Below are 144,179 nucleotides of genomic sequence, written 5' to 3'. Positions count from 1 at the left end.
GGGGTATGAGCATCAGTTAAGTTGTCAGGAAATGTGGTTTCCAGTCCCTGATGTTTCATTAGCCATATGACATTGGGTAAAGCACCTAACTTCTCTAAAAAGAAGGTATTCTTGTTGGCCCCTAAGACGGTTTTCATTCTGCAAGTCTCTGGATTTATGGAGTTCCCCAGAATTCATTACAGGGTGAGATTTCTTCCCACTGAAGTACACCCCTCTTCAACATTGCTCTCCATGGATGAGACCCAAGTAGAGGGGTTTAAATCTTTTGGGACTCTAAATTTTGGCCACTTTTTTATTTCTTCAACATACTCAATTCATATTTTTATTTTTTTGACACATCAGCCCTTTTTTTTATAATTTTTAAAAATTTTTTCAGTGTTCCAAGATTCATTATTTAAGCACCACTCCCAGTGCTCCATGCAATATGTGCCCTCCTTAATACCCACCATCAGGCTTTCCTATCCCCCCCACGCCCTCCCTTCCAAAACCCTCAGTTTGTTTCTCAGAGTCCACAGTCTCTCCTGGTTCATCTCCCCTTCCTATTTCCCCCAATTCACTTTTTCTTTCCTTCTCCTAATGTCCTCCATGTTATTCCTTATGTTCCACAAGTAGGTGAAACCATATGATAATTAACAAGTCAGCTCTTTGTCAGGAAATCACTTGGTCTGTGCAAAATGTAAGTAGCATTCAACAAGATTTGGTTAATATTATATACCAGGATTAATGAGACAAATGCTGTCTTTTTGCTAAGTTTAATAAGCTGGCTCTAAAATAGTTGAAGAATGTAGGACAAAATCAGAACTCACCCTTTTAGCACCCTATTGTACTCAGAGAAGAGCATAAGTTCTAATATGCATTTTACATGTCAAAATGTAATTTTTCTAAAATCAACTTTATTCAAGTATATTTACTTGGTTACAATGTGCACATTTTAAATGTACACTTCTGTGAGTTGTGTCAAATGTCTAAACCATGGACTATCAGTTGAATTTTGTCCCCCTCTCCACAAAAGAGATATATTGGAGTCCTAAACCCAAGTACTAAACCCGTATTTGGAGAAAGAGTCTTTACAGAAGTGGTCCAGTTAAAACAAGGTCATTAGGGTAGGCCCTAATTTGATATTACTGTTATCCTTATAAAAAAAGTACATTTGGACACAGAGACTTGCACACAGGGAAAATGTCATAGAGAGACTGGAGTTACACTTCCAGAAGCCAAGCAACTATCACAATCTTGGAGAAAGGCCTTGGCCAGAACCTTTAGTGCCTTCAGAAGAATCATGGCTCTGCTGACAACTTGATCTCAGATTTCTAGCTGCCAGTGTTGTGAGACAACAAATTTCTCTGCTTAAGCAACTCAGTTTGTGACACTTTGTTATGGCGGCCTTATGAAACTAGGATATACCATGTAACCACTACTCCAAATAAGATACAGAATATTCCCCTAACCCCAGAAATCATCCTGGTGTCTCAGTGTAGTCAATCTTTACTCCCTACTCCAGGCAAAATACTCATTTTATTTCTATTACTATTGATTACTTTTGACTGTTTTCCACTTCATATGTATGTTCTTTCTTGGGCCTGGTTTCTTCCACTCAGCATATTATTTTTGAGATATATCCATGTTTTTGAGCATGTCAGTAGTTCATTCCTTTTTGTTGTCAAGTGTTTTCTACTCTCTGTGAGTTGTTAACTCAACAGATCGTAAATGTGTGAGTCTGTTTCTGGATTCTCTGTTCTGTTCCTCAACTGTTTTGAAACACTATTTTATATGTTCTGCTACTCCAAGTAATATGAAAATACATAATTAGTATGCTCTCAAAATAAATTATTACTGAAACTCAACTCTAATCCTAAAAGAAATGATTTGACTCAGTAAGTCAGTCACTCAGTCAGTCATGAAAGATTAATATTATCAACACATCTTATTGTAGAGATAGCAAATGATGCTTTCAAAGAGGTCATTCAGTGGTACCATTTTGCCTATTCTACAGGATCCAAATACTTGAAAATATTGACATTACTCTAATTTGGGGATATTCCTTCCTTTTGCTTCCTCTTTCTCCATACCTGTGCTTTACTGAAAACCCTCTATAAAATGAACCCTGTCATGCCTAGATCGCAAAAGTGATCCGTTAGATATTTATGATATACCATGAAGCTTATACTTAACTTTTATCCACCTCCATTCAGATAATAATGACTGTTATCTCCAAAAGTTGCTATAAAAATTCCTTACAATTATCTGGGACTAGACCTTGGCATTGTATGTTGATTTTACATTTTCCAACATACTATGCCTGTTATAATCATGTCAGTCTTCAACCTGTCCCCATACATGTGTACACTTGTGACTTTTCATTTGGAATGTCCTTTTCCCCCGTTATCCATAGAACCTTAAATGGATTTATTTTTTTTCCATTTTATTTTATTATTTTATTTTATTTCTTTTCAGTGTTCCAGAATTAATTGTTTATGCACCAACCCAGTGGTCCATGCAATACGTGCCCTCCATAATACCCACCACCAGGCTCACCCAACCCCCCACCCTCCTCCCTTCCAAGACCCTCAGATCTTTCAGATCTTTCAGAGTCCACAGTGTCTGATGGTTGTTCTTCCCTCCAGTTCCCCCCAACTCACTTCTCTCCATCTCCCAATGTCTTTTTCTTCTACAAAACATTCCTTCACAGTCCTATTTGGCAGTGACCATTCACTTGGTCTACCGCAACAAACACTATGAAGAACACATGATGGACACGTAAATATCTGTTGAAAGAATGAAAGAAATCAGCAAGCACATCAGTATGATGCAATTTCAACTTGGTAATGTTTTTCTCCCCAACTCTTAAGTTCTATGAGGATAATGGTAATTTCCTGAACATAAGGATTTTTTACACGAAATGCTACTCTTCAGGTTTCAAACTGTATAATCATTCTAAAATGATTTTTTATGAAATCTCATTTTTAAAAATCATGCCCTGTTGATAATTTACAAAGAGTCCACTTTGACTGAAGAGAAGGATGCTTGGTGAAAAAGTATTTAGACATTTAGACATGGTCTACTGGATGTGTGATCTGGGGTGAGCTCTAGATATTTGATGTCAGCCTATAAGTGACAGAGAACCACTGGAGGGTTTTAAACAGAGAGGCTGAGGCTAGTTGCAGATTGAAAGAATGAATGACAAAGAGAAGGAAGCATTTATAAGAGTATTATAAGATTTGGGATTATGGGGATTTGGGAATCATGCATGACACCACTACGCTAGCAGAACTGATGGTTTAGTTATGAGGATTTAGAGGAGGCAGTGATAGAAGGAGACACTAGAATGGACATATATTTAAAAGATAGATTTATTGACCAGTTGGATAGGGCAGCGGAGTGGGGGAGGGATTCCAGAATGGAACCTGTTCAGGTTTCTACAACAAATTGTTATAGACTGGGTGGTTTATAAACAAGAGGAATTTATTTCTCATAGTTACGGATGTGGAAAAGTCCAAGATTAATGTGCTGGCATATTTGCTCTCTGGTGATTGCCTGATTCCTGGTTCGTAGCACCTTCTCACTGTGTCCTCACATGGTGGAAAGGTAAGGGATCTCCCAATGGCCTCTTTTATAAGGGCATAAATCCTATTCATGAACTCCACCCTTATGACCTAATCACCTCCACAGGACCCACTTCCAAAGGCAATCACACTGAGGATGAGATTTGAACATTCAAATTTTGTGGGGATATAAATATTCAGTGCATGGTACAAGACAACTTAGATTTTTAAATTGAAATATTGCTAATATTGCTCCAACTCCTCTCCATTTTATTTATTTATTTAAATATTTTATTTTTAAGTAATCTCTACACTCAATGTATAGTTGAAACCCACAACCCCGAGATCAAAAGTTTCATGCTCCTCGGACTGAGCCAGCCATGCACCCCCAGTACCTCTCCATTTTACTTTCCCCTGTCCTCTTTCTTTTTCTTAGAGTGTAAAAAAAGAAGCCATAAGGCCAGAGCAGTGGCTTCAGAATTTGTCTTCATTAGATGGAGTCTCTGACAAATAACAGATATGGTCGCAGTATTATGTAGGCATTTTAAAGTGAAGTCTATTTTAGTAGTGTTTTTATGTATAATCAAGAGACTTTAAATTCTATACATAAGGACAGAAGACTTACTTGGCTGAAAATCAGGAAAATGATACTGTTTTGAAGGGAGAACAAAGTAAAACATACAATGTGGGAAGGATAAGAAGGAAAACACAGAGGAAGGGCTGTTAGTAATGTCTTAATGCTTTTGAGCTAATGCTATCTTCTGCCAATGATTAGTCTGCAGACATTATCTAACAATTGCTCTTAATAAATAGTATTTCTGATGAGCCTGACATTCCACATTCTTTTTGGCTTCTCTGTACTTTATCATATTTTGCTACGATTGGAAAGCTGTTCAATCTGAAAGTAGCATATTCCCGATATGGCTAAAGTAGAGAACTAAAAAGAGAAACAAGGAAGAAATGAAGTAAAAGAGAAAGAAAATGGAAATAAAAAATGTCTCCCATTATCCTCATACAGTCGTAATTGTAGTGTGTGTTTGTAGCACTTAACATTCTTCACATGTCACTTTCTTAGTTTATATACGTGATAAGATTGAGAAAGCAGCATCACCTCCTCCTCATTTTACAGATGAAGGAACTAAATCCCTGAACATTTCAGTAATGTCTGATATTTTATAATTTATAGAATAAATGGCACATCCTTATCTTGACTTTTGGTTTTTTAACTCTTTATTCAGTTTTCTTGTTCCAATGTGTTTTTGTTTGTTTGTTTTGCGTGTTTTGATGAGGGTTGGGGATGTATCAGAAATAACTGGAGGATTAGTAGAGAAAAACACTGTCCTTTTCTGAGTCAGTTGTCTCTCCTGCATTCCATCTCACACATGTAAAATTCAGTATCGGTGGTAACAGCTCTCTGTGAAGTGAGTTTGGTCAAGTTCCTTTACCCTCAGACTCTGCACAATTTTCAGTATGTGCTAGTCACTGTAACTACTGCTTTGCTCCACTGTCTCTGATGTATAGTCTTGGATATGTGGTAGTTTACTACTTACGTATCTGGTTGGTCACTGAAGTGGTTTCACACACCTGATTCCTCTGACACATGAAAAATGAAGAACAGTTAGAACAAGAACTTAACAATGTCTACCTTTTGTCTGGAGCTTAAAGAATGAAGTCATAATGGGAAAGCAGACCCACTAACTTCCCATCTCCATGGTTCCCCACCTGTTGTGTTAGTGAATCAGCTCTACGACACCTCTTTGGGTCCCGTCTGGCTTTGTCTTGTGCAGACAGAGCTCAGCTTTGCTCTGACTCAGCTGGCTGCTGCTCTGACTCGGTTGGTTCCCATTGTCTCTCTTAGAGTTGCTGCCAACCTGCCTTTTCAGCATTTCTAGCTCCAGCAGCTCTTGGCTTCCTGCCTCCTGACCACTCACTTCTCCATTGCTGCTTAATTTGCCTCTGTCTTCTATTCCACCCCAGATTTCCCAAGCCGTATGACATTCTCTGTCCAGCAGGGAGCAAGCACAGGTGTTTTGGCTCCAAATTTTTCCTCCTTTTTTGAGTCACTTGAATCCTGTCTTCTGAAATTGCTTTTGGGAAAAGGGTTAGTGGACAATACTTTCTTTTGTGCTTTTCATCTCCTCACACATCTGATGTGTGCTGACTGAGGTGTATGTCTTAGCTTAGAATGAGGATCTATTTTTGGAAAAGCTGCAGCCTGGCCACCATCTTAACCTTCTGGGCTGGCGGGGGGCAGTTAGCCCCTCCTAGGGCTTTTGCTCATTATTTCTGGGGCTTGCTACTAAAGATTGAAGAATTAGATTCAAACAATACTTCTGGTTGCACTAGTGACTGACAATAGACAGCAGATCTTATTCGTACCCAGTATCCTCTGAAGACATCATTTGAAGCTGATGATCCTGATTCCTCATCTAGAACACCTTTTCCATGCTGAAATAATAGAATACACATATATTAAAATTGCATGAAATTCTAGTTGTCCATCAAGTTTCTGAAGAGACTCTCATGGGGGTTAGCAATCTTACTCTCTTACTGACTTAATCCTTTCTGTAGCCATGTTCCAACAACGTTGAAGCATAGCTGATATCAATGTGGGGGAGAAGCAGAGCCTCAAACATTAGTGCCACCTACATCACAACAGATTTCAGCGGTAAATTAAAGCTGAATCAGTTAAATATGAGAAATGTCATACTTAGGATGACAGGGCCATATCCCAATGTAGGTGAGCTTGGCTTATGTTGGGCTGGCATCTCCAACAATGCAAGCCAGTGGAAGAATGGAGAAGTCAGCACTGAGAGGATCCAGGGATGGTTTCAGAGGTGGAGGTTTGCTTACATTATGTTGCTCAAAGGGATAGGTTCATGTCAGCTTGACCTGCCCTGGCATAGAATCTCTTTCAAGACTGAGTGGGAGGTTTGGAATAGTGAGAGGAGAACCCGGTTTCAGGGTCATTGTACAGAAACGAAAGATGTAGTGGAACTCACTATCAGGTGGGAAGTTGAGCTGGTTCAAAAGAAGACTCTGGCCTTCATCAGGGACTACAAATGGCAGGCACAATGCTTCCATGAGAATGGGGGAAGGGTGTGGCAAGTTGTCAGGGCTATAGATCACGGGTCAGGAGGATAGCAAGATTTCAGGTTCAATACATTCTCAGTGGACAAGCATCTGACCAAGGGTCTCTTTGAGCCCATTAGATAGAAGCTGAGAAATAGAACCACAAATATGGATTGCAGTTCCTCATATAAAGTCTTTCTTGGTTAAGATCAAATCAGTAACTGGGTGGAACTGAATCCTCTGACCAAGGGAATTAATTCCTATGGGGGAGAGGAGCTATGGAGGCTATGGGTTGGAGCAACAGTTGTAGTGCTATGGTGACATACAGTGATTAGCCTTCCAGGTTTGCCCAGGACTAGGAGATTTCTGGGACATGAGCCTTTGCATTGTAAGACTGAGACCATCCTGTTTTAACTGCTGGTCATCCTATGAGGAAATAAATGTATTCAATAATCTTGGTCAAGTGCCTCAGTATGTCTCAGGATTAAATAAGAGAAAAATAGCTCTTTATGTTTATATAAAATGTGAAATGAGCTTGATGACAACTTTGGTAAGAAACCAATATCCATTTATTTTTTGTGACATATTTAATCATAGAATCTTGGAATTTCCGAGTCAAGATGGAAATTAGATGTCATTTAACCTCTCACTGTGAGAATGATAAAACAGAGCTAGGGAGATTCAATAAATAAGTCAAGTTTGGATAGTTAATTAAAGGCATACTTTTATGCATCCAAATTCTTTACTTGGCCTCATTATTTTTTTCTGCAGCACCTAAAGATTTTTCCTTTTTCCTCTTGGCAAAAGGGCTTAAGGGAAAATATTTTAATAATTTCTCATCACAGGGAAAAAAACCATTTTTTTGTGTCTATATGAGATAATGGATGTTAACTGAACTTACTGTAATCACTTCATGATACATGAAAGTTATTATGCTATATATGTTAAACTTACACAGGGCTGTATATCAGTTTTATCTCAGTAAATCTGGGGTGAGAGAGAGTCTTTACCACACATAGACAGGCCTTTTTTCAGTTGGGTTCAGTCAGCCTTCTTCGGAAAGTTATGGCAAAATCTACTATAGAACTCTAAGAATATCAGGTTGTAATGTTTCTATAACAGTTATTATTATTATTATTACTAATAGCATGACTGCCATTACCATAATTACTGTAGTATAGGGGATGTAAGACAATGTTTGTTTCAACCCCAGTTTCTTGGGTGGGTTGAAATGAAGAAAACCATAAATTCAAGGACTCTAGGAATACTTCTTGGCTACTACATATCTCTCCATGGTCCCTACCATAAATCTCTGAGATGGATGCTTAGCTCTGGGGTCAGTCAATTTATTCCTTCCTACATGTTGTCATTTTAGTTACTGCCTGGGCTATAAGTCATATTTGGGCCTTGCATCCCTGCAGTAGGAAAAGAAATAGAGTACTGCACAGTGACCAAAGCTTTGACCCTGCAAACAGTTACAAGAAAATTCCATACCTGCAGAGTGAGGGAAAATGACAAATAACTCTTTATGTTTCAAAGTTTAAAGGAACAGGTCGATTTCAGCTGGAGGGTCAGCCTGTCATTTTTTATTCCATTTTTGTCAAGTCCATCATGTCCAACATGCCCAGAGTAGCTCCGGGGGGATTGTCTGCTACTGAGACTCACAAATAGAAGAATGTTTTGAACAAGTCCATGGATAAGATGTGTTCATACTTTAAAGGTGCTCCAACCAGGTGAGTTCTAGAGAAAAAAATATAGTCCATATTCTTCACCCCTTAAAATTTACTCTAGAAGGCGATCCTTAAAATTATTCCTTGGTGTTTCACCAGGCCCCCTTCAAGGCTGGATTAAGAATAAATTTGATCTGGGTTGGGGTAAATGTGGGTTGAGTAATTAAATATCCCCACCAATGATGTTGTTGTTAATATGACATCACAGATTTAATTTTGGTTGAATAAGCCAATTTATTTGTCCAAACAGTGCCTTGACTATTTTGGAATTGAATAGATACTATTTTTGTGAAAACCAAAACCCAAAACCCAAACAAAACAAAACAAAACAAAACAAAACTTCTCATTGTTCCCTGGAAAATTTTTGGAAAGGTGAAGAGAGAAAATGGATGCTACCAGAAGCCCAGAAATGACATACCTGGGATGAAAAATGTATTCCTCAATAGTAGCATTGAATCAGGGGAAAGGGAAATTGATGTTTCTGATTAATTTTTTCACCCCTAGACTTCTAGGGAGTATTTTCTAAACCACCCCAGAAACTTATTTCAGTATTGCAAATCTCCAGGTAGTTCTCAAATGTCCCTCATTGACCAGTAGGCAATTTCTAATGAAGAGTTTTTAAATTTGGCTAATGTCACCTCTATCATGTTCTTACATAAGCACCAAGTTTAATGTTATATAAGTGGTAATAACCAAGAGTTTCAGGCTTCAGTAAATATAAGGCCTATTAAGTACAGACTAAGTGAGGTTCATTGCTTTGGATACTTAATAAGTGTTTAGCTTAAAATAGTCACTTTTTTTTTCTGTTATAAAGACCTTGCATGTACTTGTTGGACAATTAAAAATTAGCTTCATGAAAAGATCAAATTTAGATGGTTAATAAACCCACACTGGAACTGGGGAACTGCTTTCTCAGACAGAGTAAGAGTTCTTTCCTCTAATATATTGTTTTCAATAAAGAATCAGTCCCTACATTAACTATTCCGATATTCATTACAAAGAAACACATAATAAAACATATCTTGTCAGATTAAGAAGCTCTTGAATCAACCTTTGGAAGACAAAGTGGAGCTTCTGAATAAACAGATTATTTTATGTAGGGCAATGCCAACAGGCAATCTTAATTATGCTTTCTTCCAGCATGTGATAGTATTTCCTGTGAATTATTGTGGACAAACACTTGGGACAGCCACCAACAGTGTAATTTTTAGAGTAGCTGAGATGTGTGTTGTTCTTTTGCTTTTCTATTGTGCTTTAGAATGTCTAGTTTCATTACTTTCCTTAATTTGATTAAACTTATATTTGATTTTGTAATTTTGTCAAGAATAAATTCCTATCCAATTAGTAAAACACAGAAGGCAAATAGGGAGAACACATCCCATGGTTTAGCTACAGGCAAATGAGCGGTACCCATTTTTTGTGCACACAGTGGAGGTTGAAAACCTCCACTTACAAAAATATGTACATAAAAATATGTACATATTTTTCTGTATTGATACACTTTGTGAGAAAGGCAAGCCCAAACCGTCTTCTAGTCTGTTTTCCTATGGATAAACACTTAGGCCATGTTTTATGCACAAAAAAGATTCCTGAAAGTTTTCATTGTATAGCTAGATTATTTGAATAGAAAATAAAATTCACTAAGGTTGGACTTGTTATTTGAAACATCATTGATTAATCTTCCTGTAAAACAGATTTTAATTTGTCATGCTTGCTTAAAGCATGGCAGAAACTACTGACAAAATTAGCCCCTGTGTTTACAATAGATTTAATGAAGGTATACCAAGTTTCTATATTTTATGATATGGAAATCTGTTTTGCAGCCAAAGTTTGATATAATATTCAAAGCACTTGGGACCATTTTGAGAAGTCTACCCAAATCAAAGAATTCCTCTGAAATGATCTCACAAAATTTGTCTGGATTCACCTGAGTGTGCTTCTAGACCAAGGCTTCTGCATAAAATATCACAGGAAAGCAAAATACCTTTGTCAGTTAGTTTAGTATTCTGATGTATGATGCACACCTTTCTACTACTTTTGATATATAATCAATTTGAGGTCAGAAATAGCTTCTAACCAACAGTTTTATTCCAACATTTCTGAAATATACTGTTGAAAATGTGACCAAGATAATGTGTGGATTGCTTTCTGAACTTCTAATGCTATTTCCTCTATAAAAAGCATCTTTATGGGGAGATAATCAGTGACAAGCTTGACTTTTTAAGGTAATTTCTCAAAGTGACAACCTTGTCATATCTAATTTATTTCTCCCCCCCAACCTATATGACAGGAATCAGCCTGACTCTTTAGGTATTTTCACATCAAATAAGATGTCCTAACATTAATGAAGGATAATTTTTATGTATTTTAATTTTAGTCTTATTTAATTTTTAAGTAGGCAATATACTCATATCATTCAAAATTCAAAAGGTATAAAGGAATATTCACTGAAAATTCTCTCTTCATGCCTATCAGCCACCCAGTTTCATTTTTTGGAGATAACAATGTCATCAATTCCTTGGGTATCCTTCCAGAAAGATTCTGGGCTGCATACATAAACATATACATCTATAAATATGAGTATATTACCTGCTGGGGAGCCTCTAATGAGCTAGGCAGAATGTACCTCAGAGTTGCCTGATTTCCTATGTGGTATTAATGCCCCCATTCTTCCAAAGTGCATGCAAACTTCCTGGTGCATGCATTAGAATGTCTGACTGGTTTCCACTGGTGTACCAGGCAGTAGCAGCAGAGAAACCCTGGGTCAGGACATGGTGGGTTGGTAGTACAGATGAGAAGAGGTACCATGAAGCTATACTTGTGTTGAGGTGGGTCCTGAGTGACAGCTCTTGCAGTAAAAACTCGGAGAAAGGAACACTGGGGTGGCTAAGTTGGTTGAGTTCCTGACTCTTGATTTTGGCTCAGGTCATGATCTCAGGGTCTTGGGATCAAGCCCTGTGTTGGGCTCCACACTAGGCACAGAGTCTGCTTGAGATTCTCTCTCTCTCTCTCCCTCTGTCCCAAGCCCCACTCATGCTCTCTCCTGTCTCTCTAAACAATCTTAAAAAACAAAAATGTTGAGCCAAGAGGACTTGAGAAAAGGCACAAGAGAAGTCCTATACATAGGGCATTCTGGTGCAAGTATGTGTAGCCAGCCCGTCAAAGTTAAAAGAGAGGGCAGGAAGCAGTTGCTGATACTGAGATTATAGCACAGATTCAGATTTAATAAACTATAATTCTAGAAAGAGACTCATCTTGAGAATTTTCATTCCAGTGGCTGGATTTTCCTATTAGGTTTTCCAAGTAGGCTTTTCTTTTCTTTTGTAAAATAGATGCAACATAACATTCGCCATTTTAACCATGCTTAAGTGTACAATGGATTACCATTAAGTACATTTACATTGTTGTGCAACCTAGTAGGCTTTTTAGAAGTGGTGCGTAGTAGAAACTTTCAAATTTTTGCTCATCTTGAAAGTTGCTGTTTTATGCCTTTTTTTTTCCACTTAGACCCTTGATATATTAAAAAAATGTAGGACTTTGAAGTCTCTCTGTGAATTCACCTTCTGTAGATCCCATGCCATGGAGATTTTTTAACAAAAATAGTGTTATGTCTGGAATTCTAAAACTCCACAAATGGCTGAAAAATTCCAGGGGCGAAATTTAAAATGGCCATTATTTTACTTATTGTTTTGAGAAATGCCACTTTTTGGATTATCTGGACATGCATTATTGATTCCATTTATAAGTCTGGGAAAACATCAAATTTTGCAAAGATCTTTCTCCTGAGTGGGAAGAAGGGTGGTTCCTGACTGATGATAGGCTTTGTGTTTGGATCAACTATGAAGTGCCACATCTACTTAAGAGTGTGTTGATAACAATTGATAGAGATAGGATGTGTCTTTTGATTATATAATCTTTAGAAGCAATCTATCTTTCTGCCTTTTAGTGGATTTGTGAACTGGCTGGCAGACATAATTTCCCCTTTAAGTCCACAATTCCTTAAAACATGCCTTGGAAGGGGCACCTGGATTGCTCAGTCAGTCTGACTTGATTTTGGCACAGGTTGAGATCTGTGGGTCATGATCTAGGCTCCTGAGATGAAGCTCTTTGTCTGGCTCTGCACTTGGCGGGGGAGTATCCTTGAGATTCTCTCTCTCCTTCTCTCTGCACCCCCCTCCACAAACTCTCTCTCTAATAAGTAAATAAAATCTTAAAAAAATGTCTTGGAAAAATACCTAGTTTTCAATAACTGGTTTATCTAATGGAATGAATACTAAATACTAGAATACTAAATTCCAAGAACATGAAGCATATTCCTCTGAAGAAGCATTCGAGCCTTCCTTTCTCTAGGATGGATGAAGCCACATCAAGTCTGTGATAGCTGGTAGACATAGCACACAAGCATGCGCACGAACACTCATTCACACAGAATACTGGTCAAGGATCTTGACAAAAAATATTTGTCCATGTATTTTCTATTTAAAATAAGGCAAATCAGAGTCACCCTCCATCTAACACACACAAGAATTTATAAGAATTGGTGTTGCTGTCTTCCTCTGTTTAGACCGCTGTAACAAGTACCATAGATTGAGTGGCTTGTAAACAACAGAAACTTATTTCTCAAAATTGTGGTTGCTGGGGAGTCTGAGATTAAGATGCTGGCAGTTGGTGCCTGGTGAGAACTTGTTTTCCTTGTTCCTATCTGTCTTTTTGCTGTATCCTCATTTGTTGGAAGGAGCAAGGGAGCTAGCTCTCTGGGATTCCTTTTATAAGCCCACTGATCCCATTCATGAGATGTCATCTCTCATGACCAGATTACCTCCTAAAGGCCCCACCTCCAAATATCATCATACTGGGGATTGGGTTTTAACATAGGAACTTTGGGAAGCACACAAACATTCAGTCTATGGGAGTTTTTAAAGCATTTTGTCTTGGGAAATGTACATATGACAAAATTTTCGTCATCTCATGTTCATGTTAATAGTTTAATTGGAGCTCTTTGGGGGAAATAACTTGCTATCATTTCCTTCTGAACACACGGCCTTTCTTAAAGAATCTGTGGTTGGTATTTTTGACTTTGCAAATGTAACATAAGTTAAGTTGTTCAATGCCTTTGGTATGCTGAACTAATCTGAGGATGTTACTGTGTCTGAGGTTTCTTGTTTTATCAAAGAGCAAGAGAAACATGTTTCACATTATGAGGAACACAGATATTAGCAGCTTTGAAGTTATTTCCATGTTATGTCCTATTGGATTATTTTGGCTACTGAAATACTAATTAATTCTGTAAAAGAATGTTATTAGAAGACTTTATTTTAACTTTTATACAATGCTCAAGGCAATATTTCTCAGCTTGGATACTATTGCCATTTTGGGCCAGATAATTCTTCCATTTTTTTTTTCCCCAATTGAAGTATAGTTGATCAGATTACTCTTTATTGTGGAGGCTGTAGGATGTTTACCAGCATTCCTGCTCTCTAACCTCTAGATGCTGGTAGCTCCAAAAATGTCTCCAAGTGTTGCCAAGGGTCCCTGTGGTTGGAAGTTGTTGGAGGAATGCTCACATTTTAGAATCACCGGCTTAACGGAATCCCAATTTAGGGTATGGTTTCTAGAGCTATTCTCTTTCTCTAGTAAAGATTTATTTATTTATTTTAGAGAGAGAGAGCGAGCAAATGAGAGAGAGAGCGCAAACAGAAGGAATGACAGAGGGAGAAGGAGAAAGAGAATCTCAAGCAGACTCCCTGTTGAGCATGGAGCCCTTTGTGGGGATTGATCTCACAACTCTAAGATCATGACCTGATCCAAAATCAACAGTCAGATGCTTAACTGACTGAGCCACCCAGGAGTTAGAACTAGTCTTAAGGCCAGGTGCATAATCAAAGATGTGTAGGGCTGTAACATTGTTAAAATATGGAAATAATTTTATACCAGTTGCTAAATGGTTCTTTTCTGAGTCCTCCAAATTCTACTTCTACTCTGCTCTGTCTCCTCCACGTAATCCATATCCCATCTCTCCATGAGGCATAAACTCAAGGATTAAAACTGGCATAACAAGGGGACTCCAGGACTTGCCTTATCAATTGTTAAAATTTCTTATCTATCTATTATTATTTACCAATTTTATTTTTTATATTTATTTTGTTATCACTCCTTTATACGACTTAGAAGCAGCTGGGCTCACCATACCTCTCCATTCACAGTTGACTCCTAGAACAGAAAGCCAGATTGCTACCTTTAATTTGTTTTTTGATAAATACTACATATTTCCCTGTTGTACAAATCATCCCTTTGCAAAAATGACTGAGCTCTCCTACTCCTGATCTCAGGTTAAACCATATTCTGTCGGAGTTTAGTTTTAAGATAGGCTTGTTTGGAGAATTAATGGGAAAATACCCAGAGAGAAATTGCTACACAAACTTACAATGTAGAAATAGTTCCAGTGGAGATGATAAAAAAGCTCTGTCAACTTGCATGGGATAGAGTCAATGGTAGACAGAGCTTGGAATCCATGCTCATGTGTGTAAGTCACTCATTGACAAACTGGTCATGCATCTCCACAGAGTCAGAGACACTGACAAACGTATTTATTCCATAGATACTAGGGCTCTCAACCTACACTCTTATCTGCAGGATTATTGAGCATTTCAATAGTTTCTTGTGGACTCCTTGGATTTCAGAGAATTCAGGGAATTATTTGAATCTGAAAAAATATTCCCTTCTGTTTATGCTTTACATTAAGAATTATTAACCAGTTTTCTGAAACTCTGAAAATTAAAAATTTCCTTAAAATATGTGAAAACACAGGGTGACTGCGTGGCTCAGTGAGTTAAGCCTCTGCCTTTGGCTCAGGTCATGATCTCAGGGCTCTGGAGCCCCGCATCCGCATCCTTCTCTCTGCTCAGCAGGGAGTCTGCTTCCCTCTGTCTCTACCTGCCTCTCTGTCTACTTGTGATCTCTCTCTCTCTCTGTCAAATAAATAAACAAAATCTTTCAAAAAAATAAAATATGTGAAAACAAATATTTTATGTTAGTTTTTCTCTAGCTAGAATTTTAAATAATTATTTTTTCCTGATTAGAAAAATGGATCATTTATCCCAAAAAAGTAATAAAAAAAAGAAATAATAGTACTCTTTCATCTAACATCCCAATGATAACAATTTCTTATATGTATTCTTCTGGATTTTATATATAGATAATATTTTTGTTAAAGCAAAAGGGAGCATGCTCTAAGTCCTCCTTTTTCTGCTTAATTTAATGTGGATATAAGATAGTTTCTCATGATTCACCTGTGGTAGCTGTAGATTGTATGGATGATCATTGCAAATTTAGCCTTATGGAGAATTATACTGGTTTTATTTTATGTTGTATTCAACATTGTCGTGGTGATTTTCATGGATACATCTTTGCATATTTGTTTTCTTTCTTTTAGAGCATTTCCTCAAAGTGAAAACACAGAGTCAAAAGATATGCCCATTTTGCATTTTGGTGTATGTTGTCAAACTTCTCTTTAGGAAGATCTGCCCAATTTCCATTCTAATAGGACATGAGTGTCCCCACAACCCACACCTTTCCTAGACACATACATATCTTTTAAAATAGGTTTATAGGGGCACCTGGGTGGCTCAGTGGGTTAAAGCCTCCGCCTTCAGCTCAGGTCATGATCTCAAGTCCTGGGATTGAGCCCCACATTGGGCTCTCTGCTTAGCAGGGAGCCTGTTTCCTCCTCTCTGTCTGGCTCTCTGCCTGCTTGTGCTCTCTCTCTCTCTGTCAAATAAATAAAATCTTTAAAAAAAATAGGTTTACAATACATTAATGAAGCCATCCAAATTTTGAAATCGTGAATTGGTTTAGGTTGACTATGGAAGTTTGCGATTGTGTTTTCTTAAGTAATGATCATAAAACTGAACATCTTCCCAAGTGAAACCAGGTTAACCTACATTAGGAGGCTTCAGAGAGTCCAGAGAGAGATGAGAATGAATTATATGTCTGATTATTGAGAATTAAGACCATATCAATATACCTTATGAGAGTAGTGTCAGCCCTGTAACTGAACTGACTTTGGTTTAAGTTTCTCCCTTAGAAATTCTGATCAGGAGCGGTGGCTGTACTTAAGGACTTGCATTATTTTTATTACATTCAGTGACAAAGAAAAGCCTTAGCCTCACTTTCTAGTGCTTCTTCTGATGGAGTTATTTTTGAGTTCCTTTTCTCCAATTGCTTTTGAGAGGCCAGAGCCCAAGTGAAACACAGTTTGGGTCTGAGTTTGATGTGAGATAGTTTCCAGAAATCAGGTCAGTAGCTCTCATTTAAAAGATAATGACTCCAGGCAGGTTTAGAGCCCTCTCCTCTGGCAGAATGAAACCCAGCCCGAGGCTGGGCTGAAAGAAAAGTAAATGGCACACTGGACTTTAAATTCTTTTTTTTTTTTTTTTGTCCCAGGCAGCTCCTGTGAGAGCGTCCATCGCATGTGACTGTCTCTCCTTCAGGCCCCTTCCCCAGCTCTCCTGCAAATCCCAAAAGACAAAGCCAATTTGCTTTCAGAGCTTGCCTTATGAGTGGACTCCTTGTAATTTTTGGAGGAGAGGGTGTAGTGGGATAAGGGACCAAAATGTATTGAATACGTACACTATTCTAGCCCCATAGGGGACTTTTTCATTTGCATGACAACAACATGAGATAGTGTGTTAGAGTTCTTTAGAAAACAGAACCATGATATATGTGTGTGTGTGTGTGTGTATGTGTGTGTGTGTGTGTTTATATATACAAAGAGATTTTATTTTAAGGAATTAATTCATGTAATTGTGGGGCCTGGCAAATGTGCAATGCAGACCAGTGGGTTGAAAACTCAGACAAAGTTTCTGTGTTGCGGTCTTGAGGCCCAGTCGCTTACTCCTAGAGAAACTTTAGTCTTCATTCTTAAGACCATCCATAATTTGGAGGGTAATCTATTTTACTTAAGTCAGCTAATTGCAATCATTAATCATATCTGCAAAAGCCTCCAAAGCAGCATCTAGACAAGTGTTTGTCCAAAAAACGGGGCACCATGCCTGAGGCAAGTTGATATACAGATTAACTATCACAGATAATTCTTAGAAGTTTGCACAAAGCCATAGTCCATACTAAAGGACTTAATCATTTACAGATGAGAAGACTAAGGCTCACAGAAATTAGGTAACTTCAGAAAGCTCCTACAGCTTGTAAGCAGTGGAACTGGGGCTTCAATCTCACTCTAATTCCCAAGTCCAATGTGTCCATTGTAGGTACACCCCTTCACACACACACATTCACATGCATTCACATTGATGCACGCGCTCACATATTCGTACACATGCAGCACTCTCAGTCACATGCACACATGCCCTATGCCCCCACACACGAACCTCTCTTACTTTTTTAGCCTGACCTCAGGAAAATCCATGTCATAGATAAAGGGAAACTAACCCAGATCAGCTTTCATAATCAGTGATATCTAAAGGGGGAGGCTGCACCATAGGGTGGGGATAAATTGACTCAGAAAGGAAGGCAACTGTCACACTAACAAACCAAAGCCTTATGATTTTTTTTTTCAGGCTATATTTTAAGAAATATCCCACTATTGTTAGGCAAGTGAAAATAGTTCAGGGATCTGTAGTTGAAGCTGAATCTTCTATGCACAGAGCTTAAGAGAAAAGTTAACAATTCTGTCAACAGTTTGAAATATTCTAAAATATATATTTGGAAGCAGTGGTCTACATATTTCTGGAGCATTTTAGAATTTTTTAGACTTCTTTCTCACCCCTTCCCTCTTTTCAGGGCAATTAGGATATTCTATTTTTTTTTTTATCCACTACATCTGAGGGTACTGAGAGGTTTGATAATTTCAATATTAGATTCACTTAATTTTCATTCTATATGTATTGAAGAGTTGTCTGTTCCTTTATGCCACTCAGAAATATGAAATGTGAAATTTAAAAAGTTAGAAATCAAGCAGCATTACTTCATTAGAATATAATAATTCAGCTCCTAAATCATGTTTATTCTCTGAGTTAGGAGGTGGTGTTGTTCACAAAAATCAGTTGCTTTCTTATACACTAACAATGTAACGGTATAAAGAAAAGTTAGAGAATAGATTCCATTTACAATAGCACCAAAAATATAAGATATCTTGGAATAAACCCAACCAAAGAGGTAAAGGATCTATACTCTAGAAGTACAGAACACTGATGAAAGAAATTGAAGAAGACATTAAAAGATGGAAAAGCATTCCATGTTCATGGATCAGAATAATAATTATAAAAATGTCTATGCTTCCCAGAGCAATCTATGCTTTCAATGCCATCCCAATCAAAATATCAATGGTATTTTTCAAATTGCTGGAACAAATAATCATAAAATTTGTATAGGACCAGAAAAGACCCCTAATCACCAAGGAAATGTTGAAAAAGAAAAACAAAGCTGGGGGCATCATGTTGCCTGATTTCAAGCTATATTACAAAGCTGTGATCACCAAGACAGCATGGTACTGGCACAAAAACAGACATATAGACCAATGGTACAGATTAGAGAGCCCAGATATAGACCCTCAGCTCTATGATCAAATAATCTTCGACAAAGCAGGAAAAAATACCCAGGAAAAAAGACAGTCTCTTCAATAAATGGTGCTGGGAAAATTGGACAGCTATATACAGAAGAATGAAACTCAAACATTTACTTACAGCATACACAAAGATAAACTCTAAATGGATGAAAGTTCTCAATGTGAGACAAGAATCCATCAAAATCCTAGAGAAGAACATAGGCACTAACTTATTTGACATCAGCCACAGCAAATTCTTTCAAGTCACATTTCCAAAGTCAAGGGAAACAAAAGTGAAAATGAACTTTTGGGACTTCATCAAGATCAAAAGATTCTGCACAGCAAAGGAAACTGTCAACAAAACCAAGAGGCAACCCATGGAATAGGAGAAGATATTTTCAAATGACACTACAGAAAAAAGGGCTGATGTTCAAAATCTATAAAGAACTTCTCAAACTCAACACTAAAAAACAAACAAGTCGAAAAATGGTCAGAAGATATGAACAGACACTCCTCCAAAGAAGGCATACAAGTGGCTAACAGACACATGAAAAAATGTTCACCATCATTGACCATCAGGAAAATTCAAATCAAAACCACATTGAGATACCATCTTACACCAGTTAGAATGGCCAAAATGACAAGGCAAGAAACAACAAATGTTGGAGAGGTTGTAGAGAAAGGGGAACCCTCTTACACTGTTGGTGGGAATGCAAACTGGTGCAGCCACTTTGGAAAACAGTGTGGAGATTCCTCAAAAAATTAAAAATAGAGCTACCTTATGACCTAGCAATTGCACTACTGGGTATTTACCTCAAAGATACAGATATAGTGAAAAGGAGGACCACATGCGCCCTAATTTTCATAGCAGCAATGTACACAATAGCCAAACAGTGGAAAGAGCTGAGTTGCCCTTCAACAGATAAATGGATAAAGAAGATGTGGTCCATATACACAATGGAATATTACTCAGCCATCAGAAAGGATGAATACTCAACTTTTACATCAACATGGCACAAAAACAGACATATAGACCAATGGTACAGATTAGAGAGCCCAGATATAGACCCTCAGCTCTATGGAGGAGATTGTGGTAAGGGAAATAAGTCAAGCAGAGAAAGTCAATTACCATATGGTTTCACTTACTTGTGGAACATAAGGAATAGCATGGAGGATATTAGGAGAAGGAAGGGAAAAATGAAGTCGGGGGCTATTGGAGGGGGAGATGAACCATGAGAGACTATGGATTCTGAGAAACAAACGGAAGTTTTTGGCGGAGGGGAGGGAAAGTGTTGGCCCAGTGATGGGTATTAAGGAGGGCATGTATTGCATGGAGCACTGGGTGTTATACACAAACAGTGTTTCATGAATCATGGAACACTACAGCAAAAACTAATGATGTACTGTATGGTGACTAACATAAAACAATAAAAAAAAGGACGTGGCTTTGTTATTTCAGTAAAAAGAAGTTTGATTGCAGAAATAATAGTTTTTTGGAAAAATGTCCATATTTTTCCTTTTTCCTTTGACTCATTTTATGAGGATAGCTTTGAGAGAAAGCTGGAAAATGCTATGAACTATTGACTCAAGGAAAATGCTAATCCTATAGTGAAAAACAGCATAGCCATTTTCAAGTTGGAGATTCTCCTTTGAATGTTTTAGGAAGGTGAGCAATTAAAATCTGGTAATTCACATAAGAGACATTTGGTTGGTTTATAAATTTTATTTAGTAATTGACTAATTTGAAGCAAACAGTGATTTATATCCATAAATATAAGATGAATTCTCTAGATTTTGACATTACCTCCACATCCACCTGCTATGAATGCTTAAGTGAGCATCAGACACATAGACCAAATTACTCATCTTTGGAAATGTAGAGAATATTGAAAAATTATAGCAACAAACTAGAAATTTCTACTTTGGACATGCATGCATTCCTTAAATTCATTTTAAAGGGGGAAAGGTAGTAAGATAAAATTTCCCATTTTTACTTTCTATCTGCCCAAAGGCATTCACAAAGAATATTAAATGTATACCACGAATTACAATACCTTTAGGAAGTGAAAGGTCCCATGCTGCAGGTTGGTTCTGACAGAAAGCTCCCATAAGAACATTCACAAAAACTACAGACCTTAACAGTTCTCATATACTTTTAGTTGTCACAACCTTTCTTATCTCTAGTCATCAGTCACAAAAATGGGTAAAATCAACTGTATATTTTTGTAATATAATAGAGATTATAAACATTCAGAAGCATAGACAGAACCACACATCGAGACTGATTCTCTGGTCCAGGAAACAATGAATAGGCTGGTAGAACATTTCAGAGAGAAGATCTAAAGACTTTTAAAAATGAAAGTGAATTTGGATACCTGTAAATGCTGTAAAATTTTATTTCTTGGTATGCCTCTGGGAGGCTGACTAAGAAAGGCAGGACAGAATTTGACCAGTATTCTTCAGGCATACCATCAGGGGACATTTAGAAGTATAAAACAAAACAAAAAAACTTCAGGGAACCATAAAGCCTCACTTGGAAGTCCTCTTAATTTTATCCTAGTACCACTTCTCTGCAAACCACTTCCCCCTGCTACCCAACACCCCAACTATGCCCCAGTCCCCTCAAGGTCCATGATGGTGACCCAATTTCTAGAACTTTCTTTTTCATCTATAGTCTGAACATAACCATTAGGGATGTGCTAGCTGAAGCTCTGTGCTGATAAATTAATGCGTGTTATGATGGGACAGATAACCAGGCCTAATTTGATATGGTCTCAGGCTGCATATTTGCATATTTGCCTTAACCTATATATCTTTTTTTCACAGCTTTCCCTCACACTCCACCACAGAGCTCCCCTCTGAGGATAAAAATGCAGTTATATAGATGAAAAAAACTTTGAAATTTGAAGAGCAATACACAAGTGTTAAATATTATGGCAAAAGGATATATTATACAATCTAAATATTTGAATTAAGCACACTATAGTAATACCATATATATACATATACATATATATGTATAGTATAGTAACACAGACAGACACACACAGACACACACACACACACACACACACACACACACATATGCCTTTCACTGACTTCCTGTTTCACTCATAATGAAATCCAGAATCCTCACCATGGCGTAAATCTTTGCCCAACTTGCTCCATTAATTATGTGACCTAATCCCCCTTTGCTCACTCTGCTCCAGCTGCAATGTTTTCTTGTTCTTCCTCAGTTAGGTCTGGTGTTCTCTCATCTCAGGCTCTTAGCTTTTGCTCCTCCCTCTCCCCATACACTTGCCCATCTCACTCCCTCATCTCTTTACGTTTTCTGCTTAAGTAGCATTCAATCAAGAGTCCCAGATCTTTTCACTACATCTGTATCTTTGGGGTAAATACCCAGTAGTGCAATTGCAGGGTCATAGGGAAGCTCTATTTTTAATTTCTTGAGGAATCTCCACACTGTTCTCCAAAGTGGCTGCAACCAACTTGCATTCCCACCAACAGCGTAAGAGGGTTCCCCTTTCTCCACATCCTTTCCAACACACGTTGTTTCCTGTCTTGCTAATTTTGGCCATTCTAAGTGGTGTAAGGTGGTATCTCAATGTGGTTTAATTTGAATCTCCCTAAAAGCTAGTGATAATGAACATTTTTTCATGTGTCTGATAGCCATTTGTATGTCTTCATTGGAGAAGTGTCTGTTCATATCTTCTGCCCATTTTTTGATATGATTATCTGTTTTGTGTGTGTTGAGTTTGAGGAGTTCTTTATAGATCCTGGATATCAACCTTTTGTCTGTACTGTCATTTGCAAATATCTTCTCCCATTCTGTGGGTTGCCTCTTTGTTTTGTTGACTGTTTCCTTTGCTGTGCAGAAGCTTTTGATCTTGATGAAGTCCCAAAAGTTCATTTTCGCTTTTGTTTCCTTTGCCTTTGGAGACATATCTTGAAAGAAGTTTCTGTGGCTGATATTGAAGAGGTTACTGCCTATGTTCTCCTCTAGGATTCTGATGGATTCCTGTCTCACGTTGAGGTCTTTTATCCATTTTGAGTTTATCTTTGTGTACGGTGTAAGAGAATGGTCGAGTTTCATTCTTCTACATATAGCTGTCCAATTTTCCCAGCACCAGGGGAAAGAACCAAGATGCCCTTCAACGGACAAATGGATAAGGAAGATGTGGTCCATATACACTATGGAGTATTATGCCTCCATCAGAAAGTATGAATACCCAACTTTTGTAGCAACGTGGATGGGACTGGAAGAGATTATGCTGAGTGAAATAAGTCAAGCAGAGAGAGTCAAGTATCATTTGATTTCACTTATTTGTGGAGCATAAGAAATAACTTGGAGGACATGGGAAGACGGAGAGGAGAAGGGAGTTGAGGGAAATTGGAAGGGGAGGTGAACCATGAGAGACTATGGACTCTGAAAAACAATCTGAGGGTTTTGAAGTGGCGGGGGGTGGGAGGTTGGGGGAACTAGGTGGTGGGTATTAGAGAGGACACGGATTGCATGGAGCACTGGGTATGGTGCAAAAACAATGAATTCTGTTACACTGAAAAGAAATTAAAAAAAAAAAAAAAACTTTTTGCTAAAAAAAAAAAAGTCCCAGATCTTCCTATCAAAAACACAGACTTTTGTTCCCCGACTCCTTTTACCTTCCTTATCTTCTTCAGAGTGTTCCACAGCTAATGCTTTGTTTATTATTTTTATTTTGTGTCCTTATCCTTCTAATAGAATGAAGCTTCAGAGAGTTTTTGTCCCCTGGTAAAGCCCTAGCACATGACTGACACATAGGGCAAATGAAATGTCTGTTGAATGAATGAAAGAAGATTAATTAGTAAAGATAGGCCCAGATAGCACTACTCATCCCTCCTTGTTTATTGAACTGATGATTTTTACTTTAATTTTTGGAGCAATTTTAGGTTTAGAGCAAAATGAAGGGGAAGGTAGAGAGATTTTTCTTATGCCCTCTGCCCTGACTTTTGTCTCTCCCACTATCAAAATCCTGCACCACAGTGGTACAATGGTTGCACTTGGTGAACCTACGTTAACATTTCATCATCGCTCAGAATTCATAGTTCATATTGGGAATTCATAGTTCATATCACTCTTGGTGCTGTACAGTCTATGGGTTTGGACAATGTATAGTGACATAGGATCCACTATTATAGTAACAGAGTTGTTTCACTGCCTTAACAGGCCTCCGTGCTTTGCCTATTGATCTCTCCCTCCTTCCTGGCCTCTGGTAACTACCGATTGTTTTATTATTTCCATAGTTTTGCCTTTCCCATAATGTCATATGGTTGGAATCATGCATCATGTAGCCTTTTCAGACTGGCTTCTAGAAAGGGCTTTTCCAACCATGAAGTACTTGGGCCTTGCTAAAACCAACCAACAAGCAAACGAACTGTAGATATATAACCAATATGCCTCATAAAACTGAATGAAACAGCCACATTGAAACAATACAGAAGGAAGCCTCTTGGGTTTAGAAGATAGTTATTCTTGAGGAAGAATCTTTGGATGACATGAACTGTGAGCCTAAATTTAGCTAAAGTGCACACAGTTTTATTTTGTCTTCTAGTGGTCCTGTCAGCCTTATGTGTGGATGAAGATCTTCTGTAACTGTGTTAATGAGTATGAGCCCCAGGCCTGCAACTTCCTCTGTGTACTCTCAGCTCATCTGGGCCACTTCACCTCCCACAATTTTAGCACATGTACTTTTGAGATAACACATTCAAGCTTAATGACCTCTAAGGGTTGCTCCTTGGTCTGATGTGACTTGACAGTTGCATTTGATAAATTCCTACAACTGAATTTAGTAAATTAGTTTTGTAGTGACTGGTGTTTTTTTCTGGTACAAAATGTAGAGATTACTGTAATTTCTGTAAATCAAAGTATGAGGCCCATTTGCTTCATTGCAATCAACTCAGCATTTAGTGGCTGACCCAAAATAGGTCTTCAATAAAAATCTGTTGATTGAATAAATGCCTGAATTCATGAATAAGTGAATGAAAGCTATTCTAAAGTGGGTATCCACAAATGTACCAGGCTTACTTTTTAGTAACCTAATGGACTTCTTCTGTTTTGTTCTCTTTAGTATTAAGTAGAAATATTGCCTCTACTATTTTAACTTTAATGCTATCTCATAGTTTTAGGGCCTGATTTACTTAAATCCATGCTCTGGACATGCAAAAGCCAATGTTTTTATTTCCAAAGACATACATCAAGCCTGGTGACATGAAAGCAGTGCTGCCTGATTGGATTTTCCCCTAATGAATGGAGAACATAAAAAGGACTTATGTTCAATATCAGTTATTCATACTCCCAACAACTTGTACATTTACAAGTTACCACTTGCCTTCTCACCAACGGTAAAATGAAGCTCTGCTTTGAATAGGATGCAGGTTGCTGTCAGGTAAAAATATATCCTGGCTTGAACTATGGATATTTGCATCCATACCCTTGGGGACAGCACCAGGCCATTACTTGGTTGAAACATAGTTGTCAAAGCAAAATTACAGTGAGGGAAGCTAAAACACTACTTGAGATGTTCTTGCTGTGTGACCACCGGTCTCTGGAATTAGAAGAAGAGGATAGAGGCAGAACATTTATTAATACTCCTTTGTTCCTCAGACCAGGTGGTCAGCTGAGCAATTCATTGCCAATGGCATGTGTTAGGGTCACTGACTATTTGAAACATTAAAAATTAATGATAACTTCATGTCCTTATTGATTTGTGTCTTTTGGGTGACTCTGAGGTACCTGAGGAAGGAAACTCTTGGAGAAAACATTGGCTCCTATGGCATTTGGGGCAGGGCAATTCTTTGTCTTACACAATTGCCATTTGTGCTGTACTAAGTGCCAGTAGCATCTTTTTAGACACAGTGTCACCCAAAATGCTACCACATTGTTCCAAAGACTCCCTGGTTCTTAGTGGTGGTGGTGGTGGTACCACCTCTCAGGTGAATCATGCCCATTAGGGAGGGCCATATAGAAAAAGAATAGAGATGAGGAGAAATATTTTCTTGAGATGATCACTTTGAATTTAAAAACCTTGGGCTTAAATCTAACTTTTATTACAGCATTTGGGCAACTATATCCTATACCCTAGTTTGTAATTCTATAAAATATTCACTAATGAATTCAACATATACTTTTACTGAGTGCCTATATTGCCCCAGACATTTTACTGGGTGTTGGGTATAGAGTTATACATTAAACAGACATGCTGCTGGCCTCAGGGAACTTACAGTCTAGTGGAGAAAAGGTACAGAACAGAACAGGTAGAAAAACAATATTTAATTACATTTTGGGATAAGTTCCATGAGGGCAACACACAGGAAATTGTGATGTGAGCAATGTTAAAGGGTCATTGGAGACTTATTCAGATCACATTGTTAGGGAAGCCTTATCTTATCATTTGGTACCCCCAAATGAGAAAGATGGGGTATCAGCATGTGCAAAGAGCAGGAAAGAGTGCGGCAATAGCAACACAAATCAACAAGTATGGGGAGAAGTGACAGTGCAGTGAATAAAAGCAAGGCCGTTGAGGTCCTGCTGGTTGCCTCTAAGAAGTATGCTTATCACCAGTGACTTTGAAGAAGCCTTCTCTCTTTTCTGTGTCTGTTTCCTCACCTAAGAAATAAGGATGCTACATAGAAATATTCCTATGGTGTCTTACAGCTCTGAGTCTATTGAATAGTTTCTATTGGTTTGTTCATTCTTGGAAGTTGCCACAAAGCAATTAGTCCCTCATATGATCACAGAGCTAGGAATGATCTTAAAGATCATTTAGTCTAACACCTTTAATTTGTTTTTAAGAAAATGGTGGCCCTGGGTAATTCTTCACTGTCCTGAAACTGGTTATAGTGGTAGAACTGGGACTAGAACACAGGTCTCCTGCCTGCTTTCTCAAATAAATAGGTAATGAAATCCAGAGCAGTCAAGAAGAGACTCTGGTCTATTTAATATATTAAATGATTTATATTTGGATATGTTTTCTTAAGAATGAGTATTTCAGGGATACCTGGGTGGCTGAGTTGGTTAGGTGTCCAACTCTTGATTTCAGCTGGGGTCATGATCTCAGGGTCACGAGATAGAGCCCTGAGATGGGCTCTGTGCTCAGTGGGGAGTCTGCTTCTCTCTCCATCCCTCCCCCTGTGCCCTTCCCCCACTTGCATTCATGTACGCTCTTTCTCAAATAAATAAGTAAATCTTTAAAAGAAAAAGGAGTGAGTGTTTCAGTCAGGGCAAGATACAAATGACACACTCGAACTGGGTGATTGGAAAAGAGTTTAGTGAAATGTGTAGGTAGAGTTTAGGGAAACTACAAAGCATGTTGCAGTATTCTTGGGCTAGTATCAGTGGAGAAGGTTACCAGCCCTGGGCCTGAATGGGGAAGAGGAGGGAGCTAGCAGAAACAGCTGTTGGGCAAAGACATCCCGTGGGAATTAAGTCTTTTGTTTGAGAGTCACAGCCCAAATAAATACTCCAAGTAAATACCCTATCCTATTCTTTGTTTTCCTTCTAATCTCCTATGGGGTCTTCTTGTTGACCAAATTCAGCCAGAAACCCAGTAGACAGGGGAACTCATTGATATAGTCCATGCAGTATAGACTCCCTGGGAAGAGATACAGGGAAGAGGAATGGAGATTTGACCTGGAAGAACAAGATATGAGGTATGTAGTATAGGAAGGTTTAATGCAATGAGAGCTTTACCTTTTATTTCTAATCAGCATTTCATCCAACACTTTAGGTATCTTACATCATGCCATATATTTGCTCAAAAATTATTATATAATGAATAAACATTTGGCCTTTATTTGGTTTCTACGGACCTATCCTTACGAACTTGTCTACAGATTGACAAAATGACAGTCAAATCACATAAAAAAGTATAATAAGTACTGAGTTCATCTAAATAGTTTGATGAAATTATTTTCTCTCTTCATTTGAATTTGACCAAACACTAGTTTCAATTAAGTTCTACTTTAGAGCTATTTATTCTTTACTGGGAGATATGGGCTAGTCATTGAAACCATTGTATTTTGTTTGTAGAGCACAATGCAGTTGCCCACATTGAATGTCAACTGTTCGCTCTCAGAATGTCTAAAAGCCTGAGTGGACATCAGGAGCAGATCCACTGAGATTTTATTTGTATGAGAGATGTCTCCTGGGCAAGGTTCTTCCATAGGGAGGAAAGGGGCAGAATTATGTTCCCATAAAATGTCCCAGTTTTCCAAGAAGAATGGATTTTTTTTTAAATAATAAGAGCGCAATGTCTATCACTAGAATTTGTCCTAAAGCTCTTTCCTTGTAGATCTATGTCTAAGTTTAAGGGAGAGGAGAGAATGTTAGGTCAAAAATGAAAGAAATATTTTCACAAGATAGCCCCTGAGATTTTGGGAACATGCAGTATTGCTGGTTTGAACTTAGCGTCTTCAGAGAAAGAGTTATTTTCTTGGTTTTCTCAAAGTGCAATATTTTCTTCATTTGTTAAGAGACAGAGAGAACATAGGAAGCTCTGGCATACTGGAGACTCTACCCTTTCAGTGGCCCATGCCTCAAGGTGTGTATGCCCTAACTCTATTGATATCTGTGGCTAATAGGTTTTAGCAACAGCCAGAGGCAGATACGGCACCCCAGTCATTCTCCAGGATAGCTCTGCTACTGCAATAGTGGACAGTGACATTATAACACAAAATTTCCTGCAGTAACAACAGTACTGGTGGCTGGGCACACCAAACCATCTTAATGGTGGTCCTTAGCAGCATGACAGTGCCAAATGACCTTCATGCAATCTAGTGGTTGGCATATGTCTAGTCAATAACATCAGTCAAGGGGAGCTGGAGAGAAAGAAACTGGAAGATGCAACCTGATAAGCAGACCTAGAAATATTCTCTGGGGAATCCTCTCTCTTTGCAGGAGTCTGGAACTCCTACAGTAGCAGATGAAGCCCAGGATGGGGAAGTACCATTTATTAGATTGCTGTGGCCTGGAGCAAGACAGATAAACATTTTAATTTTGACATTCATTTATATATAGTTTCATGATGGGCAAAACTACTTTATTCCTGAATAGGACTTTGCAGTTTATGCAGAATTATTTAGAAGATTATTATTGCCTTTTTAAATTTCAACATTTTCCCTAACTATCCTAACATATCACTATTGTCTAGTTTAATATTTTATTGTTCATATGTATTTTTTTAAATTCTGCAGAGATCTTGAGGTTTTTAAAAAATGTATAACAGAAAGCTAACAACCAGTTCCATAGGAATATTGAGATACGAACAAAGTAGTTACCAGTTTTTGTAGTTTTCATTCATGCTACCTACATTTGTGACTTTCCCTTCAAAATCAGTTAAAGGTTCACATAATTTTGCAGATGTCCCCTTCCTTTACCTCTTTTTTTTCCCATAAATATTGACTCATTCCTTTATCCTGGTCAAAAGAAAATATAGAGCATTCACAGAAAATTCAGAATGGTTTCTGTACTGGTGAAAGTCATGCCCTGGGAGATAATTGGGTGAAGATGTCTGCTGGGACCAGATGCTGTATCAGAGATAAAAGAGTGTTTTCACTCTCCATTTCATCCACTATGTACATAAAAAACTGGAACTGAAGAAGACTAAGTGATGAATTGGCAAAAGGAGCCCAACAGGAAGGATATGAGATATTAAGATTGTTCAAACATGTATAATCATCCACTTGGAACTCCAGCCATGGAAAGGTAGCATTTGTGACCAGCCACAGGATCACCATGGTTAGCTCTTATAAGCAAAGAGTAAATTTGGAGATATTTCTTTGGATCATTAGAAATTTATTCTCACTGGAAAACTTTTTTAAGGACTATAAAGTGATACATGTACAGTTTCTAGATATGAAAAATGGGAATAATAATATGTATACCCCAGGATTGGAAGATTCAATGTAATTAACTGTAAAGTGCTTAGAACAATGCCTGGCACCAAAAAAAAAAAATGATGATATAAGGTAATAGATTTCTAAGGATCATTTCATTGAGAATCTTTTCATAGTGGTATTACTGCTTTCCAGAACTTGGATAAATGCACGGTTGTTCTCTATACATATCAAATAATAACAGCACAAAAGTTGGTAGCCATTTAAAATCCTATTTTCAGCAGTTCTTTTTTTGTTTCATTTCTGAATATTCAGTGTTTTTTTTTTTTTAACATACCCCAAAGAAATGGCAGTGTGAAAACTATGACATCTTATTTTAGTAAAAATGCCTTTAGTGAATCCTTTGGATACTGCTTCTGAAGTCTAAATTACATTGTAATCTGTTCTCTGGGAAATGTGATTTATGAGGCAATTCTTTTCTGATATTTGGTTGGTATTAACATTCTTTCTTGATTAAAACTCTCCACAGTGTAGGGATATAGGGAACATACCTCAATATCATAAAAGCCATCTACAAAAAGCATACAGTGAATATCATTCTCAATGAATGAAAAAGCTGAGAGCTTTTCCCCTAAGGTCAGGAACATGACAAGGATGCCCACTCTCATCACTGTTGTTCAGCATAGTACTAGAAGTCCTAGCCTCAGCAGTCAGACAACAAAAAGAAATAAAAGGCATTCAAATTGGCAAAGAAGAAGTCAAACTTTCACTCTTTGCAGATGACATTATAATTTATGTGGAAAACCCAAAAGCCTCCACCCGAAAATTGCGAGGACTCATATAGGAATTCAGCAATGTGGTAGGACACAAAATCAATGTACAGATATCAGTTGTATCTGAATACACTAACAATGAGAGAGAAGAAAGAGATATTAAGGAATCGATCCCATTTACAACTGCACCAAAAACTATACAATACCTAGGAAAAACTTAACCAAAGAAGTAAAGGATCTGTACTCCAAAAACTACAGAACACTTATGAAAGAAATTGAGGAAGACACAGAGAAATGGAAAAAAATTCTATGATCATGGATGGCAAGAATAAATATTGTTAAAATGTCTATGCTACTCAGAGCATCTACACATTAAGTGTAATCCCTATCAAAATACCATCAACATTTTTCACAGAGCTGGAACAAATAATCCTAAAATTTGTATGGAAACAGAAAAGACCCTGAATAGCCAGAAGAATGTTCAAAAAGAAAACTAAAGCATCACAATGCCAGACTTCAAGCTCTTTTACAAAGCTGTAATTATCAAGACAGTGTTGTACTGGCACAAAAATAGACACATAGATCAATGGAACAGAAGAGAAACCCCAGAAATGGACTCTCAACTCTATGGTCAACTAATCTTTGACAATGCAGGAAAGAAAGACAGTCTCCCAATGGAAAAAGAACAGTCTCTCCAATGAATGGTGCTAGGAAAATTGGACAGCCACATGTAGAAGAATGAAACTGGACCATTGTTTTTTACACCATACATAAAAATAAACTTGTAATGAATGAAATACCTTAATGTGAGACAAAAATCCATCAAAATCCTAGAGGAGAACACAGACAATAACCTTTTCAACCTTGGCCACAGCAATTTCTTACTAGACATGTCTTCAGAGCAAGGGAAACAAAAGCAAAAATGACCTATTTTGGGGACTTCATTAAGATAAAAAGCTTCTGCATAGCAAAGGAAACAGTCAACAAAACTGAAAGGCAACCTTCAGAATGGGAGAAGATATTTGCAAATGACATATCGGATAAAGGGCTAGTAACCAAAATCTATGAAGAACTTACCAAACTCAACACCCAAAAAACAAATAATCCAGTCAAGAAGTGACCAAAAGACATGAACAAACATTTCTCCAAAAAAAAAAGACATACAAATGGCGAACAGACACAAAACAATGCTCCACATCACTTGGCATCAGGGAAGTACAAATCAAAACCACAATGAGATACCACCTCACACCAGTCAGAATGGTTAAAATTAAAAAGACAGGAAACAACAAATGTTGGTGAAGATGCGGAGAAAGGGGAACCCTTTTACACTGGTGGTGGGAATGCAAGCTGGAGCAGCCACTCTGGAAAACAGTATGGAGGTTCCTCAAAAAGTTAAAAATAGAGCTACCCTATGACCCAGCAACTATACCACTAGGTATTTAACCCAAAGATACAAATGTAGTGATCCAAAGCAGCACCTTCACCCCAATGTTCATAGCAGCAATATCCGCAATAACTAAACTGTGGAAAGAGCTGGGATGTCCATTGACAGATGAACGGATAAAGAAGATGTGGTTCATATATGCAATGGACTATGACTCAGCCATCAGAAAGGATGAATATTTACCATTTACATCAATGTGGATGGAACTGGAGGGTATGATGCTAAGTGAAATATGTCAACCAGAGAAAGAAAAATAATCACATGGGTTTCACTCATATGTGGAATATAAGAAACAAGACAGAGGGCAGTAGGGGAAAGGAAGGAAAATAGAATGCGAAGTTACCAGAGAGGGGGAAAAGCCATGACAGACTCTTAATTACAGGAAATAAACTGAGGGTTGCTGGAGGAGAGGTGGCTGGGGAGGTTGGGTGACTGGGTGATGGGCATTAAGGAGGGCACATGATGTGATGACTACTGGGTGTTACATGAAACAGATAAGTTACTGAACACTACATCTGAAACTAATGATGTACTGTAAATTGGCTAATTAAATTTAAATGTAAAAGAACAAAGTTTGGCACATAATAAATGCTAAATCATTGGCTATTGTTTAAAAAAATGAGCTCAGTTTTAATCTGAAGAATTATAAGAGCACCACTCCCAAACTGGCATGTTGTTTGGCATGTTATTTCACGGGGTCAGTCAAGATGAGCATGTTAATTTACTTGAGAGGTATTAATACTGTGTTAATACTGTATTAATACTGTGCTTAATAATACAATTCAGTTATATTTGGATTGACATATATCATCAGTTAAAAACTGTGAAACTATAGCCTTTTATCCAGTTCTCTGACTCCTATCTTGGATTATGGACCCCACAGAGAATATGCTGCTCACTCTGAACTCTCTTCCTCTAATTCTTAAAAACAGACATTTAACCAATCAGTAACAAGGTATATAAGAAGTGCACAAAATAGGTACCAAAAGGGGTAGAGGTGAGAATTCATGGATTCTGACTGGAGAAATCATCACAGCTCTCAGAGGATAAATCCTTTAGCTACATCTGGGAAGAAAAGCATGTGTTTCACAGAAGTCAGAGGCTTTTTGAAGAAAGAATTTGTTCTTGTGTGTTCACGTGGTGGTGAGAGACCCAGGGAGTGGGAATCCGAATGCATTTTCACAGACAAAGCAGAAGGAACTGGACTTTTAACTATTTAATTCTCCTGAACTGCCTTGAAGTTTTTCCCAGTCAACAGAGAAAATAATACACAAGAAGTATGATAATGAAGACACTAACTTACAATAAGATACAAAAATGAGAAAGTTGGATCATTTGGTCCTATCCATCCTTCAGGTCATGGAAACAAGATGAGATCTCTTATTTACTTATTGCCTAAAACCAAAAGTGATTCAGAAAATAATTCCCCTGTCTCTTCTCACACTAAGATGTGTCAGGCAGTGCACTCTCAAAAGCTGCTCAAAGGTGGATTGGAAAAGGGGAAGCAAAACCAAAACGGAATCAAAGAGTCTCACCACACAATTTTTTTAAAACCATTTATTCCTTAAGGCATCCAGAAAAGGCAAAATTCCCAGCACATGTTTCTGCAGTTCCAAACATTCCTTTACATTTTTTTTTCTTTTTTTAGTGAAGGTATTCAAGATTAGGTTAGGTGGCAACTTGATCCGTTGAACACTCATCTGGAAACTTGTCTCTGAATTCTTTTCTTGATGGAGATTAAGTATCTTGGAACGAAGTTGAAACAAAGGCTAGACCTGGCGCCACGTTAAGACTTGTCTATAAGGTATGTGTTGTGTGGTTTACTTCATTCCGTGCCAAAATGCGATGTGCTTTAGTGCAGCTCATAAATGAAGCTCATGAGAAACATAAATGTGGTAAAGTCTCCATTCAGTATTCCTGAGCAGCACGCCCCTGGTTAGCATGGCCCTGTGATTGTCACTGACTGTGTCCTACCTGTCAGTTCACTAAAAGCAATTTGATCAAAGCCGAGCTTGGCCCTGCAAGTCTTTCAGCTGTTGAGCTGGTGTATTCCTGTTAGAGGGAAGATTGTCTAAACTCCAAATAATGGACTTACAGAGAATGAGATGAAATATCCCTGCCATGGTAGGTTGACTACTAAGATCGCTAATGCTCTCGCCTCCTGGTATTTGTGCCCTCATGTAATCTCTTCCTCTTTTGTGCAGACTTGACCTAGTGACCTGATTCTAAGGACCTGAACATGGAAAAAGTGATGGGATGTCACTTCCAAGATTGGGTTTTAAGTCAGTGACTCCCCTTGCTGGCACTAGATTTTGCTAGCACGTCCTCTCATTTTGACTTGCTTGCTTGCGCTGGGGAAGCAAGGTGACATATTTCAAGTTGCAAGTGGTCTCTGGCCAGTAGCCAGTGAGTAAATGAGGATCTTAGTTCAAAAGCCTACAAGGAATAGAATCCTGTCAACAGAATCCTCCACGCATGTGAATGAGCTTGGAGGCAAAACTTCAGTTGCACATTGAAATGACCATGGCCCTGTGGGAATCCCTGAGCCAGGGGCTCCTGCTAAGTCACACCCAGGTTCCAGGCCTAGAGAAACTGAAATCATTAATGGTGTTATTTCAAGCGGCTAAGTTCTAAGCTAATTTGTTACACAGCAGTGGTATTTATCTGCTTACAGAAGTGGTAAAGCTCAGAAGTGGGAGTACAGAAATTGGAAAGAGGACAGGTATATATATATGTGTGTCCTGTGAGTCACCAGCCCTGATGGAATCTTTATGAAAGATGTTTTCAGGATACTGTTTATAATCATTGCAAAACCTGGCAAGGGTGGTGTTATTCACATATTTCGGATAAAACTCAGGTTATGGCAGCTGAGTTCTTTGGCTCTGAACACATAGCTGGAAGGTGCCAGATATGAGAGAAACAAAGTCTCTCTTACACTGAAGCCTTTGATCCTTCCTCTGCCTTCACCATCATAGGTGGCAAGGGTGGGGTGGGGGCTGAAGGTGGAAATCAGAAACACCTGGAGATCTTTTCAAAGCTTGTTATGGTGCTTTCCTTTCTGGAGGTTCAATACAGTTTGAAATAAATCATACCACACAGTGGTGTTGTAGCAGAAGAGCATTGAACTTACATGTTCAGCTATCCCCACTGGCAGTTTGGGCCTATAATTAGAAAATTAAAATTCCACATTTCAACTATATTCTGACCGAGGATCTGGAAGTCCTTAACAGTTTCCGTGACATAATTAGTAGATGATCACGTGACTTGGGCAGTCTGATGGTAGGTTGTTTTAATTAAGTTACAAATAAAGCAATAGCTCTCAGAACTCCACTTTCGATGGGCTCCACATAGTCTGATGCATCCTGGACTCTACCTCACTTAGAACCAAAAGTTGCTGAAATGGGTTTGGCTAAACAAGGACAGGTTGAGAGTAGAATGGATGAATGTGCTGCTTTCATCTGGTGGCAGGAGCAAGATTATGAAATAATGGAAGAGAACAGCTCAGTGCTACACCCTAAGAAGATTTGTTTGGTCCTGGAGGCTCCTAGAGTGGCTTCTAGAGCTGAGCAGAGCAGAGCAGAGCAGCTCAACGGAATGGAGTAGACTGTGAGCTGTATCACCAGCCCCTGGGCCAGGTCCAGGGCCCCTCTTCTAGATTCAGCACTTCAGCTCTTGCAATAGCTTCCCTGCTTCTGGCCCTGAGAAGAGACCCATTCCAGATCACAGTCTGACTTCCACAGCCATGGCCTCTTCACACCTATTTGTGGAGGACATCACAGTTAATGAAAAAGCGCATGGTTTCTCCTAGACCAGATGACTGTAGTGCTGCTTCTTTACCTCCTTCCTGCTACCTTATTGCATTTTACCTTGATTTTTCTTGAGCAGCACTGCCCAGTGAGCTAGCCGCTAGTTACACAAAGCCATTGATGCAGCATTTGGATTGTGGTTAGTGAGACTAAGAAGTGGATTTTTCATCTAATTTAATTTTGGTTTATTTAAGTTCAGATAACCATATGTAGTTGATGGCTAATGTGCTGGATAGCACAATTCCAGAGGCTGTCATCCTTATGGCACTCTTTTGTTAATTTTGCTAATATTTATAGAACATTTCCTATGTGCTGGGCATTCTTCTTAGAATTTTGCATGTATTCATCCAATTTTCATAAAACCTGATTAATCTCATTATATTATTTACACTTTCCAGAGCAGAAAGTTAAATTTCATAGTGATGAAATGGCCTTTGTCCCATTATACAGGCAGGAGATAGGATTCAAAAGAAAGTCTATCTGGCTTCAGTCCTGTGTTTCTATAGGAAAGAATGAGACTAAATCAGCAGAAATGAAGGGTGAAACAAAATGAGCACAAGACAATTAAAATATAACCCTTGTTATAATGAGTTATTTCATTTTTTTGCTTATTGTAAACTCTCTGGCCACAGAACACACATTAGTTTTAAAATAACCATAATTCAAAGCTTTCACATTATAGACCATTTTCCTTCAGTGTGTAAGATCTACAAAAATATCAGTGAACTCCAAAAGTCTATATGGGTAATGTGCCCATTAATGCTCTTGTGACATTAAATACAAATAGTAAAAACAGTCATCGCTTGTAGGTCTTTGGTCTGTGCTGTGCCTTAAGGGAAGCCATAAAACAACTCAAAGGCGGAATGGTGTGGACTCAGATGGCTCCCTATGTGGGTAATGTTTGCAGAACATAGGAAGTATGCAATAAATGTTTATTGATGGCAAAGATGATGAGAATTCAATTTGTGCTGGTCTTTTCCTCTCCATTTTTCTTAAGGAATTTATAGCTCCTTTGCAACCAACATTGTGAATGTCACAGAGACCCCCCACACTTTGAGTTGCAGAGCTGCTGTGTAATTGGATCTGATCACACTTGCAGAAGAGAGAAAGCATATGTACTGTCAAAATTGTGCTAAAATTCCAGTCCCTAGAATAGGTTGGAATTCTTGAATTCTTGGTGTCCTTATAAGTCAGAAAATAATCAGTGCCTACAAATCAAGCAAGTCATTCAAAACGAATCTAGCTTTTAGATCTCACTGAAAGTTAGACCTCTTTTCAGTTAGATCAATGTATTTGAAAGAAAATGTGCTACTTATGTGAACTACTAAGTTTCCTAACTCTAAGGACAGAAACTATAATTTTATACCTTAAGACATTTCTTTTGATTATTTTATTCAGCAAAAAATTGTAGCATCATTTTGGGACTTCATTGAATTATGATGATGATGTTAGATTAAACATTTTAGATTTAATTGCAAAGTGACATAAAAATTTAAACATCTCTTCCCAGTATTTTTTTTTTTTTTATGCATGCAGTACAGTGTTTAAGCAGACTTGTAATAAAGAACTTTCTTGGGCACCTGGATGACTCCATCAGTCAAGCATCTGCCTTCAGCTCAGGGGTTCAATCTCAGGGTCCTGGGATCAAGCCCCGAATCGGGCTCTCAGCTCAGCAGGGAGCCTGCTTCCCCCCTCTCTCTCTGCCTGCCTCTCTACCTACTTGTGATCTCTCTGTCTGTCAAATAAATAAATAAAAATCTTAAAAAAAAGAATAAATAAAATCTTAGAAAAAATTAAAGATCTTTCTAACCAGCTACTAGCGAGTTATGTTCATCACAGTGTTCTTTTGATGAACAGAAGTGATACACAGTTTTGTTGTTCAGTTTTATTGAGAAATAACTGACGTGCACCACTGTATAAGTTTAAGGCACAAAGCATGATGGTTTAATTTACATATGTTGTAAAATGATTATTATAGGTTTAACTAACATCCATGTTCTCATATAGATACAATAAAATGCAAGTAAAGAAAAATAAAAGAAAAAATTGTTCTTATGATGAGAACTCTTCAGATTTACTACAGCAGTGTTAGCTTTAGTCCTTATGTTGCATATTACATCCCTAGTGCTTATTAACTGATAACTGGAAGTTTGTAACATTTGACCATCTTCCTCTACTTCCCATTCCTCCCATCTGCCACCTCTGGTAACTGCAAGTCTGATCTCCTTATCTATGAGTTGTCACTGTTTTCTTTAAGATTTTATATATAAGTGAGATCATGTGGGATTTGTCTTTTTTTTTTTTTTTTTTTGGTCTGGATAATTTCACTTAAATATATTACTCTTAAGGTCCTCCTTGTTGTCCCAAATAATAGGATTTCCTCATTTTTTTAAATGACTGAATTATATTCCTTTGTGTATACACACACACACACACACACACACACACACACACACAACAACTTCCTTATCCATTCATCTATTGATGGATCCTTAGTTTGTTTCCATGTCTTGGCTATTGTAAATAATGCCGCTATGAACATGGGGGTAAGGTATCTTTTTGAGGTAGTATTTTCATTTTCTTTGGATATATTCTCAGAAGTGGAATGGCTAGATCATTTGATAGTTCCATTTTTAATTTTTTAATGGTTCCTCCATAATATTTTCCATAGTAGCTGCATCAGTTTATAGTCTCACAGCAGAATCTCTTAGGATCCTTTGAATTTCTGTGCTATCAGCTGTAACGTCTCCTTTTCTATTTATAATTGTGTTGATTTGGGTCTTTTCTCTTTTTTTCCTTAGTTGTCTGGTTAGGGTTTTGTCAGTTTTGTCTTTTTAAAGAGCCAACTCTTAGTTTGCTTTATTTTTTCTATTATTTTTCTATTCTCTATTTCTGCTCCAATCTTATCTTCTTTCTTTTGCTAACCTTGGGCTTAATTTCTTCTTCTTTTTCTAGTTCCTTAAGGCATAGAGTTAGGTTTTTTATTTAGGATCTTTCTTATCTCTTAATGTAGACATTTATTACTATGAACTTCTCTCTCAGAACTGCTTTTGCTACATCCCATAAGTTCTAGTGTGTTGTGTTTCCATTTTTGCTTGTCTCAATAAGCTTTTTTATTCCCCCTTTAATTTCTTCTTTGATCTGCTGGTTGTTGAGGACATTATTAATTTCTATGTCTCTGAATTTTCCGGTTTTCTTCCTGTTACCAATTTTCTAGTTTCACACTATTGTGATCAGAGAAGATACTTGGTAGGAGTTCAGTCTTTCTGAATTTGCTAAAACTTGTTTTGTGGCCTAATATATGGTCTGTCCAAGAAAATGTTTCATGTGCTCTTAGGAAGAATGTGTCTTCTGCTGTCGTTGGTTAGAGTGTTCTGTACACTTCTGTTAGATCCATTTGGTCCTATAGTGATGCTCAAATCCACTATTTCCTTATTGATTCTCTATCTGAACAATCCATTGTTGAGAGTGGGGTCTTAAAGTCCTAAAAATTATTGTAATACTGTTTATTTCTCCTTTTTTAGCTCTGTTAGTTTTTGTTTTATATATTTAGGTGCTCCTATCTTGGGCACTTAAATATTTATAATTGTTTTATCTTTTTGATATGTTGACACTTTTATCATCACATAATGACATTTTTTGACTTTCTCTCTCTCTCTCTCTTAACCATTTTCAGTTTATTTTGTTTGATATAAATATAGCTATCCCTACCTTTTTTGGGGGGATGGGATCACAATTTGCCTTAAATTTCTTTTTTCTCTCTGTGCACATTCAGCGTCAGTCCATATTGTGTCTTTAAGGCTAAAGTGAGTCTCTTTTAGGTTGATATTGTTGGATCTTGTTTTTTGAATCCACTCAGCCATTCTACATCTTTTGATTGAAGAATGTAGTGCATTTACATTTAATGTAATTGTTTATAGGTAAGGGCTTACTGTTGCCATTTTGTTAATTTTTTCCCTCGTTTTTATTTTTTGGTAGATCCATTGTTCCTTGTTTCTTATCCTGCTGTCTTTTTTTGTGTTTTGATTTTTTTTGGTATTAAAATGTTTTGACTATTTATTATGTTCTTTTGTGTGATTACCACAAGATCATCCCTTGTGGTTACCATGAGGCATGCATAATATATCTTAAACTGATAACAACACATTTTAAACCTATATTAAGCCTACTAATAAATACACTTTTAATATGTTGTACTTTTACTTCTGCCCCTCACATTTTAGATTATTGCTGTTATAATTTATTTCTTTAACATGGTGTAACGAATAACAGATTATTGTATTTATGGTTATTTTTGTTACATTCTTTAAAATAATTTTAAAACAGAGCTGTGAGTGAGTGATGTATCACTATTACCATATTGAAGAATCCAGTTATGACTATATAGTTGACATTGCCAGTGAGGTTCATGTTACCTTTTTGTGTTTTTATTTCTTGTAAATAAGCTTTGTTTGTTTAAAAGAGTCTATCTCTCCTTCATTTCTGAAGAACAGCTTTGCCAGGTATAGTATAGAATTTTGGTTGACAGTTTATTTTCTTTCAATATTTTGAATACAGCATCCCATTTTCTCCTGGCCTGAAGAGTTTCTGTTGAGAAATCCAATAATCTTATGGGGAGCTTCTGGCATATAAGTTCTCTCTTTCCTCTTAGTGTTATTAAAAAATATTTTGTCTTTGACTTTTGAAAATGCAATTATATTGTATATTATATAATTATATATTATATATTATATATTACATATTATATAATTATAATGTGTCTCAGTGTAGCCCTCTATCCTTAGGTTCAATCTGTTTGGGATCCTTTGGGCCACATGGATCTATACAACCATTTTTCTCCCCAAGTTCAGGAAGTTTTTAACCATTATTGCTTTCTGTCCCTTTCTATTTTTTCCTTCCGGAATTCCTATGAAGCAAATATTGTTTCTTTTCATTATCATATAATTTCCATATGCTTTCTTTGCTGTTTTAAATTTTTTTTCTCCTTTGGGTAATTTCCATTGTTCTATCCTTCAGGTTGATGATTTTTTTTCTGCATGTTTGAGTCTACTTTTGAAACTCTATCAAATTCTTCAGTTTATTCACTGAATTTTTCAACTCTGAGATTTCTGTTTTTGTTTTTTTGATGATGGCTATTTCCTTGTCAAACTTCTTCTTCTGTTCATGCATTGTTTTCCTGATTTTGTTTAGTTGTCTGTCTCTGTTCTCTCAAAGTTCATTAAACTTCTTTAAGAGATTTGTTCTGAATTCTTTGTCTGATACTTTATAGGTTTCTTTTTTTTTATGGTCAGTTGTTGAGCTTTATTAGTTTCCTTTGGTGGTGTCATATTTACCTGATTTTTCATGATCCTTGATTTCTTTCATTGGCATGAGTATTTGAGTAATTAATCTCTTCTTCCAGACTTTATAGGTTTGCTTTGGCGGTGATAGTTCTTCACTAGTCTTCTCACTTTTTTTTTTTTTTTCTGGGTGTGTCTATTGGTAATGTCTTTGGGTAAGTGGGGCCTGTTATGGAATATTTTGGGTGAGGCAACTATTTAAGTTCTGAGGACAGGGATGGAGTATTGTGCCACTGGCTGAAAATTGTTGGATATGATTGCTGGCTTGGCTCCCTATCCAAGTGATGATGTAGGATGGCGTCCTCAGTTGCCTTATTCTCTGCTCAGACTTACTAGATGATTGGGACTGGGTCTATATTCAGTAGTAGATGAAGTTATTTTCCCTGCTTCCCTGCTCTGCTAGGGCAGCAGCCAAGGTCCAGGGACCACAGAGATCATTGTTTAGGGACTTCAAATCAGGCCTGAGTGTCCACTGAATTCCCTGGTCAGGTGATGGTCTGCAGATGGAGGAATCCATGGGCTGTGCTCACTGTTCAAGTGCCACTGTATGTAGGGATTTTAGATGGACTACGTGGTTTCCCGTGTACTCTGGTTAGGTTTCCTGGTCAGATAGCTGAAGGCTATATTTATCCATGAGCAAGGTCATGCATTAGATTCCCTTCCTGTGTGCAACTGGAGAAGCAGCTGTAAAACTAGTAAAGTTCTTTGTTGTCTTAACTCAAGCAGAACCAGGCCTTAAGCTCCTTGGCCAAATGAGGCCAATGGCTCTGCAAACTACTGGCTCTGTCTGCTCTTCTTTCAGCTCAAGTGCACTGGACCACATAGCTTCCAGGAGTTGTCTCTAGACTTCTGGTCTGATGGGGCTGAAGGCACTCTCCACAGTGGGTGGGGCTGTGACTCAGTATCCTGCCTCAGTATGAGCAAACTGGGGTGTGGGGCTGGCAAACATCTTGTTTGAGGATCTGAATCAGGCAGACCTGTACCTCCTCCAAGGTCCCTGGTCAGAGTGTACCCCCAACTTGGTTCTGCAGATGAGCAAAGCCACTGGTTGAGATTACTATTTGGGCACTGCCCATATGAACTTGGTCTGCCAAGATCTGTCTGCTGGTTGTTGCAAACCCCTCTTTCATTCTCTGTCACAGTTATATTTTCAATATATTGAAATTGAAATATATTGAAATATATTCGACATATTGAAATTGCAATTCCAGTAGTATGCAATGAGAGTATGGGTGCCCACTGAATGACCCACAATGCTGGGGGGAGCAGGGCTGGTTGTTCCCTCTTAGGTTCTCTTTTCCACTGGAGGAACTGGAGGCTCAGGAGACACCTCTCACCATGGTGCTACACTGTCCTGGGGAAAAGGCACTATAGTCAAGATAGAGTAACTTCTCTAATCCAGTCTATCTTGATCTCTGAAGTGCATGGGGTGAGGGAGGGTGGTTCTTTGGCCTCAGTCCTGCATTCTAGGATTCTCTCAGTGGTATCTTGTTTTTGGATAGTTGTTGGCTATTCTTCTTATGAGATGGAGCAAATTCAGGAATGATGTACATCACCATTTTGGTGATATCAGTCTCCCCCAATATTTTGTCAATGTAAATTTTTAAATACATGAAAGGGCCCACATAAAAGTATAAGTGTTAAGGTCACTTGCAGCAAAATACGGCACATTGGAATTACTTAGCCAAAAATTTTATGCTTGAAGGCAGGCACTTCATAACACTTGAACTTGGCAAAAAGCAACAGTTTGATGTCAATATCTTAACCTTTCTAATAACTGTGTAGTTTTTCAAGGGAATATATTTTCACAATATTACAGAAGAGAAAAAAATCTGTCTAAACTACACATGAATGGAATTCCAGAGAACAAGGATGCAAATTTTATTTTCCCTTCTTCTTTTCATAAACTGTTATGTATCTTCACAGTCAAGTTCTACAGTTTTACTCCCTGATGTAAAATCCCATGGGAATATTTGGCTTCTAATCTTTCAGTCTTAAATAAACTATCTGTTGCTTGTGGAACTTGATACATTTTTTCCCCCTACAGTTGGAATAACCTTTGTTATAATAAACCACTAATTAAAGTCAGATGATTTTTTAGGTGGCAGTAGCTAGCACTAAAGAGTTATTGGCTTCAAGCAGCTGTGGTGTCCCTTTAATTCTGTTTTAACTGTCAAATTAAATATAAGATTAAACTACTTTAGTTGTTTTCATTCTCAGAGGCATAGAAATTTACTTTACACTTAACTAAACCATGAGCAGAATGCTTGGCGCCCAGTGGACCCCACTACCATTTGATTTACCTGTTCTTTCTAGAGTAAGTCTCTACCAGATAGACAGATTCTGTTCGAAGTCTTGGTAATAGGGAACTTCACAAAACAATCTAGTCAATAAGGAAGCTCTAACTCCTCTTTCTCATCCTAAAACCAAAGTTCCTTGTTCTTATCCAGAAACCAAAATTCCTGTGCTTCCATCCAGTGCTTTAAACAATGAAAGGCACAGAGTAGGCTCTCATGCACTTGAACAGTATTTATTGATGAACAAAAGAATGAATAATTCTGATTCTGATTTCTAAGGCTGCACAGAATATAGTTGTTTCCTTATGTAGTCCAGCCTATTCTCCACTCTTACATCATTCTTCACTTTTCCAGGATCAGTACTACAGTTTCCTTCAGCAATATGATTTTCCGATGTTTTGTCTTTCTCATTACTCTTCTCTGAATGTGCTTGCATTGATCATTACATCTCTTCAAATGTGATACCATCGAACCAAACAATACTCTTGGTCAGCTCAGAGAGGGGTAAACACTCAGTATTTCTTAGCCCGGTTATTCCACTTGACATATTTTTGGGCCCAAAAAGGTATTCCGTAGAGCAGTCCTTTCCAGTTTCTGATAGAGACATTTTATTCCAGGCAAGATCTCTGATTGGCACATATTCTGGTCTGGGAGAAGGTTGGTTTCCTTGAATTTCCAGGGTAAGGAGGGGGTGGAGAACGCTGTGCTGAAGCCTGTGGGGTCGGGGAGTAGGGAGGTGGCAAGTCAGCACAGTATTCCATCTCATGGTCATAACTGTAGGGCGGTGGTGCCACTGAAAAAGAAAAAGTAAAGGACATCAGGCATTTAGCGAATATTTGAGTGTCTACTATGTTTAAACCACTGGGCTGAATACACTGGGAAAGGATATAATTTTTGCCTGTAAAAATCTTAGTTTTATTGTGTTGAGGACACATGTATAAAAAGGCAAGGGCTACAAAAAGTGGTACCATTGGCCAAAATGTTTAGAATTGGTTGCTTAGGGAAAGTTTCTTGGAAATCTGATGCCAAACGAGCAGATAAAGAAAAGACGAGGCACTAATTCCAGATTGAACAAATCACAGAAGCAGGAGAACGCTTTTGTTGAAAGCAAAAAGTACATGGAACGGGAAATGGGAAAAAGTGTTGAGAAATCTTATGGTATCATCATCCTGGTGGGCTTTGATTGTCACAAAAGGAGTGTGTGATGTGCAGTTACCAGAGCTTTTTTGAATACGCTAGTGAATATGCTTTGAGAAGGTGATTTTCTCCGCAGTATGGATTGAAGTGGGCTGAAGAAAAGGAGAGATGATGTAATAGCATGTGTGAAGGGTTATAAGGGACTCGTGGCATTGGGAGGAAAAAATCACAAGAGGCCATAAGAGCAACTGAGTGCTTCATTGATGAGTAGGTAGGTAGAGAAAGAGGTGGAGAGTGAAAGAAGGTCTCCAGGTATTGGGCACTCTTTATTGGGCTCCTGTAACTTAGAAGGTTATGGAGCCATTATAAGAATAAGAAAAAAGGGGTGCCTGGGTGGCTCAGTTGGTTGAGGCCTCTGCCTTCGGCTCAGGTCATGATCTCAGAGTCCTGGGATCGAGCCCCACATCGGGCTCTCTGCTCAGCGGGGAGCCTGCTTCCTTCTCTCTCTCTGCCTGCCTCTCTGCCTACTTGTGATCTCTGTCAGATTAATAAATAAAATCTTAAAAAAAAAAAGAATAAGAAAAAAAAAACAAGGGTGGGCAAGCACATTTGTGAATGGGAATGAAGAACTTAGTTTTCTAAACATTATTTGAAAATTTTTCTTGTTTTTTTTCACTGTAATATATTTCAGAGTGTTTTAAATCACATTTAAGGCACTTCATTATGACTATGTAAGGATGTCTATTTTGTAGTGATCTCAATCCCACGTCAAGGATTGGAAGATAGGTACCCCTTGAGTGTTCCATGTCTTCAAGAACCAATCATCCTGCAACATCTTAGCAACCCCTCTAAGATTTGAATTATCATCAAGATCATGATTCTACTTAGAAATTGGCACATCTTAATTGCTTACTATGAATGTAGCCTAAATTACAAGATTAGTGTCATAATAATGTAAATATTATAGCCAACTTTTTTAATGGAATGGCAGAAAAGAACAAACAACATTTCAATAAACTTATTTTTAAAATATCTTCCAGGGATGCCTGGCTGGCTCAGCTGGTGGGGCATGTGACACTTGATCTCAGGGCCACACTGGGTGTAGAGATTACTTTAAAATAAAATCTCAAAAAAAAAAAAAAAAAACCCAGACATCCAATAAGAATATGGTAGTGTTCTGATCAATATGCATGCACAAACATAGGGCTTCACCCTATGTGCAAATACTAACAGTGTTTCTTCTGGATCCCTTTAACTTGGCTTGCTTTATCAGGAGCTTGATGATCTGAACGACTTACCGATCAGCCTATACTCAGGGATGTGAGGACACAGAATTGGGTCACCTGAGCGAAGAGGAAAATGGAGACAGAGAACTGGGTGGGATGTCCTCTGGGGACTGCTCTACTGAGCAAAGGCTTTGAAAGTCTTCAGTGGGCTCTGCAGGCAAAGGGCTCATGACAGAGGACACAGCTGTATCCAGCTTCTCTAAGGCTGCTTTAAACACCTGAAGCTGTGCTATCAAAAGCTTTGTTTTCTATAACAAAATGGAATGACTCCTGTGGAGTCTAAACACACATGCCGTCTGCATTACACCCACTCCTTTGCTTCTTGATATCCAGGAGGACTAAGACAAAGAGGTTTAGATATACTTCATCCAAGCCGAGAAATACAGGCTCCATGTAAAATAAGCAGCTACAGCTGGATGCCTATTGAACTGTTTCTTATAAGCGTGTGGTTCTAGGCTGTTTTGTATTGAAGCCTTTTCCTGTCTCCCACTTAAGGAGCACATGCTGGATGATTCTACAGATTGATTTTGCGTCATTCTCTGTCATGAAACCATGGTGTCTATTTATGCTTTGGTAACAAAGCATTCATATTTTGCTGTCTGCATTAAAACTGCTAGAGGACATTTCAGTGAGATTCCCTATGGTTTATACAGCCGCATGTTGAACATGAAAATTTAAGATATGATTAGAGTCATATAGCCTTCTACTTATATAGCCTTTGAATTTTGATAAAGTGATTATATAATGCAGAAGAGCAATATTTTGAGGATGGTTCATCATGAAATAAACACGGCACATCTTTTATAGCATCAGCTACTGGAAGATATTTTGAAATAGTCCTGTATAACTGTAGACTGTGCTATCCTTCTTTCTTGCCGATAATAAGGTTTCACCAGGAAGTAAACTTTTCAAGGTATCAATTTTAGGAAAGTCCTGATTAACTCTAAAAGGTTTTGTTCTTTCTTTTTTTTTTTATTTTTTTTTTAAAGATTTTATTTATTTATTTGACAGAGAGATCACAAGTAGGCAGAGAGGCAGGCAGAGAGAGAGGAGGAAGCAGGCTCCCCGCTGAGCAGAAAGCCCGATGTGGAGCTCGAACCCAGGACCTGGGATCATGACCTGAGCCGAAGGCAGCGGCTCAGCCCACTGAGCCACCCAGGCGCCCCGGTTTTGTTCTTTCTTAAAGGTCAAAACATCTTTAAAGAAATATAGATGCAGCTAGAGATGTGTTGCCTTTGAAATTCTTCCATCATCAATATTCCAACTCTCTGATTTAAGGATAGCAAATATACCATTTATTCTTAATGTTATTATAGTTTTCTACAATATTACAAAACATAGGGATAGTAACCTTTTTATCTCTTCTCTATTGTTAAATGTAAAAATTTGTCTTGTCTTTTGGATATCTGATTCATAGCCAAACTATTTCTGAGCTTTTTTCACTTAAATTTATATATTTAAAGCTTCCTTATATCTGTTATTTTATTTGGTGTATTTTTGTGGCAAAGCTTATTTTTCTTAAGATTTAAATTTTGGTTAGGTGAAATTATCTATGTGGTTTCTTAAAAATCATTTGTCATATTGTTTTGTTACCAATCCTAAAGTTTTAATGTACTAGTTCTGTTTCAATAACCAAGGCATATCTTTTTATACGATTAACACCTCATTTTAATTATTAATGATTTTATTTTATTTTTTTAAAAGATTTTATTTATTTATTTGACAGACAGAGATCACAAGTAGGCAGAGAGGCAGGCAGAGGGAGAGGGGGAAGCAGGCTCCCTGCTGAGCAGAGAGCCCGATGCATGCGGGGCTTAATCCCAGAACCCCGGGACCATGACCTGAGCCGAAGGCAGAGGCTTTAACCCACTGAGCCACCCAAGTGCCCCAATTATTATTGATTTTAAATGGTTTTAATATCTAGTAGGACAGGCAAATCTCATGACTTTTTTTCAACATGTTTAAAAATGTTTGTATTGAGATATAATTGACATATAACATCATGCAAGTTTAAGGTGTATAATATGTTGATTTGATATATTTATATACTACAATATGATTACCACCTGTTAAATTAATTAAACAAGGAGCCGATTAGACTGAGGTGGCTCTGTTGTCATAGTGAGCAAACCAAAATGTAAGCCTGTAAGTGCTTCAGAGTTACAAAATCAAAATGCTAAGGACAACCAATCACAAATTGTCAAATAAGCTTTAAGCTATAGCCAGTGAAATAATTTCCTTTCTTTGCTTCTACATTTGCTCTGTATAAGGCAGGGTACTCCTAACCACTTCCAGTATGGTGTTGTCTGATTCAAATCAATTTTTGTTCAAATAAACTCTTAAAATTTCTGGTATGCCTCAATTTGTCTTTTAATATGCCTTAGCATTAGCTTATAACATGTTTGAAAAGATCCCAGATCTTTTGACTTGATCCCAGTTTCCTGGGATCATGACCTGAGCTGGAGGCAGATGCTTAGCCTACTGAGCCACCCAGGTGTCTGGAGCTTATGACATTTTTAAAGACTATTTCTAATATTATTGCTAGGAGCAAACCTACTCCTCCACCATCCCCCAAACCAACCTGCTCACAATTTTCTGAATCTTCTTAGAGCAGAAGCCCACAGGGCTCCTAGGAAGACCTCTACTGCCTGCAACCCCACCACAAAGCCCAATCCTGCCCATTTCTCCTCAACAGTGGCCTAAGAGGCAATTCCCAAAAGGATGATATTATTAGAAGCTATCATTCCCCTTCCCCTCATATGACATCAAGACAAGTCTAGTCATGTTCCACATTTCTCTGTAACCAAGAGGACAAACTCTTAGAACATCTTTCATTGTAGACCTCTAATTCTGGGAGCCTTTACACATCAAATCTCATTAATTTTCTAAACTTTCCCCACCACCTTTCACTGTGCTCAGGAGATCACAAAGTCTGTCATTCGTATGCTCTTCTTTCCATCTCTTTACATGTGACTCTAGCTCAGAATATGAGAAGTCCTCATCTAATTGTGTCTGTTTTCCAGAGAAATAAGATCTACTGAGAGTAAGAAAAGTAAGGGGGTTTTTGAACTTTGAGAAGAGAGAAGAATGCATGAGATAGTTGTGTCAGGGAGCATAAGTGGACATTCACTGAACATTTCTATTTTCATTAAAGTCAGATTTTCCCTGGAGTGCAGCTTCCTCTGCAGCAGTATTAAATCAGAAATATTCTCCCCACTCCCCAGCCCACAACTTCCTACATCCTCTAGTGCCAGAAGATGCACTGGGTATTTTCTTGGATTCTCATAGCCATTTTTCAAACCATGGTCTAGGTTCTCTCCTTAAAAACCTAAGCTCTATTTTAGCATACACCATGAGATAATACTTTCTATTCCTCCTTGTTAATACCTCTGGTCTGCTCTGCCCTAGATTCTCATTCATTGATGGTTTAGCATCAGTCCTGTTACCTTTCTCTGCAACAGGACTTCTATTAGCATTCTTGATGATTTCATCATTCGTATGTTGAGGTGAATTTCTGGCCCTAAGCTGGAGCTTTCTCCTACCCCAGGTGCCACAGCAGCAAACTGAAACTTAGATAACTTTCATGTCCTTGTGAAGCTTCACTTGATGGGAAGCTTCACATATCCAGTCAGCTAAACCCCAAACATCAAGCCAACTCTAAGCTCTATACTTACTTCCTGTTCCTCTTCACCCCAAATAAGGTTAACTACGTGGCCCCAGCCAATCAGATATTTTCTATTTTTCTCTTGTTGTTGTTGTTGTTGTTGTTGTTTTTAAATTCTTTATCCTATAAAAGCTCCCTGCCTTCCACTTACTTTACAGTTCTCCGTACAAAGACTGTCCACTTCATGAAGTGTTAAACAGTGTGTTTGTATCCCTTAATTGTTTTCATTAATCATTTTTTTAACATCTGGATTTTTTTGTGTTAAAAATCTTTTTCTCCCTCTTGCTGTACCTATGTAAATCTGACCACTACTCTTTATCTTTCTAGAATACACATTCCAACGTATCTTGAATCTCACCTAGATTTCCAATTTTACTGATGACATTTAAAAAGTTAATTTAAACTGATGTCACCTCTTTCCTGTCTTCATGTCTTTCTTTATTCAGCTTAGATTTATGGTCCACCACTAAAATTGTTTCTGTGCATTTATCATCAACCTTCTTATCTCTTTTTCTCCCTGTTGCCTGACAAAACTCCAATCTTGGTTAAATTCAACATTTTGGCTCTCCTAGACTTGTATCTAGGAGCTTCATGTGGCTAGAGAAAAATGCACAATCATACTGACTGATATCATTTTCAATGAATGACTATATTCTTAAGTGTTGATACTCTTGGCATTGCTTGGAAATTATGCATTCCTATAGGTATTTCACCACTCCCCCTGCATTCTCTGAGATTCCTTACCTATAAGCATCCCCTCAGCCCACTTTCAGGAGAAGACTTGCTTCTAATTTCAGTAAGAATATAGGCACAATCAGAAGAGAATATCCTTATATCACCAAATCCTTTGATGAGTACCTGAAAGTCTTCACATGTTCAGTACCTTTACTAAGAAGGCAGCCCTCATTTGTGAATTCAATGATACAAATAGAAGTTTTACTTCTTTTTTTTTTAAGATTTATTTATTCACTTAAGAGAGAAAGAGAGTGTGCACATGTGCATGAGTGTGGTCAGGGGCAGAGAGAATCTTCAAGCAGACTCCCTGCTAAGCATGGAGCACTACTTGGGACTTGGCCCCATGATCCATGAGATCATAACCAGAGCCAAAACCAAGAGTTGGATGCTCAACTGACTGAGCCACTCAGGTGCCCCTAGAATATTGATTTCTTAATGAAATATTCCCAAGAGATTTTAAAGACTACAACTCGGTTATTTTATAGAATGTTCCTTAACCTCGCTTTGCCAGATCTATTCTCATGCTTAGATTCAGGCTGTGAACTTTCAGCCAGAATCCTACATACATGAAGTTGTATCGTCCTCAGAGTAATTAACACCCAAAGGTGCAAGATGTCCATCTACCCTGTTTTTGGTGTTGTTAATCTTTACCACCTGGTCAAGATGTTGTCTGGTTTCTTCATTGTGTAATTACTATTTTTCTTCTAATAACTAGCAACAAATCTGGGACTAGACACTTTCTGACCATGCAAATGACCTGCTCCACTGCAACTTCTCCTCCCAGTTTTAACACCACTAATGATTCTTGTTCCAAGCTTTTTTCATGATGGTTTTAAAATGATGATTCTTCCAATTCCACAACTCCTTTGTACATGTATCTTTTATAATTTTTCTGTTCCCAAGAACCTCCCTACTTTTCCAGGATTGACCTAAATCTATCTATTATCTATCTATCTATCTATCTAATCTATCATCAGTCACCAGGGGACTCAATAATAGACTTCAGATCACAAATATCTTGATAGTATTGAAATGTCTTGCTTTCCTTCGGTTGTCATTTGATTTTTATGTTTTTGCCAAGCCTTCTGTTATAGTCTTTCCATATTGTTTTCTTCCAGTGTGTATCATCTGAACCTATATATTTTTTAAAGGATTAACATGACACTTTCTTTTTTTCTTTTCTTTTCTTTTTTTTTTTTTTTTTTACAGTGAAGTTCTGGAAAGTAGTGGAAGTATAAGACTTGACAAATAATTTTCATTTTCACACTAATGGTTTTAAAAATATTTAAACTGTTCATTCTACCCAACATGGGAGGAATAAAAAACTATTTTGGAAGGTCACTGTCCAACAAATAATCAAGTATAGAAGATCACTTTTTTCAGTAATCTCCTCCCCAGTGCACAATAATAATTTTCATTGTAGGTATCCCTATTGGGCACTTTCACCAGGGTTTTCACAAGGATTCACTGAAGAATATGAGCTTGGCTAAATTATTTTCTACTCATGTATGTGGCCCCCAGGCCGAAGGACTATACAATAAATTAGGTTGTTATCTCATTTATCACAAGGCTAATTAATTAATGTGGGTAAAAATATTTTATATTTCTAAGTATGGAAGACTTTGAAAAACATTCAATACTACTCTGTGTTTTTTCCTATCTTTTAAGTAAAAGTTTAATTAGTGATTTTGAGAAGGAAATGAGAAGTAATCAAGCACATTATGCTTTTTGAAGACCCAGCTTTTTTGTAGTTAAAATGCTTCCACCATAAGGTTTATTATGTTTCTCACATTATTCAGTTCCCAGAACAATGCATTTACTAAAAATGTAACTGCTGCTGTGATCTGCCAGTATAAAGGATGCCACTCTAAAGTTTTAAAAACATGCTTCCATGCATGAAATAGAAACCTCAAACTCAGGAAGACATAAACTCTCACATTAAAGTATTTTGTATCTTCTATTCTAATTTTATAAAATGTTTTTAATGTTTTAAAACGTTTAATGTTTAATTTTAACTAAACTTTTTTTGATCAAGCAAAAGTGTATCTGGAATATTATCTACAGAGGGCTTTTCCTTGCCATCTCTCCAGATAATGTATCTGTCTGACCTTCCTCTGTTCCCTTGAGTTATGGGTTGACCAGATTAAAAAAAAAACAAACCAGGAGATGTGAAGAATAAAAAATAATTCCCCCTGTTTTTTCCTTATACCCTATTTCTAATATCATGACACGAATCCCAATAGTATTTTTAGTAAGTTGGAAAGATTCAAAGTTGTGAGTTGCTTTTGTAGTTGAGTAAAAGCTCATATTCCAGGGTGCATTGTAAGGTAAATTCCCTGGATTTTGATATATAACTAAATCAGATCTTATCATGGATTGTGCTCCTTACTTGTTCAGCTGTATCTGCTGAGTGCCCATTATGTGCCAGTCCTGGTATTTTACTTGGGACTGGATGGTGAACAGAATAGATCACGATCCCTGCCTTGTGGATCTAGGAGGAGGGGATGGAAATTGAACAATAAATGTAACAATTGGACAAACTATATGATATCTTAGAAGATTAAAAGCACTCTGGAAAAAAAATACAGAGTAGAATAAGGAGGGACATAAGACAATTTTAAATAGACCAGAGTAGGCTTCATTCAGGAGGTGGTCTTTGATCAAAAATTTGAATTAAGTGAGGGCCCATATTCTAGGCAAAGGTCCAAGATGGGAGTGTGCCATGTTGTGTTCACATGGAGTGTGTTTGTGTTCACAGAAGAATGTGCCTGAAGGCAGAGTGGCAAGAGGGAGTAGAGAAGGAAATGGAGTCAGAGAAATAAAAAGACGAGCCAATTCATGTATTGCTTTGCAGGCCCTGGTCAGGAATTTGCTTTTTACTCTGGATAAAATGAGGAACCACTGGCTGGACTCTTCTCTGGAGAAAATGGAAAGCCATTGGAAGATTTTGACTAGAAGAATGATATTATTTGGCATCTACTTTAAAAAGTTCAATCTGGCTACTGGGTTTAGAATAGACCCCTGGGGGCCAAAGGTGGCTGCTGGAAGAGCAGTTAGGATATAATCACAGTAATGCAGGTGAGAGCTGAGGGTGGTTCCCACTAGTAAAGAGCAGTGGGAACAGTGAGTAGTCAGACCCTGTATATACTTGGAGATGGAATTTGAAGTTTTCCTAGTAGTTTGTGTGCAGGTTTGATGGAGGCAAGGAGTCAAGGATGACTCAAAGATTTTTGGTCTAAGCCACTGGAAGTCCAGAGATGTCATCAGTTGAGAGGAAAAAGGCTGTGAGTAGAGGAGGCTTGGGGGGATGATCAGAAGTATAGCATCGAATATGTTCAACTTGAGATAGCTATGAGACATCCAAGCTGAGATGTCTAGCAGGCAGTGGGATCAAATGCATCTGAAATTCAGGAAGGAGGTTTGGAATGAAGGTTTGTAACTTTGGGAGGCATTAACATATAAATAGTACTTAATACTGTGAGACCAAATGATATAACCAAGGATGTAAGTGTAGATACAGTCTAGGAAAAAACACAAGTATCTGATCCTTGAGACGCTTGGAGAAGAGGAAGAACTGACAAAAGAGGAACAGGAGAAATGATCATTCTCACATTCATCTAAAATTTGCTCCTTCAAGTTGAAGTTGATAGGGAAAAAGTTAAGAGGGGAAGGGTATTAGGGAATTGATACATGGGGCAGATTTCATGTAGAAGGGACCTTCTTCTCTATAGGGGCTAAGGAAGGATGTGACTGTCAATAGGAAATTATCTTTCTAATAATATGTTAGATTCAAACTTGACTGGCTTTTATATGTCAAATGGCACATACAGACTGACTTAGAAAGCACTACTGAACAATCACCTAATGCAAATTGCAGTATTTTGTTTATGGAATCATATGTATTCAATATATTTATATGTAGAACTTCTAGCAGATTCTCACCAAATACCTGTCAAATTATTATTGTATTACCTTTGCTCTATGTTGAGAATTTTCATATTATGTTAAAACTGTTTTCTTTGCATACAGAGGACACATAAAAATTTTATTCCATCCTTTTTCTTAAGACATACATACCTACTAAATCAGATGCAGTTTGTTAAGAAATGTCACTTATACTTTCCCTATAATTACTTCTCAGAACTCTGGCAGGTAGACACAGTGGATATGAACTGTGTAGTTCTCTTAACTCTGGCTGGTTGGGAATTGTAGGCAAGAAGATACAAGTATGAATACCTTCAAATGTGAGCTAGATTTTATTAGTTGGACCTAAGTAATCTCCATTGAAATCTAGAGCTTCAGTCTGTGTTAATTTAGAAATGCCCTACATTCTTGGAGATCATTGCATTGAAAGTCTTCAATGTTTCCTCTATCCAAGCAGTAGAGCATAACTAATGAATCTGACTCTTCCTTCAGAAGGAGAGAGCGATTGTGTTTACCAGGATAGGAGGAGATGGCATTGATGTGAGTGGTCCTGATGACGCCCACCCGGGTCCCACGGTTGTTTTTCATACACATGCAGATACATATGGCAATTCCAGCGATGACCCCCATGATGAATACAATTCCAAACACTATGCCAGCAATTGCTGTGCCCCTAAAAAAGGAAAACAGATGTACATTTATTGAAAAGGTTCATAAGTCTTTCAAATACAGCTCTATGACTAGATGACAAATGCTCTTTGGCAAATCTCCTTGGATATTTAAAAAAAAAAAAAGGTAATTCCCTGAATCAGTCAAGTAAGTAGTCTTGTGTATTTTAATAGATAAGAAAAAGTTATAAGCTTTCAGGGAATCTTCTTCCAGTACAGTAAACCTATCATTCAGATTCTGCCTTTAGAAATCCATGTATATTTATACAAAACACAATTACTTAGATATGCTCTCTAAAATAATAATAAAAAAAACATTCTGCTGCTTATTTAAACTGCAAAGAACTTACTGTCTGTGAGTACACGTTTACTGAAAACAACTTGATAAATGTCAAAATATTAAATAAAATTTAACATTTATCTTTATTAAAACTCTTCACAAAATAGAACTGAATATTTTTTTAACAGAATAGAGAAAAATAAACCAAATGCTTTAAAAAATCTATTCAGAAAACAGTTATAACAAACGGTATTCTCATTAAATTCAGTAATAATACAAGAAAAACCTCTCTTCTATTAATGTTATGTTTTTCTCCAGAAGGTTTTATCTCTCACAACAAAATCATAGAAAGAAAAAATGCTGCATGAAAGAGTTAACCTTATTATGTGTAGACAATATGATTTGTAGGAGTCTACATTTGTTCACATTTTGGAAAGTAATGGAGAAATCTTTGTGAAAAGATGCAGATTTTCAGTCAGCAGTATCATTTCTAGCAATGCTTTCTGAGGAAATGCAGCACATGTGGGCACAAATAATGTAATAAGGATGTTTGCCAATATATTGTTGCTAATAGCAAGATATCAGAAACACCCTAATATCCAAATGACAAAGTAATAATAATAATAATACACCAGAGAATGAATCCTATATGGTGATTTAAAAGGGTGAAATGTTCATGATTCCTGGTTAACTTAATAATAACACCACAAATGAAAAGGCAGATATTAACAAAATATCAGTATTAATAGAGTGATTGCAAGGAGAAAGTTACATTCTTACATTTCAAAGTTTTGAATGTATATGTGATTTTTTTATAGATAGGGGACAATGAAGAAAATTTTCACTTTCTAATTTGGGTAACCCCTCCCCAGAAGTAACCATTTCAACTCTTTCAAACATTGTTTTAGTACTCCCCCCTTTTTAAAAAAGTTTTTAAATGTTTTGTTTATTAGAGAGAGAGAGAGAGATTGGGAGCATGAGCAGGGGAAGGGGGAAAGACAGAAGGAAAGGGGCAAACAGACTCCCTGCTGACTTTGGAGCTGGATGAGGGGCTCAGTCTCAGGACCCTGAGATCCTGACCTGAGATGAAGTCAGACACTTAACCGACTGAGCCACCTAGGCACCCCTGTTCTAGTAACTTTCTTCCTATTTCTTAGTAATACAATTACATTCTTTTAGTTTTTCAAAATTTTATATTATCTATTGGTTACTTTCATAGTATTTGGGAATTAAGATCCTGCAAACTTTATCCTTTTAGGATTTATATTACCATGTCATCAGGATTTATATTACCATGTCATTGCTTACTGCTGAGCCAAGCAAGGCACCATGGTTACCTCTCATTTCTGTTACACTTACTTTGTTTAAGGAATTTCCCTGAGTTCCCATCTTTCCATATGTCTGTTGTTACCCTGTCCCACAAAGTTTTAGAAAATTTTTGAACAATTATCAGAAGTTCTTAGCATTTTCTTTTTACCACTGGTACTATGAAATTGCATAATGCACTTGGATTAAGTCAAGCAGAGAGAGTCAATTATCATATGGTTTCACTTATTTGTGTTGCATAACAAATAGCATGGAGGACAAGGGGAGATGGAGAGGAGAAGGGAGTTGAGGGAAATTGGAAGGGGAGGTGAACCATGAGAGACTATGGACTCTGAAAAACGATCTGAGAATTTTGAAGGGGTGGGGGGTGGGAGGTTGGGGGCACCAGGTGGTGGGTATTGTAGAGGGCACGGATTGCATGGAGCACTGGGTGTGGTGCAAAAATAATGAATATTGTTATGCTGAAAAAATAAAAAAATTAAAAAAAAAATTCTTTTTCCAGGCCCTTAGGATTTTTCATGTCTAGACACTTATTCTTCAGTTCTTGAAACTGTGCCATAAATGGATAATTTCCTTTCCATCATTTTATCTGTTTCTCTTTCTGGAAACCTATTCTGAAAGCACTTCTGGGATAACTTCTCTAATTTTTCTGATTTCTGTTTTCTTGAATTACTTTCTGGGGAATTTCATTGACTTCACATTCCAAAATTTTGTTGAACTTCTCACGTTCAGCTATTATATGTTTAGTTTCTGGGTGCTCTATCTTACCCTTTAAAGTACCCACCTCCCTATTTTATTGAGTCCTGTTTTGCTTTCATTGATATGGTTTCTCTTCCTAATCCCTGAAGGTAGTAATGAAATATATATATATATATATATATATATATATATATATATATATACATACATATATACACATATATATGCATATATACACACACATATATATATATATACACACACACATATATATATATATACACACACACACATATATATTTTAAACTTTCTCTACTTTCTGTATTACCTCCTGTCCTGTTTAGTTTCCTTCTTATTTTGATCTGTTTCATGTTTGGTATTTTCCTTAAAAGTCTGGTGATCCTGATTCTTCAGCTCTTTAAAAAAGAGGCACAGAGGAGCTGCTTGGAAGTTCACGGTGGCCCGCTGCCATTGCACAGGTGAAATCCACAGTCTGAGAGTTCTCATAGTATTTTTGTTGGGGCTGTTCATTTTTCCCCTTAAAAGGATCCTCCAGGGGCACCTGGGTGGCTCAGTTGGTTAAAGCCTCTGCCTTCAGCTCAGGTCATGATCCTGGGGTCCTGGGATCGAGCCCCACATCGGGCTCTCTGCTCCACAGGGAGCCTGCTTCCTCCTCTCTCTTTCTCTGCCTGCCTCTCTGCCTACTTGTGATCTCTGTCTGTCAAATAAAAAAAAAAAAAAAAAAAGGATCCTCCAGTTTGAGCCAGCCTGACACTCTGCTGGAGCCTAGGGTTTTGCCTATAAGAGTATGAACTTCCATAAAATCCTGATACTTTTAGATCAGAGACTCAGTCTCACTCTGCTGTGACAGTGGAGCCATTCAGAAGTCTTCAGCAACAACATTTTTGTGGTTTAAAAGCACGATTTCTAAAACCAGAATGCCTAGGTTCCAACTGTTCTTTGCACAAGTTGCTGAATGCCTCCCACCCCCTAATTTTCTTATTAATTAAATGAAGGTCACCTTGGTACTTATCTGATTCTCCTCTCAAATTTCATATCATGAAATATCTGTACTCCTGTACTGATTTGTCAGATAAATAATTTCTTACTTTTGTGCTATATAAATATCTATCCAATACTTTTCTTTCTTTTTTAAAAAAAGATTTTATTCATTTGACAGAGAGACAGAGAGAGAGGGAACACAAGTAAGGGTAATGGGTAAGGGAGAAGTAGGTTCCCCGCCAAGCAGAAAGCCCAATGCAGGACTTGATCCCAGGACCCTGGGATCATGACCTGAGCAGAAGGCAGATGCTTAATGACTGAGCCACCCAGGTGCCCCTAACCTAGACTTTTCTAAGACAGGTCTGTAATTCTCATCCCAAACCCTTGGGGCCAGGTCTATCTCATAAGTCATAAATGTTAAGATTTTGGCAAGGGAATATAGTACATATACCATATATTGTGGGATACTTCCAAGGCCAGCATCCTTAGCACACATACATACATTTACATTCCTGTAGTAAAGGTGAGAATACTAACAGCCATGGATTACATAGAGACTAGCAAAAAACCCAAGATTCCTTTGGGTCAAGTCTGGCCACCAAGTCAGCTACATAAAACATTTCAGTTACCATAGCTGTTTGTTTTTGAGGATTTCAAAATTTTGAGGATTTCAAGATAAGGAATTATAAACCTGTATTTGTACTTTTCACAAGAGATTTTCTTTTTATGGCTTTTCCCACTCTTAAGAAAATGATACTACTAAGAATTCCAATAGACCCTTTAAAAATATTCTTACACACATTTTAACTATGTTAGTAAATTATGAAAGCAGAATGTGAGACATATTTGGATGTGCTGCTATTAATGATTAAAGAATTGCTGAGTCCAGCAGCTTAAGAAATAAACCTTTTCAAAAAAGACAGATTTATCAAAGAAGATAATTTGAAATACATAAACCCCAAATAATCTGGAAACCTTTTTATTGTAATTTTGAAGTCCAAATAAGATTGATTTGGAGGGCTTAATTTATGTTCCAGAAATAATCAATGGCCCAATTATTCAGGCAAAGAGTTTCCAAAGTAAGTGTTATGGAAGCTGTTAAGATATTAAATTGGGACATATTTATATTCATTAATTCATTTTTTAAATAGAGGAAAGTAGAAAATTAGTCACATTTTGTTTTCCTCTTGGCAGCTCCAGCAAAAGTGCATGCTTGTGAGGTCAGTAATGAGGTTTCAACTAATGTGTTAAATGAGGTTTCTGATTAAATCATGATTTTGGTGTCCTTGATCTTTTGATACCCATTAGTAACTGTAAATTAGTTATTAAAGACATGGCAAGTATAACATTTATAGAATTATTTACTCCATTATTAATTAAGATAAACAATAAACAAACAGTAACCTTCTGGCATAGAAGTAATTTAGTTTCATCAACTGTTGGAAAGAGAGAAGGTATTAACTTGAGAAATTTGTTGTCATAAACATCTTGAAAAAATGTAGGGAATGTACTTTCTTTGAAAGAATGGATTGCAGAGATATTTTCCTTTTTAAGCTTTTATTTGGAAATATTTACAGACTCACAGACAGTTATAAAAGGAATAGAGACAGGTCCTGTGTATCCTCCACCCAGTAACCTCCAGTGGTTACATCTTAGGAGACTAGAGTATAACACCAAAATCAGGAAATTGACATTAGTATAAAGTGTGTGCGTTGTTGTGTCATTTGAACACATGCAGAGATCATGGGATCACTATGGCAAGCAAGGTACAAAACTAACCCATTATCAGAAAGATTTGTTGTGCTACTCCTTTGTGGTCACACCAACAGCCCTCCCCTCACCATTAATAACTGCTCGAATCACTACTCTGTTCTCCATTTTTGTAACTTTTTCATGTCAAGAGTGTCATAGAAATGGAATCATATAGTATGTTACCTCTTGAGGTGCACTTTTTTTACTCAGCTTAATGCCCTTGGAATCTATCCTAGCTTTTCTGTGAGCTAATACATTCCTTTTTTATTATTAACTAATATTTCCTGATATGGAAATAGCATAGTTCATTTACCCATGACCTATTTACAGAACATTTTGGTTATTTCCAGTTTTGGCTTTTGCAGTTAAGCCTGCTATGTATAATCGTGTACAGGTTTTTGTGTTAATGTATGTATTCATTTCTCTGGGATAAATGCCCAAAAGTGGGATTGCTGGGTTATTTGATAAGTATATGTTGAATTTTTGAAAAATACTGCCAAAATATTTTTCAGAATGGTTGTACTATTTTATATTTCCACCAGTACAGTAGGAGACATCCAATTTCTCTCCATCCTTGCTAGCATTTGGTGTTGTCATTATTATTTTTTATTATTTTTTCTATTAACATATAATGTATTATTTGTTTTAGAGGTACAGGTCTGTGATTCATCAGTCTTACACAATTCACAGCACTCACTATCCACATACCCTCCCCAATGTTCATCACCCAGTCACCCCACTCCTCCCACAACCCCCCCTCCAGGAACCCTCAGTTTGTTTCCTGAGATTAAGAGTCTCTTATGGTTTGTCTCCCTCTCTGGTTTCATCTTGTTTCATTTTTCCCTCCCTTCCCCTATGATCCTCTGTCTTGTTTCTCAAATTCCAGGTATCATGGAGATCATATGATAGTTGTCTTTCTCTGATTGACTTATTCTGCTTAGCATAATATCCTCTAGTTCCATCCATGTTATTGCAAATGACAAAAATCCTATCCTTTTTTGTGGCTGAGTAATATTCCACCTTATGTATATGTATATAGATATATAAACACATAATATACATATATATGTAATGTACATATTATATATAATATCTATAAATGCAAAAAATAATATATATTTTAAGGAACCTTCATACTATTTTCCATAATGGCTGTACTAACAGTGCACAATTGTTCCTTTGGCTCTACATTCTCACCAACTCTTTTATTTCTTGTCTTTTTTTTTTAATATATTATTTATTTCTTTGAGAGAGAGAGAGCACAAGCAGGGTTGGGGCAGAGGGAAGGGAAGAGGGAGAAGCAGACTCCTTGCTGAGCAGGGAGCCCTGCCATGTTAGGCTCAATCCTAGGACCCCGGGGGTCATGACCTGAGCTAGAGGCAGCCACTCAATCCATTGAGCCACCTTGGTATCCTATTTCTTTCTTTTTCTTTCTCTTTCTTTCTCCTTCTCTCTTTTTTTTTTTTTAATATTTCTTTATTTAAGTAATCTCTGCACCCAACATGGGGCTCAAACTCACAACCTCAAGATCAAGAGTTACATGCTCCTCCAACTGAGTCACCCAGGAACCCCTATTTCTTGTCCTTTTGATACTGGCAATTCTGACAGGTGTAAGGTTATATCTCGGAGTGGCTGGTTAGTGGCTGATTAGTGATGTTGAGCATGTTTTCATGCTCATGGTCATCTGTAATATAGTGGAAGTATTTCTTATAGGTACCTCTTTATTATTAAATTAAACCCAAAAGGGCATTTTTCTTGAGAAAAGAAAGAAATCTAACTTATTTTTAATGCTGTTAATTATTTTAACTTTAGTTGTTGATTTCTGGATTATAAAGCACAATTTGGTTAAGTATGTATGCAAAGAGAATTTTCTGTCTTCAGGAAGCTACTACAAAATTTTTCATGAATTCTAAAAAATTTCAGAAATAATTATCTTCTTATGGTATTTAAAAACTATAAACTTAGTACTAAACAAAAACGTAGGTTTTTTTTGTTATATACAGTGACCAATATGCAAAAATCCAAGGTTGTTAAAGCAAATTATCTTTTTAATTATCCATTATAATCATTTATTATGGTAAATACTTTTGTACTCAGTTTAGTCCAGGAGTAAGCAAACTAAGACCATGGGCCACATAGGGCACCCCCCCGCCCAGGTTGTTTTAGCAAATAAAGTTTTTTTTTTGGAATAAGACTCAACCCATTTGTTTCCATGTTGTCTGACTGGTTTGGTGCTGTGTCAAAGTTGAATAGTTGTGAGACCACATGACTTTAAAGTCTAAAATATTTACTCTCTCATCTGTTGTAGAAAAAGTGTACTGATCTCTGATTTGATTCACTTGCTAATAAATTAATGTTCCCTTTCCCTAAATGACTTTTTCTAAAAAATTATGCTACTAATGATATTATGACAGAGCAAGTGGCGGCATAGACAGGGCAATTTGTACTGAAAACTAACAGTCTATGGTATTTGGAAGATCTTTTAACTCTATTAATTAGAAACTCACAAGAATTGCAAGGCTTAAATATTCTTTTTGATTACCCCCACTGATACTTACTGTAGTACATTTCTGATGCTACTTCAATAAAAAAATTACTCATGCTTTGTGGTTTAGTAAAAAATAAATATTTGGTCTTATTCTCAGTTTCCTGGCACACAGCTGTTAAAACCCTCAGAATCTCTGGAGTGACAAAAGTGTCTTTTGTATGCTAACGAGATAACTGGTGTCTGAAGGCCACTTAGACAGGTTTAAGAAGGGGTCTGGTCCCTGGAAAGACCTAAGCATATTAATGGGTTGGAATTTTCAGCCCCATTTATAACCTCTGGGAATGGGGGCTGGGGCTGGAGATTTATCACCAGTGACCAGTGATTCAAACATACACACACAAGGAAACCTCCATTAAAAACCGCTGCATTATGGGTTTCAGAGATCTTCTGGGTTGATGAACACACTGACAGTACTTTGATGGGGGGAACTCCTGAAAAGGGCTTGGAAGTTTTGGAAGCTCCAGGCCCCTCCCCCTAAACCTTGCCCTATGCATTTCTTTCGTTTTGTTCTTTCTGAATTGCATCCTTTATAATTAACTGGTAATAGTAAATAAAGTGCTTTCCTGAGTCCTGTAACCTCTATCATTGATTGAAACCTGAAGGAAGGGGTTGTGGGAGTCCCTGAGTTTGCAACCAAGTTAGATGGAAGTGTGGGTAACTCAGGGACCGGAAACTTGTGACTGGCATCTGAAAGGAGGGCAGTCTTGTGAGACTAAGCGCTTAAACCTGTGGAGTCTGATGCCGACTCCAGGGACTTAGTGTCAGGATTGAATTGAATTGTAAGGCACTCCTTTGGAAGGAGAATTGGTTCCTGTCAGGAGGGAAAACACCCCATATGCTTCCTTCTCTGTTCTCCCAAAATCTTTGTGAGTGTCTGTTAGTGTCTTTTGTTAGCTCCATAGGTAGATACTGATCACTCGCTGATAATGAAAAAAATTTTGAATGAAATTATAGATTGAAAATTTGTACCAGAATGAGACTCTGTAATTAAGATAATAAATGTATTTGTAGTAGCTCTAACGATACTGTGAATCTGTGATTTATAACAAGGCTCTGAGATAATATACTTCATTCTGTGAATAGCTTTTCATAAGAAAAAAGAGATTCTGATAATGTTGCAATTGGTACAGTAATATTTACAACACAGTTTTAGGCTCAGCATTGCTATACAGCAACTTAATACAGCTACCTTGACCGGGTTTTACAATTAAATAATGTTTGAGGTATGGGCTGCCTGGGTGGCTCAGTGGGGTAAGCCTCTGCCTTCAGCTCAGGTCATGATCTCAGGGTCCTGGGATCGAGTCCCACATCGGGCTCTCTGCTAGGCAGGGAGCCTGCTTCTTCCTCCCTCTCTTTCTCTCTCTCTCTGCTTGCCTCTCTGCCTACTTGTGATCTCTCTCTGTCAAATAAATAAAATCTTAAAAAAAAATAATGTTTGAGGTAAATAAGAGATATGATAAGGATACTACTGTATCATTTCCCTTCTTCACTGACACGACCAACTTACAAATGTATTTTATAAAACAGCATAATACAAAGGATTTATGAATAATCTATGCAATAATTTAATTAACACCAGTCCTACTAAAATAGGAAAATAAAAAAGGGCCACAGAGATATTTTACACCTATATGAGATGCAAGCAGAATTACAAAGTATTTCCATTAGGAGAAACTTTTCATATGGACAAAAGAGTTTTTAAGAAGTACATAAAAAATAAGTGAGAGGTAAAGTTTTTGGAGTTTTCTAGAAAAAAAAAGACCACAATTTCAAAAGAATAAATTTAAAGTGGGTTCATCTATTATAATGAAAATGTGTAAGTGAAGCTGAAGCATTTTTATGTTTTTATTAAAGAAGGAACACTAAATAATCCTATTTATTCATGATAATCCATATGTGATGAATTAAAGCAGTGAAAAAATATTCCAACTATAGTACTGAAAGTAAAATGCATATATGAGCAGAATAAAACTTGGCAAATTTTTTTCTTCAATCCATTCTATATGCACAGTAATTGTTCTTTTAGCCAATGCATTAAAATATTGTAGTACAATATTTTCATGTTCAGAAGTCTTTAAAACCAGTATTTTATTCTAAACCTACTGGCAATTGGTAAGGTATATAATTTAGTAACACTGAATTGCTTAATTTAAAAATGATGCATTTTCCTCTCTGTTGCTTTAATAAATTGTTACAGAATGGTAAGAATAGAAAAACAAACTCAATGGAGTATGGTTCTTAATATGAATATTTACTTCTATACCTTCCATTAAGAACAACAGGATCCCAGAACTCCCTGTGTCTAGGTCTGTATCTCTCTTCAGCTAGCTACTTTATATCTATACATAAATCAAATAAGCCTACTATAATTTCAAGTGGTTAAATTATAACCAAATACTGTTATTATCCCTAAAATGCTTATTTTAGAAAGATAGAAATATCAATCCATAAGATTCTCCCAATAAATCTATATGACTTGCAAAAAAAAAAAATCCTGCAAAATTCAAATATGCCCAAGGTATTCATTTTTGCCTTTTTTCATGCTAGTCCACTTTACTAACTTCATTCAACATATCTTTGGCGGGGGAGGGCTTTACAAGGAATTTCTCTGTTATCCTCGGAATAATACAATTAGAAATTAATGTTTCTCTAGTAATATGTGCTACCAAAATGAGCCCATTTTTTCTTTAAATGAATAAATATACCTAATTTACTGACTCAATTCCTGTGGTAGATAGATGTCTACCTCAGTATCTGTTTCCTATGTTTTCCCTTGATAAAGTAATTCTTTTTTAAAAAAGATTTATTTATTTGAGAGAGTTAGAGCAAGCACAAGCTGGGGGGGGGGCAGAGGGAGAGGGAGAGAGAATCTTAGGCTGACTATACTGAGCAGGGAGCCCATCGTGGCCATCCCTGGTCCTGAGATCATGACCTGAGCTAAAACCAAGAATCAGATTCTCAACTGACTGCAGCACCCAGGCTCCCCTCTCTTAATAAAAGAATTCCTGATGGTTAACTTTGTACATTCCTACTTGAAATAAAGACTATTATCTTCCAGGTACTCTTAAAACTATTTTTTTTTTTTTAATGTGATAAAATGCTGGAAAGTAAGTTGTAAGTAAAATATTTTGTGACCTCTCAGGAAACCTCCTTAAAAGATGATGTGAATGGGCTTTTTGTCTCTCCATTCCACCTTCCATCCATCCTGGTTTCTGAAATGAAGACAACCCTCCTAGGGAGGGAAGAGGAGGTGTGACTTTAATGGACATGTTGTGTGATCCTTGAATTGCTCATCTCTGGATTTCCTTTACATTAGAGAGAAACAAACTTTTAAAAAATTTCATTAAAACCTTTGTTATTTCAGTTTCTCTCTCTCTCCCTCTCTCTCCCTCCCTCTCTATCTCACTCTGTGTGTGTGTGTGTGTGTGTGTGTGTGTGTGATATAATGCTTGACCTAAGCTTACCTGATACAGCTCCTTTGCCAAGATTAGCATACAGTGTAAACAAAAAGAAATCTTTAATATGGAATAGCAGTTTTAAGGAGCATATAGGTATTCTGAGATCCCTGTGAAAAGGTCCCCCCCCCCCAAAATACCAGAACTAAGGAAGCATGAGACTGCATCCAACTTCGATTAAATTGGGATCATTCATCTTACATCTTATGTAGGACTAAATTTGTATGAGACAGTGAGAGACCTTCAAGAAATCTCTATATCTCCTAGATGTCAAAGAGGATGCAAAATGAGAATAACAAATGGTCTTGAATGTGTTGTGACTGGTAGGGTGATCTCCACACTAACATTTTGTCCCTGGAATTCAATGTTAAATGATTTGATTGATGAAGAAAGCAAGAATAATTCAAACCAGAAGGTACCCTTTGAGAAGTGGTTGGGTTCCAGTTATCTCCACTGACCAAATTTCCTGAACAAGTACCCAATTCCTATAGTAGATTTATAAAGTGAGTTCAATGAAGATCAAATTCATATAATAAAATAATAGTAATATTGATAATAATTTAAGATGAGTATATTTTATTTTTTTTTAGGAAAACAGCAATATGATAGAAGATTTACTGAACTATATTACTTGATATGTTCTGGATACTGCATGGATTCCAAGAGTCATAATCTGATTAGCTGCCAACAGAGCCTTGGGATAGCACAGCATAATGTACCGTGGGTCAAAGTCTAAATGCAGTAACTCATAGTTACAAAAGTTTCCAGACCTTTTTTTTCATGCAAATACATGAACATGTTTCATTTCATATTTATTAGACACCAATATTAGAAAAGTAGTATTGACCCACACATAGATCAGTTTATTTTCCAGTCATGCCCTTGAAGTGTTTGATTTAGTTCTGTCATTATGGTCTGCAATTCTAAATGGTTGTCACTAGGGAGCAACATCCACATTTCACCCATGAAATAGGTAATGAGCCTCTTCCATGTGCTAACCACTATTCTGGGTGCTGAGATCAAAGTTGAATGGTACATGGGACCCGCCTTCAAGAATTTTAGAGCCAATGTCTAAGTATATAAGACTAAGACAAGAAAATAATTACAGAATTTGATTGTACTCAGCAAAAGAGAGCTTTTTTTTTTTAAACAATATGAATGTCATACACTAAAGAGAACAGTAATGATTTCTTTTTTTTTAAAGATTTTATTTATTATTTCACAGAGAGAGAGAGATCACAAGTAGGCAGAGAGGCAGGCAGAGGGGGAGGCAGACAGGGAGGGAGAAGCAGACTCCCTGCTGAACAGAGAGCCTGATGCAGGGCTCGATCCCAGAACTCTGAGATCATGACCTGAGCCGAAGGCAAAGGCTTAACCCACTGAGCCCCTCAGTAATGATTTCTTAATACCTCTTAGCTGCATATAAAAGGTTTTCGATCTGCAGGTTACTGTTGTGAAATAGAAACGGACCCACTTGTTTTGCAGGTGAGAAAACCAAATCTGTGAGAGGTGAAAATAAAGGTCTTTTAACCAATTTCATGGTAAAAAATAGAGCTCAGGGGTCCTAATTCCCACCACAGAGCTGGTTATATTCCAGCAGACCCCTCTCATTCTCTCATCCATTCAACAACTGTTTATGAAGTCTCTTCACTCTGTTAAGCACTAGGCATAGAAAGACGAACAAAGTCTCAACAGAAAGCGGAGAGGAAGGGGAGAGAGAGGATTCCTGGAATATGCCGGAAATTGAAGCTCTGAAGACTGAATGAATAGGGGAGCAAGCCAGAGGCCAGAGTGCAGAATGTCTTCCCTGTGGGCAACGGCTGCTTGCTGCACAATATATCGTTCATAAAAATGTGCTGAAATCAAGACTATAGCAGATATGCAATCATAAGCTACATTTAAATAGATACCACCACTGCACACAGGTTCTATTGCCTTTTGCTTTTCAAATCTAAAAAAAATTTCCAACTGCTTCTAGATATAACACTCTCATTTATATTGCTTTGGCACAGTTCACCCTTTTGAAGTAACCTTTGCTGAAACTTCATACTGAGCTAATTACCTTAACTTGCTTATGATAATTACTTTAGGCAGGACTATCTCTTTCTTTCTGTACCTTTTTTTAGTTGTATTTTGAGTAGGAAAAAAAAATCATAAGCCAGTTTTTTAACAGTGACTGTAAGGATTTCTACTGAAAATCTGTTTGCTGAGATTTGTATAAGATGTAAGAGATTGAATCTGATTACGAAGATTCAGAGTCCTTAGAGTAATCTGTTTTCCTTTCCATTGACTCCAGCTTGGAGAGTTTCGAATAAATATGGAAGCTCACACGGTTATTGACCTGGCAGATTAACAGCTACCCTCCAAGCCTAGACGTTTAACGTTTAATGCTCCCATAGGGTATGGGTGTGTGTTGGTGGTTGTAAACCCTTCCAAATTAAATGCTGAAGCAGGTAACAGACCTTGATAATGTAATGGGTCCTTGGCAGTGAGCCCACATGCTGCCCAACCTTGTATTTCTTCATGTGATTCTACCAACTGCTAGAATCTATATTGCCAGCTGGCCTTCCCACCCAAACAACTGTGATCCTCTTCCTGGATCTTAGAAAGACGCCATCCTCACCTGAGACAAGCCTTCGATCGGTCACTGTCTGCTGGGGCCATCTCTGGTTTTAGGCCTGCCAATGATTTTCCAATGATTTGCTCCGTTCTGATATTTATTACCTGCAATAGCTCTCAGGAGCCTGGAACTGCCCAGACCCAAGAGCTGCTGTTAGATCACAGCTCTCGGAAGGCCTTGCTCACAACCTCATCTGTGCTAGCCTGATGTAGTTGATCAGAAGTGAGAACTTTGGCTTCCTCATAGGATCTAGCCTCATACTTATTTCAATGATTCTTAAAGCCATTCACAAGCAATACATCCTTATCATTGCAAGCAGTACATCCTTATCATTTCATTAATAGTATTCTTCCCCACTGTAGGTGGGCACCTCTATATAATGTCAATAGTTTCTGAGGTTTTTTATGCCTTGCAATTACCCATGAGAGAAAAACTGATTTCAACCATGTCTCATTCCAGTGAAGGAATGTGATTGGCCCAGCTGCAGCTGGGGACACACATGGAGGGGGTCTACAGCCAGGAATACCTCAACTGACCCACCTTAGGTCACATGTTTGCTTCCAGACCTTCGATATGTAACCAATGGGGAAAGACATGGGGGGAAATGGTCAGGTAAATTCAGGAGCAGAGGCAAGGGGTTTGGCATATGATGACACAGATATTCACATACACTTTGTGTATTCACATAACTTTGTGTAGCTGACATTATTAGGATTCCAGGTCCAAGTCTGGATTTATGGATATGAGCTATAATTATAAAGAAAGAGACAAATGCTCCCAAATCTCAGTTTTGTCTGTCTTCCACCTAAATATATAGTTGGTGCCACAAAGAGGTAAACTTCAGGCAGGTTTGCAGGTATAGAACTATGAGAATTTCTAGTGGCCATCTATCCTAGCAGACCTTATTTCAAAAAAATTCATTTAACTCAAGGTTGGAGAGAATCATAAACTATGCAATATCAAACTCCTTTCAGTATTTCTTCTAGCTTAGATATAATGTTGGAGATTCAAGAAAGACAAAAACTGAGGAAGACGCAGACACATGTAATTATAATGCATGACATTAAATGCAAATGGGGAAGCACAGACCAGGTTCTACAAGAGCAGAGGACAGTGTCTAATCCAAATGTAACAGCATGTGTGCTGTGTTGTGTGAGTTGAGATTGGGTGTATAACAGAGTGTGAATAAGAAGGGTGTAAGTATATAAGTGTGTTTGGAATGGATTCCTGAAGGAGGTAAGCCTCTTCTGAATTTTAAAAGAAGATCAATATTGGGCACCTTGGTGCACAGCAGCTGGGCATCTGACTCTTGGTTTCAGCTCAGGTTGTGCTTTCAGTGTTGTGCGATCAAGCCCTACAACAGGCTCTGTGCTAAGCTGGGAATCTGCTTAGCTCAGACTTGCTCTCCCTCTCCCTCTGCTTCTCTTCCCCCCTCAGATAAATAAATAAATCTCTAAAAAAAAAGGGGGGGGATGGGTGCCTGGGTGGCTCAGTGGGTTAAGCCTCTGCCTTTGGCTCAGGTCATGATCTCAGGGTCCTGGGATTGAGCCCCACATGAGGCTCTTTGTTCCGCGGGGAGCCTGCTTCCTCCTCTCTCTCTGCCTTCCTCTCTGCCTACTTGTGATCTCTGTCAAATAAATAAATAAAATCTAAAAAAAAAAGGAAGATTAGGACTTAAAGGGAATTGAGGGGATTAGAGCAGAAGCTTATTTAAGATCAAAAGAACAAGACATAAAGACTACAGGAATGTAATATATTATGATATATTTAAGGGACCATGAATAATCAAGGGCTGCTGGAATAGTAAAGAGGTGAAGCTGATGAGTGTGCCAGGTTTTAGGGGGCAGATCGGGAGGATTTTCAATGACACTCCCAAGAACTTGGCCTTTTTCTTGGGATTAATGGAAAACAAGTGAAAAGCTGTAAGCACAAGTCAGTCTAAGAGTAACGTGGGGTGGAGTTGTTGGTTACCATGCTGTGACCAGGCAGTCCTATTATTAGATCATTGTAATTATCTGAGCAAAATATGGTGAGAGACTGAACCTGACCATGGTAGTGGGGATAAGGAAGAAGGTGGAGAGGAAGGAGTTCAAGAACAACAAAGAAGATAGAATTAGTACCTTAAAGTCATCAAGTTCAATCTCCAAAAGGATTATCATAATTCTGTGCCGCCCCCCCCCACCAGTCACCCAAAGCTCTTGGATACTCCCAGGACTTATAAGTCATTGAATTTGGAAGCAGCTTATTCCACGGTGGAACAATACCCTGTTAGTGTGTGACACTTCAGTGGGATTTAGTTCACCAGAACTTCTCTCTCCCAAAGAAGAGATCTGTCATAGGGAAGTGTCCAGCCCAGAAGATGCCATATAGAGGGCAGGGGGATAAACTGTCCTTAACCTTGTTGACTACTGGTCTGACTTTAACCAAGTGTGTTTTCCAAAGATGAGTATGTTTACAAAGGCATATCTACTCTTTAATATTGTATTACATACATTTTTAGCATAATGAGCATGCATGGATAGGAGGTTTGTTTTATTTATATAATCAATGAACTCTTAACTGTCCTTCTCTGAAACAACTTTCCTGAAACCTCTAAAATGTATAGTAAAAATAATAATCTTTGAGTTATTTTTAGTTTGCTTCATGAAGTCTGATCTGATTCAGGTCTTTGTGCAGTTAGTATCTAATTGGATCAGATGAGGCCAGAGGTCCTCTCCAGCTCCCTACTACCACAGCCAATTAGCAGAAATTCCACTTAAATAATACAGCTGCTGCAGGTCAAGCAAAGGAATGCAAACCAGAGGTGGAAATCTCAGCCTAATGAACATTGGGAAAAGATTAGAAGAGTTAAATTTCAGTGTGATAATTACAGTCCCAACAAGAAGAGAATTTTATGAGTACTGGCTAATTGTAATTTAAGTTATATTTATTCAAACAAATCTTTCCTCCAACATCACTTCCAGTTCTGAGGTGGAAAGAGAATTTTTTTTCAGTATTTCTTATCTCACTTATTGCCAATATAAGCAACAATCTCAAGTCTGGAGATGTAATTAATCATCAAGGTACTATTACATACGTTACATAAGTAATTTTTTTTAAAGATTTTATTTCTTTATTTGACACACAGAGAGAGATCACAAGTAGGGATAGAGGCAGGCAAAGAGGGGGAACTAGGCTCCCTGCTGAGCAGAGAGCCTGATGAGGGGCTCAATCCCAGGACCTTGAGATCACAACCTGAGCTGAAGGCAGAAGAGGCTTAACCTACTGAGCCATCCAGGTGTCCCATACATAAGTAATTATAACTGCATGTACTCATTGATATTATCTAGTCTGCTCTTAATTAATTATTTCTACTTTGAATAGATATAGTTTTGTCTTAAGCATCTTGACAAAAATGCCTATGCCACGATGCAATAGTTAGTATGGAGGATATCTTAAGTGATATATTTTTATAAAGAGAATAAAAGATTCAAAAATCAGGTAGAGTCTGTGTATTTGTAGCAGTAGCTGTTATAATATGCTTGAATGTTTGACTGCATTCTTTGAAATTCTAGTAGGTCAGGGTCTACTCACTCTTACAGCAATGCAACTTGCAGGGAGGGAATTATACCGGGCTTGAACCATCAGAATGTCCTCACCATGGTTTTGTCTCTTTTGCATGTCTCAGGTAACCTTCATCCTGTCCCATTTATTAGGATAGACTGAAGGGAGAAAGAATGGCCTGGGAAATAACAATTCTCCTACTGGGAAAGAAGAAAATTAGCCAATATAAACTATGTAGCCTGGCAGAATAAGGCAAACTGTACTTATTCAAGTAGCTTATATTGCCTGTGTGGACAGGAAGAATAGCAAATTACAGTGTAAGTGATTATTATGGATTAAAGATTCTTCTCACAAGTTAATGCTGATTGTGCAGAAGGAAGCCGATTTAATAGGGAGCAACACAGTCACAGGGAATTAAGGGAGTAATAATCTTTAGTTCTGCAGATCCACTTAAGGCAGGCATCTGTGGGCAGCAGGGTTGCTGTAGAAACAGTAATAGCCATGTGCTCCTCTACATTTCTCAGCTTTCCCTGCATCTTGGAGGGGAAGGGCTGTGGGAAGCGATGTGTCACTTCCTCTTATGGTTGGTTAAGATTTGGTGTTTCTTCCCCCCCTTCTACTACACTGGCCTGTCTGTGTGACTGGAAGCAAAGGATTCTGGGATGGTGAGCTCACAATAGAGATGGAGCCTGAGTCATGAGTCATGACTTGAGAGAGGCACACAGGTGAGCTGCTGATGTGATTAAGAAATAGAATGGTGTTGGGCCAAGCCACTGAGATTTCAGGTTTTATCAATTTCTGCCTAACTATCCTGATTAATGCGTTGGTATGCTTCAGAGCACAGGCTGTGAATTCAGAACACCAGTGTTTAAATCCAGTTTTCGTTATTAACAAGATCTGTGACTTGACCTCTCTGAGATTGAGTTTTGGGGGCAAGAATCTTGTTCTTAGAAATACACACTGTAAGAAGTTTCAACTCAGGAAACAAAATGAAGTCCACTGGTGGACTCTGGAAATACTACATTCCAAGAGAGATGAAACTTGCAAGGACCCAGGTGTGCTTATCTGGCTCCCAGAATTACACAGCTGAATAGGTCCCACAGGACACCTGATTTGGTATAGAATGTGAAAGCCAATCTCATTTTGTCTTGGAATAAAGGCTGTAGTCCTCAACTCTGGATTCACATTAGATTTAAATCAAATCACAAAAATACTGAGGCCTGAGCCCTAACCCAAATCAAATCAGAATCTCTGGGGATGAGATCCAGATAGTGTTATATTTTTAAAAGTTACCATAGTGGTGTTAATATGAGTCAAAGTGCAGAATCAACGACTTAGAGTAACAAAGAGGGTCTAAAACTGCTTAAGGGCTTTCTGTCTCCGTTGGAATTGGTTCAGAAGGTAAAGGTCAGAGCCCAGGGGGAAAAGTCAGGTGGACTCAGTTATGTGGAATGGGAAGGAAAGGTGATTTTAGCAACAATTTCCTAACAAAAAGGAGATAGCAGTTAGAGTCAAAACATTTCCATTTACAGAGATTACATGGAATGGAGATTGTTATGAATACTATTTTATTATTTTCTTTCCAGGCCTCATTCTATTTCATATTCTCAAATCGACCAATGCACTTCAAGTGTGAGAAGAAATCACAGAATTGATATTTAACATAAAGAAGTATTTCTGATTGGTAATATACAAAGTTAGTAACAAAAGGGTATGGAAACGTAGAAACTAGGGGCGCCTGAGTGGCTTAGATGGATAAGTGTCTGCCTGCTCAGGTTATGGTCTCAGGGTCCTGGGATTCAGCCTCACATCAGGCTCCCTGCTCCCTCCCTTTCCTTCTACTGTTCTGTTTGTGCTCTTTTGCTCTCTCTGTCAAACAAACAAACAAAAAACAGAAACTAAACAATACTTGTAACCTTTTTTCCTCACGTATAACCATTAAAAGATATGTTTGACCATGAAAAGAGGCAGATCAATACTTCCCAAATGGGGAGAAAATTTAGCCCAGCAACCTAAAAACTGCCAGGTTGATTCTGACCCACTGTTTATCCAATGATCTAACCCACATTTAGCAAGGAAGATCAGTTTCCTACCAGATGTAAATGAATCTTAAAGAAGGGGTCCCTTAATTTCCTTTAGTCATTTATAACTGTTACTCAAATTTCTTCGGTTTTTGGACTGCTAAGTTTCAATGAGATCACAAACTTGAAAATATCTGCTGGTAATGACAGGTATTGATTGGACAGTAACATATTAATCACCTGCTTTTGATACTGTGGAAAGGTTACTAAAGAATACTCAGTTTAGGTACACTAACTAAGTTGCATTGTGCCAAACCTTTCTATTTTTTCCCTCTTTACCTGAAATTAAAGTCAAGAGTCTTAATGATTTTGAGTGGTCTTTAAAATATTAACATGTATGTTCATATTTAATTTAAAAATGATCCCTTTCCCATCAGTGTACCCTCATGAGGAAATCCAAATCGTAAATATTTTTAGGGAATAAGTCCAATAACTGATTCCATGTAAACAATTTGAGATTACGTCAATCAATTCACCATTTCATGATTTCAAAGATTGTTTCATGAATCTTCTATCACTCGAGTCATAGAACATTAAATAAACCCTTTAACAAGAATTTGGGTTTTATTCTATAAGACAGACAAGGTCATTTTTTAAAGCAAATAAGCTAGTGGGAGTGCTATGAGAAACATGCCAACAGAGAAAAATAGTCATAGAACCTTTCGGCTCCATTCCATAAATCTTGACCTCTCTTTTCCCTTCTGCTACTAGAGGAAAGTTTGCTTCTTATATCATTCCCTAAGGAAGTTCTAGCACCACATGAGGCTAACAAATATAATTTGGTTTTTCACTATTTTAAGTTCAAGTTATTAAAATGCCATGGACTCAGGGAAGTGTGGCTCATGTCATATGACCAAGCTCATGTCATATGACCCCTCCAAAATAATAATATGACAGTGGGAAACTAATAATTGCTTTTTGGGGGATCAGTCAATTTAAGATCAAGGTGCCTAAATATTATGTTTCAAAGTAGAAGAAACACACATTCTTTTCTACCCTGGAAGAGAAGCAAAACATGGGTCTTTCAGGAGACTCAGGTGTAAATATTGATTTTATGCTCTCCACTGAATTAGAAGTCTGAATTGAATCTCACACTGACTTCCCTTATTTCACTTGTGTCATATATTCTCATTGGCTTTGATATTTCAAGCAGCTAAATTTGTCATCAGCTTTATAAGGTTTCCATCTTTTACTTTGATAAGTTCTTGAACAAGAGTGAGGGACACATCTCGTCATGTATTCATCACCTATGGATGAAGTACATATTCAGGTGTGTTTCTAGGAGCTATGGACACAACAGTGACTTGAAAGGTGTCTGACTGGCTTCTCTACCAGGGAAGAGAGACAGATAAACAGCAAATAGTAAGAAATATTAAGGAAGTGGTAATTAAAATGATATTTCAAAGATGAGTTAGCTAAGGAAGAAAAGAAAGTACTCAGAAAGAAGAAACGACCCATGGGAAAGCAAGAGAGAGAAAGGGCATATTTTAAGAAAGAAAGTTCAGTAGAGCAAGCACTGAATATGGTTTTGATGGCAGGAAAGATCTGATTAGTGCAGGTGAGTTTGGTAAACTAAACTGGGATGCGATCATGAAGGGGTTTGAAAGCTTGAATAAAGGGAGGCTGGAAAGCAGAAGGGTGGGTGGCAGGAATAGTATTTCAGGAAAATGTCCGAGAATAACAAATCAATCACAAAAGGCCAAAATGGAGATCGGGACTGGGAAATTGCAAAAGAAATGAAGGAAGTCATTGGAAAGTATAGTGTATGGAATGGTGGTCCCAAAAAGATATGTCCACGTCCCAACTCCCAGAATCTGGGAGCATTATCTTACTGGGAAGGAGTCTTTATAGATGTAATTAAATTAAGAGTCTTTATAGATGTAATTAAATTAAGATTTCGAGATCAAGAGATCACCTTGGATTTTCTGGATGAATTCTAAATCCAATGATAGGTATCCTTACAGGAGATACATAGGGGAGATTTGGGGGACAGAAGAAGAGGCAGCAATGTGACCATGGAGACACAGGTTTGAGCATGAGCCCAAAGAATGTCAACAGCCACAAGAAACTGGAAGAGGTAAAGAAAGATTCCTTTTTAACAGCCTTTAAAGGAAGCATGGCCCTGCTGGCACCTTGATTTTGGATTTCTGCTCCCAGAAATGTGGAAATAAATTTCTGTTGTTTTAAGCAACAATTTATATAATTTGTTATAGCATCCACAAATAACTAATATAACAAGGCAAGAGAAAGACACACGAGGTGGGAAAGAACACAGTGCCTCTGAGACACTGCAAAAGGTTAGGAGAGCAGGATCCAAGGGCATTCATGAGTGAGAGGCCAGAAATGAGGTTGGACAGCCAAGCAAGGGGTTATATTAGTGAAAAGCTGCTGGGTCTGAATGCACATGGAATGCTAAAAAATCAGTGAGTGGATCAGACTGGTGGAAGAAGAATCATGGTCTCGAAGAATGGGAAGAGATATTGGGAAGGGAAGAAAAGGAATGAATGCAATCTTTTCTTGGCAGAGGAGAGGTCTATGGTAGTGCAGGGAGCGGGGGGGAAGGGCTTAGGCAAGTACATAACCCTGTCTTAGCTCAGCTCAGGCGACTATAACAAATACTACAGACGGGGTGACTTAAACCACAGACATTTATTTTTTCATCAGACCATTCTGGATACTGGGAAGTCAAAGATCAAGGTGCTGGCAGATTCAGTTTTTGGTGAAGGCTCTCCTTCTGTCTTGCTCCTTTCTTCTCACTGTACCCTCACATGGCAGGTAAAGAAAGCTCTAGTGTCTCTTCTTCTTAGCATGACACTAATTTCATCATGGCAGCTTCACCTTCATGACTTCTTCTAAACCTAATCACCTCCCCAAAGCCCCACCTCCTAATATCCTTACATTGGGGGTTAGGATGTCATCATATGAATTTTGTGTGTGTTGGGGGCAGGACTCAACATTCAGCCCATAATAGTTAAGGAATTGACTCTCTGCAGACTGAGTGTGGGCCATGGGGGATAGAGTCAGTTGGGAGCTGTTCTAGGTCCTAAGAAGACCACATGGGGACAACAGAGTTGTAAGAGGGGAGGTTGCTAAGTCTGTGTGTGGAATGGATGATGAAAAGCCAGGAGGTGGTGCAGAGAGGAAGGGACAGCGGTCACCTGAATGCGATGCCAGCAAGTCCACCAAACCAGCAGGGGAGAAGCTCTTAACTCGTGGGGATTGCTGTCAGAGAGGTCCAACACAGGGTTAGATGCCAGCTAAGCATCAGGAAGTGACAGAACTTTCCTGTGCCCTTCTCCTCACTCATTCCTCCTGAGCTTTCACACTGGTGGGGAATGTACTGGGAGGAGGGGACCTGCTGGGTAGAAATGAGTGGAAAAGGAGATCAGTTGGCCACGTTTCTCCCCCTGAACACAGTCAACCTGCCAAATACTTTCCTCAGCTAGAAGACGGGGAGAAGCCTGGCCTGAGTCTGAAATGTTCACGTCTTAGATTAGACATTTACAGTTTCCAAAGGAAAGGACTTTGGACTTAGAAGACTTCGGGACTAAGAGTGAACAGGAAAGTCACAGATCTGCCAAATTTCCAGCCTTTGCAGGGGAAAAGCTTCCTGTAAAATGGTAGTGGGATAGAGTTGAATTCTGCTTATCTATGAAACATCATGCTTGTTCAATGTACTGTTTAGACATTCAAAGAAAAGGGCAGACATTTCCTCTGAGAAATCCTAATAATCAATGTATTTCCTCAGAATACAATCAACGAGGTGGCAAAGGACCATTCTGCATAGCTGTTTCTCCTGCTCCCTAGTGCTAAATTTAGGCTACCCACAAATCATGGTGTGGTTATTAAACAACATTTTTCTTTCCTTTTGTCACATCTTATAATTCTTAGAGAAATTTCTGTACAGAATATATTACATACAGGTTCCATTTGTTTTCCCTGGCCAAGAGCTAACGGCCTGTAACCAGGTAAATACAAAAGACCCAGGACTGAGAGATGGAATTTAAAAAGCTTTTCCACTCCATTCACACAGACTCTCTTTTTCCTTTTGGTTCCACTTACTCTTTTGGTCTCATTTCCTTCATCTGTACAGTGGCAGTAATGGGTCTCAATTTCATTTTGTTCTCTTGATGGACAGACCAAATGAAAATCTGACCAGTAATGCCCACTTATCTACCTCTCTGAAGTACTGGAAGAATTAATGATGGACTGTAAAATGTACCAAAGATGAAGAGAACACTATGAGATTTGATGTGTATTTTTGAAAAGTATCAACGGGTAAGTATATTTTAACAAACGTGGAAAAATGTTACAGCAAAGGATCTTGGCTTGCTTGCCCTCGTACCTCAGTGCATTAAGGTAGAAAGGAATATGCATAATATCTAGGGAGAAAAATAAAAGCAATAACAAAACCTGACAATCCAAGACCATAAACATATTAAGAGTGAAATATTCTTCGCATATTAAAAAATCCAGCTAAATTTTAAAAATAAAGCACTGGTTTGAACACCCAGGATATAATGTATGCCTTGAAATTTTAGAATAGTCTATATAGGAAGGCAAGGGACCAAAGACAGAGATGTTCAGAAATAAAACCAAGGCAAAGAGATCAAAGATACTTTCCTCTTGCATTCAAAATGCAACATGGGCAGAATTCATTTGCTATGTATAAATTTGATAACTGCTCTTTTGGTTATTGGTCTTGCAAAAAGAGATGAAATGGAGATATGAATATTGCTTGCTCTGGGCGGTAGTCAGGGAGCAGATGAAAATACATAGAAGTTTGACAGTAGTAAGTTACATTTATAGAGCAATGAGAGAGGAGTATGTTATTTATGAATTTGAGTATTTTAAAGAAATTTAAAGTCACTGTTTCTTTCCTGTACACAAATTATTCCACACTGTAAACCCTCCAGCAAATTTTTTTTTTTGTAAGTTCATATTTTATTTCCAATAGGTTTGGAGCTTTGTTGATTTTTGGATTTTTGTAAAAAAAGTTTTCACTTAATTCATTGAAAGCCCTTTCGTGCTGAGCCCAAGGGGGAGCCTGGGCCAGGCCAGACCCTTCACAGCCCTCTTGCTCCCACCCCAGACCCCAAGCGCTGGGACAAGGGCGGCTTCCCTCCGCCCGCTCTGCCCCTCCCGCCCCCGCTGCATCTTTCTGTACAGAACAATTTTTAAAATGGAAGCTAAGACACAATATGATTAAATTATTTTGGCCCTTCAAATTTCTCTTGGTCTTTGTACCTCTAAGAATTAGTGTCTTCTGCTGTGCTGTCTTTTCTTTGAGAGGGCTCGATTCCTGTATACATTAAAGAGATGTCCTAGGTCCATTCATAATATCTTTAACTCCAAGTTTATTTTCTTTTCCATTTTGTTTGTCTTTATGTTGTAATACACCAGTGAGTTGTAGCTAACATTAAAACTAAGACATTAAATTCTCTAATCTTTAATACCATGTGGAACCAGTCATGCTGTGCTCTTGTGGATTAATATTTTTTATGATAATTTTTCCCTCTTATTTTTTGTTCATATGTGCTAATTTTTTCCTCAGATGTTTACATTTTCCCTTATGAATATGATCTGAGTGTATTTGATGTAGTTAAAAGTGTCTATTTTATACTTGATTCTGGAGGTAAGTGGATAAGGAAAATAAAAGTAAGAGTAGGTAGATTCTAATTTCAGTAAGGTAATTTTATCACCATTAAAAACACTTGGAAATACTATAATAATAATGGAGAGAACATTCAGGGACCTCATTTATTTAGGATTTTGGTAAGATAATTTGGTGTCTGCTCCTGTGTGGTGGGACATACATTCAAATATTTAAGTCCTGTCTTCCAAAAATGCTTATTTCAGTCTTTAAAAAGAAAAAAAGCCAAATTGAATAAAAATGTATTTTCAGATTTGCATTACATTTTATTGATAAAAATCTGAAGGTTATTAGACAAGTCCCAAATAAATAGCTAAAAATTTCATAGTCTAATTTAAGAAAGTCTTGATTAAAATTTTTCCTTTTAACTTCTCTAAGACACTAGAACATTCTGATGTGTCCATCTCAAATACATCTACATTTCTTTCTGAATTCTTCCTTTCTTCAGACTAACCATCTCATCTCATTTCTGTTCACTTTTGTGTCCTCCGCAGTAAGGCCGGGAATCCCGTTGCCTGGAGACCACTCTTGAAGAACATCCACTGCCATGGCCTCTTGGAGATTTAAGACATCTAATAAGGAGCTGACAGAAATCATCAGCTTGCCCCTGAGAAAGTCGCATCTTTTAAAAGTCACAATAAAGCACTTGTCTGGATATTACTTATTTTGAGTAATCCTTATAATTAAGATACAAAGGAGAAAAAAAAAAGTACCTCTGGAAAAATCTAAATTTTACAAATCCATGCAAAAAGAAGGTGAGGCAAAAAACAAAACAAAACAAAACAAAAAACCCTAAATGTGCACTTTTTTAAAAATGGAGGAACTTTTCAGTTCCCCCTGCATTGCTTATTTATTCTAATTTTTAAACTACTCTAAAAGGCTCTATTTTTAGCTGTATTTTTAGTTCTGTTATTTGTCTATTAACATTCTCTTGAGCCCAAAGGAATTTTGAAGCAGCAAATTCAATAAAATGACATAAGGTCAACTCTGAAAAAAAAAAAATCAATGGTGAAGGAGACAAAACACGGCTATGAGAACTCCACATTACAAAATCAGCAAAATGAAATGGCAGCCTACAGAATGGGAGAAAATATTTGCGAATCATATATTTGATAAGAGGTTAATATCCAAAAATACATAAAGAATTCATACAGCTTAACATAAAAAAAAAAGCTAACAATCCAATTAAAAATGGGCAAAGGACCTGAATAGACGTTTTTCCAAAGAGGATATTCAGATGGCCAACAGGCACAGGAAAAGGTGCTCAACATCACTGATCATCAGGGAAATGCAAATCAAACCACAGTGCGATATCACTTTATGCCTGTTAGAATGGTCATCACCAACATGACAACAGAGAAATGCTGGCATGGATGTGGAGTAAAAGGAACCCGCATGCACTGCTGGTGGGAATGTAAATCAGTGCAGTCACTATGGAAAACAGTATGGAAGATCCTCAAAAAATTAAAAGTAGAACTATCACATGATCCAGCAATTCCACTTCTGAGTATATACATGAAGGAAATGAAATAAGTAATGCTGTGTGATATTTTTGAAAGTTAATAACAGAATAGGTCATAAAAGTTCTCATTACAAGGAAAAAAAATCTTTTGGTAACTATATGAGGTGAGAGATGTTAAAGAATGATGGTATTATAATAATTCTGGAATATAATAAAATAATACAGATAAATAGTAAAAAAAAACACACAAAAAAAACAAAAGAACCCCTTATCAACTTGGGGCATTTTTTTTTTTTTATTTTTAAGATTTTTATTTTTCATTCTTTTGAGAGAGACAGACAGTGGGGGAGAAGCACAGGGGAGGGGGAGAAGCATAGGGGAGGGAGAGAATCTCAAGCAGACTCCCTGTCGAGCACGGAGCACAAAGGGGCTCTATTTCAAGACTTCCAAGATCATGACCTGAGCTGAAATCGAGAGTCAGAAGCCCAACCAGCTGAGCCATCCAGGTGCCCCTTGGGGCATTGTTAATAAGATCCTAGAGTGCAGCACATCTTAATGGTGTCTGAGAATTAAGAACAGATTACTATATGGTAAAAGGTGTGCCCTGTTTAAAAATGATGTATTTGAGTCCTATTTTGCCTTTTTGAAAGACAAAATATTTTTAAGATGTTTATGTTCAAAGAAAAAAAAAACTTCTGTAGACTGTGAATTAAAACACAGCTCAGGGACGAAATTAAAAAGGAAAAAATGATCCTTGTTTGCCAAACGTTTATGTTTTTTTTTAAAGATTATTTATTTATTTGAGATAGAGAGAGAGAGAGAAAGAGGATGAGCGGGGGCAGAGGGAGAGGGAGAAGAAGGCTTCCTGCTGAGCACAGAGCCTGACACAGGGCTGTATCCCAGGACCCTGAGATCATGACCTGAGCCAAAGGCAGATGCTTAACCAACATTTATAGTTTTGATGTTATTAATTACACTTTGTTTTTCATTTGGTGCCTCATGGTCAAGGTATGGTAAATTATTTAGAATTAATATTACCTCCAAAAATCTTTATCCCCAATCATGTAAAAAGCAATACAAGCATGAGTTGTAATTAAGAAGTGCTTCTCCATGAGCATTTGGAAGCTGCTGGGAGGTGGTACTTTCTAGAGAGCTTTAGGTTGTGCTATGATAACAGACAGAACTAAATCTCTACTACATTTCACGATGTGACCATGCATTGGCTTTTCAACTTCACTAAACTTAATTTTTTTGCAGGAAAAATGCATGTATTTATTGTACTTAACTCCTAAGGTTGTTATGAGGATGAAATACGTAGGTCCATAACCTGTTAGAGTCCCTGGAACATTATAAATGCTTAATAAGCAGGAGCTGTTATCGTCATCATTCCAATGAAGTTCTTCTGTTAAAGCCAAGAAGATCATAAAGTTCTGAGACTGCGTCTGAGGGCAATCACAGAGTCACATAGCTAATTGTGAACTGCTGTTGTAGAAAATAAAAGGAAGTTACTGTCTACTTAGCACCATACAATGTATATTCTGAAGAAGCTAAGTTAAGATGAATAAAAAACACACAAAAATGTTTTTAATGCTTTTTGTAGATGGGAGAGAAGAAATGGAGGTAATACTGCATTAGGAACTAGTTATTCCTGAAAAATATACAAAATCAAGGTCCTGCACAGTTCTAGCCCATCTCTGTTTTGTTTGGTTTTCGTGGAGGTACAAGTCACATCAGTACATAACTATTAAAAATGCTGATTGATGAATTTTATGATTTTGTGCATATGTCAAGTAAAGTACCACCCACGAACATACAGAATTTATCCTCCTTCTCAGTAAGCCCCTTTGTGCCCGTTCACAGTCAATACACCACCCACTCCCCACTGGCAATCACTCTTCTGCGGCTGATGAGGCTTCAGATTCCCTTTCTAATCTAGAAAAAGGGCTCATGAGAAATTCAAAGCCCTCATTCTCTACCCTGACTAGAGGTGACTCCAAATCCATTGTCTTTCCTTCATTCCAAATCCATGTCACCTTGCCTCTACCTGAGAATCACCATATCATCAACATGCCCCTAATCTAGTCAATCTGCCCAAGTTACCTGTTCTCCAGACACGAACAGCTTATGAACTGTGACATTCTTCTGACATTCAGGGGGCTTTCCCTCCACTGCTGTGTTAATGATGTTTCACTGCATTTTTGGATTCACTAACTCCATAAATATTATTCTCAGCTATGATTGCAAATGATTGTGTTTTCCAAAGCATCCCAGGGCAATGTTAAGTAGGGAGACAAAGAAAACCAGTTTTAAAAAGACCTGAAGGTGAACTGCAAGAGCAGCTACATTTTCAAACTCAACCTTCCAGAAGATTTTCTGGTCTGAGTTTCCGAGTTAAATCACGATGCAACAGCAGAATGAATTTGGTGCCCTTGGTCTGAAGCTCTTCACATTTCTCTCATCAGCTTGTTCTGTGCTCTGAATCTTACCTTGGATACCTGACCCAGGTGCCTATGCTGGGAATCCTTCCATTCTAGAGAAGAGGAACAGGTGCAAAAGGTACATGAACCTTTGTAGACTCCCTACCCCATCTAGGTGGATGCCCACTTGCTAAAGTGCCTCTTGCGCCTGATTTAAACCCTTGTCCGCTAATAACTCTACAGCAAATGAAGCCCATAATAAGCAAAGGATCGAGGTTTATAGCTAATCACAGAGAAACTAGAATCATTTCTAATATTATCCTTTTCATAACAGTACTAGTGAGCCCTGAGCTTGGATTTTTCCACTTGCTGCATGAAAATACGAACACTATAATAATACGACTGGGGGAAAAAAAATCAAATAGTGGCTACAAAACCTCTCAGCCCACAGGTTGCTGTGATTTTCACTTGAGTATGCTCAAGGGTTCATTTTACTTTTGACTTTAAAATTCACACTCAATTTTGACACGAGACGTATGACTCAGTTCTTTACAGTACCAATCCCGTAAAAACAGATGACTCAGCCACCAGTTATAACAGCGGATTATTGCAGTATTCATCTAAACATGCCTTATGCTGACTAGAGAGGGCTTTCAAGTTAATGAGGCAAAAACAGCAATGTCCTGATAGAACATATGCTGTCCTGTAATGGGGGCGGGAAGGGGAAGAACCAAATACAACTACTAAATAACACAGTATCATTGAAATGTAATCCCTTTAAAAAGTCAGACAGCTTTGCTTTTCCCATTGTTTGTTAATTTTAGAATAGCTGCTCTCTTAAATCAAATCTATTTTTACACAAATTTCGGAATTCAAATCCCCACATGAACCAAGAAACCAGAGGCTGACTTTTCTCAACAGGTTTCCCCTTCATAGCCAAAGCAACCACTGCAAAAGAAAATGAGGTCAGACCTAAGAAGAATGGCAATCATTTAATGACACTGTCTAGAAGCCAAAGAAGAATTACAAAAATAAGCCAATCTGGTGCAATAAAAGGCCTCCCCCCCAAACCCAAGTAAGAACAAGTTCAAGATTAAAATACTGTTTATTGGGCGCCTGGGTGGCTCAGTGGGTTAAGCCGCTGCCTTCGGCTCAGGTCATGATCTCAGGGTCCTGGGATCGAGGCCCGCATCGGGCTCTCTGCTCAGCAGGGAGCCTGCTTCCCTCTCTCTCTCTCTCTCTCTCTGCCTGCCTCTCTGTCTACTTGTGATCTCTCTCTGTCAAATAAATAAATAAAATCTTTAAAAAAAATAAAATAAAATACTGTTTATTTTCAACTCACCCAATAAATTGCTGAAAGAAATTACTACATTTTCCCTCAAGAAGGGAATGGTGACCCAATGCCATCTCTTACCCGTTGAGCATCATGGGATGGGTGCCAACATACAGATATGACATCCTCTTAATTATGTTAAATACCAGGCGATAGAGCCAGAATGGGAGAGTTATTAACTCATTCAGTGTGGACTGAGCACCTATCATGCACCTCCTGTTCCTCTGTCTGAGGGGCTTGGTGTACAAAGGGTTATGTGGTAGTGGTGAAAGGTGTAAGTTCCAAGTCATCACCGAAATAGAGTTACATCTCTGGGACCCTGAAGATGGGGTCAGGAAAGCCTTCACAGATGGCATGACATATAAGCAAGGGCTGAAAGCAGTAGGAATCTGCCAGTTAGACAAGGTGAAAAATATTCCAGCAGAGGGCATGTGATGTGCAGAGTCACAGATTTATGAAGTAGCTTTGGATGTTTGGAAAACAACCAGTGTTGTGGGTCTGCTGCAGAAATTGCAGGCTAGCAGTAACAAGAGATGTGGCTACAAATGCTGGCAGAAACTCGATGGTAAGGGATCTTTAAGTCCAAAGAGGTCAGCTCATCCCTTGCAGACAGAAGAGTGACACAACCAGATTTGTGTTTTAGAAAGATGCTTCCTGGAGCTGTGTGCATTGACAGAATTGGGGCCTGAGAGATCTGTTAGGGGCTGTCCTGGCAATTCATATACCAGGGAATGAGGGCTGGGTTTGAGGACAGGGAGAGAGGAGAAAAGTGGATTCGTGTGGGACCAAGAAATTTTTAGAAATGGTTACCAACCTCTGGGATTTCTGACTTGAGCTACTGGGGTAATGAGAGTTTTCTGAGCTGAGAACAGGAATACAATGGGCATAAATTCTGGAATCGGCTGATGCAGATGGGGAATGGTTCTGTGTTTGGAGACACTGAGGCAAAAGGTGACTTTTGAGTGTCCAGAAGGGAATGACACAGTGAAGAATTTGTAAGATTAATGTATTCATTCTGTCATTACCTAGGACACTCCAAGTGCTGGTTTCATTCACTATGAAATTATATGCAACTATTTTTGATGATTTACAGGGGAGGTTCAGGAGAATAAGGACTCCTGCAAGGATTTCCTTGATAGCTTTATGGCAAGTATTTCAAATAAGGGTACTGCAGCCTAGGGTATCACTGGGAACCTTGATAGAAGTCTGATTGCCATCAATGTAATTTGCAGTGTGAGTTAACACCACCAGCATTGGTTTGGTAAGAATTAGTCATGGATCAAAACCACACATCCTGAAGTCAGGATTACATTGCAACAATATCATCCATCAGAAATAACTCTTTAGTGTCATCAACAGGCTTTTAGAAAACAATCCTTTAAAAATATAAATTAAACTATGTCACCACACACTTCCCAGTGGCTCCCGCTTTCCCTCAGGGTAAGCACCAAAGTCCTTATAATAGCCCACAAAGCCTTCCATGATGCACCTCCTTCTCCTTATCTCTTTCCATGTCTCATTACTGTCCTCCCCCAATCACTGTATTCCAGCTACACTGGTGTCTTTGCTGCTCTGCAAATATCAGACCCTTGACAATTCCCTTTTGCTGAGAATGCATTTCCTGCAGATTTATCTGCGTGGTTTTGAGTTATTGGTCAAATGGTATCTTTTACATGAGTTCTTCCTTGCCTCTTGATTTAAAATTATGGCAACTAAATTTTAACCAATCCCAATTATCCTCTCCTGTTTTATTGTCCCAATAGCACTAAAGAGCAGTTTGTGTACTTCCTCTGAACACGATAGTGGGAGAGAATGCTAACATGTTGTTAGCAGCTGTAGATAGGATCGAGACAGTTGTATATAGAATAGGCTGAGCTTATGTTGCCATGACTAACAAGCCCCAGATCTCAGTGGCTTAACTGAGAAAACTTAGTTCTTCCTCAAAGTCTGCTTAAGTCAGGTGACTCACTGTGATGACTTTCCTCCAGGCAGTGGCTCAGCGATCTAGGCTCTTTGCATCTTTTGGCCCTGCTCTCTTAACATATGGCCTCCACGCTTGCTCCCAAAGGGACTGCGTTGATAGGACCCACGGAGCTACCTAAGTTAGGTCAGAAGTGACGTACATCATGTGTGCTCGTAGTCCAATGGTCAGCTAGTCCCATCGACTCACTTAAATATAAGAGGTCTTGTTGGGAAGTGCAGTCTTCTAAGTGCCCTTCAAAGACCTGGACCCTGGTGAACACTCCAGTTTCACGCAGCTGACAGCTTTGGAATGATTTTCTTAAGATGCAGCATGAAGCAATGGAGAGAGCATAGCTGTAGGATCCAGCAGAGCTGAACCAATCACTACCTATGTTACCTTGAGTAAGTCAGTTTTTAACTCTGTGTCTCTGTTTTCAAATCCACAAATTGGGGAAAATAAAAATACAGAGCCTGCTTGTATCAAAGGGATTTTTTACTTTCAACTATAAAAGTTTGCAAGCAGAATTACCAAATTTAGGCTAAATTCAAATGCAAGTACTTAAATAATGCAGTATGAAACCTAGAAAGCCTGCCTGGATGAGATATCATGAATTATACTCTTTTACATCGACTTTATTAGAGCTGTAGAGAAGTGTACCACTTTCAGTCTTGCTGCTTAACAGCTGTGACACCTAAGCAGTGAAGGAGCTGTTTATATATCAGCATTGGTGTATTTTCTATGTATGGAGCAGGAAGAAAATGCAAAGGAAATTGTGATATATGATAAACATTATATATGATAAACATTAAAGATTACAAGCACAAGTCTGTAGTCTCTGAAGACAAGTAGTCTCTGAAGACAATTTTGTGTTATCACTGCCTTCAAAAACGAATGAATCCAATATTGGCAGTTTGCATGGTGCCTTATGCTCTGTTGCTGGAGGGTGTCCTCCTGGATCAGCTGTCATGCAACAAGGCCAACCCTATGTTCCAAGGATTGATGTGTAGCTAGCACAAGGTATCAGACTGACCAGCTATTAGCTATTTGAAAAATTCCATTATAATATATTTAGGGATATAGCAAAGTCTTTTAAAAACGTTACTTTTTGTAGATTTGGGTAATTAATGAATATATTTGTTGTTAGACTTCAAAAAAACCCACTGAATTCATATGTAACTATTTTGCAAGTCACCTCCAGATTGTTGATGATGGCAAAGTGTTACTGGTAATGATCGTAATAATGGTATGCTCTTTATCAGTTTTCTAGATGCAAGCAAACAAACAAAGAAAACTCATCAAAAACAAGTCTAGGGGCGCCTGGGTGGCTCAGTGGGTTAAAGCCTCTGCTTTCAGCTCAGGACATGATCCCAGGGTCCTGGGATGGAGCCCCGCATCGGGCTCTCTGCTCAGCGGGGAGCCTGCTTCCTCCTCTCTCTCTGCCTGCCTCTCTGCCTACTTGTGGTCTCTGTCAAATAAATAAATAAAATCTTAAAAAAAAAAGTCTAATCTTTTAAATTCATGTAATGTGAAATACTCAAAGGTGTGAATTCTTTTAAAATATGCTTTGGGTTCTCTGGAAAACTCAGTGGAATCTATAGCATTAGGATAGAAACAGTCCAAGTCACCTGTTCCAAATGAACAAATTGTCCCTATAGAGAACTGCTTTTTGACTCAGCCTGCCATTTGTTTTCCGAGAAAGCTCCTTCCACTTATTTGTATCTGTATCTGATAGAAAAGTATTTCCTACTTTAAGCAGATTTGCCTGTGTGGAACTTCCACCCATTATTCTAGTTCAGAAGATTTTTTTTTTTTCTTACTGCTAGTAACAGTACTTTACACACACTAAACATTAGGGACATCCTGACTGTCATTTAAAGACCACAGATCGACAGCCTAAAATAGGAAGAGTCCAGAAACCAGTCAGTATATGGTAACCGAGACACGAAAATCCACAGAAGAAGCTTCACCTTGAACTTTGTCATGGAATTTTTCTGCCTAGTCATTGGCCCACATAACTCTACTGTGACGAAGAAAAGAAATGGATCCAATAAAGCCAGCTGCAAACAGATACCCACGGCCACGTGCTGGAATGCAGACAGCATATCAACAATGAGATAAAGTTCTCTGAAGCAGAAGGGCACTGAACCAAGGTTTCTGACACATATCCAAGTGTTGGCTTTTAAAATGGAGAGTAGGAGAAAGCACAGTGGATTTCATGGCAAAACATCCATATTTATAGGATGTTTTAGGCAATGTTATGATAAAACAGGGCCAGGTTATTGCAAAATGAATGCTCCTTTGTTTCCTTTTGCCAACAACTTCTATGCACTACTGCCTTGACCCTAGGGTCTGGGTTACTTCCCACTCCACACAAGGATTACAACCTTGAGAAGGACTACTTTTCTTCTTTTCTTCTCTTTGGACACTTCTGCCATCCTCTTTTATAAAAGACATTCAGAGAGCCAGTCACAGTGTCAAGCTGATGATCATACATTGTATGGACGTTTTGAAATAGAGAGTGTAGGAAAATAAATGGTCCAGGTCAAAGGTCCCTTTCTACATGGCAGTTCAAATGCGTGTCAGAGGTAGCACACGTGCACATGCAGACACAGACACAGATACACACAGCTTGAACTAGTCTCTTATCTCACATCTGTCTCCTCACGAATCTATTTCTTATTCAGATTTGACAGTATCATGCTTGTCTTTAATAAACACCATCAATGGTTTTCTGCCATGGCCTGTGTATCATTCATATTGAGTGTAGATTGGGGCCAGCAAAGAACAGCCTGAGGGCCCAATCTGGTCTGCTGTCTATTTTGTATGCCTTTTTTTTTTTTTTAACATTTTTAAGAGGTTTCAAAAAATCAAAAGAATAATATGTTGTAAAATTCAAATTTCAGGGTCCACAAATAAGGTTTTATTGGAACACATCCATACTCATTTGTTTACATACTGTCTGTGCCTTTCGAGCTGCAAAGGCAGAGCTGAGTCCTTGCAGCACAGAACACATGGCCTGCAAAGCCTAAAATATTGACTCTCTGGCCAAGTAAAACAGAAGTTTGCCAACTCCCAGCCTGTGAGGATGGACCTCCTACGGTTGGATAGCCCCTAGCCTGTGTGGCTGTATACTAAACCCTGATTTCTAATATTCATCAGATGAAGTGCTTTCTCCCCAGCCAAGCATTTGAGAATTTCCCTAAGCCAGGCCCAGACCAGATTCTCTCTAGCATTCCCATCCTCTACTTACTCTTTTCTTGGTGCCTTGCGTCTGTTTATGTTGCTACTGTGTTCTAGCTGTGTGCTTTCCTTTATCCGCTGGTTGGTATCCAACGTTGAAAGCCCAGCTCAGATGTCACTTTGAACATGGCAGCTCAGAAATGTGCCTACCTAATTTGACTTCTTGCCTCTATGAATTCACACGGGGTTTGGATGTTGTCTGACACACTTCCCGTAGCCTGTCTCACACCATACCTCGTCATGCACTTGTATCATTTCCCCTGCTTTGTCATGCAATCCTGAAGTGAAGGACTCGCCTTAGTTACCTTTGTACCTTTTAAGAATGGTGCGGGTGTGGACAGGCCTGGTACTGATCCCAGTAGACTGAGAGACTAGTGCCAGGAACCACGCCAGGCCTCAGCACACACACAATCACATACTTCCTTCATTGCAGGGTCCAAGGAAATTCCAGTAGCACGGCAAAAGACCCAGGTTAGTGCTCTAATAAAGGCCGTGGCGAGGGGTGGTTCAGTTCCGTAGGAACAAACAAAACTTGGAAGGTCACAAGCCTAGGACCTAATCCAGAATTGGGAGCTACTCTGAATAACAGGCAGGCCCTACACATTGTCACCGTTCAGTAGAAGTAGCAAGATTCCATTCACCAGACCAGGGTCCAGGACAACAGAGCCAATAGAAAAGGGGATAATACGAGGCAGTGGAGTTTGGCCAGGAGCAGACAGAAGCCAGGTCTGAGAAAGACCGGAGTTCTAAAGAAGTAACTGGGCAAAAGTCCAAAGACAGAAATCACACTCAAGGTCAGAGCTAAGCTTCTACCAACACGATGACTCGAGCTGTGCCCCAAATATTGGGTAAGGATGCCTTAAATCATTCTTGCTGAGGCTTAGATCTAATTCTAGGATCTAGAGAACCGAGGAAGCTAAGAAGAAGGTTTCTGTGGTGCTAGCAGTGGGGAAAGACAGGAGACCCGAAGGGAGGGATGGAACAGAGCTTGGGAAAGGCCAGGGTAAGAGGGAACTAAAGGAGCACTAACCACCCATCAGGCCTGTGATAAGGTTTTTACTTACAATACCTCATTTGATATGCACAGGAGCTCTGCAAGGAAGCAGCATATCCCCATTTTACAAAAGAGGAAACTGTGGTTTAAAGAAATTATACATAATTCGTGGAGCTGGGGTCTGAAGGCAGACATGAATGAACCCAAACCAATTCCCCCTGTTCCCTACCACTTACCCGTCATACTTCCTCAAGAAATATCTCTTAAGCGAATAATGAAGATAGAGGAATTATAAATGGACTGTCTTTTTATCATTCAGCATGGTGGACATGATAGCACAGATGGCTCTTGTTTGTCTCATCATGGGCCCATTGAACTCAAAAGTCACTCACGGACACTTTGTTTCCTGCAGAACCCACTGGCTTGCTCTGGTCAGTTGCTTTGATTTCTGGCTTTCCAAGCCTTTCACAGACTTGCCCAAACTTCATTTCCAGATTTATTTTAGTTTGCTCAGTCCTCCTGAGCTACTGACTGTTTTCCAGCGAACCCTTGTATACCTTGCTCCCTGCCTGTTAAATGTTACCTCCTCAATAAAACCCTCTTTGATCTCTTAAATCAGAAATGCTATCTCTTTCTTTCTCTCACTCTGACAGAATTTCTTTCTATGCCATTTATGTGGCTCTACACTTGATCTGAAATAATACTTGCACACACACACACTATAAACTCCAAGAACTTTAGTGTTTATGTACATCTTTGTACCCCCCACCCCCGAGCTTTAGAATAGCATTCATACAAAAAGTGTTTAAAAATAGAAATACTGGAGCGCCTGTGTGGCTCAGTGGGTTAAGCCTCTGCCTTTGGCTCAGGTCATGATCTCAGGGTCCTGGGATCGGGTCCCATATCAGGTTCTCTGCTGCTTCCCTTGCCCCCCCACCCTGCCTCCTTATGATCTCTGTCAAATAAATAAATAAAATCTTGAAAAAAAAAAGTACTAAAGAACAATGTATACATGAAATTTCATTTTCTTAGACTCCTCTATCTGGGCATTTTTTCCCTTGAAGGTTTGTTCCCACACTCACCTTATTTTGACTTGGTTCTTTCCAGTCACTGGAATTCGTTAGAATGAAGTAGTTATATGAAATGGAAGAAGATAACATATTGAAGGTACACTACGGCTCTTTGTTTTATACCACCTGTAAAGTCAATGTGAGGATCTGAGTCTAAAAGTACTTTTCTGGTGGTGGGTATTAAGGAGGACACGTATTGCATGGAGCACTGGATATGGTGCATAAACAATGAATTTTGGAACACTGAAAAAAATAAAATTAAATTAATTAAAAAAATAAAAGTACTTTTCCCTGCTAGTTGGATATATGGGCTTGTTGGCATACAATCTGTTTTTCAAAGTTTTTAACAAAAATATTAATTTGATCCTATGATCAAATGTTCTTTCTAGAAGTACTATTTAAATTACTGTATAATTTCTTTTGTTATATAATATATATCATTGTGACAGTCTGAGAGTTCATAGGGGTCCCTTGAAAGCCAGTTTGGATTATAGGGTAAGACTTATATTATATATATATATATATATATATATATATATAAATAAATATATATATGTATATATAAATATATATATATTTAAAAGCATATAAAAAGGGGATTTTTTTCTCATTTGATAAATATTAATGCATTAGTTAATGGACAATCTAAAGGTCCTAAATTATGAAAAAATAATCTTGAGTTTGCAGTGATTACAAGAAAATTAACTATTACTGAAGCTAAAAATATGAAATATAGTCTTCTGGAAATTTCCCCTTAAAAATATTAATGACAGAATATCTAGTGGATGGCTTCTGCTGGATGATAAGTTCCCTAGTTTTGACATGTCTACAGAGGCTTCCCAAAATGTAATCAACTTTTAATTATCTGTGTAAATAGACAATAGTAGCTGTGTACATTATGTATGATAATGGTCAACTTAAAGCCACTTATATTGCCCTTTAGAATGTGTTAAATATTTTAAGGGATATTGTTTTAAAATTCTTTGCTTAACTTAATATTAAGACGACTCTACAAGCTAGCAAGTAATAAAGGGATTCTAGGGAATAATAAAAGAAATATTTAGCCAGGATTTCAGAATTCACTAGGATAATCTATCCAATTATAAATTTGACTATGACTGAGGCTAAAAATAATGTACCTATCAATAAAGTGAATTACAAGAAAGAAATAGAACACCCTGTATGGGATTATCTGAGCCAATTCTTTCTAGAATCCATTTTTTACTTTTCATGTTATTATATGCAGTTTTAATATGGTATTACTTCTAATCTTTCAAGTACTGCTGTCAGATAAACCTAATTATTTCCTAGAAGCGGCTTGCTCCTGAACGAAAAATGCAGCAGAAAATGTATTTGCCCATTTAGATATATTTAGTTTACATTAAATTTTTTTCTTCTTTATTTTTTCTTTAAAAGGAGAGGACTCAGGTGAATGAGGAATCAGACAGATTGGCAAAGGTAAGCGTGAGGGTGGATGGAAGAGGGGGAGGAAATCCTCAAATTTGAAATAGCTTAGACAATTCTTCATTGAACTTCTAGGAGACCCTGAAAATTTCCACACAGGCACATACAGATATTGCTTGGGAACAGCTATGGACTGAGTATTTGTGTCCCCTCCACATTTATATGTTGAGGGTCTATTCCCAATGCAATATATTTGAAGGTAGGCCTTGCAGATAAATTAGATTTAGATGGGTGATGAAAGTAGAGCCTCCATGATGGGATTAATCCCTTTATAAAAAGAGACCAGAGAGTTTGGTCTTTCTCCACCCTGTTTCCCATCTTGCTAGCAAGAAGACAGCAGTAAATGAATCAGGAATGGGGGCCCAACAAAGCACCCAACCATGCTGACTGATCTTGGACTTCCCAGTTCCTGGAGCTGTGAGAAATAAATGTTGATTGTTTAAGCTACCCTGTATGGTATTCTGTTACAGCAGACTGTACAGACCATAACTTGGAGGAATGTCAGTGTTCTTCTCATGTGGCCCTGAGTTCTTGGCCAACAGCCAAGAACCTTTATGTCACAGAACCTATGCTAACTGCATACAGCTTGCTGAAGACATTGGATCTTTAACTCTGTGGGTGGGGCCAATCTCTGTGCATTTGTGAGGGCAATGCTGAGACAGTTTTAGTTTACATTTCTGGTCTGTGAATCAGTTCCTAAGTATCTGCAAACATCTGAGATCCAAACGTAGACACCTGACATAGTTGTCCAGGACAATAACTTCTTGAAGCTATTGTTTTAGTCTCATTTGTGAAAAAAAGAAATTATTTTATTCTTTGTAGCTCCAAACTTTATGATGCTTTCAAACTATTACCCTCCTAACATTCAGCTTTCTGACACAGCAACAAATAGTTCAAGTTGGTTCCTCACCAAATGATTACCTTAAGAAAGGGAAAGGGCTCAGGAGAAGGTGTCACTCTGAATTTAAAAATTAAGCAGTAATTTATGCTCTTGAAGCATCATTGAAATCCTTGCAACCGATGTCTTTTCTCCCCAGACAGAACAGATTTGGTAGAACTATCCCTATTCCTTTACTCAGGGCTGTCTGTGATCAGTGGCAAACATTTTAATACAGAAACTAACATCAGAAGCACCGTCAGTTTTTGTACAGGATCATGTCTTCTTATTCATCATTGTATCCTCAGAATGAATTAATATGTAAATCTTAGGCTACATAGTCAATCCATTCACTCTTTTGATTGAACAAATATTTATCGAGAGCCTACCATGGGCCAAGTACTATTTCAGATGTTTGGAATACATTATTATGATTTTTGTCCTTGAAGAGATTACATTTTAGAAGGAGTAGGGGAACAAGCAATAAACATAATAAAGTATAAATATTGTCAGAAGATATTAAATCGTACAAGGAATAAACGAATAAGTCAGCAGGATAAGGAGGATCAAAGGAAGGGATGCAAGTGAGTTGACATACAAAGACTTGGAGGTGGTAAAGAGTTGTCAAGCAGATAGCCAGAAAAGGACATTTCAGGCAGGTGGCACAGCTAATGCAGGACTATATCTTGTGTCTCACTTAAGCAAGGAGAGTGCCTCAGGGGGAAAATGGTGGGAGGCGAGGTCAGAGGTTAAGAGGTCAAGTCTAGAGGGACTTGTAGACCTTTTCAGAACTTTGACTCTTACTAGGGATGGACAGAGAGAACTGCTAAAGAGTTCGGAGCAGAGGACTGACATGGTCCAACATCGGGTTTTGGAAGGAATCCTTCTGGTTGCTGAGAAGAGACTGCCAGGAGGGAAGGTAAACTGAGAAAGCGAAGTAGGAGACGACTGCAGTAATCCATGTGAGAGGTATTTTCAAGAGATGAAGTCAGCAACCTTGCTTCTCCATGAATTAACCTATTGATGCTATCCAGCCAACTGAAATTACTTTATATATATACAAAAGAAATCTAGTTAAATAGACAGAGCTCTGCCAATACATTTTTACCTAGAGATATGCTCAGGTATTTTCTTAATTCTTACATTTTGTAAGCCGGTGGTAAAGTGAATGAACACTAAATTGAAACAAATTCCAATAAGAACCATCAAGACTAATTTATCTGAAAGGAGCATTCAAAATCACATCAATCGATAATAGCTAATAATGGCCTCCTTTAATCTGTTCTAATTTTGACCAAGTAATAATACTGTCTTCTATTTTTTTTAAAAGAACCCCTGATGGACTACTATCTCTATTGAACTCTTGATTATATCTCATTCCAAAGAGAATGATCAACAGAATATTGTTTCATTGGGTCCTGGATACATGTTATACATCCCGATAAACCTACTCATAGCTCATCTATGACATAACTTCTGAATTAAAGGCAAAGAAGAAAACAGGAAGAGATAGAATAAAATATTTGTTCATCTTCGGAAAGAAGTTCAATTCATTTCATTAGCAGATTAAGGTAAGATTTATGATGTTTCTCTCCCCCCAACCCCCGCCTTTTTTGGAGCTCTTTGTTAGCTGTTTTGTCCTTCAGGAAAGGATATGGGGTGGTATGAATTGAAAAGGTGACACTCTTATCATTTGCAAATGAATTCTATCTGGAATGAAAATTCACATAGTTTTACATCAATATCTTATTGTTTTGTGTGGTATTTTGTCAAAACTATGCTGTCAACAACAAATATTTACATTTATCTATTAACACATTATAACCAACCACAGGGGATGCCTGGGTTGCTCAGTTAGTTAAGCGTCTGCCTTCGGCTTACGTCATGATCTCAGGGTCCTGAGATCAAGTCCCACATTGGGCTCCTCACTCAGTGGAGTGTCTGCTTCTCCCTCTGCCGGCTCTGCCTGCTGTTCCCCCTGCTTGTGCTCTCTCTCTCTGACAAATAAATACATAGAATCTTAAAAACAAACAAATAAAACAAACAAACAAACAAAAAAAACTAAACCAACCACACTATTAGACACCCACATTATGAGAATAGTGACAAGAGACAATGTGGACAATACTACAACTATATAGAGAGGATTTACCATATATTATTTTTAAAAGCCCACAGAAGATATTTTAACCTCATCTTGATCTATTCCATGAAGGAATTTTAGTGGACTTGAAAGCCTCCAAAATTATTTGCAAAGCTATGTATCCATATGAATCTGTTAAATGATCCAACAGTTTTTCTCACAATTTTAAAGGCACCTGTGACAGTACCCATCTTTGGGAAAAAAAAAACAAAAAACAAAAAACAAAAAACAAAGAACTTAAAAAAACAACAACACTGACTTAGAAAAATGCACAGATAGTATTTTTTAAGGGTTATTTATATATCAGAAGAGTGCTCTCCCAATTCATGAACAGTTTGATTGCTCACAAAATTTAATTTTGTTTTGACCAAAGAGGACTTTTTGCTTTCACATCCTTGATTTTCTAGGGAAGACATTTTATTTTAGCTGCTATATATTTTTATAAGCAGATAGACCTTCATTTATTTCAATCAGCACTAATGAGGAGCTACCATACACTGGGAGATACAATGATGAAAAAGATAAAAAGACCAGGTTCTTGCCTTTGAGAATCTCACAGTTTATTAGGAGAGATGGAGACACAGTGATTGGTCATAAATTGTGAAAAATATGATCAGGGAAATGAATTCAAGTGTGGTTTATCCCTGGCATAACTGAATTCCTGGGAAGGAATTGGTACTGGAAAGATGAAGAAGTTTTTCCAGACCCAGGAAGAAACCTGGAGTGCTCTGGGCACAAATTAAAAATAGGTATGAAAGTGAGAACATTCAGTTTTCTGAGAACAGAGGCTTGGGGAGTAGTATGGGGGGGCAGTTGGCCAAAAGGAAGTCTGATAACCTGAGGCCAAACTACAAAGAGCCTTGGGACCATCCTAAGCCTCTGGACTTGCATATGTCAGGTGATGAAGTACTGAAGGGGTCAGACAGAGGAGAGATATAATCAGATTATTTTAGAAATCAAATTCCGGTGGATAAGATGAGGCCAGATGGATAATACCAGAAGCTACTGAAAAAAAGATGTGCTTGAATTCATAACAGAATATAGTTATTCTTATCTCTATTTAGTTTATTTATTTATACAAATTTCTTCTTTATGATAGCCTAGGGAAGGGTCCCAACCAGCTTTCAAAACAATTCCACGGTCCAGAAGGAAGGCTGAGTAGTAGCAGAATGGGCAAGATTCTCTTCATTGCCGTCCTTCCATGGTTAAGATTGAGGTACATTCACTTTCATTGAGGAAGTCTAGAACACCTCTAGTCTAGAAGTTTTCTTTCCCTAACATCGTCCATCTAATCTATCAACAATTACTATTGTTTCTTCCTCCAAGACATATTCTGAATCTGATCTCTCTTTCTTCCCAGGCCATTTACCTGAGGAGAAATCCCCATTCTTTCTCCTGCTGCCCATGATGGCTCCAAAGTGGGGTCCCTGCTTTCTCTCTTGCCCTTCACAATCTGGTGGCCATGCAAAAGTGAGTGACCTTTAAAAAAATTACAAATCAAATCATTCTCCAGAGGCCTCAGGCCTGACTAATGTCTGTGTATTTCTATTCCTATTTTGTATGTGGAGCTATCAGTCTTATTTTCGAGCCCTACTACAGCTTTTTATTGGCTAAGTGACTGTGTGAACCCTGTGGAAGGCCCTTCACCTCTCTGACTCTTGGTTTTGTTTGTTTGTTTTCATTTTCATCTTTCAAGTGGTATAATAACTCTTGAGCTTGCTTCAGGTTTCTAGACATCAAAAGAAGGTGAAGGCATTTTAAGATTCAGGAACCCCACTTAGGGACAAATCACATGTCCTCCAAACACTATGTCCCCGTTAATTCTTAAAAACTGCCCGAATGAAGGCATTCCTTTCTGTTCACAAAATAAGCCAAGAGGTCAAGTCAATCAGTCATAACGAATTAGGTAATAAAGTAAGTTGACCCCTTCATCAAAGCAGCTCTGGACTCCTCTTTTTTTTCTTGCAAATATTGTGTTTATGACATGAATGATCAGAAGTCAGGGAAAGGCTGCCCTCCCATAACTTTATTCTGCCCAGGAAACATAGAAAATGTCATTTGGACATTTGAAGCAAATTAGAGCCAGAGCAAAGGCCAGAAGCACGGCCAGTTTCCCACTTTTCTTTGTCCACAGGCCAAAATGTGAAAAAATAAGTAGTCCTGTCAATAAAGTGGGGCTTGTAATTTGAAATTAGCAAGTACAATTTCTAAAATATTATGGTGTTTTAATTTGTTTTTTCAAGCATGAAGTTGTGTGAGCTCAGTATATTTTAATTATGTAAAATAACCCAATTTACATAACCAATTAAAGTCAAACTACTTTTATTTTTCTCAATGAATGTTGTATAAACCTTGAAGGTTAGAAAGTCAACCAAAAAGAATATCTAAGAGGGAGCTCTTTATATCTGCCACGAATCTAGAAATCTTTCCTTTTATGGACAGTTACTTGATTGTTGAATAGTTCTGTTTTCATCAAGTAAAACTGGCCTATGTCGGGATGAATATATTCCATTTCATTGCTGTTTCTGTACATTTCTTTTATTTTGCATGAATATGGCCAGATGAATCATACATAAAGAAAGCTCAGCTCCTCCAGAACACTGTGGTTTTACAAAGAGCTCTGCTGCCAAATTCAAAGCTAAATTCAGGTTTTAGGTATCAGAATCTTTTTATAGGTCCTGGGAGAATATTTCGTTCAAATAATAAAACAGCTCAGTGATCAGAGGTTCTGTTCACCTGTTGTGTCTCCAGAAATATGATATTCTACAAAGTCTGAGAGGTAATGAAGGGTAAGGCATTATTATTACCCTTTTAAAAAAAGCTCAGTCAAAGGAATGAACTGTTTTATGAAAACATATGGAAACTTCAAGAAATAAATTCTAGCAATTCTATAAAAAAAGTAAAGGAAAAGCTTAAAAATCTGGAAATGTTCAGAAATCTGGTTAACTATCAATCAGAAAAAAGGCAAACTATTTTGCCAGAATAGAAATAGGAATATTAATTTTATGCCAAAATATCATTTTGTTAGTAACTAAATTTCTGCTTTTAGCTCAAAGGGTTTCCAGTTAAAAGCCTTTGGTTTCTTTTTAGAAATTCCTGTTAAATAATATCTACAAGAAATCTGTTGATGCAACTTTGGAAAGACCCTAAAATGGGGGAAAAAAGGGAAAATAAAATCTAAGATTCAGTTCAATCTACTGTGATGATACCATTATTTATATAATCAGAGAGAAGCAATTTCCTAATTAGAAATCAATTTGACCTATTTTTGAGGGGCTTGGTTGCTGATAATCTGTGGCCGTCAGATAAGAAAGTGTGCAAGAGAAGGAAAAACATTCAAATAAATCTCTTATGATCCTTTTCAACAAAAGTTTTCTGGGACAAGCAGGCTAACACCATAAAGTATTGTTGGGTTAATGTCTATTTCACAGATACCTAGTCCATTATTAACACCAAACAAAGGGGCATAGTGAAATTAAAACAATTATTGAGTCTTTCCTCTCTATACTTTACAAAGATACTTTACATATTTTACTTATTTCTTCAACAATCCAATAGTTATGTATTGTCATTGCTCCTTAACATCCAAAGGAGGTAAGGCTTAGAGGTGTTTATTAACTTGCTGAAGGTCCCTGGGTTACTAAGCGGCAGAGGTGGCGATTTGAATAGGAGAATGCTTAGTTCAAAGCCCATTCTGTTACCATCACATCAGATTTGTTATGTATATTTCCTTTTGGGTAGTTTTAGAAAGGTAGAAGAATTTATGAAATAAAGGAGCTTCTGATAAACTGGGTATAAATGACCTTTTATAGAGTCATATATGAACATATAACAAACATATATAGTTCATATACTGAATTAATGACTGTCATGCATTACATTTGTAAAGTATAAAATTCATGAAGAAAACAGACAACCGCAATTTTTATTTAAATCTTAAAATACAAATGGTTGCTCTTGGCTTTGCCTAAAATGGATTAAACCTGTACAAAACATGATTTTGCTAGAGCCAGGAGCAGCCATCGGCGTGGGTTAGGAATAAGTGCCCACTATTGAGAGTTGGGGGCTGGCTGGACCAACAGTACGGCACGTACATATTCACAGCCTGAAGGCAAGGGCCAATATCATCAGTCTCTATTTTACTTAATTTAAAATTATCAGCTGCAGGTAATGTTTTTGACAGAGGTCACTGTCGCTCAATGTTATTGGATTTTATCTTATTAAGCACTTAAATTGCTTTCTAGAATGACCAAGGAACAGAGGTATATTTGGAGGCCTTAAGAAAGAGTTAGCTCGGGGTGCCTGGGTGGCTCAGTGGGTTAAAGCCTCTGCTTTTGGCTCAGGTCATGATCCCAGGGCCCTGGGATCGAGCCCCGCATCAGGCTCTCTGCTCAGTGGGGAGCCTGCTTCCTCCTCTCTCTCTGCCTGCCTCTCTGCCTACTTGTGATCTCTGTCTGTCAAATAAATAAAATCAAAAACCTTAAAAAAGAGAGGAATTAGCTCTTAGGCCTTTGGTAATAATGGATCTTCAAAATAGAGGAGGGGCGACTGGCTGCCTCATTTGGTAGAACATGTGATTCGACCCCAGAGTCGTGGGTTTGAGCCCCACATTGGAGGTAGAGATTAACATTAAAAAATAAAATCTTTTAAAAAAATTGAGGAAACAAGGATCTTTGAAATTTCCTTTCCTTTTTAAAATTAATTTTTTACTGACGTATAGTTCATACAAAATGTTAGATTAGTTTCAGGTGTACAACATAGTGAGTCTGTATGTTGGGCTGGGCTCACCATTAGCATAGCTCCCATGTGTCACCATGCAATGATGTTACCAAATCATTGACTATATTCCCTATGCTGTACCATTCATCCTTTTGACTTACTCATTCCCAAACTGGAAGGTGGTACCTCCTACTCCCTTTCACTCATTTTGCCAATTCCCCACCACTTCTCCTTTGGCAAACCACCAGTTTGTTCTCTCTATGTATGGGCCTATTTTTGCTTTTGGTTTGTTTGTTCACTTGTTTTTTTAGAGTCCACATGTAAGTGAAATCATACGGTGTTTGTCTTTCGCTGTCTGACTTATTTTACTTAGCTTAATACCCTGGTTCCAGCCACATTGTTGCAAATGACAAGATTTCATTCCTTTTTTGGCTGAGTAATATTCTGTTGCATGTATATACCATATCTTTATCCATTCATCTCTCTATGAACACTTAGGTTGCTTCCATATCTTGGCTATGTTAAATAATGTTGCAAAACATATGGGTGAATATATGTTTTCAATTAGTGTTTCATTTTCTTTGGGCAAATACCCATAAAGCTTCCTTTTTTGAGAATTTTATGTTACTGTACTGAACCCACATTTTCTAGTGATACTGATGAATTATGGAGCAACACTAATACATATTCTCAGGAATACGGACATGGAAGTACTTGCAAGCAGCTCCACAATGACAGTAAATTAATGAACAAATCCATACTATATCATTTGAGATACACTATGAAGCTTAGGTTTGTCAGTCAATTTGTTCATGTTTGTGTGTTATAAAAGTCATCAGAACGGAGGAACACTTATGGAATTCAAGCTGTTCACAATCAGCCTGCATGATTGTTTTTTGCCATAATAAATTTATGTTTTATTAATGGAGAAATTTTACTGGTATCCAGAAGTCAAATGTCCTGTTATTTTGTGTGTTTTCTGTACAACGCTTGGTATGGTTTTGAGAGTGCAACAATTGCAAAAGTGAAAGTTAGAAAACACTAGTTTATGTAATATAGCCAGCCAAAGCCACTTGCTCTTTCAAGGCAAAAAGTCTAGAAGGTTTTGTTAAGAATTTAGAATTAGATGTGTTTGCTTTAAGAGCGATTCAAATAGGGCTCCTGGGTGGGCTCAGTTGGTTGGGCATCTACCTTCAGGTCAGGTCAGATCCCAAGGTCCTGAAATTGAGTCCCAGGCCGGGCTCCCTGATCAGTAGGGAGTCTGCTTCTTCCTCTCCTTCCGCTCCTCCCCTCTCTGCTCATGCTTGCTTTCTCTCTCTCAAATAAATAAATAAATAAATCTTAAGAAACTGATTCAAATAATATAAAATTCAGTATCAAATTCTAAATACATGAAGCTTCAAGTAACCTTTTCATTCTATTCGCCAGTATTTCTGTCACTATGTCAGCATTTGTCTCAAATCAGTTTAAGGCATTTGTTAACCAGAATCTTAAAATAATGGCCTTGAAAAATAGTCTGTCAATATTTCACTAATATCACTATGATGCATTGTCCTTTGCTTATTTATTGTCTGATTTCTCCATTACAACTCTTTGAAGGCAGCAATCATTATTTCTTGTATGCTCAGGGAATAGCAGAGTTCTTTTACATGGTAGGGGTTTCATAAAGGGCTAATGTTAAATGAGTAAATCAAGGGATACGAGTTACTGCTTTCTCATTCCATTACACTCAGCTTCAGAGTTGGTGGCCATTCACCACATCTCTACTACGTGTTAATGCATTGGTTATTTTCTTACCCCTCTTGACCCGCCTTCTGTCTCAGTAGTCAGGAAGGCTCACCCTTAACAATTGCAGCAATAGACCAACTTGCCTTCTGGCTTCTGCCTGGGTTTGGGCAAAGACAGCTGACTGCAGGGGATTGGAGGTTGGAAGAAAAGTGAGACTGAGCCCTATGATGCTCTAGCTTGGCCTCCAGTCAGTTGCTGCCAGTCGGCTGCCTTCCACAGGCAGCCATAGCTCTAGTGAGAGACCTGGTTCACAGAGCTACTCTCTCTGAATTTGGGTAACTCTTCCCCCTCCTTGGGTTGGGGATGCTCTCAGCTGTTGACAACCTGGAACACTGCACCATCTTTCATTGGTTTCTCTAGTCCTTATCTGCAACTTTACGAAGGCTCCTTTTATTAAACTCTCTTGAATTGCTGTTCTGAGTGTGCCATTCCTAGCTGGGACCTTTGGTACCATAATAGCTGTTTGCATATATCTTAAGTAATTACTTTTACTTTTCACACTTGCAAGGAAAAGAGGACAATTCCCATAACCAGAATGTTTGTGACAGAAACCCACCTTACCTGGAACTTTTATTATTTTCATTCACTCATTCATTCTTCGTTCATTTTGTTTCCCATAAGTCACTGGGAATTTTTGTGTATTGACATCGCAACTGCTAGGTGTAATTCCTGTTAAAACAAAGTGGCGCAGGGACAATCTGACTCAAAGTGAGTATCTCAGTTAAAAGAATAAACTAGTTTAAGAGAGCTTTTTGCTGAGTGGGGTCAAAAAGGGGGTGTGCAGAAAGTTAAAAAGGAGGAATGATGGAGGCTCAGCTCAGAATACTTTTGCTATTATAAAGAACTGTACCATTGAAGTTTTGTTCATTCTGTTCATTTGGGTGGAGAGGCAGGCTGATGAGACTTTTACTATGGCCACAAAGGGAAGTCAATGACTTTTAAATCGAGTTTTGTTATAGCACCCTCTAAAATTTAAAGCGCTCTCTCATTTCCATTACACGCAATGTTGGCATTCTCAGCTTCTCCTTCTTGTGTGTGCTGCCATGTTCGTTCAGTGACCACTTTCACATCTCACCCTCCAAGGGCTGCATCAGGTTCAAGAGTTAAGTGAATCCTGAGGTCCTGCCCCTGGAGGATATTTGTAACTTGTCTATCTAATGACCACCAGTGACTTTGTATGTCTCATTAAAAAATGCCACTTATGACTTAAGTCTCCAGAGAAGCATGAAAGAGAAGGGAGATAGAATATCTTGTTGAAAACTACACAGGTATTAAGCTCTGCTTTTCTGTGAGATGCTTCATTATGCTTTTACCAATTAGGTGTATGTATGATCTATATGAATTAAGAAATAGGGTACATTACCAAAGGAAGGCAACGTCAAATTATAGCATTTCAAAATGAGGGATGGCAGGAACTTCAGACTTTTTTTTTGGAAGGTATAAGTCACCTTACTTAGTACATTTTAAACACCATTTCCTCCACACTTCAGAGGCTTTCGTTTTAGAAAAGCGTAGCAGGAGTCACTCTAATGTGATTAGAAAGGGCCTGAAGCTTTGCTTTTAAGATTCAATACTTAGGTAGAAAGAAAACGATAACTTTTCCCCTTTGATTTTTGAGTCACTATTTTTATAACACCAGCAGCCCTGAGATGCCAGAGTGGAAATGTACCTGCTTCCTGATGTTACCTGAGCACCAATAAACTCGAGCCCTTGAACCGGCTCTGTTTTCAACTGCGCTTTCATCTTTACTTCTGCGTTCCCCTATTACATTATTTCTATGTTCTCCAGACTTACTCTCAGCTTTCTTGATGCTACATTTCCTTGTTTCTCTGTTTGATGAATATTTATTGAGCACCTACTGTGTACCAGGCCTAGCCAAAGATTCTGCCTCAAAGAGTAAAGCAAAAGAGCCAAGAATTTGTAAACATTGGTCATTGTAAACACCAGGAAGGAAAAGTACTAGTGCAGAAGCAGAAAGCCATCGAATCTTCCCTGATGTGTGGATTCCGAGAAATTTTCCTAGAGAAATGACTGAAAGGGATCATTATGAATGAGCACGTTAAACAGTTAATTGGAGAGTACACAAGAAGATCTAGGGAGAGTTCCTCAGGCAGAAAGAATGTTATATGGAGGGACTCAGGTATGAATATACACAGTATTTGACTTAAAACTACTGAACTCCAGGTAACTTACACATGAGATTGAGGCTCTATTAAAAGGTGCAAGATGGCTTCCTCTATCATGTTCTTCTGTGTGCCATTCCCCTTTGGTTCACAACTCAGAACACATAAAGGGCAGATGCAGGGATGTGGGCAGCGGAGATTCTAGTTTACATTGCCATGATCTCAAGCAGTCAGTGCTTAGCCCAAGCAATATCTATCTACGTGCTCAGGCTTCAAATCCAGGTTGTGTTGGCAAGAAGGGGTTTTTGTCCTGTATCAGCACTTAGTGACCCAGGCTAGAAAATGTTTCATTGCGACAGAGAGAAGAGCATGTACCAGGTAGTGAATGCTTTGAAGGCTTCCCAGCACTACTGCACATTTCACTGGACAAAATAGGCCACAGGGCAATGCTTAACCTCAAACTATAGGAGAGCAGCCTACCACCATAAGGCTGGTAAGTAGAAAACTAGGAATACATGATAAGCAAGAGTAGTGATCACCATAGAGATGAACCTTCATTTATCAGATACTGCAGTCTATGGAAGGAGCAAGTTCCTGGTGCTCTGCCTCAAAACAACCCATTTTCTGCCCTCTCATGTTCAGCCAGCTGTCACTAAATAGGAGAATGGGTGTGGGGAGGGGGCACTGTAGTTAGTGAGTGTGCTAAAGTGGAAGTCAGAAGGCGTTCACTAAGCAGTGCAATGATTTGTAAATGGAGACTAGGTAGAGCAGATAAAATACCATTTTTATTTCTTTGACTTTTTCTTCTACTTCCTGGAAGAAGGAAAAGAGTAATGTCCTTAATATTATTTTCCATGTATCTGTTGAACTTTTTATTGAAGCTACCTTTTTTAAAAAGATATTCTTTATTTATTTGAGAGGTGGAAAGAGAGAGAGAGAGAGAGCAAGCACGAGAAAGCACGAGTAGGGGGTGGGAGTGGGAGAGGCAGAGGAAGAGGGAGAGGGACAAGCAGAATCCCTGCTGAGTGTGGAGCCTGAAGCTGCTTGATGCCAGGACCCTGAGATCATGACTTGAGCCAAAGTTGGAGGCTTAACTGACTGAGCCACTCAGGCACTCCAAAGCTATCTTAGTTGAGTTTCCGAGAACTCCTTTGTGTTCTTTGTTCCCTTGTATGTGCTGTATCTGGTCTTGTTTTATAGATGCAGTACAGTCTCTTAGTTCTCTTAAGATGTTAATTATGATGCTGTTCCCTTGTGTTGACACATGATGCTGTTTTCATGTGTTTACTTTCTCACCACAGTGTTCCTCTCCCTTCTTTGTTTCTTATTTGACTCTATTTTGTTTTGTTCTGGCTCTACCTTTCATAGTAGAGGCTGTCCTCTAATGTCTGGTCTTCCTTAGTTATTAAATGAACCAGATTGGGAACCATGAGTATAGCTTCTCAATCTGTGAGTCTCACTGTAGTGTTGCCACTATGGGATCATTCATCTGGCCGGGGGAATCTCCAGATGCCTGTATCCATGGTTTGGAGGTTCTTAACTTACTTTCTGCCATAGTAGTCTGGTGAAGCCTGTGGCCCTATTTCAAAATGTTTTTAAATGCATGAAACCAATTATAAGAAAGTTTTAAAAATTAAATTTGTGATACAATATGTGCTTATGGTAATATTGTGATACAATAACAGTAATGCACCATATTGTAAGCTTTAGTATCTAATAACTGTTGAAGTAATGATGAGTGCAAATACTGTTTCAAGATATAAGCAATGAGTAATATGATAAAAAATTACCACGGTTCCTATTGATGACAAGGTTACAGGTGTTGCTAATAATACTTTGTTACCTACATTCAAAAATAAGAGAGAGATGCTAATTTTCAAAGCTTAGTGGAAAAAATGAATTATTTTTCTCATTCAAGTTAATAGACCCTCTTGTTAAAAATCTATCATAGGTCTATACTTTTGGGTGGATCAACTTTCTTCCAGAAGGCAGCTCACCAATCTCTAACCTCAAGTGTGTATGCCTGACTGCTGGCCTTTCCAGAGCCATGCAGGGAACAAATCTCTCTTCAGTGGGAAGACTTTTGCATAATCCCTCAGATTTCAGCATCATAACTCATCCTCCAGCCTCAACTCTTCCTGCTGTCTCCATATCCAAAGGCTATCTGATATCATAGTCTACCTCTCCAAAAACAGACCTCAGGTTTTCTCTTGATGGAGCAGGGTAGAGAGGGAAGATGGGAAGTCTAACTTCTCTTTTAAAGATGTTCAGTCCACACTCCACTTTTCAACCCCATTTTTTTGCACACCTGCCTGGCAAGCACCAGTTCCTACAGTCTCTGAGGATTTTCATAGTTTTATGTGAAAATGACTGGCTTTCTGGCTTGCTGCCTCAACAGACTCAGATGACTGCATTCTCCAGTCTAAAGGAGTTAAGAGTGGTTAAACTATTTCCCAGATTTCAAAATGTTACTTTTGTTGGCTGCTGTCTTCTTTTTGTCCTTGTGATTTTTTTTCTCTTAATTCCTTTACTGTCATTGCTTTATAAAGCTTCAGGAGGAAGTTCAGATAGACATTTGCATTCAGCCTATGCTGTTTAACCAGAGCTTTGACGCATTCATAAACTCATAAGTATCACTTTATTATGTCTGGGATTCACATCTTTTTTTCTGTTCATAATAGCGTATTACCTTCTCTCTGATTTAACATAAAAGTAAGTGAGACAACAAGGTTGATATGCAATGCCACTTTAGAAAGACATCTATTATGTGTTTTAAGGAAATCATTTCTTAAAAGAAATTTTCTTAAACTCTCCCTAATTGCTTTTAGCATCTCTGCTTAGAACACTAGACCGAGTTTCTCAAAGTCAACAACCAGGGATGTGGGCAGTGTTTTCTTCTGGTGCAATGGTAAAAGTGGAGCAGTTCCTATGAGTATAATCCTACCACAGGTAATAGCTGAATTCTTGGTCAATATAAAAACAATTCCTCAAAGTCACTGGAGAGAAACCAAAAGCAGGCATAAATTGGAAGAAAGCCAAGACCTGGAAGAAGAAAATGGGACTGGATGAGTTTCCTGTTGATATAGACTTCCCCCCACCATCAGATTAAGCAGATTCACTAGTCTTAGGATAGAAATCCTTTGAGTCTACTGGTTTTAAGAATAAGAGGAAAGAGATTAGGACTGTCAAAGTAGATGGAAAATGAAGGAAGAAATCAGGAAAAGGAGAAACTCTGGGGAGAGGAGAAACTCATGGGAGAGGAGTAACATCAAATTGTGCACATAGATTCTAGGAAAATCTCAGGATGGCCTCTGAGGTATGCATGCATGTAACAAACTGTGAGCCGCTTTGAGGCTAAAAGAATTGAATAGAGATTTTAGCAGCCACCCACTGCAGAGGTGATAAAGACAGGGACTTGATAAAACAAATGAACAAAAAACCCAACAAATACAAAAACAAACAAATTGAGGAAATAACAGATTTCAATATGTACCATGTATTTTTTACAATGTCCATGACACATCTCAAATTATTAGATACATAATCAAGAGGTAAAGCAATTGAAGAAACCGATCCTGAGGTGACCCAGATGCCAAAATTGGAAAACAAGAATTTTAATTTAGCTGTTCCAAGTATGCTCAAGGGTAGAAAGGAAAATATATTTATGATAATAAAACAGCCAATTAGAAATTCTAGAAATGAAAAATACATTGTCTGAGACAAAAATGTGATTGGATAATCTTAACACTATGTTGGAAATAAAAGAAGAGTCAGTGACTTGAAGATCACTCAATCAAAATTATGCAATGTAATACTGTTATGCTGAAAAAATAAAAAAAATTAAAAAAAATTATGCAATGTGGAGAACAAAGGGAAAAATGGTAGAAAAAAAAAAGTCTCAATGATTAGTGGAACTATATCAAAAGAGCAAATACATATGAAGTTGTAGAAGAAGGTAGGAGAACTGGTAAAACTTGAAGAAAGAATGGACAAAAGTTTCCAAAATTTTACAGGTTCAAAAAACTCAGAGAACCCTATGTCATATAAATAGAAGAAAAAAAAACTTGGAAAGGTGACAGTTAAACTAATGAAAACAAAAGATAAAGAAAATCTTGAACATTTCCGGGGGGGGGGGAATATTACATATATAGGGCAAAAAATACAAGTTTCCAGTGACTTCTCAGCAGAAACACTGGAGGCCAAAATATAGTAGAATGGCATCTTTAACATGCCAAATGAAAGCACAAACTGCTAACCCAGCATTTTCCATGGAGCAAAAGTAACTTTCAGGAATAAAAGTGAAATGAAGGCATTTTCAGATGAACAAAAACAAAAGACACTTCTCCAGCAGAATTTCCCTTCAAGAAAAGCTAAAGAAAGTTCTTGAAGCCCAAGAGAAATGATTCTAAGTAAAAATTCAGATCTTAATTTAAAAAGATATTTATAGGGGTACCTATGTGGTTCAGTTGGTTAAGCATCTGACTCTTGATTTCAACTCAGGTCATCATCTCAGGGTCATGAGATCAAGCCTTACATCTGGTGCTATGCTGGGTGTGACACCTCCTTCAGACTCTCCCTCTCCCTCTGCCCCTCCACGCCCTGCTCGTTCTCTCTTTCTCTCTCTCAAAGAAAAAAAAAAAAAGAAAGAAAGAAAGAAAGCAAAACAAAAAGAAAATCATGACCATACATAGTGAAAAATCATAACATGTATAGCTTATATAATAAACATGAAAACTACAGCATAAATTACAAGGAGTAAAAAGACCTAGAGGATTGAACTAAAAAACAGAGCAAAAAGATTGCAAGGTATTACATTTTATGACAACATTAACTTTCTGAAAAATTAAGAATTTTTATAGTAATCTGTAGAGCGTCCCTAAGTAATAGTACAAAGTGGAAAGCAAAAAAGCCAAATATATTTATATATATTTTTTATATTTTATATTTATATTTATATATATTATATATAATTAAAATGGAATTCCAAAACAATTTCAATGAACTCACAATAGTAGGAGAGGAGGGATAGAGGAACACAAGACAAATGAGATAAACAGAAAACACATAATAAGTAGACAGACCTAAACCCAACCACATCAGCAGTTACATTAATTAGAAATTAAGTAGTTCAATGAAGAGGCAAGAACTATCAGAATAGATTGAAAGGCATGAATCATATGCTGTCTACCTGGAAGTTACTTTATTTTTTTATTTTTTAAAGATTTTTTTTTAAAGATTTTATTTATTTATTTGACAGAGAGAAATCACAAGTAGGCAGAGAGGCAGGCAGAGAGAGAGGAGGAAGCAGGCTCCCCGCCGAGCAGAGAGCCCGATGTGGGGCTCGAACCCAGGACTTGGGATCATGACCCGAGCCGAAGGCAGCGGCTTAACCTACTGAGCCACCCAGGCGCCCCTATTTTTTAAAGATTTTTTATTCATTTATTCGACAGAGAGAGATCACAAGTAGACAGAGAGGCAGGCAGAGAGAGAGAGAGAGAGAGGGAAACAGGCTCCCTGCTGAGCAGAGAGCCCGATGCGGGACTCGATCCCAGGACCCTGAGATCATGACCTGAGCCGAAGGCAGCGGCTTAACCCACTGAGCCACCCAGGCGCCCCTGGAAGTTACTTTAAATAGAAAAATTCAGTTAGATGTACTCTAAATTCAAAAACTCACTTAAAGGCAGGGAAGAAAATATATAAATATTTTCATAATGCTAAAAGTTCAATTCATCAGGAAGTCTTAATATTCAGAAATGCATTTGCACTTAGAGACAAAAATTTCAAGATCCATGAGTCAAAAAATGGTAGTTAAAGAGGAACAGACAAATCCACAATTACAGTTAGAATTTTAACAATCCTTAACAGCAGTTAATAGAACAACAACAACAACAAAAAGTCAGAAAGGATACAGATCTCCTAAACAGTACTATCAATCACGTTGCATAATTGACATTTCTAGAACACTACACCTAACAAGTGCAGAAGACACCTTCTTTTCAAGTGCACACGGACCATCCACCAAAACAGGCCATATGCTGAGCCAAACACAAATTTTATTAAACTTCGAAATTTGAAATATTCCAGAGTATGTTCTTAACCAAAACAGAACTAAGTTAGAAATCAATAATAAAACAATATTAAGAAAATCCCCAAGTATCTGGAATTCAAGAAACACACTTTTATGTAATTGATGAGTCAAAAAAAATCACAAATGAAATTAGAATAAACTTTCATGTCAATGATTACGAAATTTCACCATAACATGTATGGGGGGATATAAATATACAGTGGTTAGAGGAAAACTGATACTTTTAAAATGGCTAGATTAGAAAAGAAGTAAGCTATAACATCAATGATCTAAGCTTCCAACTCAAGAAGCTAGGGAAAAAAGAACAGCGCAAACTGAAACAGGAGATGACTAAGACCAGAAATCAGTGAGTTAGAACACAAGAGAGAATATCAACAAAGCCCAAAGGGAAAAAAAAAAAAAAAAAAAAAGGAGGACTGAAGGTTTATGTGGACACTGGGCAAGGAGACTTAAAGAGATTCAGGCCATTGTTCCTCAGATCCTGGAGTCACATTGTCCAGAAAAAGGAAGCTGCCCTTTGCATTTCCTGCTGGCTCAGTTCCCTATCTCAAAGCCTTTCTGCCGAGCCTCTGCCAGGATCTGATCTAAGCCCACCAGGGCAGGGACTGTGTGGATCTCAGGATCTAACAGATGTGGCTGTCAAGAAACATGTTGAAAGATCACCCTTGCAAACCTGTCTTCAAAAAAATTTTTTTTCTTTGAAAATACCAATAAAATTGAAAAACTCCTAGATAAGATAGGCTGATTTTAAAAAGAAAGAAAGAGAAGAATACAAATTAGCAATACCTAGAATAAAAGAATGTTTATCACTAAAAATCCTACAGATATTAAAGGATAATCAGGGAATATTATGAATTTAATAAAATTAAGTTTGAAGACTTAAGTGAAATGAATTTTTAAAAATATATAAGTGGAAATAGAAAATTTAAATAGTCCCATAACTATTAAAAATTAAAATTAAAGTCATTATTAAAAATATTCCCTAAAATAGAAACTTAGACTCAGATGACTTCACTGATGAATTCCATCCAGCCTTTAAAGAAGAAATAAATCAATCTCACACAAATTCTTTTAGTAAAGAGAGATGTAAAGAACATGTCCTCAGCTGTCCTAAGAGACTAGTATAACTCTGAGCACAAAACTAGACATTTACAAGGAAATGAAATTACGGACCAATTTCCCTCATGAGCGTAGATGCAAAGATCCATAAAAAAAAAAATCTTACTAAATTAAAGTTGGAAACATATACAAAGAATAAAAAAATCATGACCAAGTAGGGATTCTGTCAGTAATGTAAGGGTAGTTTAAAATTTGAAATCAGTATCATTTACATTACAAGAAAACTAAATAATCATTTCAATAGATGTAAAAAAGTATCTGATGAAATTCAATGCAGTTATTAGGAACAAAAGACAATTTCCTCAATCTGACAAAGAGGATGGATGAAAAAAATTTCAGTTGTAATACTTAATGGATGCTTCCCTCTAAGTTCTGGAGCAAGGCAAAGATGTAGTAACTTCTACTTGATATTTCCCAGGCAATAAGGTAAGAAAAAAAAAAGGCATATACAGATCATAAAGGGAGAAATAAAACTTTCTGTTTGCATATGATAATTTTTTACATAGCAAATCTGGGGTGCCTCGGTGGCTTGGTGGATTTAGCAGTTGCCTTGGACTCAGGTCATAATTGGGGGGAGAGGTCCTGGGATCAAGCCTTCCATGGGCTCCTCGCTCAGCGGGGACTCTGCTTCTCCCTACCTCTCTGTTTCCCCCACCCCTGCTCTTGCTCTATTTAATAAATAAAATCTTTAAAAAGAAAAGAAAATCCTAACTACTGTATAAAGTAACTACCAGAGGTACAAAGTGAATTTAATAAGGTCATATACAGGATTTATATACATACACTAATTATATTTGTATATTCAGCAAACAGAAAACAAATTTAAGAAGAATTCCAAGTATTTGAGTGTTAAGAAACAATTTACTACTTAGGAGTATATGTAACACAGGCAAGGCCTGAATCATGTTTATCTGTATTTCCAATGTGATTAGCAGAGTTCCTGACAAATAACATTAAAAAAATTACAATATAAAAATAACATATTTAATAAAATAAAATTCAATATTTAATAAATGTTTGCTATAACAGAGATTTAAACTAATGTCTTAAAATATTAGAACTTATTTTCTCCCTCCTCTATCTGTTATGGAATAAGTGTACCAAGATCTCAAAGGATGGCACTCCTATGTCAGGGTCTACATTCCTTTCCTTCCCCACTTGGACCTGAACTACTTTTGCATTCCAGCGGAAGTATGTGTACTGAAGTTGTAGTTATCACCTCTACTCATATACCATTGGCTGTAAGTTAATCACATGGTCACACATGTGTAAAGAAGGCTGGGAGATGTAGTGTTTATCCTGGGAAGATACTGTGCTCTATGAAAATTACATTACTATAGAAAAAGAGAGATTGGATATTAGAAGACAATTGATTTTCTGGCACATCAGTCCTATTTAATTACAATATTTTATTGTTCTTCCAGCTCAAACATTCTGAAATCATCAATTAGTTTAGAACTCACTTCTAGTAACTCACCCCTACAATACAAAGAAGTTTCTATTCAGCTGCTGTGCTTATTTAACTGAATTACATGCAAATTATCACTTTTAATCATCAACATCCTAAAATGCACTTATGAGACCCACTGGTAAATGCAGAGCACTTAGAAAACTGAAAACCGGGCGCCTGGGTGGCTCAGTGGGTTAAGCCGCTGCCTTCGGCTCAGGTCATGATCTCAGGGTCCTGGGATCGAGTCCCACATCGGGCTCTCTGCTCAGCGGAGAGCCTGCTTCCTCCTCTCGTTCTCTCTCTCTCTCTCTGCCTGCCTCTCTGCCTACTTGTGATCTCTCTCTGTGAAATAAATAAATAAAATCTTTAAAAAAAAAAAAAGAAAACTGAAAACCTACACTGACCAGGATTTATGAATTACAGGTTAAAACAGAAATCACCAAGTAAGATTTATGCCTGATCAAATTATAGATTTTAGCATACTGACTCATAAATCAGTCCCTTGAATCCCAAGGGCAATAAAAGGATTTATAAATCAAAACTTATTTAGGATTTATTAGCTAAATGTCTATCATAAGAATGCAATGTTTATAAATCTTTTTTGACTTACAGAACTAACTTTATAAGCTCTTTGTAGTCAGGGTCCTTCTTTAATGACACTTTTGATGGGTATATACTGTGATGTATGCTGGCAATACTCTGGAGTCATTGATTAATGACAGTGTCTGAAGGAAAGATAATTTTATTAAAATGGCTTAACATTTAAATACATTTTGAAGGTTAATCTTGTAATCAAAACATAGCATCTATTTCAATATTTTTAATATTAATATTATAGAGACATGGGTTTAAATATTTAGAGAATAAAATACATTATAATTTGAGTTAAAAAATGACATGAAAATAATTTAGCTAAATGGCAAAACAATTCAGAACACATTAAATGTTTCAGAAAACATTTAAAACAACAGTTCTGTACTATAAATCCTGGTCTGTGTTTAATTCCTAATTTGGCAAATAATTCTATGTTAAAATTGTTGATTTTAGGGCGCCTGGGTGGCTCAGTGGGTTAAGCCGCTGCCTTCGGCTCAGGTCATGATCTCGGGGTCCTGGGATCGAGTCCCGCATCGGGCTCTCTGCTCAGGAGGGAGCCTGCTTCCCTCTCTCTCTCTCTCTCTCTCTCTCTCTCTGCCTGCCTCTCCGTCTACTTGTGATCTCTATCTGTCAAATAAATAAATAAAATCTTTAAAAAAAATAAAAAAAATTGTTGATTTTATTACAGGAAAGAAATTTGTACTATTTTAAAATATTTTACTATTTTCTCATTTCTATTCTGTTTTCTCATTTATCACATCCTGTTTAGGGTCTCCAGATTAGCCTTCCACCTGGTAAAATGATATTCTTTTAAAATATTCACATAGCTGGAGCACCTGGGTGGCTCAGTCAGTTAAGCTTCCAACTCTTAATTTCAGCTTAGGTCATGATCTCCAGGGTCATGAGATTGAGTTCAGTGTTGGGCTCCCTTGGCTCAGTCTGCTTGTTCTTCTCCCGCGGCTCCTCCCCATGCTTGCCCTCTCTCTTGCTCTGTCTCCAATGAATAAATAAATAAAATCTTTAAAAAAAATTAAAAATACATTCACATAGCTGATTTCTTCATTTGGTTTTATTTCTCTGCCCAAATATCACATTCTCAGGGCGCCTTATCTGTTCATCCCCAACTATCTAATGTAAAGTATCACCCAAATCACTCTCTGTTATGCTCATTCATTCATTCATTCATTTATTGAAAGATACCAAGAAGCAAATGGAAGTGTAATTCCAGGATAGCAAATTTAATGAGTGATAACATGCAAACAGTTGTAGGTGTAGTTTCCACCTTCTGGTTAACTCAATACTCTCAATGAAGTTAAAGATGGTTTACCTTATCCACTTTTCAATAATGAATTCTTAAACAGATAATTGAAAGTACTTAAACAGGTGCAGACATTAGGTGTTTCTTAGGTTGGACATGGCCCTTGCTACCTTCAGATATTAGAGATTTTTAAAACAGTCAAAATATCTTACTTTGCAAATGTTACAAAATGTACCCTCTTAGATGCAATGAAAGGGCCCACGCAATAAAAAGAAAGCTTCACTAATGCCACAATAGATTCTATGGAGCTTAGAGAGAGGTGGGTACATCAGCCATGATAATGGGTGCTCTGGAAATAAGTTGCCCAGCTCAAGGAGGAAGCTCACTGTGGCTGGAGGCTGTCTCAGAGGATATTAAAAAGGCACAAAAACAATCAGGAGGAAATGCCAGCTTCCCAGCACTGAGACAATGCAGATGGCAGAGCAATCTGCCAGAAGTGGAGAGCTGAGCAAGGCTGAGGGTATGTTTTTCTGATTAGGGAGCCCCGAGCGCAGCTACTTATTTTTATGTTTCTTAAAATTGAGTGAGAAACGGTCCAGTCTGGACAGCATTTAAGCTAAGGGTTTTATCTTTTCCTGGTGAAGACTGCACTTATATTCCCACTTTTTGGATTCCCTTTGCCAAGGAAAAATGTTTGAACCAACACAGCTTCTATTCCCCGTTTTGCCCATCGTCTGTGAGATAACGGGTAGTTATGGAGAATAGATGGTAGCTAGAAATTACTGAGCCCTAGCTGTTATTCTCAGTGGTTCATAAATTAATACTAATTTATTCTTTGTAGCTACCAATGCGCCAGATTCTAATGTAATCACCATTTTACAACCCTATTTTTGGTAGAGGTAAAAGATTTATAAATATGACTGTTGTGTACCTAGAAGTCTAAGAAGGCATTGATTGTCCCTCTATTCAATTACTTTGATCGAACATCAATGAATTTTTATAGCCTTTTTTTCACTCCTCCGAATGTATTTTGTATAGTAATTTGAAATAAGTCTTTATGTAAGTTTATAGAAAGGTAACGAAGTTATAGTTCATTCCATGGCAGTTTGATTCTATTTCTTAATTTGATAACTAAACAGGGTAACAGGAACCCAAAATGGAATATATATTGGTATAGTTAGTTAAGACCATTGTAGTCCAAAGGCTATTTGCTGGTCATTAAAAGTACAGGTTTCTGGCTTCCATTTTGGACCTACTGAACCTGAATTTCTTGATAGGTCCTGGGGAAATGTACTTTTAGCAAGCACTCCTAGGTGATTCTCATGCATACTCAAGTTTAGGAATCTCTAATTTAAACTATTGTAAATGCTGGAAAACCTCTCCTTTCCTATGAACAGACAAAATTAATGTCTGGTATTTACAACTGTAAGACATTGAAAAGCTTGGATGTGATTTAAGAAACAAACAAAAAAATATATGTTTTAGTTTCTTTTATGCTAATATAGGCTTTAAAGTGTTATTTGAAATAAATGATGCAGTACTGGAAAAAAAAAAGACCTGTGAAGTTTTGCAGATCTTTAAATCATGCTATTGAGGGTGGCTCAGTGGGTTAAAGCCTCTGCCTTCCTTCAGCTCAGGTCATGATCCCAGGATCCTGGGATTGAGCCCCACATTGGGCTCTCTGCTCTGCGGGGAGCCTGCTTCCCCCTCTCTCTCTGCCTGCCTCTCTGCCTACTTGTGATCTCTGTCTGTCAAATAAATAAATAAATAATCTTTAAAAAAAAATCATGCTATCGATTAATTGAAACACCTGGGGTTAATCTTCCTAATAGCATAATCTAAAAAGCGAACAGATTTTGCTGGCTTTGGAAAAATCGTTTCAGGACAGGCTCTATTTCCTCATGAACTACATTCTTTCTGCACCAGGAAAGGAACGAATTTTAGGGTCTTGCAGTTCTTTGTGAGCTCTCCTTTCTCATAAATATTTAGATTAGAAGGAAAAAGCCAAGATGATTCTTTTAAATAGTTTAATGAATTTTTTTAAATGCATGAACCTAGTTGGGAAAGCCTGCCAGTGATTCAAGTCTTGGTTTTAATATTATATTCTTTTCCCTTCTAAAGTTCTCTTCCACATTTCATGAAACAATATATTTCTCTTAATAAACCTAAGTTGAAATTAATTATTTTAGTCTGTTTTATCACAAAATTTAATTACCAACACAACTTTCTGTTGTTTGTATCTTTGTCTTCGTTCTGTGTCACTTCAAAGGCACACTCCTCATCCATTCTGCTAAATTAATATTTCTACCATCACTGCAACAGGTTTTTGGTGCATTAAAAAAAAAGCCTATGTGTGGGCCATCCACTTAAATATCTCATTTCCTAGTTGAGGTATTTACACATAAAAATGCCCGGGATTGCCAAGTTGTAGATTATTTTAGAAGAAGAATGGTATTAACTGCAATTCACTGACATGACTCATAATTAAAAATGAAGGAAAAAAAAAGGGAAAATGCAAATAATTTTATTTAACCCTCTATGTAAGTCAATACACATACATACTGTTCTTCTGTTCTAAGATGTTTCAACAACCAAAATTAGCTTCTGTATTTGCTCTTCAGAGAAACCAAACATCAAAATTTTGGGAATTTCTCCTTTTGATTGTTATGCCTTCTTGATTGACTGACCCCTTTACTCATTAGTTAATAACATTTTTCATCTCTGGTAATATTTTCTGCTCTGGACTTGACTTTGTCTTATATGAGCATAGCCACTCTAGCTTTCTTTTGGTTAATGTTTGTATGATAAATTTTTTGTCTATCTTTTTACTTTTTTTTCTTTTCATGACTTGATAGTTCATTTCCTTCCTCTGTCCCCAGCTTTATTAAGGTATAATTAATTAGAAATTATGTATATTTAAGGTATAAGACTTGATTATTCAATATACACATGCATTGTAAAATAATCATGACAATCAAGGTAATCAACATACCCATCATCTCACAGTTACCTCTTTCTTTTGTGTGTGTTGAGAAAAATTTAAGATCTCTACTCTTAGCAAATTTCAATTACACAATATAGTATTGCTAACTAGAGTCACATGGTTTCACATTAAATCCCCAGAGCTTATGCATCTTATATAACTGAAACTTTGTACTTCTTTGTACCAATATCTCCCCATTTTTTCTTCCTCCCATACTTTAACCTACCAATGTCATTGTAGTTGACATGAATATCACGTGGATAGGATGAATTTCTGTCAGTTAAAAATAATTAATTCTCTGTCCTATAGTTGATGCATTTTGACCACTAATGTAATTACTGCTATGTTTGGTCTATCATTTATTATTCATTTTCTGTTTGTTTCCTTTGTGTTTCATTCCTTCAATTCATTCCCCTCACCTGCCTTACTTCAACTATATTGTGCTGTAGGTTTTGTGGGGGGGTTTTTTTGGTGCTTGTGTATTGATTTTTGCCTTTCCTTTTGGTGAATGCCCTAAGGATTACAGAACACATATTTTTCATCATTATGGAGAATCACTTTCATACTTTAGTTAGAAAGCAGAACTTCATTGTCTGAGATCTCTTTACTCTCTCCCCTTTATGGAATGGTTGTGTTATGTATCATGTTTACCCCCACTGAATACCCTAACATACAATTTATATGTTCCTACATCCAACATTCTAACCTATTTTAAATAACCCAATAGGGGAAAAATAAGCTACTAATTAACCTAAGTCCATGCCAGTTTTGTACTCTTCTTTCCTTCCTGATATTTCAGATTTCCTTTTGGCGTCATTTGCCTTCTCTGTGAAGAACTTCCTTTAAAAATCCTTTTAGATCAAGTCTGCTTGCTAAATATTTTCTTAGTTTTGTTGTTGTTGCTGTTGTTGTTTGTTTGTTTTAATTTGAGAATGTCTTTATTTCACTGTTACTCCTGAAGGATATTTTTGCTGGTTACAGCAGCCTGGATTTCCCATTCTTTTCTTTCATCACATAAATAATGTGCCACTTCTCTGTCCTCCATGGTTTCTGATGATAAACGTGGACTCATTCAAATCATAGCTCCTCAGTAGGTAATCTGTTGCTTATTTTTAGCTGCTTTCAGGATTTTTTCTTTAGTTCTCAATAGTTTGATTATTATGTGTCTGGGTATGGATTTCTTTAAGTTATAGCTTTGGGGAGTTTATTGAACTTCTTACATTTGGTTTCTCTCTTTTGCCAAATTTGGAAAGTTTTAAGCAATCACTATTTCTTCTCTCTTCTGGGGCTCTGTGACATCAATGCTGGACTTTTCTGTAAGACCCTGTCCGTCCTTCTTCCTCCTCCTCCTACTCTTCTCCCCATCTTCAATATTTTTTCTTTCTGTTGTTCAGATTGAATAATCTCTATTCCAAGTTCACTCATTCTTTTTTTCCATTCTGCTATTGAGCTCATCCAGTGAATGTTTTATTATTTATTTATTTTTTTTCCAGTGAATGTTTTAAAGCATAGCTACTGTATTTATCATTCTGAAATTTGTTTAGTTCTTCATGTTGTCTATTTCTTTTTTTCTATTTTGGTCTTTTCTTTGGTTTCAAGTAGTATCTGCCCTTAGTTTTGAGGTCATTTTTCATAATAGCTGCTTTAGAAGCTCCATGAGATAATTCCAACATCTCTATTGCTTGATGATTGTACTTGCCTTTTGAGTTGAGATTCTTTGTTTTTGTTTTTGTTTGTATGCTGGATGATTTTGAATTGTATCCTGGGCTTTGAGTATTAAGTTATGAGGTTTTTGTTTAAATGGATGGAAAATTTTGAGATTTTGGCTTTAGCAGGCAATGAACCAGGTTCAATTTAGACCACAAGTTCCAGTCAGTTCCATTTTCAGAGCCTTTACAGTCAGGTTTAGATCAGATCTCACTGGTACTTTCTGGTTCCATGGGGCAACACTCTTGGTTCTCTGGTCAGAAAAAATGGGCTTTATTTACTTTATTTACTCTGTTCTTTGCATACTTCAAAAATGGGCTCATATCCAGCACTGAATACTAGGAGGACAAAGGCAGAAAAAACACAGTGGGGATCCACCCCATCCTTCTGGCATTACATCATTCTGATCAGTAAGGAAGATTACCTAGTCTCAGAATTTTAGGCATCTGTCATTGTCAATGCCACTGCTGCAGCAACCAAGAGATCACTTGGGAGCTAGCTACACAAGAGAACAGAGAGGAGAAAGACAATATCGGGGTATTTTCCCCACTGTCTTTCATCATGAAGAGATTGTGCTTATTTAGCTAGAGCTGGAGGGACTCCCCTGTATCTCTCTGTGTTCATATTCTGAAGCCTACTTATGTGTTTTGGGCTACGTTTAGCCCAGAGTGGGTAAACAGAGGGAAAAAACACTGGCAAACTCTTGGCTAGTTAGGCAGTACTTTGAATTTTGGTCTTGTTCCCCAGTCCGCTTGCTACTGTTTATTTTCCGTATACCCGAAATAACTGCTCATGCATTCCACCCAAGTTTTATAGCTGCCTTCAGTGGGAGGCAGAGAGTGGAGCATACTTTCTCTTTTCTTACCCAGAACTGAATCCAATCCTCGCGATGAAAGGTAATGAGACAAAAACTATTTTACCACAAATACTAAGCAAAATATATAGCATGTACAATAGGCTGGCTGTTTAAAAGCAACAGACTGAGTGTAGAGAAATTCATTTTAGAATCGATAGACCTCAGCGAATCCTTGCTATGATCAATGACTTTTTGTTTAGCATGCCATCTGGCATTTATTCGCTACCACTGAAAATATTTTCAATCTGGTGATTGTTGCAAAATGTAGGTTATGTATAATATCATCAGAGGCAAGTCACTGCCTTTTTATTCTTGTCTTATAAGCACTGACTTACATTGAGAAAACTGCTGATTAAGATATTTTTTTAAAAAGCCTAATCAGGGCATTTCTAAACTTTTACATGCAAAGGCACACTCCAATCTATAGAGTATTGTGATCACTCTGTTGAAATGGCCAGCAGTTAGAACACTGTTTTGTGCCTTAATTACTGACATATCATCAATGGAGATGCACCAGCCTTATGTAAAATATATATTTCTACAAAGTTGTAAATAAAATAAACTTTGAAAGGTGAATTAATTGGAACTCTATAATGAATCATTTAGTAAAGCAAATCATTGCCCCCCTGATATTTGCTATTATATGTGTGATTTTTTTAATGAATCTGGTTTATATATTTTTATTTAGACTTGTTGAGCCCATTTTTTATTTTGTTTCTCTAATTCACAGGTCAACCTAGGGCAACACGGCAGATTTGTCTATTTAAGGCACATGACTTTCTGGGCTGTAATATGCTTTTAGCATTTGGTGGGCAGCAGAACACAGTACTTAATTAGCTGCTTTTGCAGTTTTTAGACTGCAATCACATTTGATTAAAAAGGTTGTTTATTTCACTCAAGGCTGAGGGTGCTCTCCGGAGGAGAGAAGCCTATGTTTTGGCCTGGAGGACCAGCGAGAGTTCTGCACCCAAAGTGGCATTTACTCTGCTGGTCCGTCATGGATTTCTGAACGACCTTGGAGAAGTCACTTTGCTCCCCCACCTGTTTCCTCTTTTCCAAAGCTCCAGACATTTTCAAAGCCCAGTGCTTTCATTAATAACGGGAAAAATGTTCTGAGCCCTTCTAAATGCTTTTATGAGCAAATATATTCTTTTAAAAAGACTTTTAAAAAAATTTAAAAAGATTTTATTTATTTATTTGACAGAGATCACAAGTAGGCAGAAAGGCAGGCAGAGAGAGAGGAGGAAGCAGGCTCCCTGTGAGCAGAGAGCCCAATGCTGGGCTAGATCACAGGACCCTCGGATCATGACCTGAGCCGAAGGCAGAGGCTTTAACCCATGGATCCACCCAGGCGCCCCGCAAATATATTCTTTAGTCAAATTCTGAGAGGTAAGCAAGAAGTTACTACTGTTCCCTTTTTACAAATTAATAAACTCGGGCTCAGTGATATTAGCAGAACAGAGTTTACACAGCATAAAAGAAAAAAAATTAATGCATTTTTTGTGAATCCAAACATTCTTGTTTTTTTTTCTATGACTTCTTTCACTAAGACTACTATTCATTAATAAAAGAATGACAAAGAATTGTTTTTTGTTTAATTCCACCTGGCCAAGGGCCAAGAGGTCTATTAATGTAAGTTTGGGTATTGTTTGAGATTGCGATTGCCATTTACTTGATAAATTTAAATTCAAATATTTCTCTATGTATAACACTTTGGAGGTTGATCTATTATTCCTGGTGTCTGAGAGGAAAAATGTATTAACGCTGTGCAGGTGGTCATTTGCAACCACATGTAGCACTTAGTCTTTGCAAAATGCAGCATAGGAAGACAGAGTTCTGCTCACCTTTTTAACAGCATGAACTCATACAGGGTATGTTTGAAGTAATTTGTCATGTTTTTCTCTATTTTTGGCAGATTTGTGCAGAAGCATAAAGAAAGCATTCTTCCTGTTACCTGTAAGATCGATCTTATTCCTTTTTCCTTAAAAATGAATGTGGAAACTCTAAATTCCATTGGTCTCTGAGGTACTGTGGGTTAAATAGCCAAGGCTTTCATCCGTGGCACATTCAGATGGAATCCTATTACACTTTATGAGGTTATTATTGGCCTCTGAAATTTTCATTAGTTATGGGTGTGTTCATCCTAACATTTTGTAGTTGGGAGACAGCTGAAAGACATTGTGTTCTAGCCAGTAGCTGTCCCCCAGAATTCTCCCAATAGGATGCAATAAAAATCACTGTTATGCATAATTCTTCCCTCCTCAATTTTGTCAACAAAACATTTTATCTCCAAACATTACGCAAGTGAAGAGAGCTACACAGGAGGCCATTCCCTTAATAATCACAGGCTGGTGGATCACACCGCATCACTAAAGGAGCACGGTCACTCCAGAAATGTGACAAGAGGTTAAATCATTATAATCAAATCGGTCTTTGAAGTCTTATCCCTCTCATCTGATTATAATTTATCCTAAATTGTGTGATTGGAAAGTGATGACTGGCTACACAGAAACCATGACATGAATGATCCCTGATTTATACTCCCTGAAAAGAGAGTCTCTGAAATCGACAGCATTTTCCAATTATGACTTGATTTATGTAAGCAAATATTTACCCAGGTGATAACGTATTTAGGGAGAACCCACAAAATCTCAGGTTTTTCATGAGTAAATGGAGGATTGACCTGCATTTGAACAGTCTGTTCTGGATCACACAGTTGGTTCCGCCCTGTGCTTCCAATGCTAACTTGTCACACTGGCTTCCTGTCCTCGCAGGGTCTAGAGCACGGAAGGGCGGACAAATAATTTAGGAACTGGGATAAACTGATAAATAATAACAGAGTAGAAAAAGCATCATGTTACAGCAGCATAAGGGAGGGAATTCAATCTAGATATTGAGAGCAAAAAAGGGCTTCCCCCAAAATATGGTGTTTAGATCTTCATAAAGTCTTACAGCCATGAATAGTTTTTTTTCATCCCTTTTGAAATTTTCAGATCTTCCAGAGCCAGTGGGGAGTGGGAGAAAGAGGTCAAGCACACAGTTTTAAGTGCCAGCTCATTACATGGTAGCCATATAAAATTAGACAAATTACTTAGCTCTGAGCCTTAACTTCCTCATCTGTACAGACAAGAATAATAATACCTTGGTCATGAGAGCTATTCTGAAGATTAATAAACTAATATATTTTTAAGCACATGGAACAGAGAACACATTAAATAAAGGGTAATTCCTTTCATTTTGATAATACTTGCCACCACGAAGCAATGCCAAACTCTTAAAATGCCAAACTGGGATTGCTATCTAATTAAGGTAGTCCCTAAAATCTGGGATATAGGACCAGATGGAGTGGATCCAGTTTGGGCATGATCCAAGTAAATAAAGATGGATTGATACATAAATTGCTTTGTTTTGACAACATAATCCACTCAGAATGAACTGAAATGCCATGAATCCTATCTTTCAGATGATATAAAACACAAAAAGCACATAGAAGAAAATAAAGGCATTTACTGTCCACACCACAGGAGGTATATTCAGGCTGATTAGTGAAGAACAGATCCATTTCCGCAGAGGTGCAGGAATTTTGAAGGGATAGAAAATACTTTATGGGAGGCTGAAATAAATGTAGAACACTTTTCAAAAGGCTGATTAAATATAGAAAGGGAAGAAATCACAGTGTCTTTCTGAATTTCCCTGGGGCTCCGCAGTTGGCTTGCTGTTCTCTTTTATACACCTCTCTTCTACACCTTTTTCAACAGGGCCCTCTAGGCTTTGTACTCTCAAATCTATCTGTGAGTGCTCCAGGCTTCCCACTGAGTTCAGATTAGTACATTTCACCCGTTGAAGGCCCACTGAACTTAGCCTATAGGTTATGAAGCCTATTACCACTGCTTCCCCGCTTCTCCGCCACTCAACATAATTAAAAGTGGAATTAATTCCCCTTTCTGAACCTTCTCAAATATTTCTCAGTATATATTTCTCATCCACCCAATCATTCAAAGGGAAAGCTCCAGAATTAAATTTGGGCTTGTTCCTTTCTTTTAGTCCCAATTGCTAGCCCCACATTCCATCAGTTCACAAATCCTGATCTCTCTTATCATTTCATCGCATAGAATAGGGCATTGTCACGTAGGACCAACCTTGCCCACCCAGTGTGCTTGGAGGATGGGCCACCTCAGCATCTCTGGGAGTTTGTTCAAATTGCAGAATTTCAGATCCCATCCCACACCTACCAAACCAGAAGGTGCATGTTAACAAGAGGCTGTGATACTTACAAGAAGAAATATTCATTTGGTCTTCATTCTATTTCTGGCACAGAGCTTCTAAAATCCTTGAATTTTCCTAAAGGTGTCTTTTGTTAATGTTAATGAGGTGACTTTCAGAAAGCATCTGAGGATGGGAGCTGGTGGCCCGGGGAACCAATCATATGATTAGAGGGTTAGAACTTTCAGTCCTATTCTCCAGCCTCTGGGGCTGGAGATTGTGTTCAATCATGCCTATGTCATAAGGCTTGCATTAAACCCCGAAAGGAGTTTGGAGAGCTGCCAGGTTGGTGGACATGCAGAGATTTGGGGAGAGTGGAGTGTTAGGGGGACATGGATGCGCTGAACCCTTTCCTGCTGCCTTGCCCTAGGCATTTCTTCCATCTGGCTCTTCCTGAGTTATATCTTTTTACAATAAAGTAAGTAAAATGTATCTCTGGGTTCTGTGAACCACTTGAGCAAATTATTCAAACCCGAGGAGGGGGTCATTGGAACCTCCAAGCTATGCCTGGTCGGTCAGAAGCAAAGGTGACAACCTGTACTTGCCATTGATGGCTGGAGTGGAAGGGGGTCTTGGAGGACTGAGGCCTTCACCTGTGGGATCTGATGCTGCCTCCACATCAACAGGGTCAGAACTGAGTTAACTGCATGGTGGCGTTGGAAAACCCACACAACGGAACTGGTCTCAGAATCATAGGTGTCTTGGTGACTCCATTCCTGCTATCATCAGATTTCCATTGCTTCCTTCTATTTTATTGAAAGGTTTTCAAATACATAAGAATTACAGATAAGGATATAAAACACCTGCATACTTCCCACCCAGATTCATTCCATGTTAATGATGTATATTTGCTTCAGTTGCTTAATATTTTCAGTAATAAAAGACTAGAGTTGAAGGTCCCCTCCCTGTTCTTCTCCGTAGGTGAGCAACTTGTCCCAGTTTGCCAAGGACTGTCCCTATTGTAGCGGTGAAAATTCTACATTCTAGGAAATCTTTCAGTCCTGGGAAATCCTAAAATTCATGTGTACCTTTCTCTCCCCCAGATAATTACACACTTACCGCATGCCCGTTATTTCCAGTAATACAAAGAATTATTTTATGTGTTTAACTCTACACAAATAGTACCATGTTTTGCACATTCTGTTCCTGTTAACTCTTTCCCACACAGCATTACCAGTTTTGAGACTTACTATAATGGTACATTACCATGCACTGATTTATTGTAATTGATGTATCCCATTTCATTGTATGAACATAATCTATCCATTTTCTTCTGATGGAAATTTAGGTTGCTTCCAATGTTTTGCCAGTTTAACGTGTCCGCCAATATGATAAATATCACCTTTTGCAGATCTGGGAGTTTTGTAGGGAATATATGTGGAAGAGGAATTGCTAAACCCCAACATGTACCTGTCTTCATCTTGACTGCACGTGGTCAAATTGTTCTCCAAGTGCTGACAACAGTTTCTGTTTTTCCACGGGCAGTGTGAGTCCCTTCACCTTGCTCACATGGCTCAGTACCTTCTGACTTAAGAGCACTGATAGCCTGACAAGTACGAGATGGTATTTCAGGTCCCTGCTTAACGAGCAAGGTGAAGCATATTCCATGTTTACTGCCCTTTCACTTTCCTGCTCTATTACTTTTTTTGTGTACACACATGGCCCATTTTCCCATTGAGCATTCTGGTTATTAATCTTTTGTGAGTCATATGAATCGCAAGTATCTTCTCCAAGTGGGAGATTTGCCTTATGCTTTGTCTATGGAATTCTGTTGTCTTGTATATTAAAATTTTTTAATGGAGATATAATTCATATACCATAAAACTCACCACTTAAAAGTATATGGTTCACGGGGTTGGAGATGGATGGGATAGATAAAGGGGATTAAGAGATATGAACTTCCACTTACAAAATAAACAAGTCATGGAGATAAAAATCTTTGTTAAAAAGTATACAGTGTATCGGTTTTTAGTTTTAGCAGTTTTATTTGTGCTTTTCTCTCTCTCTCGTTTTTAAAGATTTTATATACTTGACAGAAAGAGTGAGCTGGAGACAAAGAGCAAGCACAAGTAGGGAGAATGGCAGGCCAGGGAGAAGCAGACTCCCCACTGAGGAGGATCCTGATGTGGGGCTTGATCCAAGGATCCTGGGATCATGATCTGAGCCAAAGGCAGCTGCTTAATTGACTGAGCACCCAGGCACCCTTGTGCTTTTCTCTTTTATTTTAGAAATCTTTCCCATCCCGATACCGTAATGTCATTCTCTCCCTTTTTAAAAAGCTGTAAATGTTTGCTTCTTGGGTTTAATTAATCCAATAGGAATAGGCTTTGGGTGTGGTGTGATGGAGTGATCGAGTTTAATGTTTACCCATATGGATAGCTAATGCACTGTTTATTAAATAATCTATCCACCTCCACTGGTTTGTAATGCCATCTGCTATCTATCAAATTCCCATATATACATGAGTCAATTTCTAAGTTCTATATTCTATTGGTTTATCTGTGAACCAATATCACATGATTTATTTTCTATAACTTTATAATAAATCTTGATGTCTCCAAGGCATGTCTCCTCACTTTGTTCTTTCTCATATCTGTCTTTTTTTTCCCCCTACTGTCCCACATAAACACTGGCTCAGTCTGTCAAAGTCAACAAAAAAAATGGTCCAAAAAATGGGTTTCAATTATAATTTCACTGAATTTACTAGAGTTGAGGAAGAACTGACATATCCCAGTACTGGCATCCTTACTGTATTCCCATCTACAAGTTGATAGATCTCTTAATTTCTTCAGGGGTCTCTTTCATCCCTTGAAATTTTTATATATTTGTATTACTCCATAAATGCCACATATATATTATTGCTGAATTTCTTACCAGGTATCTTACCGTTTTTGATGTTGTAAGTGAGATTTTTGTGCTACATAAATATTACATTGTCTGAACGTTGCTGATATATAGAATGCACTGAGTTTTGTACAATGAGCTTGCATGCCGCAATCCTGGTGAGTTCTCATTCATTTTTATGGTCTGAGGAGTACGGGCAATCATATCATTTAAAAGTAATAACGATTTAGCTCCTTATTTTCCAATTCTTTTTTTTTTTTAATTTAAAGATTTTATTTGACAGAGAAAGAGATCACAAATAGGCAGAGAGGCAGGCAGAGAGAGAGGAGGAAGCAGGCTCCCTACTGAGCAGAGAGCCCGATATAGAGTTTGATCCCAGGATCCCGAGACCATGACCTGAGCCAAAGGCAGAGGCTTAACCCACTGAGCCACCCAGGCGCCCCTTATTTTCCAATTCTTATCCCGTCTTTTTAACTTATCTTGTTTGTTACACTGACCAGAACAGTAGGATGCTGAATAGAAGGGTTAGATGCTAGCTTACCTTACAGTTGCCTTTAAAGGGAAAGGTTATAATATTCTATCACTAAGTCTGGTGTTCGAGGTAGGCGTGGTTTTTGGTGGTTGTTGTTGTTGTTGTTGTTTTTGAGATAATTATAAGGTGAAGAATTTTCCTCCATATTCTTAGTTTGTTAAATGTTTTCTTTTAACTCTGAATAAGCAATGAATTTTATCAATTGCTTTTCTTTTCAAGGTTAATCTTGGAATTACTCTCCTTTAAGAAGACTTCCTAGGACCCTAAAGTTGGACTAAAAGTGCCTTCTCTCTCGTTCCACCACATTTTGTGCTCTTCCTAGGAGATTCCTCTATGCTCCCCAGGAGCTTATTAACAATTCAAGAGCAACAGCCATGTTTGATTCATGGCTAAATCCCCCAGAACCTGGTGTAGAACATAGAATATCTGTATACATATTTATAGATATAATTTCCTGAGAACATATTCTAGAAACTTCATTCCTTTCTAAAAACAAATTATGCTTCTGACATTTAAGCTTAATTTACAAAGGCAATTATGATGAAATAGAATATAAACTTGACTGAAAAGAGTTTCAGATTTCTAGATGTTTATATTTGCTCTTAATAAAATAACCTATAAAATATAAATGGCTTCTGAGAAACACTGACTTAATTTTTATATTACACATAATTTGTTACTACATTTGAAAGCAAATTCATATTTGTTTTAACATTATATTAATTATTTATCTTTGTGTTATGATTAAAAAGAAGACCCTCCCACAAACTTCTATTTGCTCAGTAAGCACCTTGCAGAGTTGTTTTTCTAATATCTAAATACTAAGAATATTTTAAGTTAATTAATTTAAATGATGTTCTTACCAAAACCAAAAACCTTTCAAAATGCTTTAGGTTCTAGTCAGTATTTGAAGAGCCTCATGTGTTTAATTCAGAATGCTCAGCTACTTAATGAGCATACAACTTCAAATGCCATTTGAAAATATGAAACTTTTCTCTTTTAACTTGGTTTTGCTTCCATGCATAACATGGATCTAAAATCACAGTGGTGATATTTATTAGCTGTCCTTGTGAGAAACTGTGGGCAATCCATCTTTCACATTTCATTGAGAAGAAAAGAAACTTAACCCCACCAGGATCTCCATTATTAGTTCTTCCTTTTGATTTTTTTTTCCTCATGGGGATTTTGTGTTAGCTGGATGGTGCTCTGAAATCCCTAGACAGAGCTGCATTTTACAGAGGCAAACTGAAAGAGCAAAAATCTATTTTTGAGTAAAAGGATTAAATCTTATATCTTGTTATCTGGCTCACTAAGTCCAACCTAGGTATTATTGGGTTCATATTCAATATTGGGCAGTTCTTTTTTTCCTCACCTAGCAGTTTCTCTGCATTTCCAGTAAAGTCCTGTTTTTACTCTGTTGCATTACTGACTGTACTTAGGCACTGAGTTACGTCCTCTCTCCCCTTGAATTCTTCCAATTCTGAAGAGTGCTCTACGACCACATCTTCGTGCTGGATCCTCTTTCTTGAGAATGTCAATTAAACTTCATCAACAGCAAGAATTGAAATATCCCTTTCCATATTCATCACAGATGTTTACTTTTGTAAAAAGAGTGGCTGAATGAAATATTTGAGAACCAATTTGATGAGAAATTATTTGCTTCTTGAATTGGCCCGGTCCTCACCTTCAAGCATAGTGAGGCTTTTAATCTTGAGTTAGTTACCCCTGAGATGAAAAATGTCAAAAATGGAGAAATAATTCCAAGGTCACATAATCTGTCATGTTCTAAATAGCGCAACACTACAAAGTGCTTATTCCAAGTGCATTCTCTATGGCATAAAGAAAATAATGTCCACTGGGCACCTTCTCACCTGTGTCCCTTGTCATAGCAATGTCTAAGAATGTGTCATTTCTATATAAAACGAACTATCTTATTTCCAGAAAAATAATGGATTATTTTGTTTCAGTTTTGATAGGTGTGGTCAGTAAAAGTACGTCTATCAATAAAAGTATGTGAAAATCAAAAGGACCTATCTTTTGTCTTCCCTAACTTATTCATTTGCCATATTCAAAGTTTAACCTTCACTCTCTAGCAACGTTGAACGACATGGGTTTTCCCAAACTGATCATTTCCTTTCTTCTATCTTTGCCTTTGTAACTGAGACTCTCTCTCTGCAATGTACCTCCCTTTCTTCACTGTCCATGTATGTAAATATCTACTCTTCCTTCAATATGCTGATCCAATGTCATGTTTATGAGACTTTCTCTAACCATTTCTTTCTAAACACACACACAAAGACGTAGCTATTTTTTCTCTTCTGGGCCCTCCTATGGCACTTTACAGATTAATTCATCACATTAGAATTATTTGTCTACACTTTCTTCTCTTATTAGGTTATGAAATCTTAGCGATCAAGATATACCATTTATTCATTTTTGGATCCCAGAATCTAGCTCAGTATTGTCATGGTAATTAATGGGCACACCATATGTATTTGTAAATAACAAATTTACGTAGTACATGCTAATTTCTGTAAAAGCATTCTTAAATTCTGGAAAATGGTATTTTTTTTATATTGAGCTTATTATCTATAACCATAATGACCAAAAGTAAATATGCTATTTTAAATCAACTTATGTTAAATAGACTTATTGTGATCATTTTGCAATATATACAAATACTGAATCATGATGTTGTACCCTGAAACGAATATAATGTTATATGCCAACTATATTTCAATTAAAAAGTAGATATGCTGTTTTAAAAGTTGAATTTTTAAAGTTTTTCATGAGGCGTAAGTAAAATTAAGAATCCCTAATTGAAAAAAGAAAAAAACATGTGGGGTATACAATCTGAATTTATTTGCCAAAATTAACCCATATTTAGAATACAAAATGTCTACAAAGGAGGGACCTGAGTAAAATAAGACTTTGCAACTAGAAGGTAGGTTGAAAGTTAGCTCTTGTGATCTCTTTATAAAATGAGCCAATGTTGTTAATTTGCGAAACAGAAAGGTAGGTTGAAGTAAGCAGAGTTAAGGTCACAACATCTCTAATCTGATCAATTTAGAGGGGCTTCAGCAATGAGGATTGACTGTACCTTACCTTACCAATTTGTGAACAGTCTAGAATGACCCAAATTGCATTTTGCACACTTTTACACAGAGCCAAGATAGCTTCTATTTTGAAAAACGAAAATAGAAACCACATTATAAGCAATTTATAAAATTATTCATTTAGGATACATTACATTCCATCATGTTTATTGCTCTCTTCCTTATTACTTTTCTAATAACTACAAAGATTTAATTTTCTGTTAAGATGACTAAAACGATTTTAGTAAGATTGTGCCTGGATACTTGGAAGAGAGGAAGTGTAGTTTATGAGTTCCAAAATAGTAACATTTGAAAACATGTACATGAAAAAACTTCTGTAAGCATTCTTGGAATGACTTTTTTCCCTATCTACTCCCCCTCACCACAACTTAAAAAAAAAACCAAACAACAACAACAAAAAACCATGGGTGGAGTTAAGAACTCTTTTCAAATCTTAAACAATAAGTGGAAATCCTGAAAATGTATTCTCCTTTATTCACTGGGGAAAACACTTTAAAGCTTCTCTCTCTCTTTTTTTTCCTCCTAAGAATTGTTTAGCAAAGGATTTACTTAGTGGCTTCTATTTTGAACTGAAAATTCAGTTTTAACAGCCTGAAATATAATGCCATCTGTGTTTCTTCATCTCCCCCCACTTAAAACAATTCTCTTTTTCAAATGTAACAAGTACATGGCCCAAATAACCCAGATAAATACATCAATTCAACTGATTCTTTACTTTAACTAAGGGTAAAATTAAAGAGGATAGAGTATGTGCCATAAAAATGTAAATGTGAATGCAAATACAAAACATACAAGGCACACCTATACATTTAAATTTCTTAAATTCTAATTAAGTAATTTTGTCTTCTCTATGTATTTACCAGGGTAGAGGTAGCTATGAGTTGAGAAATAAGGGCACAACATATACCATGGTGGATATTAGCAGATGAGACCAGGAGCTGGAGGACCAGAGAATCACAGATCCCTCTGAAGCCACTTTCCTCAAATCTATACCACCTACTCGGCCCACATATACATCAACCCAAAACAGCAATAGCTAGCATGTGGAATTCACTCGAAAATAAAACTGGGATTCAGTAATAATGTATTTTAAATGACTTTAAAAGTGGGAAGTGACATACAAATGTGAAATATCATTATATATTTATATTCAGAATATTCTGAGCTGACTAGTTCCTATAAATAACATTCTGATTGATGTCTAATGTAAGAAGGGGACTTAATCCCTTTTCAACAAGATTCCCATGAGAAAAAATTCAAACATTTTATTTAGAGTTTATTTTGCATCAAAGAATGCTTAAAATTCTACACATCAATCTTTTATTACAGCCTGACATTTCTTATATAGCCATGATAGATTTCAAGACTATCCTGAAATATGATTCTTTATGGCTTTATTCAGAGGGACATGATCTCTAATATCAGCCCCAACTTTGATTCTAGAAAGTTTACATGGTGCCAGCTTTTCTATCCTCAGAATGGAGGATGAGTTAAAAGCCGTATCAGTGGACATATCCCTAAAATAGCCAGGAACACTTCCCTTCATGTCTAATCTTTCCTGTTTCCACTAACGTCTTCACGGGGCAGGAGTTAAGCCACAACAGATCGTCTCCCAAATCACCCTGATATCCACTTGAAAAGTAAAAACCAAGGAGCTAGTCCAAGAGGCTAGACTCTTACTGTTACTGGAAATCCATTGGTGATTTTTTTTTATTAATTTTTTTAAACATATAATATATTTTTATCCCCAGGGGTACAGGTCTGTGAATCGCCAGGTTTACACATTTCACAGCACTCACCATAGCACATACCCTCCCCAATGTCCATAACCCCGCCCCCCCTCTCCCAACCCCCCTCCCCCCCATCAACCCTCAGTTTGTTTTGTGAGATTAAGAGTCACTTATGGTTTGTCTCCCTCCCAATCCCATCTTGTTTCATTTACTCTTCTCCTACCCCCTCGACCCCCCATGTTGCATCTCCTCTCCCTCATATCAGGGAGATCATATGATAGTTGTCTTTCTCCGATGGACTTATTTCGCTAAGCATGATACCCTCTAGTTCCATCCACGTCGTCGCAAATGGGGTGATTTTTGACATTAAGAAGTTTTGACGTTAGAATTTGATATTAAGATTTTTGACATTAAGAATTTCTAATTTTCCGATTTCTTGACTTCAAGATCTGTGTAGAAGAACTGAGACTTGTACACCCTTCAGACATACAACCCTGAAGGCAGTTCTTGCTTCTTCATTTCCCTTTCCCCAGAAGCAACTCCAAAATAAATTCATTCTTTTCTTTTCTTTTTTTTTGAGTGAGGTCCACACTCAGTGGAAAGCCCAACATGGGACTTAAACCCACGACACAAGATGAAGACCTGAACTGAGATCAACAGTCAGACACTTAACCAACTGAGCCACCTAGGCATCCCTCCAAAATACATTCTTAATTTGTTTTGGGGAAATGCTCAACACATCCCAGGTGTATATGTTTCATTGATGTTTGTAGTTGGTTAGCCCTTTATACTGTTGGTGGCCATTCTTTGGCTTTAAACTCTTTCCTGAAGTTGTTTAATATTCATTATGTAGAAAATTGACATTTTATATTGCAACTGTTTTTTTATTCATAATATCTCTTTTCCCTGGTATCTACTGAATGGGTTAGACAAATATATGGCAAAATAAAGTAGCCATGATTAAATGACAAATTCAGCTTGAAAAACCTTCAACAAAGCAGACAAAAGCATATAATTTGTAATATTAAAAAATGATCAACAATATGAATGCAGATGACTAAAACCATTAGTATTCTAGTAAAAGAATACTTTTAAACTCCCTTCTAATAAAAGCAGCTTATTTTGCATATCAATTCATACCTTTTGTCAATAATATAACACATCAGATAGTGATGAGCATTTAGTATCTCCGTGAAGATTTTATGTCAATAATGACTCCAAAATTTCTTGCCCCTACCTATAATGTAGTATTTTGTGAAAGCCCAACCAAGCAATGGGAAAGAGTATCAATATTGCCAAATCTGACCAGTACTCACGAGAGGATATTCCCAATATAAGCATAGTAGGAGCAACAGTAGGGTGTGGTCCCATCACAGCAGTAAGATCTGCAGTCTTTCCCACACTGAGCAAGGCAATCCTCTGCAAAATAAACACCACATAAGTCCTTTATGGTTCTGAAATCATAGCTTCATGAAAAAGTCTTCTATTTCATATCTCACTCAGTCAATGACCACTCTTCAGTGCATTTAGATATTCATTTTATGTCATCAGAATTCCAAGACACGTGTAAGCATCAAAACTAGTCTTCCTTCCCTCTTGGCCATCAATCTAAAAGGGGCAAAGATCATTCGTTTTTGAATTTCCTGATCAAGCACCATAACTGGTAGTCAGAATTGTTGAATGAGACACTGAAAGGAGAAATGAATGATCCAGCAAATCAGTCATTCAATTTTTCAATAGAATTCTTTTTTTCTCAATAGAAGTCTTATAATAATTTTGAAATGATCAAGTCTTGACTTGAGAGTAGTACTCCCAATTAGCATCATTTTATAGAAAGTGTTATTGACATTATAAAGTCAACTGGAGATAATTTAAAAATAATATATATTTTCATGACAGTGTGCTATGTGTTATCCTTTCTCTACATTTTTTATCTTAATAATTACAGTTTGCACATAAGGTAACATGAATGAGTCTGCACATCCTTTGTCAATCCATCTGGACTGGAAGATAATAAGTTAGTTGTACGAAGACGTTCCTGTATGTAACTAACTTGTAAATAATTAAGAATTTATTTAATGCCAGATTTAAGAATCAATAAGTTATGAAACAGCACTGTGGAAAAGGGGAAAAGGTATTTTCTGAGTAAAAAGGACATGTTGGAACTGATATAACCAAATTACTGTCTTTTCCCCCCGCTTTTTTTTTTTTTTTTTTTTGGTAATGAAAATTAGACCCAAAATGCTGAATAAAAGTTACCCTAGTTTTTAAAAATTCTTTGTGCCACCTCAATGATTTATGTTAAGATTGTCATTTAAGTATACTCAGTGGTATAAATTATAATGGATAGGTGAGTTTCATGTATATGACTAGGAAAACATTAAGTTATAAACTGGCAATTTAAATTATATGTTTAAGAACCACAACATAATTCCTTTCCAGCTCATTCTCTAAAGCTAACATCAACTATGTTCTAAATTATATAACACTTTTGCTTTACTGTCAGATCATAACTGAAAGGTGCACAATGTTACACTGTGTCTGGATGTCCACGTGATTGATTTATCTAGAAAGGAAAATTCATATTTTGTTTTTAAATCATCTCCCTGGCAGGATGATTTTTGACAAATTGATGTGATCAAAAGTTCCTTCACTTTGTCAATACCACATGGCTTTTGTAGAGTAAGTGAAAACATTCATATTTTTTCCCTCAATTTTATTTCTACCCTAATGTTTTCTTCTGAGATGTCATAATTACACTCGTAGATTCAGTAACTCTACTTAAAACTACTGCTAAATTTTCAAGACAGAAACAATCTAATGATGTCACGACAGTGTGTGCTTTTTGCAGAGTACATCACACTTTTTCAGGCTATTTATTTTACCATTTTCTCAGTGAATTTCTATAGCTCTCCTTTTCAGTGCTGTTTAGTGAATTCAAATATTTAGACTAGTTCGTAGTCTCAAGAGGCTTCACAGGTATGTTTTGCTCCATGTTCTTTAAAGCCATTTAGACAGTGGGAAAGCTAAGGTCCCCACTTCTGTCTGAGCAAGACAACCCCTATGTACGTAGCTTCATGGGCTACCTCATGAATGATGCCCATGTTAGTGATGTCTTACTCAGCCCTCCGTGAATATCAAAGATCCAATTACTATTATTGTATTCCAATTACTACTATTATAAGGACACAGTGTTATCAAAATATTTTGAACCAATGTTACAGGAAACCAAGCCCACTATCTTGTAGCCAAGAAGCTGGATTATACCTGCAGCAAACATCAAGATCATGTCACACATTGTTCATTATTTTTTATGGCATTTTCCAACACTCCTGTCCACTTCCCATAACTAAACAACTGAAAAGGGCAGATTTAATAGTACAGTAAATACATTCACAATTGCATTTCCAAACTGAGATTTTGACCACCCTCAAATCTTATTTTATTTTATTTTTTATTTTTTTAAAGATTTTATTTATTTATTTGACAGAGAGAAATCACAAGTAGGCAGAGAGGCAGGCAGAGAGAGAGGAGGAAGCAGGCTCCCTGCTGAGCAGAAAGCCCGATGTGGGGCTTGAACCCAGGACCTGGGATCATGACCTGAGCCGAAGGCAGCGGCTTAACCCACTGAGCCACCCAGGCGCCCCTCAAATCTTATTTTAATCTGTTAGTTACTTTCTCCAGTTTATTTGAGAATAATTCTATGAAGATCAGATTTGGAAGATGCTAGAGCATTTTCCTGTAAAGAATGGAATATTCCAATTGTTTCAGAAGATAAATGATATTACTTCTAATATTCAAGTTAATATCCTTGAAAAATAGCCAGTTAAAACTTCCTTCAGTGACTTTAATTAAAGGCATGATCTGGAAGAAGGTTCTCCAACCCTCACCCCGCCTTAAGGAATGTGTAGCACAGGAAAAGCAACATCTGGCCTCAAGCACTTGCTCAGAAATGGTTCTTGTAAGCTACAGCTGAGGATAAGAGAGGAAGGAACAGGAGGGGACAGAAGCCACTGGCTGAGGCCGGGAAGGTAAAACCTTGGCCAAATCCTGTCTTTGTCGCCTGCAGTGGGAGTTGGATAATAATATAAACTTTACTGGGTCTCTTTCCAAAGGTGGTTCCAAGGCAAAACACGATGCTTTAGGTAAAGAAACTCTGCTCTTACCTCATTAACGAATGCAACATGAATTTAATGCATTTGCTTTGGGGGAAAATAATTCAGGCTAAGGGTAATGCATCTACTTGGGGTTTTGTCCCATTAAAGCTGGCAGTTCATTTAACAAAGTGTCTCAGCTAGTACAGCTGCATTGTCTCCCCACCTAACTCCAGTCCTGATTTCCAGCCACATCTCTTAGTTCCAACCAAAATGAATTATCTAGTTTTGCAAATAGGTATCTCATGGTTTTTGCCTTTCTTCACATTATATCCTACTCCATTCCCTTACGTCCAAAGCTTCCCAATCAAAGGTTTAGTTCCTCAAATTCCTTCTTAATTCAATTTTTCTGAGCAAGTTTATTGAACTCTTCTTATGGGTCAGGTATTTTGCTAGTCTCTGGATATTATACTGAAAAAAAAAAAAAAAAAAAAAAAACCAGACAGACATCATCTTCATAGAGCTTACACTCCTAAGCCAGAGATGAGGTCCCCTCCTGGGAACACCTATAGTGCATGACCATACTTCTAGGCACAGCCTTCTATATTTTAAAGTAGACACACCTTGTCTCCCAGACAAGACTCAGAACATGGCTTCTGCCTTATACATCACACAAAATGTTTCACTCAACAAATACTGGGTGAATAAATATGGCACGCATAAAAGGGTTTCTGAAGAAATGAGTTCAGGAATTAACACAAAAGAACACACTAACTAAACATTCCTTATCAAAGACAATAACTCAATTCAGTATTACTGGCTTGTGATTACTTTGTAACTTACTAGGGAGGGATGAGGAAGACAGAAGAAATGAATGGAGGAAAACTTTTTCTAAACTAACCAAACTTGTTGGCAGCCAGCCCTGCAGATTTCCTGAACCCCAGGGACTGTGCACCTAGCACTGGGGGCACAGGAGAAAGGAAGGAAAAGTGTGCACATTAGAAGCTTTCAGTTTACCCCTGGGAATAAAAAGGACAAAAGAATAAGTTGTTGTTCATGGGTGTGACTGAGTAAAGATGAGTGAGGTCGTGTTCTATTTTCTTATTTTTGTTTTCTTTGGATAAACAGAGGACGTAGAAAGAATATTGCTTCAAATGAACTAGTAAGATTTTAATATAAAACTAATATTAATGCAATTGTTTCTTTCAGTCTGTCAAATTCTGGAAACCTCACACACACTATAAGTAAAAGAAATAACCATGGTAAACAGGTTAGAATGTGGCTTCTCCTCATTGAATAGGAAGTACTTTTCCTACTTTTATAAAATTTTGTCTTTGAAAGTCAGCATTTTCCTTGCAATAAAGTATCTTTTAAATAACTTATAGACAGCCACTAATTTACATTTCAATGTACAAATGGAAAATTTCTATAGGAGTCTGGGGAGTCATTTCTGGCAAGGTTGAATGGGTTCAATTCTTTTGATGTTCCAATAACAATGTTGAAGAACATGTTCATTTCAGTTGCAATATCTTTGTAAGTATCAGAAGCTAAATCAGTGCTACCTAAACTTACTACTGCCTGTGATTTGTGTCCTAGGAAGCGGGAGACATAAAAACATTTTACAAACAACTTTGCTTTTAGCTTGTTTTATGAATACAAAACAGATGCAAAACCACATGTGTAATTAACTTTATATATAAATAACCAATGAAAGGCCATTTTGAGCTCCCTCTCAGTCACAAAATGAGAAAACCGCTTTGCTCCATCAATTATTAGCAATTCTCAAGAAGAATAATTAGGAGGAGAGAAATGAAATTCCTTTCACCTATCAACAGTGCTTAACGAAATCAATGAAAACAGATGAGTCTCTGGGTGAATTTTCACCCCTCAAAAGCCTTATATTTGAACTCAAAGCATCCAGTTACCCAGACAACTACACTTGAGAATGATCTAAAGAAACAAAACAAAACAAAACAAAAACCCAAAGATCTAAAGCTTTTTATTTCGAAATATTTAGACTGCGGGGGTAGCAGGGCATGGAAAAGTCACCACATTACCTTGTTTTAAAACTTCAACAAATATATCTAACCTCAGGTGCTTTTTCAAGATGCTTTTCTCCCACTCTCAGCCTCTGCCCTCAACCCTCAGGTTCCCGAGTCGTGGATGGGATGCGATAAATTTTTATGCTATCCAGAGAGTAAAATCCCTTAAATGTGGGGCTGGGGTTTTTAAGTTGCTTGCGGAGAGGGAAAGGAAGCGAAAAGGAAGAAGGGAAAGTTAAAGAAAATGAACAAAACAAAACAGCGTGGAGGTCGAGCCCAGGGTCCCGGCGCGCCGGCTTCGGTGGCAGCCCCGCGGGGACCACACAGTCTTCGCCCTCCCACCAAGGTCCCCGTGCGTCCCGCCCAACCCGCGTTGTCCCGAGGGTGATCCAGGCTCAGTCCCAAGTCCCCTTCCCTTCTTCCGCCACCCCAAGCCACTGACCTGCGTAGATAAAGAGCAGGACCAACTTCGGAAGCAAGATCCCTGGACACCCGGGCAGCCTCCGCGCGTCCATCCAAGCCGGTGGCCGGAGGTTGCGCGCCAGGACAGACGGACAGACACTGGAAAGGGGGCTGGGAGCGAAGGGAGAACCCCAGACACGGGAGCGGCTGCAAGACGTTCAGAGGGAGAGGGCAACACTCCCTAGAGGGGGGTCGCGGGGAGACCGGGCCATTGCTCTGGGAGCCTTCGAGGGGAGCCCGGGCCGGCCCGCGCAGGGCTGCGCTGGGACCGAGGTCTCTTTGTCTCCTCCCGCGGCTCTCAGGCGGCAGACCAGGCAGCCCGCTCCTGCGTCCTGGGCCACCCGGGCTCACGTTTCATCTCCGCGGGTGGCACCGACGTGGGGCGGGGGGCGGGGGGTGGCCCCGACTCCTCCCTACCCTCCTGTTCTTGCTTCTGTAGAGAGTGACTCCCTTAGCTAGATGGAACTTTTTCTAACCCTATGTTTTGACCATTGCTGTGCAGTTTAAAAAGCTCCTTTTTCTGCCTGCCCTCTACTCGTTTTTCCTTTAGAAGCAAAAATAGGTGAAGAAGAATTTAGTTTTTTTTATCTTTGAACAAATGTAGGGAATTTTCAGGATTGAAGGTACTGGACAAAGAAAGCCAATAAAGAAAGCCAAGGAGAACTGGAAAGTACAGAAATGGTGTAAGGTGTTTCTGCTGAAAGGTGAAAAAATGTTTATTTGTTAAACATCTAAAGCATTGTCAGTAAAGTCATGGAAAACAAAAAAAGAATGTACACTGTCATCACTGTTATTTGACACTGTTCTGGAGTTACTGGCCTATGCAATTAGACAAGAGAAAGAAAAAGAGAGGTATAAAAATTGGGAACAAAATTGTCATTTGCAAATGATATGCTTGTGTATGTGGAAAAGCAATAGAACAGCTCTACTACTCTTAACTAGAATTAAGTGAATAAAGACTCATTTTCAATCATGCAAAAAAAATCAGGAAGTTCTCAGTTTTATGCATGAAAGAAAAAAGGAAATGAATATGTGAATAAAGATAATTGTTGATTATAGAAAATCCAATACCAAAAGGTAACAGATTTTTCTAAATTCATCTAGAAGTCTGGGAGTTAAACTGAACTTAATAAAAATATCAACATGAACTTTTTTCAAACCAATCTTATTCTAAAGATTATGTAGAAAATTAAACCTGTAAGCATATCTATTAAAAATAAGAGTAGGGGCGCCTGGGTAGCTCAGTTGGCTAAGCATTTGCCTTAGGCTCAGGCCATGATCTCAGGGTCCTGGGATCAAGCCCCACCTCAGGCTCTCTGTTCAGTGGGGAGTCTGTTTTTCTCTTTCTCTCTCTCAAATAAATAAAATAAATCAATTACTTGATAATAAATAAATAAATAAAATAAAAATCAAGTAATTGATTTATTTTATTTATTTATTATTATTATCTTAATAAAATAAAATAAAATCTCTTAAAAATGAGAGTGATTGGAATGGGATAGGCATCAACAGAAAATAAATGTAATATCACAATAATTGAAAAAGTTTTGACTGATACAAGAATAGACAGGCTCAATGGAACAGAATGGAGAATATAAAAATAGAGATATTTATATATGGAAATTTAATTTATAGTTTTTAAAAAAGATAGTTTTAAAGCAGAAGAAGAAATGATGGGGTATTCAGTGAATTGTGTTGGGGCTTTAAGTAGGCATCGGTGGATTCTTATCTCCTTTCATCAATATCAATTTTTTTTTAAAGATTTTATTTATTTATTTGACAGACAGAGATCACATGTAGGCAGAGAGGCAGGCAGAGAGAGAGAGGAGGAAGCAGGCTCTCCACTGAGCAGAGAGCCCGATGCGGGGCTCAATCCCAGGACCCTGAGATCATGACCTGAGCCGAAGGCAGAGGCTTTAACCCACTGAGCCACCCAGGTGCCCCTCATCAATATCAATTTCATATGAATTAAAAATTTAAGCTTAAGATGCAATTATAAACATATTAGATAAAAGAATAAGAGGATGACATGTAAATAATTATGGAATAATTATGGAAGTCTTGTCTAGGCATTATAAAAATCTCAGATGTTATAAAAGAAACAAATTGACCAATCTGACTCCATAAGAATTAAAACTTTCTATATATGATAAGCCACATATTAACTGGCAAAAATATTTATAATGCATAGGATAGACAAAGTCCTGATCTCCTTAGTATATAAAGAACTTAAAGAATCAATAAGGAAAAGAAAGCCAATAGAAAACTGACCAGGGATATTAATAAATCTATCTATATCTACCCACCTTCCTATCTCTAGTCTTCTAAACATCCTATCTCCCCCCAAAGAAAAAAAAGTAAAAATCAAATTGATAGTGAGACATCATTTTTCTTATGTCAGATCAACCAAAAAAAAAAAAAAATCCCATCTTTTAAGGAGAGAAATGTGGCAATATGCATCAAGATTCAAATACACATGCAATGTAATCAGTCCTCCTCTAGGAATTTAGTCCTATAAATTTGCTGTTGCATGAATGTAAGAAGATGGGAGGAAAAATCGCCTTCAAAATATATATACCCTGAGATCCCTAGTGTGTTCTATGCCTCAGTGAAGTCTTAGCCATCCACCAGCCCAATAAGAAGCCTGGTCAGTGGGGTGCCTGGGTGGCTCAGTAGGTTAAGCCTCTGCCTTCTGCTCAGGTCATGATCTCAGGGTTGTGGGAACGAGCCCTGCATCGGGCTCTCTGCTCAGTGGGGAGCTTGCTTCCTCTTCTCTCTCTGCCTACCTCTCTGCCTACTTGTGATTTCTCTCTCTGTCAAATAAATAAATAAAATCTTAAAAAAAAAAAAAAAAAGAAGCCTGGTCAGCTCCTTCTCTCTCTCTCAATCCCAAAAGCTGATTTATCACCAAGTTTTACTCATTGTGCACCTGAACAACACTCACATATGTTTGCATTTTGGTTCTATCTCCACTTTAATCTAGGCTCTTTAATCTAGAGTCTCCATTACAACCAGTCTCCCTGCCTCCAAGGATAATTCTCTAGACCGAAGTTAGAATATTTCTTCTTAAACTACGGATTTTATCACATCCACTCACCCATTTAACACCTAGTTCATTCTTCTCAGTCTTGGGTTAAAATCCAGACATTTAATCCATGGTTTTCAGAAACTTTATCACAAGGTCCTGTTGCTCTTAACCTAATCCCGACGTTCTGCCTAGGAGTACGATTTCTGAATAACTGGGAGAACGTCTAAAGAACTGGGAGAATAACTGGAGGAAGTCTTAGAGAGACAGGATTTCAAGTTCTAAGAGAAGATGCAGTTGTCAGTCAGTGTTTGCAGAACTGGAGAATGATACTGAAGCCTTTTGGAATAGAAAGATGCTTGCCTCTGCAGATGAAACTGGCTGTAGGACCCCAGTCCTGGAATGGAGGAGCAGGCATCAAGTGATGAAGGACAGGACTATGCCTGCCAAACTGTTGCACACAGCTCTGGGAGACGCTGCCCAATGCCACTGCTGCCAGAAGGAAGTTGAAGTGTTGATCAGAGTGGCCTCTTCCAGCTTGCTTTTGAGAACAGACAGCCTTCTCCTCATACTCTTCAATGGAGCGACCAAGCAAGCTTACTTGCTGGTTCACCATT

At 37.7% G+C, this 144,179-nt stretch overlaps 1 protein-coding gene across 1 annotated transcript; it reads right to left on the bottom strand.

The window, feature by feature from the left end:
- Window positions 1-38,037: 38,037 nt before the first annotated feature.
- Window positions 38,038-140,936, bottom strand: CYYR1 (cysteine and tyrosine rich 1). Its single transcript, XM_047721527.1, has 4 exons — window positions 140,518-140,936; window positions 135,256-135,358; window positions 54,695-54,852; window positions 38,038-44,226 (listed from the first exon to the last, which is right to left on the bottom strand). The coding sequence occupies exons 1-4, from the start codon at window positions 140,588-140,590 to the stop codon at window positions 44,042-44,044; spliced, it is 519 nt and encodes a 172-aa protein (XP_047577483.1). The 5' UTR covers window positions 140,591-140,936; the 3' UTR covers window positions 38,038-44,041.
- Window positions 140,937-144,179: the final 3,243 nt, after the last annotated feature.

Source organism: Lutra lutra, chromosome 1 (assembly GCF_902655055.1).
Source record: "Lutra lutra chromosome 1, mLutLut1.2, whole genome shotgun sequence".
Lineage (NCBI taxonomy): Eukaryota > Metazoa > Chordata > Mammalia > Carnivora > Mustelidae > Lutra > Lutra lutra.
This window is presented reverse-complemented; position numbering and strand designations above follow the sequence as displayed.

Bases quoted from the DNA above. Each gene is read 5' to 3' on its own strand.
- CYYR1 (XM_047721527.1), bottom strand. From the start codon at position 140,590: ATGGACGCGCGGAGGCTGCCCGGGTGTCCAGGGATCTTGCTTCCGAAG. The intron at 135,359-140,517 runs GTCAGTGGCTTG...TTTATTTTGCAG, and splicing joins CCTGCTCTTTATCTACGCAG to AGGATTGCCTTGCTCAGTGT. The intron at 44,227-54,694 runs GTAAACACAATC...TTTCTTTTTCAG, and splicing joins TGCCATCTCCTCCTATCCTG to TGGCACCACCGCCCTACAGT.